General features: G+C 44.6%; 1 protein-coding gene across 6 annotated transcripts; it reads left to right on the top strand.

Moving 5' to 3' along the window:
- Nucleotides 1-39,496: 39,496 nt before the first annotated feature.
- Nucleotides 39,497-127,847, top strand: ZFP64 (ZFP64 zinc finger protein). Of its 6 annotated transcripts, none has more exons than XM_021077225.2 (9): nucleotides 39,497-39,685; nucleotides 42,815-43,048; nucleotides 59,751-59,912; nucleotides 61,267-61,329; nucleotides 65,042-65,293; nucleotides 110,646-110,795; nucleotides 111,006-111,068; nucleotides 121,339-121,590; nucleotides 125,034-127,847. In XM_021077225.2, exons 1-9 carry the CDS (start codon nucleotides 39,640-39,642, stop codon nucleotides 125,741-125,743), a joined length of 1,932 nt encoding a protein of 643 aa, XP_020932884.1. In that variant the 5' UTR covers nucleotides 39,497-39,639; the 3' UTR covers nucleotides 125,744-127,847.
- The last annotated feature ends 16,332 nt before the right edge of the window (nucleotides 127,848-144,179 follow it).

The raw sequence follows: 144,179 nt of genomic DNA, 5'->3' as shown, positions 1-144,179 counted from the left end.
CCCAGTCGTTACTCTCATTGTGGAACCTGTGTCAATTGATGGTCAATGTTGAGCTAACTCTAAAAGCCTCTTGCTTTTACAGAAAGTAAAAATTTACATAAAGTAAGGTTTACGTACAGTGTGAACAGAAACATGTATTAGAAATATATTTTCTGGAGTTCCCGTAGTGGTGCAGTGGTTAACGAATTCGACTAGGAACCATGACGTTGTGGGTTCGATCCCTGGCCTTGCTCAGTGGGTTAAGGATCTGGCATTGCTATGAGCTATGGTGTAGGTTGCAGACGTGGCTGGGATCCTGAGTTGCTGTGGCTCTGGCGTAGGCCGGTGACTACAGCTCTGATTGGACCCCTAGCCTGGGAACCTCCATGTGCCGCAGGAGTGGCCCAAGAAATGGCAAAAAGACCAAAAAAAAAAAAAAAGAAAGAAAGAAATACATTTTCTAATTGCAACTTGCTCCCTTTCTTCGCTGTCCCAGAACTGTGCAATCTTTGAGGCAGTGATCTTTGACAAGTGTAACTTTCCCCTGGGGGGCCTGTACCTATACCCAGGAGGTTGCACTTCTAAAAACATCCCCCGCAAAAAAAAAAAAAAACCTTCATCAGAAATAAAGCTGACATTTTCATCTTCATCTCTTTGAATGTCCTCTGTACCTATCTAATGATTTCACTGGGCAAATTCCTGGAAGTGAAACTGCTGGTTCAAGGCACATAGACATATAAAGTGCGTTACAGGAGTTCCCTACGTGGCACAGCAGAAACGAATCTGACTAGGAACCATGAAGTTGCGGGTTCGATCCCTGCCCTCACTCAGTGGGTTAAGGAGCAGGCATTGCCGTGAGCTGTGATGTAGGTCACAGACTTGGCTTGGACCTGGCGTTGCTGTAGCTGTGGTGTAGGCCAGCGGCTACAGCTCCGATTAGACCCCTAGCCTGGGAACCTCCATATGCCGTGGGTATGGCCCTAAAAGGCCATAAAAGCCAAAATAAAAAATAAAGTTAGTTATATTAGTTAGCTAGTTATTGCCAGATTTCCTTCCAGAAGGTTTATATTGGTGGAACCATGAGTGTCTACTTTTCCACATCTTTATCAGCACTGAGCATTTTCTTTTTAATTGTTTTCATCTCTCTGAAATAAAAATTTGTCCAGTTTTATTCACAGTTTTGTTATTACTGAGGCTACATAAATTTTCGTGTGCTTAATGTATTCCTTTTTCAGTTGTCTGAGAAATTAAACTGTTATGTAGCCAGCCTAATGTACATTTGTTTAGTGTCAAATTACATCACAAATACCTCACTCAGCCCCTTCTCCCACCCCTCCTCAAATGCACTCATTCTAAAGTCAGGATTCAGAGTTACAGTAGAAACCATCTCGGACTATTTTGAGTGGAAAAGGACATTTTGTGGTCAGAGAATCTTTACGAGGGACTGAGAGCCAGGCTTGAGGCAGCTCAACCAGGAAGAATACCGACAATGGCACTGCAGAACAGCTCCAGGGGGACACTGACGTCCCCTTGCAGACTCAGACTCTGCAGCTTGCAACGCCGGCATCACCGTGTGGGCTGGACCTTGCTCCCTAGGCCCTGCAGCTGCTGCCTCCAGAACATAAATAGGGCTCCCACTCCAGTCACCAGATTGCATTCCACGTGGTGCCTGCATGGTCTCACTGGCAGGAATCTTAGGGTCTGTGCTGGGTGTCTGGATCAGAGCTGCCAAGGAAGCTGGGAAGGTGAGCCTTCTGTAATGGACAACGGGTGCTAACAGCATGGAGAATCTCCTATGCTTAGGAAGGATGCAAAAAAGGTTTGAGCTGCCAAGGAAATGGCAAATGTCCACTACAATTTTTGAGGACCAGATCCACATATTTCAGTACCTTTGGCTCTTCAGACGCTTCCATCTGTTCCATCCAAATGAGGCAAGTCGGAGTCCGCTCCTCTTAACACCTAGCATTCCATCTTCATACGGGGTGCTGTGTCTTTCTTCTGCCTGTCAAAACTGCTGGTCCAGGCGACACGCCGTTAAAAATTATGCTTAAAATATATTGCAGGATCTGAAGTTTCAAACTGTCTCTGAAAACAAAACAACTTGTCTTCTACTTCTTTCTTGCTACATTTGGAAGACATTTGGCTCATTCTTCTGGGGAGAATGACTGTCTAGGATGGAAGACCAGCACCTAAAACAGATACGGTCCCTGTCCTCCGGTGCTTATGTAGTTTTCCCAAGTTTGCTTCATGTCTTCCTTAACTTGGGATCCTTCCGACTGTGCCTTAGCACCATTCGGGCATGGAAATGATGGCACTCTGGAGAAGAATCACCTGACGGTGTTGTCTGGCGTCTCAGCAGGCACAGAAGGATGGGAACATGTCTCGGTAGGTGCAGTAGGTATTCTCTCTTCGCTACACTGGATGATGCCACCCAAAAATGGTAATCAGCCACTTGTATACCCTAAGGACTGAGCTTGAGGCAGGAGGATGTAGTTTCATAGTGTTAGCAATTGGAGCTCCTTTTAACAGGCAGGCAGGCCCTTCCCAGTGGCTCTCAGGGCAGTGGGGAGGGGTCTCTGCACCTGCTCTTGTCGGCTGAGCCAGTCTCACTAAGGACTCTCAAAGCCGAGACCAGTGGGCCCCTGTTACAAAACACACATTGGAAAAAAATACCCAAAATAAATATGTCAAAATTACATCAGTAGTTTCTTTGGAAGGTCAAATTAATAGGCCTTAGTAAGGGGTTTTGTGTTTTCTAAATTTTCTACTACATACATGCATTTCATTTTCAAACAATAGTTCATCAACCCCAACTCCTGCCCTCCCTCCTTTTGTCATCACAGACAGAAGGTCTGCCCATCTTTCAGGACCCATCAGAGATGCCTCTTTCCTCCGCAAGAGCATTCACAGCTGGGTGATCTCGCGGATCAGCTCTCTCCCCTCTTCTCCGATCTGCTCCACTGCCTCCTGCTGTTCTGGCTGGGATTCGATTTGGCTGTGTTCCCAATTTACCCCCACTCACTACTGCTATACCCTCTGTGAGCACAGATTCTATTAACTTCCTTTTTTAATTACAAGCCATGACTGGCACAGTAGCTTACGCAGATCAGGTACTGAACAAGTATTCAGAGTTGAATTCTCATCTTTTTTCTTCAACCAGTGAAAGTTTACCTTACCAGATTATTGGTCTCAAATGCCGCTTCTCTGAGAAATTGAATCAGCTTGGGAGCAGCTTGAAGAACCAGAGGCTGAACTTTTTCACAAAATCCACATGTAGAGACTTTCCCACCTTCTCACAAGCTTCAGGTTATCCGCACAGAAATTTCTGTGACCATCTCCCAGGTTAGACCTTTATAAGGTGATTCCTGGGGGTAAGAAGTAGGAGAAGAGAAGATGATGCTGAAGGAGAATCACTGATAATAACAAAAGTAAACTGACCCTGTGACCTGCAGACCCTCCCTCTAGAGAGCCATTCAACAGACCCACCAGCATGGGCACCAAAGATATACAAACAAAGGTGTCCTGCAGGGTTGGGGGAAATATTTTCAAAACTGGACTCAACCTTAACCTCTGAATATAAATGGGAGAACATCCAGAGACTTTGGAATATTCTCCAGTGGTTGTAAAGAATAAGCTGTGTCTATACATCATGAAATGGAAAGATCACCAGGACACGTTGGTAACTAGAAAAGGCAACACATCAATGCACAGGCTATAACTGCGTAAGGTAAAAGTAATAAAAATCTCAGTTTATTTTCCTACAGGTACGTAGGAAATGCCCACAGTCTTCCCATGTACATGAGAACGGTGGTTCCCTCTGGGAAGGGAGGAGGATTTTCAGGAGGTGATAAAGAGGGCCTATAGTGGTACTCTGTGCTAAAAATTGTTATGAAATGCTTGTTATAAGAGTTAAAACAACTTTTATGAAAGCGTATGTTCTTATATGTGTGATTTCAGGACAAAGAATTCCCAACCATGTTTAGATGAAGTCTTTTGTAGAACACCATGGAAATAAATTTACAAGAGTTTAAATAACTAAACTTCGCATGTCTGCATTATGTCAATATCGTTTAAACTATAGCCTTAAACTGTAACAGTTTAAGAAAAATGTCATGCAGTGAAACAGCTTAAATTGAGAAATGGTTGTGGATTAATTTGTTTTTCTTTTCTGAAAATGAGAGGAGGAAGTCATAATTTATTTTTAAAGGCGACACACCTTGGTTTGGTTTCAGGAACATCAGCATCTTGTACATCGGAGTTTGAGAAGCCCTAATCTGAAGAGAAAGGGAGAGGATCTAGAAAAACGGAGTCAAAGAAAAGTAGGCCATGATTGTCAGGAAGCTAAGAGACTACAAGCTAAACAGACTGAAATTCTGAAAAACAAATTAAAAGAATGTCCCGGGAAATCAGCTTAGGTAACAAAAAGCACTGCTGAAAAAACCGGCAGAAACACCCACCTAGACCTCACTCTCTTTGTCTTCTCACAAAGGATCTAAGCAGATGGTACTAATATTTACAATAAATTTTCTTTGTGCAGTAACATATATAGAGAAACAATAGTCAAAAGACCTTTGGGATTACAATAATTTAAATTTATGTCTTGCTTCTATTGTACCGTAATACCATGGGGATTTTATACATATTGAAAGATTCAGGATCATGTTATACTTCTTAAAGTGGAATTTCACACATATAAGCTGAAAATAAAACAATGTCTGGGAGAAGATTTCATAACATGCTCAACGAGAATTGTATCAGAATTCATAGCCCTGTAGTCTCTTTTTTTACTGTTTTTGCAAAAAGAAAATGTTAAATATACAACTAAAGAGCGCCCTCTAGTGGGATACAGTGCTTATAGGAAATACTCAGAATTCGACCTGTTTCCAGAAAATGTTGCATCTCAGAATTGCTATGGATAAAACAGACTGTGCTTAGAATATATTGCTTTAGATCACAGCATTCTTTGTTAAAAACCATTGCATTTTTCAGTGCTTCAACTATTAAATAATATTAAATGTAATTGGTTAGTCTTTATCTTTTTTTTTTCTGAAAGTACATCAAGACTTGAAACAGTCACTTTTTCTTTTCTTTTTTTTTTTTCTTTTTCTTTTTTTGGCTGCACCCATGGCATTCACAAGTTGCCAGGCGAGGAATCGAACCTGCACCAGAGCTGTGACCCGAGCCACTGAAATGGCAAGGCCAGATCCTTCACCCATTGAGACATAGGAGAACTCCAATCGCTTTTTGTTATTGAAATACCTTCTTTGTTTAGAAATCCTTGAACCTAGCAAACACGACTCCAAGTGAATATAAGATAAGGACACATTTGTCCCTCTTAAAAACCTCTCTTCTTTGGCCTTCAGCTCAAATCTGCTGATGCCGTCTTGTGGCTTGATGCAGACGGTGATAACGACCAAATTAAAATCTCTCTTTAAGCAGAATTGAAAGGTGCTTAGGAAGCCTGCTGCAGCATATTTCAGAAAAGTACCCAAGACTAGCCATCTTTATACGATCATTAATCATAGTTTGTCCCTATTTGGTACACCAAAGAACGCATCATGCAAGTGAAGGGGAAAAGACTTTAAACCCTTGAACACTGAGGTTTAACATACGACCCAAAAGATCAACAACTGGAGTTTCGCCAAAACCGCAAAGTTCTCCAAGAAACACAGCAACACTGAACTTTTGAATCAGGAGGGCATTTAGAGTTATTTTACTCCGTATCTCACCTTCCTGATTTTTACCATATTAACATCCCATGTGTACAGTGATTACATTCATGTTTGTCTTTAATCCGTTGGACTTTTATTTAAAGACCAGGATCACATGCCATAAATAGATCCTAATCATAAAAAGAAATTGAAAGAAAACAGTAGTGTCATGTTCTAGAAACGAGGATTTGCATTGGGGTTTGCTGTCTCTTATGAAAAAGAGGAAGTTGCAAGAGAAGTGTTGAAGACAAAGAAGCAGCCAAGGTAGACTTTCTCATCCACATTTCTGGAAGGACTGAATGAATCAGGATTCAGCGTTATTTGAAGCTAATGTTCCCATAGCACCAAAACCATCTAATTCTCTGGTCTATGTCTACAGTTTTAGGAGGCATCCCTCAAACCCCAGCTTCTCACATGATACAGAGCAAATAAACCTCAGGAAGGGAAAGTGCCTTGCCCAAGGCTACTGGAGGGGACCTGGTTGATGCCCTCCCACCGCCCATGCGCTGCTTCTGTTGCCATGCTCTTTAGAGTCAATTCCCACTGCCAGCATCCTTTCTCTGCCTGGGGGCTTGTTCTGGTGGAGGAAGCCACTCTGCTCAAACACTCAGGGCAGGCCAGAAGTCCTAGAAAACGAACGTCGCCAGGAGCAGTTCTCAACCAATGACTAACAGGCATTGGTATTTAAATCCCCCAGCTCCATCTCCCTCCTTTCGGGGAGGCATGCAGTCTTCTCCAGTTCTTGGGGTTCCCACAAGGGGTGAGGCCGCAGTTACTTGCAGAGCCAGCATTCCTTTATGGATGTTTCCTAGGATCTCCCAAATACCCCAGCTCCCAAATACCCCAGCTCCCTCTCCCTCCTGTTGGAGAACAATCTATATCTCAGGGTCTGCTACTGGAGAAACCCAAACTAAGACAATTACGTAGTGAACAAGTTTCTTAAGGCCCAGTTCCTTCCTCCATTACTAGGACTTCCTGTTTGTCTCCTCCTTGCCCTTGTTTCCTCGTCCCAACGTCTTTGGACTAACTGAGCCAAATCTAAGAAGAAGGTGGCTTTCAGTTATGAGTATACCAGCTAAAGGGTGAACAGTGCTGAGAGGGTTCCCAGGAGATGGAACCTTCACTGAAAAGTCCTGGGCAAACCAGGACCCATTAGTCACCCTAGACAGCTACCACCTTTCTTTGCAGAGGGGACTACAGTTCTGAATTTAGAGAACCTCCCCCCCCAAGTCTCCCATGTGTAACAAATAGGTACAATCCATAAAACATGACTTCAATAGGAAGGCTCCAGGGATTCCTCAAAATATGCTCCATATTCAAGTAGCATAAAAGGTGATTCTGTACTTGGTATACGTTTATTTTTCTGTGTATCAGGAAAGTCAGATAAACTTGGCACAGCAAATGTGTGATTATATAGACAGTCATATCGGAGAGAGGGGATGCTCAGATAGTCATTTCAGTTTACTTTCTTTTTTTTTTCCCTTGGCCACACCAGCTGCATGTGGAAGTTCCTGGGGCCAGGGATTGAACCTACGCCACAGCAGTGAAAACGCTGGATCCTTAACCAGCTGTGCCCCAAGAGAACTCCAGGTTTACTTTCTTAAATTAGTTCGTTTGATAAAAATAAGTAAATGATAGTATACATTGTACATGTCCATGGCAAAAAGTTATAGAAGTTTGGGGAAACTGAGCTATACAGATACTCCTAGAAATCATATACTTATAATTTTTAGGTTAAGTAAATTGTCTTTCAGTGTGTCAAGTAAATATCTTACCAATTGTCCTTAAATAATCATTCCTCTTAACATATTAAAAATAAGGATTCCTGGAGTTCCCATAGTGGTGCAGTGGTTAACGAATCCGAATAGGAACCATGAGGTTGTGGGTTCGATCCCTGGCCTTGCTCGGTGGGTTAAGGATCCGGCGTTGCCATGAGCTGTGGTGTAGGTCGCAGACGTGGCTTGGATCCCGCGTTGCTGTGGCTCTGGCGTAGGCTGGTGGCTACAGCTCCAATGAGACCCCTAGCCTGGGAACCTCCATATGCCGTGGGAGCAGCCCTAGAAAAGGCAAAAATACAAAAAAATAAAAATAAGGATTCCTATTTGTCAGGATCACAAACAAATGAATCCAAGACTCTCTACCGGGTGGCATATATCCAAAAGCACATTTCAACTACCCTGGTTGGAGGACCCCTACTGTATCTAGACAGAAAAATTAAGTTACTGAGCACCTGCTGTGTGCCAGTCATTGGACAATCAGAAAATACATACCGAACGCATACCCTTGTGTCACCTGGTTCTTTATCCGACAGGGAGAGAAGCAAACACAACCCCTGCCTTTAAGGAGTTTACAGTCCAGAAGGCAAGACAAATATTAATTGAATAATGACACCAAATGAACATGCAATTGTTGTAACTGAAATTTAAAAAATTAAGCATACTGCATTGGATTCACACGGGGGGTGGGGAATGTATCTTTATTTTCTATAACTCATCAAGTCCTGCTCTCAGACCCCAGGGTCAATGGATGGGCAGATGAGGGAGACGAGGTGAATTAAAAATTAAAACTTTCTCATTGAGGTGCTCCATCTCCTCTGGCTTACATGTATTTGGCCTCTTTGAGTTCAAGATAATATCTTTCAAGTAACCTTTTCTCTCTTTTGGCTAACTGTACATTTTTCTGGGGGTTTGTGCCAGTTTTCCCAAGATGCCCATAGTCAGGATGGTGAGATGCAGATACCAGGCCTCCTGAAGAGGTCAAGACACAGACAGCTGATGTAGGAATAGCCCAGCAACCTTGTCACACATCCTGGTTAAACCCAGCTAGGGCTGCTGTTCTGAGGGTGCTTCTCCATCTCACTGACTCTCCTACTGCTAAGGAACTTCAGTTGTATTAGGCTTGCCCATACTACATCCAGAGAGTCTGAGTTTTATGTTGTTAACTCCTCATTTGGGGATTATATTTATTTGAGCACACATTGCATGCCAAGCACTGTGCTAAGTGCTTGCTAAGATCATTATCTTCCATGGTCCTCACAGTGATCTCTGCAGTGGGTATTATCATTCTCAGTTACAGTTGAGGGAATTAAGCTTCGAGTTTCAGCCACTGATGGCCAAGCTGTAAACACAAAAGCTCTTTGGTGTTTAAGCCATGCTTGGCCACAGAAGGAACTCAAAATTACCTTTGAAGATGTACCTCTCAAGTAGAGGGAACAGATTATGGCTCTGCCATGTATTAACTGTGGGATCTGGGGCAAGTCATTTAGCCTCCCTGTACCTATAGTTCCCAATCTATCAAATGGTGATGGTCTTGCCTGCCCACTGCTCCACTGTGGTTAATGAGAAATGTATGTGCTCTCTCTGCTTGTGTTCTGTGATGGCACACAACAGAAAATGCTTAGGCACTGTCGTTTGGCCAGCAAAAGCAATAAGTGGAATTCACTGGAAGGAAACTTGGGAGCCTCCAGAATTTATGGGAGGCTGCAAAATCAGGCATGAGCAAAGGTCGGGAGCCAGAGCAGGAGCTAGGGAAGAGCATCAGTCAGGGGTCATTGTCCTGGACCATCTTTCCATCTCTGAGTCACTGCACTCACCATGCAAAGTCCTGGGTTAAGAGAATCTGATTGACTGACCTTAGATCACTTGTTCACCCTTGTCTGCCCTGGAGTAATAAGTTCCTGGAAGGGACCTCTTTGGCCTTTATAGTGGGAAATGAGAACAGTTTAACAAATGCTCATGAGGGAGAAATAATTTTTGAAAAGGAGAACAGGATACTCTTGGAAGAAGGGAAAATCCTAGGGGGTTGACTACAAGATAAAAGGTCACAAAAATGTAAAGTAGTGGTATTACAACTATTTTCCTCATCCTTAGCAAGAAACCCTGCTCTGCACACTTGTGGGGGAAGGGGATTAGGGAGGGGCAGCATGTGCTTCCCTAAAGGGTGTTTTCACGATCTTTTTGTTTCCAGCATTATGGCAAGTGCATACACACACACACACACACACATACACACAATCGCAAATCTAGGCTTTAAGTTTCAATTTATACTAAATCCAAATTCTTCTCCCCTAAGTGTCAACCAGAAATAGCAAAAAGATAAATAATGCTACTCAGCCATAAAAAAAATCAAAATAACACAATTTGCAGCAACATGGATGGAACTAGAGACTCTCACACTAAGTGAAGTAAGTCAGAAAGAAAGACAAATACCATATGATATCACTTATATCTGAAATCTAATATACGGCACAAAGGAACCTTTCCACAGAAAAGAAAATCATGGACTTGGAGAGTAGACTTGTGGTTGCCAAGAGGGAGAGTGGGATGGACTGGGAATTTGGGGTTAATATATTCAGACTGTTGCCTTTGGAGTGGATAAGCAATAGGATCCTGCTTTGTAGCACTGGGAACAATGTCTGGTCACTTGTGATGGAGCATGATAATGTGAGAAAAAAGAATGTGTGCATGTATGTGTGACTAGGTCACCATGCTATGCAGCAGAAAATTGACAGAACACTGTAAATCAGCTATAATGGGAAAAATAAAAATCATTATTAAAAAAATACCAGCTTTCTAAATCTTAGCATGAAAAAATATAAGCCACCATATTAATTTTAATATTTATTATACACTAAATCATGACATTTTGGGTATATTGGGTTAAGGAAAATATACCATTAAATTTCAAAAAAATAAATGAGTATATTAAGCATGAGGAAATCCATGGGCTTCCTGACTCATGTATGAAATTACTGATGATAAAAACATGATCAGATGATCATGATTTTTCTTTCTTTTTTCTTCCCCCCCCCCCTTTTCTCTTTTTCTTTCTTTCTTTTTTTTTTTTTTCTGTCTTTTCAGGGTCGCACCTGCGGCATATGGAGGTTCCCAGGCAAGGGGTCCAATCGGAGCCACAGCTGCCATCCAACACTACAGCTGCAGCAACCCAGATCCAAGCTGAGTCTGCAACCTACACCACAGCTCCCGGCAACCCAGGCTCCTTAACCCACTGAGCGAAGCCAGGGATCAAACCTGAGTCCTCTTGGTTCCTAGTCAGATTCGTTTCTGCTGAGGCACGGCGGGAACTCCGATCATGCATTTTTAAGGCAAAAACAGTAGATCGTGTGGCTAGGATAAATGTGAGCATGCCCCTTCATTTGGGAAAGAAATGTTCTTGTTTAGGTTCAAAACAGAATGAATCATGGCCTGTAGGTCCAAGAACATAAATTTTACCATCATTATTTACAAAATATTACTCTTGAAACTCAGACCATTATGCAAAAACCACAGGTAGTTCCTCAAGAGGAAGTACTTCAAACATTAATGTAAATAACATTTTAAAGCTTAAAAAAATGTAACCAAGAATGCAAGAGTTACATACATAATACTTTACTGTCCCTTTTTTTTAAATACCATTTCAGGAAAAAAATGTGTTCTCTTGGGCACACATATAGAGGTTAAGAAATATTAGCAGGTCAGCAGAAACGAATCTGACTAGGAACCGTGAGGTTGCAGGTTGGATCCCTGGCCTCCCTCAGTGGGTTAAGGATCCAATGTTGCCGTGAGCTGTGCTGTAGGTCACAGACGCAGCTCAGATCCGGCATTGCTGTGGCTGTGGTGTAGGCTGACAGCTACAGCTCCGATTCGACCCCCACCCTGGGAACCTCCATATGCTACAGGTGCGACCCCAGAAAAGACAAAAATACCAAAAAATAAATAAATCAATAAAAATAAATTCCCAGTCTTCTTCTAACGTGACCTATCAGCAACACTTGGCACTTGATGACTCTTTCCCTCTTTTTATTTTATTTTTTTGTTGAGGTATAATTTACACACCCCCAAATGCACACATTTTAAGTGCACAGTTCAATGAGTTTTGATAGTTGCACACCCCCACATAACGACCATCGAAAACAAAACATAGAGCATTTCCATCATCCAGAAAGTTCCTCTGTGTCCCTTTCTGGTCGATCCCCACACTCCTCAGAGGCAGCCACCTTCCGACTTCAGTTACCATAGTTTACTTTGCCACAGATTATTTCTCGTACTTTGTAAAAATGATATGATTGCAATGAGATCCTGCTGTGTAGCACTGGGAACTATGTCTGGTCACTTATGATGGAGCATGATAATATGAGAAAAAAGAATGTATACATGTATGTGTAACTGAGTCACCATGCTGTACAGTGGAAAATTGACAGTAAACCCGCTATAATGAAAAAAATAAAAATGATTATATACATAAAAAAAGAAAAGAAATATTAGCATGTCATTTCTATGTACGAGTTTTGTTTTTCTATCATAAAACAAGAAAAAATAAAGGATAAATTAAAATTTTTTCATGTTTCATCCAAATAATATATTGAAATATGACAGAAAAAAAATTTTTGGCCACACCCAAGGCATATGGAAATTCCCAGGCCAGGGACAGAATCCAAGCCACAGCTGTGTCAACACTGGACCTTTAACCCACTGTGCCATGGTAGGAACTCCAGAAAATTTTTTAAATACACAAGTTAATACAGAAGGCCTCCTACTACTGTGAATTTGTTGAAGAAGGAAGAAGAAGAAAAGGGGTAGGGGGGAAGAAAGAAAGAAAAAGAATAAAAAGAACCCAGATTTGTAATGCTAAAAGAACAACTTTACACCTCAAAAATTCGTATTTGGTTATGCTGTAAATATTACAACTAAACTGCAGCAAGTTACCTCTGAGACATTTTTTTTTAATGTTTTGCTGACAGTATTTGAATAATCCATTTAAACAAACACCAGTTGAATTTCAAAATGTTTCAGCATTGCATAAGGTAAAGTTGTAAGATGGACTTACTATTTTGAATCATATATGTCATAATCAATATAAGTATATCCAGTGTAAGTGTATCCATAAGTGTCTAATTTTTGCCAACACAGCTAGAAAATACTAGATTACAAAAGCCGTTAAAGACATGTTTCTAGAAATTCCATTTTCTATTATCTATTGATACCATATTTCATGTTCTGATATGGTGGTTGTATTGTTCTTTTGACGACACAAATTACACAGACACTTACTGTTTTCCCCCGATTTTACCCATCATTCAAATTCCAAGGTAAAGAAAAAGTTCCTCTAAATGAATTTTAGGACCTCCTCCTTTTGTTCATTTAAAAAAAGACCTATTAGTCACCTAATAAGAGAAAAATACGTTCTGTATACTCTACAGTTGTTTGCAAATATGATGTTAGTGGAAAAATCCATTCAATATTGTTTTTTAAGTCTATATCAATAAACATCACCCAGTGTAAAAGCCACAGTGCTTTCTCTGTAATGCTTGGACTGGAGAAACCAGCCTAAGATTTGTAGAGTAAAATCTTCACAAAGACTATTACTCTGGGTAGGATTTGGTGTGTATGAGTTAATAAATTTTTTGTCAGGCTGGCCCTTAGGATTACTCTTCTGTCTGAATTTTGGTTTTGTTTTCTCTCTGTCCCTCCCTCTGTGGAGTTGAACCTGGAAATAGCATCACTCTTGAGCTCGTTAGTTTGATAAACTGGCCTAAGTGTGCAGCAACAATGGGTACCTCCAGCACAGAAGCATTTATGGGTCTCCAGGGAATTCTGAAAAACACCAGGAAGTGTTTAGGTACTGAATCACAGCCAAGCATTCTGAATCTTTAATTTTTTTTTCCTATGAGGATGTCAGCATTAAAATATAGAACGTGCTTTTCCCACTTGGTTTCTATTACTTGTAAAGCATTCAAGAGCTTATAGGCTAGAATTACCTCCTTCCCAGGCAAGAGAATGGGCAAAAAATCTAAGATGCATTAAAGTTCCTCTGCTGGTCTTCTTTTACATTTTTGACCCAATGATATAATAAAAATGACTAAATACTAAACCCGAGCATTGTGCTTCTAAATCCATCATATTTTTATCATATTTATCCATGCAGTACTCTCATCTTTGGTGGTTTAGATAATGCATGTTGAAATAAATTTCACACAATAACTAGTTTGTTTTCAGATATGACACATCCATCATCCAAATAACCAGGCAATTACGACATAGCAAACCTTTGGAATAAATGATTTGTTTTAAAGGTGGCTTAGGTTACAGTTAAAAATTAAACTTCACAGCAAAGACATGATCACACAAGGCACAATTAACATTTGTAAATAAGAATTTAAAACTTAAATTTGGATGAGAATGGCTTTTTTTTAATTAAGCACATGTATTATTTATGTTGGAATATCTCAGACAACCACTGAGGGGGAAAGAGAGATTACAACTGTGTTTTCTCAAATCTTAGCTTATCTGTCTTTGCTTACCGACTGCATTAGCATTTTTTAAAAATCACCCCAACAACTGAACATTGAGATGTTTATCCATAAACAAATAGGCAAAAATATAGGTCCCAAGATGTTGAGTGCTCCAAAATATAATATTAGCAAATTGGAGACAATTGTCCATCGATAGGGATTGACTAATAAATTTTTATTAGAGTCACCGTCGGGATATAGAGTGCTTTGCAGACATTTTAAAAAATTGAACAGGATCTGCATATACCAATGTAGAAGTTTATCTGTGACATGGTATTGAAGGCAAAAAGCCGCGTCTGCACCCTACACCACAGCTCACCGCAACGCCGGATCCTTAACCCACTGAGCAAGGCCAGGGATAGAACCTGCAAACTCATGGTTCCTAGTTGGATTCGTTAACCATGGAGCCACGATGGGAACTCCAAGATATTTTAAAATAAGCATTCATAGATATATTTGAACATTGTTTGCATTTTCATAACAAGAAAATACTATGTACTCACTATTATTTTTCAAATGACTATTTAAAGGGTCCAGAGGATACAAATGAACAAACAAAAAAAAACCTATTAATAGTTATTGTAGTGAGCAGGATATGAGAGAAAGAACATTTACTCTTTACTTGTGTCCATATCACTCTTTTCAAAGAAAAGACCCCATATTATTTTAGGCAATTTTTTTTTTTTTTTTTGTCTTTTCTAGGGCCGCACTCGTGGCATATGGAGGTTCCCAGGCTAGGGGTCTAATCAGAGCTGTAGCCACTGGCCTACGCCAGAGCCATAGCAATGCGGGGTCCGAGCCACATCTGCGACCTACACCACAGCTCACGGCAACACCATATCCTTAACCCCCTGAGCAAGGCCAGGGATCGAACCCGCAACCTCATGGTTCCTAGTCGGATTAATTAACCACTGTGCCACAATGGGAACTCCCTCATGCAGTCTATACACTAGTTCAGCAAAAAATGAAAAAGAATGTCATTTATGTGAGGAATAAAGGAATCATATTAAAATCAGTGTGAGTATCAGGGACTAGGAAAGGAAAAAGACATGAACATCTAATGAAAGAAATGTAAAATAATAATAGTAGTAGCTAACTTGGCAAAAAGGTACTTAAACTATTTCAGCTTATGGTGGGAACAGAAATTGGCACAACCTTTGTGGAAAGCACTTCTGCTTTATAGCATGAGCTTCACAAACATTTGTGTTCTTGAATCCAGTATTTCGACTTCCAAGAATTTAGCCTAAGAAAAGGGTTGATACTCATGGCACTACTTTAAAAAGCAAAGAGTAGGAAACAGCCTGAATATCTGGTCAGAGAGGATTAAATAATAATAATAATTATTATTATTATTATTATCATCAGCATTATTATTATTATTATCTTACCTTTATTGACTATAATATGCTAGGCATTGTTCCAAGGGCTTAATGGATATTCTGTCATGTACTCTTTGCAACAACCCTATGAGATAATACACTGTCATTTTCTACTTTTACAGGTAAGAAAACAGAGACGTGAGTCCTTCCGGTCACTTGTCCAAGATCTGCGATTAGTAAGGAGTAGAGGAGGGATCAGAACAGGTGGTCAAGATGCCAAAATCTGTGTACTTGACCAAGACAATAATTTATACTCATCTGATGGAACACAAGGTAGCCATTAAAAATTACTGAATATTACTGACATGAAAAAATATTCATGATTTGTTGTTCTATAAAAATATATAATTCAACCTAGAATGCATAGTGTGGTGATACTTTGGTAGTATACATTCACATACAAACACAGAATTTTCTACAATTAACATATATTGGAGTTCTGTTGTTGCTCAGCAGGTTAAGAACCCCGACTAATATCCATGAGCATGCTGGTTCAATCCCTGGCCTCCCTCACTTCGTGGGTTAAGGATCCAGCACTGCCACAAGCTGCAGGTGGCAGACGTGGCTTGGATTTGTCGTTCAAGTTGCTGTGGCTGTGGCATAGGTTGACAGCTGCAGCTCCAATTCAACCCCTAGCCTGGGAACTTCCATATGCCACATATGTGGCCTTAAAAGAAAAAAAATTAAGTAAAATACAAAATAAAATTAGCATAAATTCCTTTTATAATCATAATTAGACATAAGAGGTTATTTTTTTAAATTGTATTGGAATATAGTTAACTTAAAAAGTTGTGTTAATTTCAGGCATAGACCAGAGTAAATCAGTTACACATATACATATATCCATTCCCTTTCAGATTATTTCCCCGTATAGGTTATTAAAAGGGGTTATTTTTAATTATTTGTGAATGTTTAATGACATAGCAAAATAGAAGGTGCCAATTGCATACATCATGATATATGATCCCAAATGTCGAAGTCCCAAATCCCGGATGCCAATGGGCCTTTCTAACTGATGTAGTCATCTGTCATGGTTGATGTCATCTTACACACACCAACACACACACACACACACACACACACACACACACACTGGCAGAAGGTGGGGCAGCAATACATAAAAACATCAATGTTCCTCTGAGAGGTGGGATTTAATACTTTTCATTATACTTGAAAAGGAATTTTTAAATATTTATAATATAAATGTAGACCCTTTAAGAAAAAATGTTGTACTTAATACTTATATATTACATATGTAAATATATGTGTACTGCAGTATGACAAAGCTTTATTACATATATATTTGTATGTTATTATATCTGTAAAGGTGTAGTTTTTATTTGAAGAATTCAGACATACATAATAGTACAGGGAGTTCCCATTGTGGCTCAGTGGAAACAAACCCTGATGTGGGTTCTATCCCTGGCCTCGCTTAGTGGGTTAAGGATCCAACATTGTCATGAACTGTGGTGTAGGTTGAAGATATGGCTAGGATCCCGAGTTGCTGTGGCTGTGGCTGTGGCATAGACCAGCAGCTGCAGCTCCAATTCAACCCCTAGCCCGGGAATTTCCATATGCCACAGGTATAGTCCTAAAAAAAAAAAAAAAAAAAAAAAAAAAAAGCATAATGGTACAAAGCCCCCTGTACTCATTATCCAGATTCAAGAATTATCAGGAAGGAGTTCCCATCTTGGCTCAGAGGAAATGAATCTGACTAGTACCCATGAGGACACAGGTTCGGTCCCTGGCCTCTCTCAGTGCGTTAAGGATCTGGCATAGCCTGAGCTGTGGCATAGATCGCAGATGCAGCTCGGATCTGGCGTGGCTGTGGCATAGGCTGGCAGCTGTAGCTCCGATTGAACCTCTAGCCTGGGAACCTCCATATGCCTCGGGTGTGGCCCTGAAAAACAAAACAAAACAAAACAAAATTATCAGGAATTGTCAAGACTGGGCTGCACTTACTTCAGTTTATCAGCAAAGAGCTCAGAAGGAGGGCCAAGTTCAGAACAAGGCACTCCCATTAGGTAAAAAAATTTAAGGAGGCACCAAAAAGCTCAGTCATCAAGATAAATAGTATTTTAATGCAATACTTGTAAAAATTAACACAAAAAATCCATGATGAGCAAATATTAAAAAATTAAACAAGGGTAGGGTCTACCATTCACTTGCAAGCCTCACTCACCCTGGTCCCAGCCCTGCCTTTGAGAAAGGGGAGTGTTAGTGGAGGAGGAGGAAGAAGAAAGTGAAGCTAAGAGCAAAGGCTCCCCACTCAGAGGCAGGTGCTAGCCTGAGAGAGTGAAGAGGTTGCCCAGAAGATCTCCAGAGAATTGGAAGAGAGCTAGCTCCTGCAAAGGGAGGCGGGCTTTGAATTATCCACCTATTAGTGAGGGGCCCTGAGAACAGACGGGGGGGGGGCGGGGGGGGTGGTCTCTGGGCTCTGCCAGAAGCCACATTTCACAGCTCCAGTAGTCAGGGCTTCAGGAAAATCATGCAGAATGTTGCACCCTGTAATTTCTAGTAAGAAATTTTGTAGCACCACCATATTACATTAGGGAAGAGCTCGGGGCTAAACACCAATCTGCCAGAGCCCCCATTTCTATCCACAAACCCCATTTCTATCCACAATGCTTTTCACCAAATCCATCTCCCATTAAGGAGTACTATGAAAATACATACATGAAAAAGTATTTGTGTAAAAGCTATAAATTAAGAGAGGGAGATTTCAAAAAGAGAGGGAGATTCAGTTGTTCTCTTTATATCATCTTCGATGATGGCAAAGAATAGTGCCAAAAATATTAAGCCTAACCTGGGAAAGATTCTCTGAGGATAGATATTTAAGGTGATATTTAAAGATTGAAAAGAAGCGCATGTGCTTTCTATTTTTAGCTACATAGATATCCTGGCAAACAAACAAAACTAGAAAGCGGTATAGTCGTTATCGTGACAGAAAAAAAAACCTGCCCCCTCTTCCACTCAAAAAATACCACAAAGTTTTCATGAACAGAAAGTTCTGGTAATATTGCCATCAACACTTCCTAGTCACTGGTTTGAAATCTAAGACATAGTCTGGAATTTCCCTAAAACTTACTGACCACCAAGTAGCAGATACAGACGAAAAGGAAACTCCCAAATGATACATTTCAGAAGAAAAAAGTAAACATCACTTCAGAAGTTGACTCTCAGCTCTGACAATATACTTAATATTTGCTACACACTTCCCCCAAATTAATAATTACACATATTATAAAAGAAGTAGACAGATTACTGTTTTAACATAATTAATTTGACATTTATTCATCATTGTAAAATTATTATTGTCGCATAGTCATATTTTAATGTGCACATGTCAATAAGGCAGGCCAGGGATGGAGATTTTAAATAGTTTCAAGAAGGAAGACAATTAATTTTTATAATTGTTGCATAAACATTGCATTAAGTGTCAAAGTAACACATTGAAAGAATTCAAATGGCTTCATAAAATCGAAGAGAAGGAAAGTCATAATTACACGTATCAGAGAATGATTGACTATTCTTTCACAGAATTCCTTTGGTGAAGATTAACAATCTTGGTTTTTGCCAGAATGTTCAAAAATGTGCACTACTTGTGGGACAGGAGATAAATATGATTCTATTTTAATTGTTCTGCGTTTATTTTAATGAGTCTTAGAAATAAATACCACTAGCTTGCCAAGCCTGAGATGCCACAATAGTACTGCTTTTGATGAACTCGTCTTTTAAAAGAAGCTCTTATGGGCATTCCTATCGTGGCTCAGTGGTTAACAAACCCGACTAAGGCCCATGAGAATGTGGGTTCAACCCCTGGCCTCGCTCAGTGGGTTAAGGATCTGACCTTGCCGTGAGCTGTGGTGTAGGTCGCAGACAAGGCTCCGATCCCACATTGCTGTGGCTGTGGTATAGGCTGGCAGCTGCAGCTCTGATTCAACCCCTAGCCTAGGAACTTCCATATGCAGTGGGTGCGGCCCTAAAATATAAAAATAAAAAAATTTAGGAGTTTCCATCGTGGTGCAGTGATTAACAAATCCGACTAGGAACCATGAGGTTGCGGGTTCGGTCCCTGCCCTTGCTCAGTGGGTTAACGATCCTGCGTGGCCATGAGCTGTGGTGTAGGTTGCAGACTGCAGACGCGGCTTGGATCCAGTGGTGCTGTGGCTCTGGTGTAGGCCGGCAGCTACAGCTCCAATTTGACCCCTAGCTTGGGAACCTCCATGTGCTGTGGGAGCGGCCCAATAAATAGCAAAAAGACAAAAAAATAAATAAATAAATAAAAATCTGGTGAGTATTTCACACTTACAGTAGGTTTCAATTTGGACTAGCCACACTTCAAGGGCTTGATGGCCACATGTGGTTGGGGGTTGCCATTTGAACAGAGCAGATCTAGACAGCTGCTCTGAACTCAATATTTGTGTCCCCCCATCTGTCTCTCTCTCTCTCACTCTCTGTCTTTCTATGTCTCTGTCTCTCTCACTGTCTTCTTTCTGTGTGGCTCTCTCTCTGTCTGTCACTCTGTCTCTGCCTCTCTCTCTTTCTTTCTGTCTCTGTTTCTCACTCTGTCTCTCTATCTCTGTCTCTGTCTCTGTGTCTCTCTCTGTTTCTCTCTGTGTGTCTGCCTCTGTGTCTGTCTCTGTTTCTCTCTGTGTGTCTGTCTCTGTGTCTCTCTCTGTTTCTCTCTGTCTCTCTCTCTGTCTCTGTCTTTCTGTCTCTCTCTGTCTCTCTATCTCTCTGTCTCTGTCTGTCTCTGTGTCTCTCTGTGTGTCTGTCTTTCTGTCTCTGTGTCTCTCTGTGTCTCTGTCTCTGTGTCTCTCTGTGTGTCTCTGTGTGTGTCTCTCTCTGTCTCTGTCTCTGTGTCTCTCTCTGTTTCTCTCTTTCTGTGTGTCTGTCTCTGTGTCTCTGTTTCTCTCTGTCTCTCTGTCTTTGTCTTTCTGTCTCTCTGTCTCTGTCTCTCTCTGTCTTTCTGTGTCTGTGTCTCTCTGTGTCTCTCTCTGTTTCTGTCTTTCTGTCTCTGTGTCTCTGTCTGTCTCTGTGTCTCTGTCTCTCTGTGTGTCTCTCTCTCTGTCTCTGTGTCTTTCTCTGTCTCTCTCTCTCTCTGCCATGTGAGAGGACAGGAAGAAGGCTGCTCTGTCTGTAAATCAGGAAGAGGACTCTCACCAGGAACTGACCTGGCTGGCACCTTGGTCTTGGACTTTGCAGCCTCAAATTGTGAGGGACGCATGTATGTTGCTGAAGCCCCTTGGTCCATGGTATTTTTGTTACTGCAACCCACGTTGACTAAGACAGTGGCTGGGTATGAGCTACAGTGTCCCCAGAGCTCCCTGGGGGATTCAACTAACATAACTTTAGGGGGTGGGGTACATAGTTCAACCCACAGCAGAAGACAGGTCCTAAACTAAGTTATATCTGTGTCGCTTTAAGTGTATCCTAGGTAGCAAGCCTTTGAGAAAAAAAAAAAAAAAAAGTATGTGAAACTTGTACTAGAAAAGAGCAGTTATGAGACCTTATTGAATCTTCTGTTCAATTCTGTTCACTTTCTCCCTTTCACTCTAGACCTGGTCTGCGTACACACCAAAGTCATCCTTTTTTTTTTTTAACTTGAGCCAAATATGCTAGGACACAGGACTAAAGAGTAATGACACCTTGAAGTGCTGAATAAGTTTTTTGGAGAAAAATATGTCACATATCTGCCAACAACAAAAAAAAAAAAAAAAAAGAAGAAGAAGAAGAAGAAGCGAACGGTGAAATTTCTGGTAAAAATCAAAAAGGAAGTCAGCTGTGATGTTTCTGCCACCAAGACATCGTATGGTCAACGAGATTAAAGTCAGTGACCATCACCGTGTAACTTTCTTCTGCCTCTGACGCGTCCTGGACATGGCCTCATTAACACCAACTTTATTCCCTGTGACTGGCGGAGGCCTTGGGAACCTTTTATGTACTGTGGTCAGACGGAAATGCTGATCCAACAGGATCTCTGTGTCTCATACTTTGGGTTGAATTTCTGTTACGTTAATAAGAGTTTGGGGACTTGAATGCATTGCAAAAACCACCTAAGTGATCCTGATACAATCAAAGCTTACTTTACTTCAGGCTGCAGGCTTCGTTTTGAGTTATTAGGTTGGTGAGTTTTTCAAGCACTTCTCCACACCAGCCTTTTCATCTCAGGCACTGGCACTGAAATTCCCTTTGTATCCCAAAGCAGAGGGAAGTGTCCCTGTGCTGCTGTGCCAAATCACCACAAACTTAGTGACTTGAAACAACGAAATGTACTATCTTACAGCATGGAGGTCAGAAGTCCACACTCAGTCTCACGGGGCTCCATCCAAGGCGTCAGCAGGTCTGATTCTCTGCAGAGGTATTAGAACCAGTTCATTGAATGAACATGTGAAGAGTGGTGCATTGGTTCCCTCTTGCTGTTATAACAAATTGCCACAATTTAGTGGCTTTAAAACACTTACATGGCTTAATAGCTGTCAGCTCTGGAGGTCAGAAGTCCTAGAACCACAGTGTTGGCAGGGCTGCATTCCTTCTGGAGGTTCAATGGGAGAATCCATTTCCTGGTCTTTTCCAGCTTCCAGAGGCTGTCTGCAGTCCATGGTCCATGGTTCCTTCCTCCATCTTCAAATCCAGCAGCGTAGCATCTTCAAATCTCTCTCTCTCTGACCTCCTCTTCTGTCACCCCATCTCTTCCTCCCTCCCTTTAATAAGGACCCTTGTGGTTACACTGGGCCCACCCAGCCTAGGATCATCTCCCCCATTCAAGAGCCTTCATTTGATGACATCTGCAAAGTCCTTTCTGTCATGCAAGGTAACAGGTTCACAGCTGCCAGGAATAAGGACTTGGACATCTCAGGGGCAAAGAGACATTTCTCTGATCACACAGGGGGGAGAAAGAGGAAACTTGAAACCAACTCGCCCCCAGTACAGCGTCAGTGTACACAAACTCCACTGACACACATACTCCCTCCTGGAGCCTCAAATCTTTCTTCCCTGGAGCCCAATTCTAGGGGTCCACATTGCACAGCTTTCCAGGGGTAAAGCTTTTCCTTCAGTTTTTATTTATTTTATGTTCTATTTTCATTTAAAATACAGATAACCTGATCTTTTTTAAATGTACAGTTGTATAAATTTTAGCCCACGTGTAGATTTGTGTAATCACCTCTACAATCAGGATACAGAACAGTTCCATCAACCTCCCAAAAAGGTCCTCAGGCAGCTCCTTGATTGTCACCTTCTGCTCTAAATTTTAAAATTGCAAGATCTTTAACATGTGTTCCCTTTTCTGAGAGTTATGATTTCACCTTTTTGAAGAATTATATTGCAACACTGGAAAGCAGGTGAAGCTGATGCTCAGGCTGCCTCTTTCTAGAAGATGACTGGACAGCCAAGGAGTTTGAGACCGTTGAGGGAACCTGAAAGTCATGGGCTTAGAGAACCAAACAGCAAAAGACAGGCCAGGCGGAGGAAACCAAAACTATGCAGGAGGAAGAAGATCTCTCCCCCTAAAATGATAACATCATCAATAAGAGAAAATACTACAGCCACAAGATAAGAATCAGCTGTCAACTTTTTAAATTCAAATAACAAGCGTTCTGGGAAATCAAAAATAGGAGCTTGGACTGAAAAACTACATAGAAGGCTTGGCTGATGCAATTGAAGAACTATCCCAGAAAGTAGAACACAAAAACCAAGATGTGGAACTGGGAAAGAAATGATAAATAGGAAAAGGAGAGGACCAGTCCAGGAGTTCCAATGCTAAATACTGGGGGTTCCAGAAAGAGAGCAGATTAAACAGAGGGGATGAAAAAAAACAAAATCCAGTAAAATGTCCCAGAACCAGAGGACATGAGTTACTAAGTGGCGGGGATCTGTGCGATGGGTGGAAATACACCCAACCAATGAATATCATCGTTAGTTCAGACTACAAAAAGACAAGGGAAAGTAGCTAAAAGCTGGCAGGAAGAAATACAACGTTTTCAGCTAAAAGTACAGCTAACAGAATGGCATCAGACTTAGCGTCGACATGGGAAACTCCAGGACAGTGGAGCAAGGCTTTCAAATTTCTAACACAATGAGAGTTGATCCTCATTTTTAGTGGATTCAGTGTTTGGAATTTATTTACTCACTACAATTTATTTTTAACACCAAAATCAATACTCAAGGCTTTGGGGGGTCATTAAAAGATACGCAGAGCCACAAAACATTTGAGTCCCATGAAGCACACCTCTCCAGCTGAGGTCAGCCAAGGCGAAGCTCTGCCTTCTCGCTTCACGTCTCATATCCAAGCAAGTGTCCTCTTCATAGTCTGAGGTCCCATTTTTTGGTGTGCTTTTTGTCAGCCATTTCAGACTGTTTAAAACAGCCCCCAGGCCTAGTGCTGAATTGCCCTCCTGTGCCTTAAGTGCAAGAAGGCTGCCATGCACCTTATGGAAAACAATAGTGTGTTAGATAAGCTTTGCTCAGGCATAAATAATAGCTCCCTTGGCAGGGTTCAGTGCTCTAATCCATAGTATCTGTGAAGAAGGCTGTGTTTTGACAGGAATACACGTAAGGTGATGCACTGTTGGGTTGATAAAAAGATCAAGACTGGGGCAGCGGCTCACAGTATTCGACAATTTGGTCATTATATGGTGACCGTAGGACTATAGGACCCAACTTCCTCAAATAACAGGAAATCAATTAGAAATACATTTTTAAAAATTAAAAAAAAAGGAGTTCCTTTTGTGGCTCAGTGGTTAACGAACCTGGCTAGGATCCATGAGGGTGCAGGTTGGATCCCTGGCCTCACTCAGTGGGTTAAGGATCCGGCGTTGCCATGAGCCGTGGGGTAGGTCGCAGATGCAGTTGTAGATGCAGATGTAGGCCAGCAGCTGTAGCTCCGATTGGACCCCTAGCCTGGGAACCTCCATATGCCATGAGTGCAGCCCTAAAAAGCAAAAAAAAAAAAAACAAAGAAGAAAGAAATATAACCTAGAATGTTACTTTTGTTTCTGTTTTATAATAACAGGTAATAACTCTTTTCTTTTAACTATGAATTTTAACACTTCTGTAGATTTGGGTCACCACCACCACCGCAATCAGGACACCAAAACACTTCCATCACCACCCAGAATTTCCCTGGTGTTGCCCACTTGTACTCAGACCTTGTCCTCACCCTTAAACCCTGGCAATCACCAACTTGTTCTCCATTGCTATCATTTTGTCTTTCAGAGAATGTCATATAAATGGAATCCTACGGTACGTAACCTTTTGAGGCTGGCTGCCATCACTCAACATAATGTCTTTGGGAGTCATCCAAGTTTTTACAGGTATCTGTTGTTTGTTCCTTTTCACTTCTCAGAAGTATTCTCCTTAAGCCTAAAATTTTAAACTCAAATCAATAAAATACGAGGATACACATGTTCCGTCTTAAAACCTCCCTTCTACTTTGTCACAGGAATCTACTACAACAAAGTAAAAGCGGAGGGTGGCGAATAAAACAAGAAGTCAGGAGAGTTCCGTGGTGGCTCAGTGAGTTAAGGACCTGGCATTGTCACTGCCATGGCAAGGCTTCTATCCCTAGCCCAGGAACTTCCACATACCAGTGGGTGTGGCCAAAAGAAAAAAAAAAAGAAGTGGAGACGTGAGATCTATAAAACCGGGGAATGTGCCTGGTTTTAAGGAAGAAACATGAAATCCCCAGGATGATGGTAAAGACACCATCCCAAGACAGTAGCTGTTCACCTGCTCCAAACCACATTGAAGAACCTTCTTCACAAGATGAAATCAACAGAAATTGTAAAGAGTCTGAATACACCAAGAGATTTACGCACCTGGTGTTGACCAATTCAGATAAATTAAAAGCAGATAAACAGGAAAGGAAAAATTTTAACTATAGTGAAAACAAAAAGGTGTGTAGAACAGGAAAAGTCATCAGAATATCCTATGGCACAACTACGACTAGTATTTATATGTTGCCAACATTGAATATTTGTCTAAACATAATTATACTTTGAGCCTGGGGGGTGAGAGTGGGGCGATCACTCTTGTTCCTAACAAGCCTTGTAGAATTATTTATCTATTCGAACTGTGGGCCTTTATAACAGACAAAAAATTAAAATTAACTTAAGAATTTAACAATGAAATATATTTTTTTCCTACATCAGGCCTAAGAGAGAAAGAGAACCATTCCTGATAATACCACCTTTGACGTGGGAGCCATTAATTCCCTTCTTTGTTTAAAGCCAGTTCAAATTTGGTTTTCTCTCATTAACAACCAAAAGAAAATTGACAAAGACCAAGGCTATGGACCCTCCACACCAGGAAGAACCATGTCTTCCTTTAGGTCCTCCATTGAACAGCCTCAGTGGTGCAGGATGTGCTGAATGTGGCCAGGGAGGTGCTCCACTAACTGGACATCCACATCGGCCGCAGAGCTTGATACCCTGCCTCCCGTGGTCCAGGTGCCTTGGAGCTGCTGGAGGAGCTTGGGTTCCAGACGCCCAAGGAACAAGGTGGCCGAGCCCACCTGACAGGGGGTTGGTTGGGGGTCTGGCCAGAACTCCTGCTCAGTCCATTTCCAGGCAGCGATCCTGATCTCTGCCTTTACATAGCTTGGTTACTTCGCTACATCCTAAGCTGTGCCCATTGAGTGGATTCGGGCTAGCTGCGAGGGCTGCTTGAACCACACCTCTGTGTTCTGCAGGTGGTAGTTCATTATTGTAAAATATATGCTGTTTCACCTGTAAGTCTGATTGGACTTGAAAGCCATTTGCACTATCACAAGAAATTGCAGCATTTACTAATGACAGGGAAAGAGATGCTTGCTGTTACAGCCTTTTTTTTTTTTTTTTTTTTTTTTGCCACAACCCCAGCCTGCACAAGTTCTCAGGCCAGGGACCAAACCAGAGCCATAGCAGTGACCTGAGCCACAGCAGTGCCAACACCAGATCCTTAACCACTGGGCCACCAGGAAACTCCATAGAGCCTGGAGATGAAATGTTAACATTGGAAATTTCTGAAAGATTGCTATAAAAATAGTTGTATATTTTTATATGGCCACCTTGTACTAACAAAGCTGTTATCATTGATGCTAACTATCAAATATATATCAAGGTCATCATTCAAAAGACCCAAATAGAAATTGCGTGGAGGCACATTAAGCATAAAATCTGACAAAGTATGAATGCAGATTCAAGTTTCTCATGTAAAAATCTGATATTTTGTAACAAGAAGTTTTGTAAAATTGTAATATTTAATTACTTTCTAAAACTTTATTTTATTTTTCATATTTTAGGGAAATAACATGAGGAAACATGATGTATTTCTTTTACCATCCTCCATACCAGTGCCTCAAAATTTCTGCCATTTTACTCCAGTGTGATAATTAAGTTATTATCATTTTCATCATGTACCTTGATGTGAAAAAAAGTTGGAGAGAACTGGCTGAAATCATAAGGACGTCCATTATTACAATAATGAAAAGTCAGGAGGTAGGCAGTTCCAGAGCAGGTTCAGTGGCTCAGTAGTATCAGCAAGAGCACATGTTCTTTTTATTTTTGGTCTTCACCTGCCTCTGCACCCCAGCTTCCACCCCCAAGCTTGCCACCTGGTGTCCGAAAGATAGCTGCCACAGCTCTGGAACCCAGGTCCACTAGTGACAATGCCCAGAGCAAAGAAGATGGAGCTGGGAAAGAGGTAGGAATGGCCTTTCTTCTCACATGCCTTTCCTTTCGGAATGGAAAATCTTTTTCAGAAGATTCTAGGAAATTTTCTCTACATCTTACTGAGCAGAACTTGGTCACCTGTTTCAGTGCGTGGGAGATTTTTTTTTTTTTCCAACACCAAGTAATTCTCCAATACCAGCTGAGGGTCTTGCTTCATTCTGACACTAGCTACCTGTAGGTGGTGAAGGGCTCAGTCCTGCAAGACTGCCTCCCTCTCCACTTCAGAAGCCAATCACAAGCCCATGTTGTCACCTGTGCTTCTGACAATAGCTATAGATCGTAGGTTCCCACGAATCCTCCTCGGATTCAGTTAATTTGCTGCAGTAGCTCACAGAACTCAGAGAAACGTTTTACTTACTAGTGACTGGTTTATTATAAAAGGACACAACTCCAGAACAGCTGGATGGAAGAGATGCATATGACAAGCATGTGGGAAGGGCCCAGAACTTCCATGCTCTGTCCTGGAATCGCCCTTATTTTCACCAACACGGAAGCTCTCTGAAGCCAGTCCTTTTGGGTTTTCAAGGAGGCTCCATTACACAGGCAGGGTGGATTAATCATTGGGCATTGGTGATTAAACTCAATCTCCAGGCCCTGTCTCCTCCCTGGAAGTGCCAGGAGACGGGTAAGGTAAGGCAAAGTTCCAGCCTTCTAATCTCAAGGTTAGTTGCCCTAGCTACCAGCTCCCATCTTTAGGTTACTTAGGGGCTTTCCAAAAGTCACCTCATTAACATAACAAAAGACACTTTAAAGCACTTTCCTTATTAAGGAAATTCCAAGGGGGTTTAGGAGCTCCATGACTAGCAAAGTGGGAAACCAAAAACGTATTTCTTATTATAAATCACAATATTGCACATGTCCACTGGTAGACGAACCCCTAGCAAAAAGATACATTTCTATGCACAGCTCAAACTGAGGCTGGGCACAGCCCTAGACAAAAGCTAGCCCTGACCAGTGTAACCAGTCCAGGAGCTCCAGTAAACCCCAGGCGAGGACTGAGGGCATCTACGCCTTGAGGCATAACTGAGAAGAATTCTCTGTAAGATACTGGCAGCTAAAGGCATCCTAACTGAAACAGACCGACAGGTCAAACAGTACAAAACACTGTGTAAGTGCTAGAATAGCCAGGATTTAGGGAGAGGCCCCTAAATCCGCCGGGGAGATCCTGGAGGAGGTTCCATAGAAGGGGAGCTTGAGCACAGATTTAATGAGGAGACACAGTCCCAATAGATAAAGTGAGGAACAGAATTTCAGTTGGGAAAGAGAACAGAATGTATAAGGGACAGAAGCTTGGAGGAGCTTCGGGTGATTCAGTATGGTAGGAGATGCTGGCTAGGTCTGGGTCACATGACCACCTCTGTGACCAAGGGGATCGGGGCCTGTATTAACATGATAGGGAGTAAGGGGGAACCATTCTCAAAAGGAAGTCATAGAAAGAAGTAGTCCCGTCATCAGAAGTAAGATAGGGCTATAGGAAGACCAACAAATCCACTAGAGTGAGCTAAAGAACAATAGACTGGACTAAAACTTAGGTCCACCAATCTGCCGGATGATACATCATCTGAGAAAAAGGACAGGGAGTTCCTATTGTGGCACAGCAGGTTACAAACCCACCTAGCATCCATGATGATGCAGGCTGGATCCCTGGCCTTGCTCAGTGGGTTAAGGATCTGGCTCATATCGGATGTTGTGGCTGTGGTGTAGACTGGCACCTGCAGCTCCCATTTGATGCCCTTAGCATGGGAACTTCCAAGTGCTGCAGGTGTGGCCCTAAAGAGAAAAAAAAAAAGAACACTTTCGGTGGCAGACAGCTATCTGTCCATTAAAAACTGCCCGGCCCCCAGCCTCCAGGTCTAGATCTCCTTCAAAGAGACCCCCTTCCACTGCCAGGAACACCCATCTTACACTATGGAGAATGAGAAATTCTGTTTAGGTTTCTACGACTTTGAGCCTTTGTATTTTGGAAACTGCTGATTTCAGTTAACAAGTGTGGCCCTAACTAAAATACTTCCTGGGACTTTTTAATGAGAATCTAGATTATCAATACAATTGTGTTATGACTACCTTCTGAATTGGCTGTGAACTTGGATGGGGGAAAAGCATTTAAAAGTAATGAACAGGAGTTCCCGTCGTGGTGCAGTGGTTAACAAATCCGACTAGGAACCATGAGGTTGCGGGTTCGGTCCCTGCCCTTGCTCAGTGGGTTAACGATCCGGCGTTGCCGTGAGCTGTGGTGTAGGTTGCAGACGCGGCTCGGATCCCGCGTTGCTGTGGCTCTGGTGTAGGCCGGTGGCTACAGCTCCGATTCAACCCCCAGCCTGGGAACCTCCATATGCCGCGGGAGCGGCCCAAGAAATAGCAACAACAACAACGACAAAAAAAGACAAAAGAAAAAAAAAAAAAAGTAATGAACAGAGTGTTCCCATCGTGGCTCAGCAGTTGACGAACTCTACTAGAATCCATGAGGACTCGGATTCGATCCCTGGCCTCACTTAGTGCGTTAAGGATCCAGCGTTGCTGTGAGCTGTGATGTAGGCCAACAGCTGTAGCTCTCATTCGACCTCTAGCCTGGGAACCTCCATATGCCTCAGGTGCAGCCCTAGAAAAACTAACTAACTAAATAAATAAAAGTAATGAACATTTCAAGATTTTTTTCTAACAACTCAAAAAGAGTATAATGTTATCACTGAAAGGAAAGGAAATATAAGAAATCTGTACTGTTTTTGCAACTTCTTGTGAGTCTTAAACTATTCCAAACCAGAAAGGTATTTATAAAGTATTCAAAAGTTATTAAAAAAAGTTAAATGTTTTCAAATTTACATCAGTAGCTTTGGATACCCACAAGAAGGGAAGGGCTTCATTTTCCCATTCTGTAAAATGAGAATTAGATCAGTGGTTTTCAGTCCATACTGTCACTGAGAGTGTTTCAGTAGCTCAGCAAATATCTGATTTGAATTTTATCTTTAACTTATTAAAACCATTTGAAAATCCATAAGCCAAAGTATTACATGCTAACTTTTAACACACCGGGGATCCCAACAAGTTCACAAGTACTGTCACATTTTCTCTTGGACATTCTATCTTTGGAAGAAAGTATCTCCTTTGCCAACTAAGGATTATGTTTGAACCTCTTCTGAGTTAATAAGTGCACCGATTGTAACCACATTGTTCTGTTTTGTTGGAGATAGGTGTTAAGAGTTTGCTTTTATTTGCTTATATTCATAACTGTATCATAATTAGAGAAATGCAAATTAAATCTACAACATAGCGGTTTTGTGTGTGTGTGTGTGTGTGTGTGTGTGTTTTCTAGGGTCACACCCACGGCATATGGAGGTTCCCAGACTAGGGTCTAATCAGAGCTGTAGCCGCCGGCCTACACCACAGCCACAGCCACAGCAATGTGGGATCCAAGCCTCGTCTTCGACCTACACCACAGCTCAGGGCAAAGCCAGATCCACTGAGCAAGGCCAGGGATCGAACCCGCAACCTCCTAGTTCCTAGTCAGATTTGTTAACCACTGAGCCACAGATTTATTAACCGCTGAGCCACAACGGGAACTCCTACAACACAGCATTTTTATACCCATCAGATTGACGAAGATCAGAAACTTGATAACAATGTGTGAGTTAGGATGTAGCAAAGAGGTGCCCTAACAAGCTACTGATGGGAGTTCAAGTGCTAAACCCCATTGGACAGCTTCAAACCTTTAAATGCATGTACTCGTTGCCCCAGCAATTCTATTTTAGGAAATTATCCTACAGATATACTTTCCCATTACAGTCATAGGTACATATATAGATATAGATATTCACTGCGACTTTGTAGTCAGAATAAAGTGGAAACAAATTAAATATTCATTTACAGAGATTCTTTAAGTAAATTATATATATATATATATGCTAAAATATATACACACACACACAATGGAAAACTGAACTCTTTCTGAAGCACTGAGGCAAATCTAGACTTACTTATAAGCAGTATTTTCCAAAACACATTGTTATGCAAAAATAAAGCAGAGTGTAGAGTGTTGTTTCCATTATAATGTCATTTGGAAGAAAAAGAAGGGGATGGATGTACATGTACCTTTTTGTGTAGGCGTCAGAAAGTTCTGAAAGACACCCCAGAAACTGGTAATAGTGGTTACTCCGGGAAAGGAAACTAGGGGGCTGTGAGTGGTGGAAGGGGCACCCACTTTCCACTGTATACCTTTCTATTTTTTGAGTATTTTCGCATTCAGACTTTATAAAAATGAAAAAAATCAAGCATGTGTATGCTTGCTCATATGAAATTATCTAAGTGAATATACCATTAAAACACAGGTGTGCCACCCTCAGATTCCAGGCAAGACTCAAAGCCAGCTCGCCTCAGTATAATTGGTTGTATAATCACCACTTAATCCCCAACAGGTTGAGTCTTGATTATATCCTATTACAGATTTTGGCACTTATTTTAACTTTCAAGTGTTTCTTCATTGACTTTTACGTTTATGTAAGGATTGTAGGCAGTTGTTAAATATTGTTAGTGAATCAGTTTTGGAATAAAAAAAAAATTTCCCCTTGATCCGCTTCCAAGATTTCAGATCAGGTCTCAGAGACGAGTCAGGAGGGACTTGCTAGTGTCACCCACTTATGTGCCTGGACTCCACGCTCCCGAGATCCTGTTCCAGTGCATCTGGGTGCTGCCTAGCCTGTGTGTTGTCAGCATGTTCCCTTGGGGACTATAAGGCACTCTCCAGCTGAGTATCACCTGCCATGTCCAGAAAAGCAAGAATAAAATTATAAGCTCCTCAAACCTTAATCCAGCTAGGTCAGTCAGGGCCCAATCCAGAAGAGAAAGCAACTCTGAGGCTTTAAATGAACTTGACATAGGGAATTGATACACAGATGATAAATGGCTTGCTACACAGCTGAGAGGCCAAATGGGAATGGTTAGACAACCAGAGATTAGTGACAGCTAGTTGCCACCCATGCTCGCCAGGAAGGAGGCTGGGAACAAAAGGGAGGAGGTGCCATCTTCAGAGATGGGAAGCCAGAGTCACCTTCGAGAAACTGCAGAGCTGAGGCCACAGTGGGCCCATCCGGTGTCTGGAGCCATAGCAGAGACAGCCATGGCCACTCAGATTGGGGGTAGGGGTGGAGAGAAATACGCTATCTTCTCCTTTCACCTGTTAGCCAAACCCAACAGGAAGCTAGAAGCCCCAAAAGCCTGGAAAATAGAGCCAGGGCTCAGGACCCCTGCCATGCAGAGCTGACCAGCAGAGGCAAGGAAGGAATCAGAGGGCGGTGGGCTCCAGGCCAGCCTCGGTTCCATTTATAGATGAAACTCTAGGCCAGAGTTTCCTGTAGAACTTTTTTTTTTTTTTTTTTTTTTTTTTTTGCCATTTCTAGGGCCACTCCCGCAGCATATGGAGGTTCCCAGGCTAGGGGTCAAATTGGAGCTCTAGCCACCAGCCTACGCCAGAGCCACAGCAATGCGGGATCCAAGCCGCATCTGCAACCTACACCACAGTTCATGGCAACGCTGGGTCCTTAACCCACTGAGCAAGGCCAGGGATCGAACCCACAACCTCATGGTTCCCAGTCGGATTCGCTAACCACTGAGCCATGACGGGAACACCTTCCTGTAGTACTTTTGAGAAACTGAGTGAGGAGGTTGCTGACACACGTGCTTTTGAAAAATGCAAAGCCCTGGGTTAGCCACTTGTCAGCCTTTGTCTAGAAAAATAAGGGAGGCTAAGAAGTATTTGTATACCAGAGTTCCCCTTGTGTCTCAGTGACATACCCGGCTAGCATCCATGAAGACTCAGGTTCGATCCCTGGCCTCACTTAGTGGGTTAAGGCATTGCCATGACCTGTGGTGTAGGTTGCAGATGCAGCTCCGATCCTGCATTGTGTGGCTGTGATGTAGGCTGGCAGCTACAGCCCTGGTTCGACCCCTAGCCTGGGAACTTTCATGTGCGGTAGGTGCAGTCCTTAAAAAAAAAAAAAAAAAAAAAATTTGCATACCAATTACCATACACCTTAAATGGAATCTATAATTTTTCTAGATTCTGTCATCGTATCACACTTCTGTCTGTATGTTTACTGAAAAAGGGAAAATGCTTTTCTGAAATAAAGGTTTGCTTTAATATCTATCTTCCAAGTAACCTTGATACTAATATCTATCCATCCATCCATCCCTTTCGAGGCTCCCAGTCAGATTCATTTCCACTGTGCCACAACGGAATCTGGATACTAACATCTATCCGTCCATCCATCCATCCCTTTTTAGATACCAGGCACTATCATAGATGCTGGTGTTCCACTAGGAAGAAAATAAACAAAAGTTTCTGCCATGAGAACTTAAATTTTAGTGAGTTGTGCGTGATTTCTATAGGAAACTAAATTTGTTAAAGTGTTTACTGTGGAAAATTTTGAACATGAAATTATAAAGTATTTTGTTAAGAAAAGGGTATCTTTGCTGAACAAAACATATGACAGACTAGTAACTATGACCTCATCATGCTTGTTGAGATTAATATTACTAGAAAAAAACATTGTATATTCTCTTAATAATGTAAGAAATATCTATAAATTTCCTGCCACAAGTTGTTTAAAGGATATAATTTATCATAGATTGAAATGCTCAGAGTTCTCACTGCAGCTCAGTGGGTTATGAACACAACACAGTGTCAATGAGGATGCGTGTTTGATCCCTGGCTTCAGCAGGTTAAGGACCTGGCATTGCTACAAGGTACGGTGTGGGTTGCAGATGCAGCTTGGATCTGGTGTTGCTGTGGCTGTGGTCTGGGCCTGCAGCTGCAGCTCCAATTCAACCCCTAGCTGGAGAATTTCCATATGATACAGGTGCGGCCATAAAAAGGAAAGGAAGGAAGGAAGGAAAGAAAAGAACTCTACAAATTTCTGTTCTTTTATAGTTTCTGTTATTTGCCCTCAAGGATTGACTGAGCTAGTTCTTGATTGGCCTTTTGACTGGAGGCAGTTTATTTAACCTTTATGAGACTCATTTTTACATCTGTAAAATAGTATGATAGCATCTACCACTGTGATGTTCGAAGGATTAAATGACGTAGCACAGGTAATGTGGGTAATTCCTTGGTAGAGGTTTTTAGTCAGAAGGAATATTTAAATCCCTTTTTCTATCAGAAACATGTTGGAAATTTTGGATAAATTCAAATACATTCAGCGCTAGGGCAGTGATCTAAGAAAACCGATGCTCAGTCTTGATATCAGGAAGTAATAGGGAGGAGTGGAGACAGGGTAAACTGGAGAAGGCAGACTTCCTCCAAAGGAACGGGGCTTCTCAGACCTAGCCAAGCACTACCATGTGATAATCCAAGCCCAGCTTTGCTGGGATCTTTTTTTTTTTTAATTAAAAAAAAGCTTTAAATTTTTTTAATTTAAAAAAAAAGTTGTAAATCTTATTTTTTAAAGGTGAAGTCTTCATCTTTTAAGGTTTGGCAACAGATTCCAATTTATTTTAGAGTCTAGATGTAGACTATGGAGTAGGATTACCAATGTATCTGTACCCACACTAAGGCTGCTATTTCTTAATTATATGTTACCTGTTAAATGAGAAGTGGTCAAAAACCTAGGAACAGAAGAAAGCATGAGCATTCTAGTCAACAAAAGGCTGTTAACATTTCAAGAAATGTGATCCTAACTTAGAACTTCCTCTGGGGAAGAAACCTATATAGTTGACCCTTTAACAAGCTGTAAGTTAGAGGTGCCAGGCCTCTGTACGGTGGAAAAGCCACTTATAACTTTAGAGTTGGCCCTTCATATATGCGGTTCCTTGTATCCACAGTTCTGTATCTGCAAATTCAACCAACTAGACATCTTGTACTACCATAGTATTTACAATCGAAGAAAAAAAAAATCCATGTGTAAGTGGACCTGTGTAGTTAAAATCCATGTTATTCAAGAGTCAGCTGTTTTGAGATGATCTGAAAAAAGAAAAGAAAAGCCTGTCAAAATGGTAGTTAAATAAATTGTCCTAGGCCCTTTACTCAGGATGGCTGGTGTAGAGAAAGAATGTGTTCACCTGAACCTGTAAAAAAGCCACTGCAGTATATTGCTTATGCTAACTTAAAAAATCATTAACAACATCCAGTTGCATATCAAATAAATGAGGATGCAGCCCTCTGGGTAAATATTATGCAACCATTAAAACTGACAGTGAGACACATACATTTTTCAGAGAGTACGTCAGGGAGCTTCTCAGACAGATGCCCAGGCTTCACATGAGCCCTGATACAGAGTCTGTAAAATGGAAGTTAACAACTTCCCAGATGATTCTAATGCACCTACCACATTGTGAAAACTCTTCAAAATCAAAGCCAATTATGAAACAATATGCCTAGTAGTATGTTAGCTTTAGATTTGATTCAGCTGCATGTGAAACTCCCCCATACATCCACCCATACACCCACACAAACACACCACACCACACAAATAACAGTAGCTGTAACAAGATAAAAGTGCATTTTTCATGTAAATGAAGCCCAGAAGTAGGCGATACAGTTGATAGCTCCAAAAAAAGTTAGGGACCTGAGCTACTTCCAGCTCACCATTCCACAATTCCTAGAGCATAGCCTTATTCTCATAGCCCAAAATGGCAGCCAGAACCCAGTCATCACATCCCGATTCCAAGCAAGGAATGGAGGGAGTGAAAAAGTAGAAGGGGCAAATAGCATATGTAAACTGTTATTTTTAGGAGATTTCCCAGAAGTTACATCACATTTCATTTACATTACCAAAATCTAGTCATATAGCCATACCTCGCCATATAGAAGGCCAGGGAAAGTCCATTTCAAGGAGGCCATGTGCTCAGCTGCAAATCAGGAGTTCTGTTACTAAGAAAATTTGAGAGAACACAAACAAAATCTCTACCAGAAGTGTAATATTAATATGGTGAACACATCGTGATTCGAACCATATGAAATTAAAAAAATCTGCAATTCATATGGTTCATTCCACTGTAGTTCTATAGGGAAAAAAGTCTAGAAAGATATACCATACATAAAGATGTAAATACTGTATCTCTGGTGGGTAGGATCTCAGGTAGCCATGTGCTGTGTAATTTTTATAAATAATGATTATAATATGTACCCAAGAAGGATTTTTAAAACATATGTTGTAATCACATTTTTGGAAAGTATATAAATACAGCTTGTGTGTTTACCTTTGCTTGTACATACGTAAACAAGAAGCAGAAATGACTTTAGGTATAGTCATCAACCAAGATGTTATCTCTGGGTAGTGAATTATTAATGAGTTTTATTTTCTTATGTTACTCTGAATTTTTTCTAAATTTCTAACTTGTAACATTCTTACAATAAAAAAAAAAGATAGGAAAAAACAAGAAATGAAAAAAGGACATTTTAAAACCAGAAAAAAAAAAAAAAACCCACATTGCAGTGACCTATGTGTACAGTGGAGAAAGTCTGGCTGGCGTAGCAGCAGATGGTTAAAATGGAGCGGATTGGAACATACATGAATTCATTCAATAGCATAAAATGTATTAAGGCCCCATGTGCTAGGCCCTGCTCCAGGCATACAGGGTAGATAAATGAGGAAAGGGCTATGCTTCCCTGGAGCTTACAGTCTGAAGGGGAGACAGATAATAACCAAGTATAAATAAAAATGATAATAATAGCTAGGATTTGTTGCCCAGATACAGTCATGTTGCCCAGGCACTATTCTAAGCAGTGTTGACTGGTTTCCTCTGAAGAACAACTCAGTGAAACAGACACCATTGTTATCTCCAAATTATAGAAAACTGAGATACCAAGCAGTTGAATCTCCTTTCCAAGGTCACCCAACTAGTTACAGTGCAGCGGCTCCAGGATTTACATGGCCTTGAAATAGCCTCACTCCAGGACCTACAGACTTAACCACCAATTGGTAAGGTCCTGATTTATATCTTGGTAGCAATTACCTGAGGCACTTGTGACATACATGCAAATTACCAGATCTTGCTCTGGGAAGTTTAGATGCAGATGGTCTGGACTGGACTTTAGAATTTGTTCTTTAACAGCCCTCGGGTGTTTCTTCTCTTCCAGCAAAGATAAAAAATACTGCTCAAAACAAAAGGAAACTAGTGGCAACAAAATTCTGTACAGTGTTTCCTCTCTGGACTTGAGGAGCTGGAGTAGTGTTGACTGGGAAGGGACATGAGACTGGAATTGTTCTGTATTTTAATCCAGGTAGGGTTACCCAGGTGTGCACATATGTAAACATTTATCAAGCATTAAAAAATAAATATTGGAGTTCCCCTTGTGGCTCAACAGGTTAAGAACTCAACTAGTATCCATGAGGATTCAGGTTTGATCCCTGGCCTCCATTAATGGGTTAAGGATCAAGAGTTGCCATGAGCTGGGGTGCTGGTCACAAACGTGGCTCAGATCCCGAGTTGCTGGGGCTGTGGCATAGGCCAGCGGCTGCAGCTCTGATTCAACCCCTAGCCTGGGAACTTCCATATGCTACAGCTGTGGTCCTAAAAAAAATGAAATGAATAAATCAATCAAATAAATATTGCTATAACCTGTAGTATGTTTCTGGGTCCTGTTGGCTAGGGGTAGGCATATGAAAGTGATGTAGTAGAGAGTAGCAAGGAGGTTAAGTGCTTTAGGTAAGAGACAGGAAAGCTCTGCCTAAGAACGTGCATTCCATTTGGCCCTGGATGACAGGAGCCAGTCCTCAAAGCCCAGGAAAAAGCAATGCAGGCAGAGGAGCAGATGCAGAGGTCCTGGGGCAGGGAGTGCTGGGCGTGCCTGAACAATAGCAAGGAGGCAGGTATGGCAGACCTGAGCAGCGCTGGGGGAGAGTGAGACTGGTGGGCAATGGTCAGTTCCCATCTAGCTCATTCCTGTCTCCCGGCTCTGGCTCTGGCTCTTGCTCTTGCCAATTCCCCAGGATGGAACTGCCCATGTGCCGCTGCCTCATTCAAGTATTACCTGCTCAAAGAGGCCTTCCTTGAGAATTCCTCAAGCCACTCTCACATCCTTGTTTTATGTCAGCTGAGATCCTACCACCACCAAGAAGTTACACTGCTGATTTGATGGTTTAGTGTTGACTGCATCGCTAGCGCCTAGCCAAGTTCTATTAGAGCAGGCACCAAATAGTTTGGCTCACCCCTTGCACCTCCAGGGCTAGCACAGTGCCTGGCACATAGCAAACACTTATAGGTAAATAGTGGCTGGAGAAATGAACAGACAGTTAATGCAAACTGCAGGGTAATTCCATTACTTATATAAGCCCTATTTACTGAGAGCCTACTATGTGTGAGGCACTAGGCCAAGTCCCTGGGGATACATAGATCAGTGAAGCGAGAGTTTTTGTTTTTTTTAAATCCCACTTTTTTGGGGATTTATTGAATGGGGGGGAGGGAAAACAGGTAATAAACAAGTAAATTATCACCCGTATGTATAGATAGGTATGTAGCTAGATGGATGGATAGAGATACTCCAGATACACCTTGTGAGATTCTATAAGTTCTAAGAAGCAGACCGGAAGGAAACAGGGAGACACTGGGGGTGGAAGAGGGGCTGGAGTATTAGAATGGGCTAGCCAGGCCACCTCTCTAAGAACGGGGAATTGAAATTAAGACAAGGTGGCAGGTAGACACAGAGGGAAGAGTAAGCACAAACCCCTTGAGGCTGATGCCAGAGGGAAAGAGAGAGTAGTAGGAGACAAAGTCGGGCGAGCAGGGACAGGTCTGGGAGGACAGTGTAGATCAGTATCAGGAACTTCACCTTGTAACTTAGAAATGCTCATCCTCTGGCCTCACCTCAGACCCGCTGAATCAGACACTCTGGGTTGGGCCCGGCAGTCTACAGCCTATCAAACTCTCCAGGTGACTGTGAGGCACAACAAAGTTGGCAGACTCCTGGAGCAGGGGACCTACAGCGACTGATCCACGCGCGTGATCACAGTCCTCTTTATTTCACTAGCTGGGCAGGGGACCCGCCCAGAGCTCCGCTGATTTGCCGGGCGCTGACGCCCAGCCGGGGTGACCCCCAAGCCCGTGGCGCCCCGCGCACCCACCCAATTGCAGTCCGACTCGGTCCTCTCTGCAAACCACCTGAGCGACCCAGGAACAACGCGGCTGCCGGGCCACCGTGGGGACCAGACGCCCAGGGCGGCAGGTGCAAAGGCGCCAGAGCCAGGGAGGCCAAACGCGCCCGCCCAGACTTTAGGAGTGCGGACCAGGCGCCGGCTGCCGCAGCCAGGTGGACGCTCCACCCGCCGGGACGCGTGTGGGCCATCCGGATCCCGGGGGATTCCGCGGGTGCGGGGCCTCGCGGCCTGGGCATCGGGATTGGCCCGCTGCTTCCCCCGGGAGCTGCTGATGCAAAGCCAGGTTGGGGCGGCCGGGCCCGGCCAGCGCCCTCTAGGCAGCGGAAGTGGCGCTTGCTTTACATCCGTCCTCCCCGCCTCGCAGAGTTGGGAGAAGGAAGGCTGGGGGGTGTGGAAAAATAAAAGGAAAAGTCCTTGCACCATGTAGACCCGCGCCCCCCACCCTGGCACCCGCGCCAGCCGGGGATCTCCCAGTCTGCGGCCATGAACGCGAGCAGCGAAGGCGAGAGCTTCCCGGGCTCGGTGCAAAGTAAGTGCTTTTCCGGGCGCAGTGCGCGCTCCGGGGCCCAGTGCGCGCTCCGGGGCCCGGGCCCAAGCACGTCTGCGACGCAGCGAGCAGGCCCGGGGCCCCGAAATCGGGGTGACGGCCCGGAACCGGCGTCTCCGGGACCGCGGCGCGCGCGCGGTGCAGGAGGCGCCCGTGTGGGTTTGGGGTCGGGGCACCCAACCCAGTCGGGGCACCCAACCCGGTGGGGGGCGCTCTCCGGCATTGAAGGCTCCCCTGGAAGGGAACCGTGGGGGAGGGCATGCATTTCAGACAATCGCCAACCCCTCGGGGCATTCCCCGCCCCCCCGGCGGAGTTTGGAGGTGGATTTGGGGTAACCGCGGCAACGCTGATGGGAAACTTCTGTCTCGGTGGCCCCAAATCCTTGAAGTCTGGGGGCTCGGAGGATTTCACGAGATCTGGCCGGTTGGACTTGCAGGCTTACTGCAAAGCATTTTCCACATAAAAGGTGGAGATCTGAATGGGTAACGGGGCTGTGGTCGTTTTCTCTGAGTTTAGGGTTCATTTTAATTTTCTTAATGAGGACAGCCTTTTTCAAGTCCCTGGTTTCGTCCGGCGCATTGTTTCCCTAAGAGTGGTCCAGAGAACGCAAACCAGCCACCTGGGAGCATGAGCGCTTATTTAAAAAAAAAAAAAAAAAGAAGAAGAAGAAGAAGGAGAAGAAGGCTCTCCAGACCCCACCCATCAGGTGGCGGGGTTGGAGTTTGAGGAGAACAGAGCGATCTGCCGGCCTTACCCTGGGGGATTCGAATGCACATTAAGTTTGAGAACCCCTGGCACAGAGGTTGGCAGACACCTAGCACGTCGTCAGCGCGTAGCTTGTTGGGTAGTTACTGTGAAACAATTTTGGAGACATTGGCTCCCAAACTTAGGTGTATATTCCTTGCGTAAGTTGTGAAAAGCTCAGATTTCCCTAAACACCAGTCCCCATTCACCCCATCTCCCTGTGACTCCGTATCTCCGAAGTGGGGCTCGGATGTGTCCGTTTAAACAGTCGCCCCGCTGCCCCCTCCCCCCGTTATTCTGATCCCAAGACGAGTTTGAAGAACTTGGCAAAGGTAAAGGCATTCTTTTTGTTGGTGGTGAGCATTCACTGCCCAGTGCTTTTTGTTCGTTTTTAATATGGTCTTAGTTACACATTTTCAGAGGGGATACTTTGAAATTCAGGTAGGGTACCTCAGTAATAACCCCACCAGGTGACATGCTGGGGCATGGGGATCCCTGTGGTGGCCTTTTACAAGCACCACCTCATTTAATCCTCAGTACCATCCTATGAAGCAGAAACTTCTCCCCATTTCTTCCTGAGTATCCATCCTATTTGATTATTAAGGAGCCCTCAGCTATGCAAGTCACTCTCTTGGTTCCTCATCCTCCTCTTAGCAGGGGCTCCTCAGTAGCTACAGGAGGGCGGTGTTTTAGTGAAGAAAAGGGACCATTCCTTCCATCCACTGATTTCAAAGTAAAGTGCACAGGGCGCTCTACAAACTGGTTTATAAAACATTACCATGATCAGCCCACAGTAGCTCTTCTTAGCCAATTAACCAAATTGTATTTCTACCTAAAGATGGAAGAGGGAAATGGGACATAAAACAAATGTTTTATAAATTTTCAAAAAATAATGAATCGTGGGAGTTCCCATTGTGGCTCAGTGGGTTAAGAACCCGACATGGTGTCCTGAGGATGTGGGTTTGATCCCTGGCCTCGCTCAGTGGGTTTAGGATCCAGTGTTGCTGTGGCTGTAACCTAGGCCTGCAGCTGCAACTCCATTGTTGCCCGGGAACTTCCATATGCTGCAGGTGTAGCCCTAAAAAGAAAAAAGAAAGAAAAATGCCAGAAACAAATGATTCATGGATGCCAACCATATATGCACAAAGGTAGTTCTCATACTACTTAGATTTGGGGAAAATTGGAAATAATACAAAAACCTTACAATTATTGAGAAGTTCTGAGGCATGGAAAACATGGAATGGTGTGTTATATTTATAAAGAGATTTTAGTGATAAAACACAATGCTTATGTGATATTATGTGGGAAAAAAATTAATTTACAATGCATTACGGTCTTAAATTTTTTTTTAATTGAAAGAAAATATTTTGAATGAAAGAAAATATTTTGTAATGTTCATGGTACCCATAAGTGGAAAGAATGATTTCCTTCCTTCTCTTCCGTATTTTCTGTTATAAACATGAGTTTCCTTGTAATAAGGCAAAGAAAACTTTTTAAATAAAAATTCAAGTAGTCATATCAATTAGAGACTTATTGTGTTTATTTAACATACATTTATATAGCACTTTCTAATATAGTGTCAGGACTGTGTTAAGTGCTTTGGAAATGTTAATACAGCATTAACTCTTGGTATTATGACTATTGAGAAATAATGTCTCTGTCAGGAATGAATTTTGGCTACAAGTAACAAAACTGAACTATATTGGCCAAATGAGATATCTAGAATTGGTTAATTACAGGGTTGATTCAGGGGATCAGTGAAGTAGGCTTTGATTGAGATCTTAGCATTTACCTCATGGTTACATCATGGCTGCAGAAGTCCCTCACAACTCATTTGCATTCAAGGCCAGAAGAAGAGATGGACAGTGCCAACCATGTCAGCTCCCTGTTTATCATGAAAGCCACACTTTTCCCAGAAGCTCTTCCATCATTGTGCTGGAGGGGTTCCCAAATAGGTAGGGAACCAAGATTATTTAAACTACTGGTTCTCATGTTGAGGGAAGGGCTTAGAACAGTGAGGGCATGGGTTTTCATAATGACCAGGAAGTACAACTCTTTTGTAGTTGGGATAGGAGATGGCTGCTGGTCTTTTGAAGTGCAGGGTAGCCCTGCACACTGAAGAACTTCCTTACATAAAATACCGCTAGTGCCCCTGTGAGGAGCATCATTTGGGTCTGGGCACATCGCTGCTAGGACAGAGCTGGGATTCTGTTTGCCAGGAAGAAGAGGGGAGTGAAATAGATATTTAGCTAGCAAGTAGCCGCATCTGCCATCATTCCCTTTCCTCCCATGAATCTGGTTGGTATTGTAATTTCAGGCTATTTGGAATTAATCTGTGACTTTCCCTTTGCCCCGTGGAGTTCCAGGTGGCACAACCGTGCTGGTTGAGCTGACTCCTGACATTCATATCTGTGGCATCTGCAAGCAGCAGTTTAACAACCTGGATGCCTTTGTGGCTCACAAGCAAAGTGGCTGCCAGCTGACCAGCACGTCCGGGGCGACGCCCAGCACGGTCCAGTTTGTATCAGAGGAAACGGTGCCTGCCACCCAGACTCAGACCACCACGCGAACCATCACCTCAGAGACCCAGACGATCACAGGTAAGAATGGGGGATGCGGAAGTCACTTAGAGCTGGCCTGGCTATGCCCAAATGCCTCCGCAGAACTCGTTAAAAGTATAGACACCCAGGGTCCACCCCTAGGGTTGCTGATTCATTATTTTTAACAAGCTCCACTGGGAAGCCAGCTGCCCAGCCAGGTGTGGGAACTGCTAGGTTAAAGCATTACGTGGTAGCAGTTATAAATTGTTGTCACATGCAAAACAAAACAAACAGACCCAAACCAGGTTTCTAAAACAAAAACCTACCTACTAAGAAAAAAAAAATACTTGCAGGAAATGGTAAAAAAGAAAAAGTGGTTATTTTGGGTGGTGAGAATACATGTATGATTCCTGAATTTGCATTATTTGTGGAAAGGGGCAAAACATGATTTTTCAAAACCTATAAGCAGGCATTGATGCCTTCCCTCCCCTGTACTGCCAACCAGGAAAACAGAAAAGTTCATCCTAGTTCCTGGTTGTGTACAAAATACATTGCAGATGGATCCACATCTTAAATGTGCACAATGCAGCTGTGAAAGTTCTGGAGTGAAAACTACACACACACACACACTCCTGTACTTATACCTGTGTGATCTGCCTTAAGGGACCAGACAGGTAACTTTAAAAATAGGAAGTAACCCACCTGGGAGATAGCAGACACACTGTTGGATCCTGTGGGGAAATGAAAAATATATTCCTTAGATAAAGGCATTCAAATTTTTTAATTGAAATATATATTGATTAATATTGTGCCTACCAAGGAAGATTCCTTCCCTTGAAAGAAAAACAATTATGTCATGTGATTGCAAATAAAGTTACTATTTTTCCAACATAAAAACAATGTATAAAAAAGTCAAACAGGAGTTCCCATCATGGCACAGCTGAAACGAATCCAACTAGGAACCATGAGAGTACAGGTTTGATCCCTGGCCTCCCTCAGTGGGTTAAGGATCCGGCATTGCCATGAACCGTGGTATAGGTTACAGATGCGGCCTGGATCTGGCCTTGCAGTGGCTGTGGTGTAGGCTAGCAGCTACAGCTGATTGGACCCCTAGCCTGGGAACCTCTGTATGCTGCAGGTGCGGCCCTGGAAAAGACAAAAAAAAAAAAAAAAAAAAAGCTCAAAGGAGTTCCCATCATGGTGCAGTGGTTAATGAATCCAACTAGGAACCATGAGGTTGTGGGTTCGATTCCTGGCCTCGTTCAGTGGGTCAAGGATCTGGTGTTGCCCTGAGCTGTGGTGTAGTTCGCAGATGTGGCTCGGATTCCGCATTGCTGTGGCTGTGGTGTAGGCCAGCGGCTACAGCTCCTATAAGACCCATCGCCTGGGAACCTCCACATGCTGAGGGTGTGGCCCTAGAAAAGATAAAAAAAAAAAAAAAAAAAAAAAAGGTCAAACAACTGGAGGAAAAAGATTGCAGCACATATATGACTAAGGTCTAATGCCTCTCATATATAAAGAACTCCTAAAAGTCAATAAAAGAACCAAATGGAAAAGTCAGTGGCGTTCCTGCTATGGCTTAGCAGTAATGAGTCTGACTAGCATCCATGAGGATGCAGGTTTGATCCCTGGTCTTGCTCAGTGGGTTAAAGATCCAGTGTTGTCATGAGCCATGGTGTAGGTCACAGACATGACTCAGATCCCACATTGCTGTGGCTGTGACTTAGGCTGGTGGCTGTGGTGTAGGCTGGCAGCTGTGGCTCTGATTCAACTCCTAGCCTGGGAATCTCCATATGCTACAGGTGCCACCCTAAAAAAGACAAAAAAGGAAAAGTCAGTAAAGGGCAGCAGATGATATCCAAGGGCCACTAAACACAAAAAGATGCTCCGTTGCCTTAGTAATTAAAGAACTGCAAAGCAAATACTGCTTTCCCTTACTTTTTGGAAATGTAACTTCATATTACCTAGGCAATTTTGTGATCTCTTACACTTAAAATCTTTCAAATTTTAAAATGTATAGAAACACATCTACCCATTAAGTGCACTTCTGGGTATTTATCCCATAAGGTTTGATAAACAAATGTACAAGCATATTTGCTTAGAGTATTTTCTATAAAGAAAATAGAACTGGGAGTTCCCATCGCAGCGCAGTGGTTAACGAATCCAACTAGGAACCATGAGGTTGCGGGTTCGATCTCCGCCCTTGCTCAGTGGGTTAACGATCCAGCACTGCCGTGAGCTATGGTGTGGGTCGCAGACGCGGCTTGGATCCTGCGTTACTGTGGCTCTGGTGTAGCCCGGTGGCTACAGCTCCAATTTGACCCCTAGCCTGGGAACCTCCATATGCCACGGGAGCGGCCCAAGAAATGGCAAAAAGACAAAAAAAAAAAAAAAAAAAAGAAAAGAAAATAGAACTGTCATATGTATCTGTCAAGAGAAGATTAGATGCATAAATACCAGAGATGAATAATGAATAATAATCTAATGATAGATAAATTCAGATAGTAGAAGAATATTATTTCACTTTGAAAAGGAGACGTAAACCTGTGTGCAGACATAGATTTTCCAGGTATGTGTAAAAGGCATACACATATAGTATGATGTTCAAGGAAAGCTTCTAGAACTAGAAGGAGGCAGGTAAAGTTAATGAGAGACGTAAGCTGTGTGTGAGGTATTAGGGAGTAGTGGGGACTGTGGTAAAGTAGAGAAAACTGCTCTTTGGATCCTTTCAGATATTTGGGTTTCTCTGAGAAACTGAAAAATGTAAAATTTCTCAGATTTTAAAACTTTGTTGGCCAGAGTACATCCATGAGACTGATTGAGCCCTCCAGTGGTGTTTACTAAAGAGTAAGTCTGGGAGTTCCCATTGTGGCACAGTGGTTAACGAATCCGACTAGGAACCATGAGGTCGCGGGTTCGATCCCTGCCCTTGCTCAGTGGGTTAACGATCCGGCGTTGCCGTGAGCTGTGGTGTAGGTTGCAGACGCGGCTCAGATCCCGCGTTGCTGTGGCTCTGGTGTAGGCCGGTGGCTACAGCTCCGATTCAACCCCTAGCCTGGGAACCTCCATATGCTGCAGGAGCGGCCCAAGAAATAGCAACAACAACAACAACAACAAAAAAAAAGAAAGACAAAAGACAAAAAAAAAAAAAAAAAAAAAGAGTAAGTTTGGAGCAGAGGAATGGTCTGAAGTGAGGGTATCAACTTTTTACCTTATCAGTTGTATATTGGCATGGGGGTCTGAATTTTTTGGCTATAAGCAAAGTTTTGTGGTTGTTTCCCTAATGCATCCAAAATAATGTTTCTGCTGAATTTTTCAGCTTTGAAATATAATTGATCACCTTACAAACCTTAATAAGATTACCTTGAGGGCTTCCCACTTTTTCCTGAATTTATCCTAATTCTCATGTTAGAGGCATCACCCGGAAAGTGTTAAAACTGAAAACCACCTTACCGATGGGCCTGGTACAACCTTCTCATTTTACAGCTGGACAGAGTGGGGCTGTGCGTGGGGATGAGACATGGCCAGGGTCTCACTGCAAGTCAGGACAGTCCTGGGATGTCAGTGCTTTGGCCTTTACCCTAGTGGCCTTCTCCCTGAAGCCAAACAGTGTTTGGTTACCTGTCCTCAAAAATAAATTCCCAGTGAGTGGAGTTCCCTGGTGGCGCAGCAGGTTAAGGAGCCAGCATTGTCACTGCTGTGGCTTGAGTTGCTGCTGTGGCATGGGTTCAACCCCTGGCCTAGAAACTTCCACATACTGTGGGTGTAGCGCCACAAAAACCCATAACTCCCAGAAGCCCCACACACCAGGTGTGAAGCCTGTGACACAAGACCCAGCCCGAGGAGGCTTCCAGGCGATCCGTACATTACTCACGGCCATTGCATCTTTCTGGGTTCTGAGCCTTCGCTCAGAAATACCTCTCTTCTGGCTATAATGGAAAAAATAAAAATCATTTAAAATTAAAAAAAGAAAAAAAGAAATACCTTTCTTCCTGAAATACCTTTCCCACCTTTACCTGGCAGACCCCAACTCATCCTCAGATTGCACACAGAGGATCTGGCTTCGTCTCTGGACACTCCTCTCCCCTCTGAACTGCAGCAGCCGTGATGATGTCCTTTCTGTTACCAAATGAGCCGTTCTTATGTCTCAGAGCCTTTGTACATGTTGTTCCCTCCTCCTGGAACTGACTTCATGCTTGTGTGTGTGTCAGAGCTGGGTGTACACGCCTTGCCTTTCCTCAAAGGCATTTACACATGCGTGCACACTGTTCTCTCAGACCAGGTCAGGTCCCTGTTCTTAAACAATTATTTGTAGAACAAACTTAAATTCTATCCCATCACTGAACCATAAGTACCACGCAGGCAGGGCTGCACCCCTCATGTTCACCATGTAACAGCACCATATTCTAAGGTTTTTTTTTTTTTTTTTTTTTGCTTTTTACGGCTGCACCTGCAGCATATGGAGGTTCCCAGGCTAGGGGTCAAATCAGAGCTACAGCTGTTGGCCTACACCACAGCCACAGCAACGCCAGATCCAAGTCATGTCTGTGACCTATACCACAGGTCACGGCAATGCCAGATCCTTAACCCACTGAGTGAGGCCAGGGATCGAACCCGCAACCTCATGGTTAGCAGTCAGATTCGTTTCCACTGTACCACAACAGGAACATCTAAGCTATTATTCTTTGTGGAGTGAATGCACAGTGGCCCAAATCTCACGTCCATAAGTGAAGCTGAGCCACACCAGATAACAGCTCCTTCTTCTGTCCTGGATCTTGGCTCAGAGGCGTTCATCCTCCTCTTAGCATCTCTGTTGCCGTTGCTCACACTGACCACGCCTCAGTTTTGACTGCTGCTCTGTATGCTCAGGCCAGACCTGGAATCCTCTTTGGATCCTGCTGACAATGGCACCAGCTGCACAGTGTTGACAGGAGCTCCCAGTCCACTGCTGGACTTTTATCCCAGTCTTGCCACCCTGGCCCATGGGCCAGCCACTTCCTCTGCTGTAGAAAAGAGTTAGCTTGGTACCCAACACTATTGGGTAATGGCGTTAGGTGCTTAATACCTAATACCACTGGGTTATTACTCTGGACTCTGTGATAACCCACAGGGGACCTGGGACAGTCATTAGGCTCAATAAACGACCACTTTTATTAATGGAGAGATGAGTGAGCAGTGGTGAGCAGATGATGAATTTGCAGGCCGCCGTGTCTCCGCTCGACTTAGCTGGTCTTCCTGATCACACCTGCATCTCTGACATAAAACAAACAGAATCTTGCTTTTTGTCCCTTTCCTTTACACGATTTAAATAGTTTGATTTTTCTGGGCCTGACTCCCCTGAAGTTTGGGCTTCAGTGTTGCACAAGAGGCCATTTCCAGACCTGCCTGTGAACCCTTGATTCCCCCAGGGAGCTTATTAAAGATACCAGTTCCTCAGGCTGCACCTCTGAATCCGAGTTGATGAGGCTCGGGCATCTGCATTTTTAACAAGCTCCCAGGGGCTTCGGGAGCCTTGACCCAGCCTGAGAGTCGTTCACTGCCCCAGGCCACAGTCCGAGTTCCTCAGCCTGGCAGATTCCTCTAAATACTGGCATCCAGGAATTCTCTGGGCATCTTCGGAGCGCTGGGTCACAGGTTCGATCCCCAGCCTGGCACAGTGAGTTAAGGCTCTGGTGTTGCCACAGCTGTGGCATAGATCAGACCTTCAGCTGGGATCTGATCCCTGGCCCAGGAACTCCTTATGCTATGAGGAGGCCAGAAATGAATGAATGAATAAACAAATCAATCAATCAATAAATACTGGCATCCAGACATCGTTCAGGGCTGTTTGTCTGTCTTCAGTCCTTGATTAAACCAGATTCTTCCTCACTCAGCTCTTAGGTCTTCTCTCCACCCAGTAACATTTGGATGTGCAGTAAAATGCATTCTCTGCCCACTCGCTTTGAAAGGTGCCTGTTTGGCATTTTGGAACTTTCCCATAGGAGCCGTAAAATTAGATACTGATGCTGGTGTAAATGTTAGCATCTTACACACATTTTCTAAGTTCATGGCTTAAAGTTAGGGGGCTTTGGAGTCAAGCCGCTGAATCTGAGTCTTGGCTGCAGAAAGCCTTAGGAGCTGTGTGACCAGTGCTAATTCTAAGAGCGCTTGGTGTCTCATTTTTAGAGCGGGGACAGTGTAAATCACCCACCATTCAATAAAATGTTAAAAAATGAAAAGTTAGAAAATTAAAAATTAAAAAAAATAAAGGGGGGACAAGAATAAATAGAAAGGCCACAGACCTTCGTAGTGAGGAGTCTGGGGTCTAGAGCCAGACTGCCTGGTTCCAATCCCGGCTGCTAACCAGGTAACCTTGGGCAGATGATGCAGTGTCTCCATTTTCCCATCTGTAAAATGGGAGCAATGACTGTCCTCACCTCAGAGGGCCCCAGCTGGGCTTCTGAGCACTCCCACCTGGAAGACAGAGCTGTCAGGGTTAGCTCTCATTACTTAGCGAATTAGGGGGCTGTGCAAATTAAATGAAACTGCACATGGAGAATTTTGCCTAAGGCCTGGCTCATGGCAAGCCCCTAGCCAATATTTGTTGAATTATCACTGAACCTAGAGTGATCTTTCCTGCCTCTTCTGCTTAATTCGTACTTTTTTAGGTTCCAAGTTAAAAGTCACCTCCACCTGGAAGCTAGCCATGATTTCCAACCCCCTGCCCTGCCCCGCCCTGCCCCGCCACCCCTGAGGTTAGGGCTTCACTGCTTCCCCCGCCAACACTTAACACAGTTGCAATTTATTTGGTAACAAGCAGTCTGTAGTCAGAGAAGTGAATTCAGATGCACCCGGGGAACAGGCTGTGACCATGAATGCAGTGTCAGATCCGCTGTGATGGGGAGTGGGCGGGCCTGTGACACCCCCTGAGGAGGAGGAAAGCAGCCCCGAGATTGAGCCAGGAAGCATCCAGATAGAGCCAGGAAGCATCGGAAGCACCGCCAGCTGAGCTGGCATTCCCAGGTGGGCCATGCTGTTCTCCTGTTGAATACAAACAGTGTAGCAGGACCTCGCCATGAGACAGGGGCCACTCTGTGACTGGTGGAACAGGACGAAAACAAAACCGCTCCGTCATCACATCCAAGTCACAGAACACTAGATGTCCCTGCTCCCCGGCTAATCAGAGTGCCTGTTACAGCTTTAGCCTCCTCTGCTTGTTGGTGATAGTTATTAAGGTATCAAATCAGGGAGTTACCGTCGTGGCGCAGTGGTTAACGCATCTGACTAGGAACCATGAGGTTGCGGGTTCGATCCCTGGCCTTGCTCAGTGGGTTAAGGATCCGGGGTTGCCGTGAGCTGTGGTGTGGGTCGCAGATGTGGCTCAGATCCCGCGTTGCTGTGGCGTAGGCCGGCGGCTACAGCTCTGATTAGACCCTAGCCTGAGAACCTCCATATGCCTCAGGAGCAGCCCTAGAAAAAGGCAAAAAGACAAAAAAACAAAGCAAAAACAACAAAAAAAACAACGAAAAACAAAAAACAAAGTTATCAAATCATAGACTTATCTCCACTTCCCAACAGCCTCCAGTGCAGGCTTCCTTGCTCCTCCCCCCAAAGTTATCTTACCTGAACCCCAAACCTCTAATACTCTAAGTCTTTTCTAGCACCCTCTTACTGAGCCCCTCCGCGGCTCCCTGGGGTGAGGTTTCCCTCGTTGTAACGAGTCATCAACTTATTCAACTCCAGGTGTGTTCCTGGCCAGAAGTCATTGACCTGAGGAGACTCAGCCCACTTAATTGATTTTGGTTTTTTGGTCGCACCCATGACATGTAGAAGTTCCCGGGCCGGGTATTGAACCCCACTGCTATGCCACAGCAGTGACTCCAGCCACAGCAGGCACAACTGGTTCCTTAACCCACTAGGCCACCAGGGAACTCCCATCTAATTGATTTTGAAAGCCTTAAAAAAAAAAAAATAAAGAAAAATATGAAGGCTCAATGTGGCCTGTGGGCCTCAAAGTCGTGGTCTGATTTCTAGTTTACCAGACTATAAGTCTCAAGCAAGCAGAGACTAAGTCTGTCTCGTTTTCCTCCCACCCAGCACCGGGCCTGGCGCATGCTAGGTGCTCAATAAAACAGTTAGCAAGTGAGGGCAGGAAGGGGCAGCTGTAAGGATTAAATTTGTTAAGAGTGCAAGCCGTTCATGGCGTGGCGGCTGCCCCATCGTGAGGGCCCAGGGAGGGCAGCTGGGGGACTGGGGTGGGCCAGATGCTGGAACCGAGATAAAGGAGATGCTTGGCCCTGAAGAATTCCAAGCTCATCAGGGAGGGGAGGAGAATTTCGTTGTAAGACATACAAGCCCAGCCATCTGTGACAGGTACAGCCTCGTGCAGAGGCGTAGTAGATTGGTCCCAGTGGGGAACATGATGAGTGAGATTAAATGGAGAACAGGCTTTGAGAAGCTCACCGGCTTTTGGGAGGAAGATGGTGGGAAGGGGGCTTTTCTTCCTGGAGGTCTGGAGGTGGAGCAGCTCAGGGCGTGATCCGGTGACAGCAGCTGGAGATGCCACAGGGAGTACATGGTAGAAGCTCTGCTTTGACTCTGGCCTTTATTCTGAAGGAGCTGGGGAGCCATTGAAGGTTGTTGAGCGTGTGAGTCATTTCGTAAGACAAACTGTATAATGATTTGCCAGGAGGACCTGGCAAATAATTATCTGGCAATAATAATCATGACACCAGCAGCTATTTTCCTGTAGTGCTGATTGTATGCCAGGCACTTTTCTCAGTACTCGAAATAGTTTTTCATGCCTTAAACTGTTAGGAATTTAAATTTAACCTTTAATTTAAAAGATTAAATTTTCACAGCGTAAGTTAGGTGCTAAGAATTATTAGCTCCATTTTACCCATGATATACTAAAGCACAAAGGAATTAAATACTTGACCAAGGTGACAGAGCCAGAACATGGCAGAAAAGGGCCTCAAAGCCAGGCTGCCTGGCTGCAGACTCTTTGCACTTGACCATACCACATCACCCCTTGGGAAAGTCCTCACTGCCATATTTCTAAAAGAACCACCTACAGCTTCGGTGAAAAATGCAGGTGCCCAGCCCGCACCTTAAGGATATCATCTGGGACCATCTGAGCAGAGTCCTGGGAATGGGAACCAGCCAGTGAGGGCTTGGGTTAGTTTCCATGCTTTCAGTTGCTCTTAGTAACACTCAGCTACAAGAGGGCTGGACTGAAAGACATTGCTTTTCTCAGGACAAGAACCAGCATGGCAGACCTAGAGTTTTTTGCATCTTCTGGCTGTCCTCAGCCAGAGTCCTCCTCATGGCCACAAGGTGGCTGCTACAGCCCTCAGCCTCAAGTCTTCACTCAGCCCTGCCCACGAACGGGGAAAGGGGAAGCTTCTCTTTATCAGACGGGAAGCACTTCTCCAGAAACTCCCAGCCCATTGGCTAGGATAGGTAACATGCCCACTTCCCATGCCCCGTCCCACTGCCTCGGAGGTAGCCAGGCGAGGAAGCGACAAGGAGGAGGGGCTTAGTGGAATCCAATCCCAAGTCCCCCTGCAGAGCCACACACCTGCCACTACTGGATTAGAATAGACTAGAGCAGGAGTACTCACAGCCGGCATGCAGAAGAATTACCTGGAAAACCTGCTTAAAAATACAACTATAAATATACCAGACAATACCCAGATCACGGCATCAGAATCTCTGGTACATGATCCATTTTGAGAACCACTGGACCAGGAGAAAGGCCAGAAACGACCAAACCACACTATTTTAGCCCGGGTTTCTAATTCCAGGACAACGCGGGTCTGATTGGTCCAGCTTCTGTGCAGGTGCCTCCCCTAGGCCAATCAGCTGCGGCAGAGAGAGGGGGGTGGGACGAGGCTCACCCTGCATGGAACAGGGGGTGGTTGGGCTGATGTGCCCAGGCGGGATGTGCCAGGTGGGAGAAAACCCTTTAGAGTAGCATGAGACAACTCTTCCTGGCAGCGTGAGGTGGATTTTCTCTCAGAAGGTCAATTCTGCATTTGAATCAAGTCCCCTAAATGGGAATCCCAAGCAAGGACAGTATGGGGAGAAACAAGCAATAGCTTGGACTGTATGACATCGAAGGAATATCCTTAATGTGTGAAGGTCATTTATAAGTCAGTGAGTCAGAAACCAATAGGGAAAAAAAAAAAAAGAGCTGCAACCCTGAGTAGACAGTTCATGAAGAAGGTGTGTGAATGGATAAAATATGGTGCAAAGGGATTACTCTTCACCCATGATGAAAGAAATGCAAATTAAACTAAACCGATCTTGTTTTGTCCTGTCAGATACTCTGTGTGGCAGCCAAGGTGAGGGGGAGAATGTACATGGATTTAGATTTTCTGGAAGGGTCCTTTTTTTTTTTTTTTTGCTTTTTGCTTTTGGGGGCCTCACCCTCGGCATATGGAAGTTCCCAGGCAAGGGGTCGAATCAGAGCTACAGCTGCCGGCCACAGCCACAGCCGCAGCCACAGCCACTCAGGATCCAAGCCGCGTATGTGACCAACGCCCCAGCTCACGGCAACTCTTGATCCATAACCTGCTGAGCAAGGCCAGGGATCAAACCTGAGTCCTCCGGGATACTAGTCAGATTCATTTCCACTGTGCCACAACGGGAACTCCCTGGAAGGGGCTTATAATTATGAATCACTAAACAATAAAATGATCATTCTGTTTTGACCTAGTTCTTCAGCTTTGAGGAAGATATCCAGAAACTAGAGAGAAGTTAGAACTTGCGGGTAGGTGTTGCTTATAAAGGTAAACACCTAGAAACCAACTCAGTGTCCAAAAAAGGAGAATGGTTAATTTAACTGTGACAACCAAAATGGTGACATATCACGTAGCCATACGAACCTGTGTTTTGGATGAATGATAACATGGTAAAATGCTTGCACCTAGTAAAATTGTTTAATAAACTGTTAAGTTGTTTAATAAAAAAGAGTAAGAAACACTTTAAGCCACGAGCACGGATTTATACTTTTAAAATCTATGTAAAAAGAATGCATTAGCCATTTGGTCCATCGTGAATTCAGCCGGTGTTCTCTGAGCCATTGCACTGTGCCAGGTTCTGTGTGAGGTGCTGGGAGACGGTGGTGGAGACAAACAGTTGTCCTTCCCTGGCTCATCCAACCGACTGGAGGAGATGCGTGAAATACTTTCCCAAATGACTGCTTAACTGCAATAGAGACGAGAGCTCTGTCGGACAAGTGCCGTGTGTAGGGGCTCAGCACGGGGCCGTTTTTCTTCTCCACACATTTCTGTATTCCCCAGATTCTCTGCAATTCGCATTTACCCTTTTTGGAAAAAAAATAACACATTTTTCATTTTCAAAAAGAGAAAGGGATTTTTAAATTTGTGAGCTTTTAAGCTGGAGAAGGTAGAGGCCCAGTAGCTTGGGACCCAAGAACGTCTTCAGACATTTGAAAAGTGATTTTGTGAGCCAGGAGCTATAATTGGCCCTGGTGAACCCAGAGGGTCCAAGACACCCGTGGGTCCCAACCGCCGGGAGAGATTTGGATTGCCTTGAAGTTCATGTGACAGTCTTACTTTTTAAACAGCATCATGAGTGAACAACTGAACACCCAGGGTGCTCCTGCTGCAAACAGGGTCGGCGTATAAAAAAACACACGTCCTGCACTCCTGGGCACACGGGCCAGCCAGGGGGAGCCCGGCGGCAACCACAAACCCAGAAGCAGGTGTGAGGCCGTGAGCGGCTGGGGATGTTGGGGGAGGGGTGGGTGCTGCTCTGGCTAAACACTGAACTGGATTGTTAAGAGCCATGCCTGAGGGGGAGACAAGGCCTTGAGCTCTTGCAAAAAGTTAGAAATGAGACCTCCTTCTCTACGGGGGAGAATGGCCCTGGCTGTCTGCAGCTTCTGTGAAAAGAGGGGCTTAAGAACATTCTTCCCTGGGGGTGGGTCACAACCTCTGCTCTTCTCCACTCTGCAGACCTGGGTGCTTGGGGTGGTCCCTGCTGTCTGCATGTCTCCTGGGCACTCTGGAGGTTCCCCAGGGCCACTGCCACTATTTATGCCAAGTCTGAAGACAGACAAGGGACTAACTCTTATTGTGTAACATTATAGCGCTATCAGCTGATAGATAACTTTGCAGCACTCAGGGTGTGCCCAGCTGGCTGTGTCTTAACCTCCTTATGGCTTGACTGGAGCAATAAGGTCTAGGCTGTAAGGTCACCGAAGAGCAGAAAAGGGACTTGGTCGAGACCCCACGGCTAATGAGCAGTGGAGACACAAGTTGGTCCCAGGCTGGTGTGACTACACCCCCCCACCACCCCCCCCACAAAACCTTGAAATGAAGGGCCACTCTGACGTCAGACCACACACAGATGCCCAAAGGGACTGAGGCAGCCCCTTAGAGATCAAGGCCACCTGAAGGCTTTCCCTGGGCCTGCGGGTTCCTTCCAGACCCACTGTAAAGAAGCCAAGTGTATGTGTATGTAAGGGGGGAATGGGAGGAAGTGGCCTTGATAAAGCCAGCAGGGAGGCTCCACCCTGGGGTAACTGGGTGCCCCGGTGCCCCTTTGTTAACTGTGCCATTCCAGACACCTGCAGCCGAATGCTATTAATAGTTCCGGGCTTCCATGTTCTGTATGGAAATGTCACATCCTCCCTGAATCCTTCCCAGAGCACCTGCTTAAAACTGCATTCCCCCCACCATCCCCTGGACCCTTCCCTGCTTTCTTTTTCTCCATAGCGTGTAGCTACACAGTGCAGATTTAAATTATTTATTGCCTGCACCCCTCCCAGCTAGAGCGTCCGCTCCAGGCAGGCAGGGATTTTTGTCCCTTTGGCTCTCTGGTGTGTTTCTCGTACTTAGACTAGTGCCTGGCCCACAGCAGGTGCTGAGTAAATCAATGAACAATGACAACAGCAGTAACAGTTTCACATGGCCATCTCCAGCCCTCACCACAGCCCTAGGAGACGGGAAGAGAAATTGTTCTCATTCCCCAGGTGGGGAAACAGGCTGGGAGAAAACTTAAGAGTCCAGACTCTTGAGCAAAAACCCCCTCTGGTCCAGGAGCTGTCGACCGTGGGGTGACTCAAGGGGGATTAGCGCCTGCCCCACAAACGATCCTTGCAGTTGGGTGCCTGACTCCCTGTGCTTCCTGCTGCCTCCCCAGGACACCCAAGGCCAGGCAACAAAGGCAAAAACAGACAAATGAGAAGCCGTCCAACGTCTGTGCATCTAAGGAAGTGACCAGTAGAATGGAAAGGGGGCCCGTGGAATGGGAGGAAATATTTGCAAACCATGTATCTGAGAAGGCATCCATATCCAGGAATATTTGGCGTTCCTGTTGTGGCTCAGCAGGTTAAGAATCCAGCAGAGTCCGTGAGGATTCGGGTTCAATCCCTGGCCTCCTTCAGAGGTTAAGGATCCAGCCTTACAACAAGCTTTGATGTAGGTCACAGTTGTGGCTCAGATCCAGTGTTACTGTGGCTGTGGCGTGGGCCTCAGCTGCAGCTCCAATTCAACCCCTAGCCTAGGAACTTCCATATGCTGCAGGTGCAGCCCTGAAAACAAAACAAAACAAAACCCAGAATATTTGGAGTTCCCATCTTGGCTCAGCGGAAATGAATCTGACTGGTATCCATGAGGACCCAGGTTCGACCCCTGGCCTCAATCAGTGGGTTAAGGATCCGGCGTTGCCGTGAACTGTGGTGTAGGTAGCAGACATGGCTCGGCTCCCGAGTTGCTGAGGTTGTGGTGTAGGCCGGCAACTACAGCTCCAATTCGACCCTTAGCCTGGGAACCTCCATATGCCACAGGTGCACCCCTAAAAACAAAACAAAAACCCCAGAATGTTCATGTTTCTCCTTTACCGTGACTCACCGTGAAAGCGATGCTGAGGCTTGTGATGGAGGGGCAGGTGGACCGTTAAGAGACAGAGCCCTGCCACTCTCCCAGGAGGGTGGGACCACAGGTTCAGGAGCATCCAGGGCCCAGCCCTGACCTCCCAGGAGGCTGTGACAACTCACAGCTGAGCTGCAGGGAGGGCCTGGCCCCTCACAACCCCTTCCCACCCCAGCGCCGTCCAGCCTTCTTTTTGGTCAAAAAGTGGCAGAGCAACAAGCTGGGAGGTGGTGACAGCATGACCATCCTAGTTTCATCACCAGAGGTCCCATGTCCCGGGGAAGCCTCAGTCCCAGGCAGAGGGAGGCTGTTGGTCCCCCTTAGTTTTCATCATTCCTGCTGGGAGTCTGGTGCCCAGTTCTGTTCAGTTCTAGTGACTGGCATTTATTAGGACTCAGCTGTGGCCGTACCTGTGGCACAGGTGTGAAGCTTGGCAACAACCACCAAGTGGGCACGGAGATTATCTCCATTTACAGGCGATGAAACTGAGCCTCAAAGAAGCCCCGTAAGTGGGCTGAGGTGCCACGCGTAGTGACTGAATCTGGACTCTATCAGCTCAAAGAACAAACCCAGAGTGGGCGTGCACCCTGGGATCCATGAGATCGCCTTTGAACAAACCCGACCACCGTTGATCACCTTCTTGTCACTTTGGCAGAGTTGTGTGCATTTTTGGAGCTGTAAGTGCTGCGTTTAATTGCTGTCTGAAATATCTTCTGAGATACCGCAGGATGATTCAGGTTGAAGGCGAAAGTAGCTGTGCCCCAAAATACCTGGAAACGGAAGCAGGGGGTCAGTTTGATATCAATGAAGCAAATTTTGTTGTTGGAGGAACAGCTGCTGTTCTCGCAAAGAGATTACCGCGAAAGAAAGATGGATTAAGATTTACGGTTGACTGTACAACAGAAATTGAAATGTTGTAAACCAACTATACTTTAATAAAAATTTTTAAAAAACAAAACAACCCCCCCAAACAAAACAAAACAAATAAAAAAAAGATTTATGATTGAGTTGGGCAGAAAGGATTGTCTACACCATCGGTTGTCAGGCTTGAGTGAGTGTCAGAATCACGTGGACAGCTTGTTATTACAAGTTGCTGGGTCCACCCGAGAGTTTCTGTTTCAATAGGTGGGATGGGGCCTGAGAATCTGCCTCTGTAACAAGTTCCTAGGTACGTCCAGCACTGCTGGCTGCGGAGCAGACTCTGAGGACCGGCGGAGCAGAAGCAGCAGGAGCAGCCGCTAAACCACGCAGAGCAGATGCGGCATCTTCACAGCAGGCAGCGGTGGTAGATCAGTGCATCCGAGAGGCTGGGCCCGAAGACGCATATCAGTTTGTCAGAGTCTTTCAGCCAGCTTTAAGCAAAAGCCACTTACCTTCTTCCTGCATGTTTCAATCCAGAAAAATGGAGACCACGAGTCCGCTCAAATGCCAAATGCGGATCGAACCGGGCGTTCTTTGGCGCGCACTGGAATGAAGTCATCGGCGCTAAAGGTGCCCATGAGCTACAGGTCAAGGACTCGGGTTTCCTGTCAACTGTTCAATGATGGCTGCAAGAACTCATTCAACACTTGTAAAATTTATTTCTAAGGAATGTCAGTATATATACAAACTACCCAAGGAGTATGGAACCATGGTAGTGTGTTGAATTGGCAGCTTTTAAACATGTATATAAAATAATGCTGCATCTTATGATCTATAGCATCTTAGATTCAAAGAAATATGATATTTCAAGAGAAAACATAAGTAGCACCTCAGACTTGTGGGGTGAGTATTACTGCTTCAGGCAAAGCCCAACTAGGGAGGGCTGCCAGGCCCATGTCGATTTAAATAAATGTACTCTGTAAAGACAATGGCAGAAATGTCAAAGGTAGTGCCTCCGTGACTGAAAGTTGGGAAGCAGAACGTGACAGTGGCTCTCAAGTTCATCACTAGGGCCTCTCCTCCTGACGAGTTTGCCCAGTGAAAAAGCCCCCGGTCATATTTTCTCCTATTTGAATCCAGATCTCCATTCAAATTATTATAATTCCATGTAATAAAGGAAGAAAGAAAATACATATTCCCAAACCCCACACCATAAATTTAATTAACAAAGTACTCAGAAAAAATTTTAAGTGAAAAAAATTTAAAAAAGAAATTTGACCCTGCCTATTTTACCTGTGATGATGACAGAATTAAAGTCAAGGTGATAAAGATGTTTGGTCTCCTTTTTACTCTTTTTTTTCCCTCAAAACTTCAGTAAGAGTACAAGGATTTTTTTCTTTTGGAGTATTTGTGTTAAAGAGTATTTGTGTCTGGAGAGTGTTTTGTGGTTTTGCCCAGAATTCTTTCAATCACTTCCTTTCCAGTTGTGGGTTAGGATTTTGTGATTAAAGCTTATGAAGTACCCAAATGCATTTGCCTGAAGTTAATAGAAAACTGTTAACTACCTGGTGCAAATGATAGGGACTTTTTTTTTTATTTATTTATTTGATAAGTCTAGATTGGAATGGTTTTCAGGGCTCTGGCTCAGTATCTGATTTTCTTGCTCTCCCTTTATGGTTACAGAATGGCTGCCACAGATCCAGACATCACACCTTAACTCCAGCATGTCCAAAGACAGAAAGTGGGGCAACCAGGGTGGCAAGAATGAGCTTTCCTCAACTGCCTCTCTTTCTGCCCCTATCTTTTTTTAAAATCAAGGGGAAAAATCTTTCCCAGAAGCCCCCCAGCCGATGTTCTCTAGTGTCTCCTTGTCTGGAATGGGGTCACATGATCACTGCTAACAGGAAGGGCGACTGGGAAAGCAATCAGACATGTTCATTCTCTACAATAGAAGGTAGGCAACGGGAATAGCTATTGGTATTCATAGTATGAAAAGTCATAATCATCATATCTTTCAGTTTCAGCTCCCGAATTTGTCTTTGAACATGGCTATCAAACGTATCTGCCCACGGAAAGCAATGAGAACCAGACAGCCACCGTCATCTCTCTCCCTGCCAAGTCCCGTGCCAAAAAGCCCACGGCCCCACCTGCTCAGAAACGGCTGAACTGTTGCTATCCAGGTAAAGGCAGCATCCTGTGCTCCTTGTGTAGAGACTGTGACATGTAACAGGTCCAGGGATGGAACTTCTGAATTCCTGACAACTGTTCCTAAACATGCTCCCAACTGCCTGGCTTAAAACTCAACCCCACGGCATTCGCATCATCACATACGACCCATCTCTCACCGTCTTTGGTCACCAGGAGTGTGGGCTCTGAGACTTGTATAGCCATGGGCCTTTGCCTGGGTCTAGTGAACATTTCAGATTCTGCGAATTTTTCTTTCTGTGCTAGAGCTAGGAAGACATCCAGAAAACGTCTTCCTTCCTAACCCAAACAACAACAACAACAACAACAACAACAAAACTGTACTTGGAAATAATTTCAGACTTAGGGAAAAATTCCAAAAAGTACAAAAAATTTCTTTATGCTCTTCACCTGGATTTCCCCAAATGTTAACATATTGCATTTGCTTTGTTTTTCTTTCTATATAAACGTGTGTTTCCCCCAAAGCTGCAGACATGCGGTGCCTTTACCCCCAAGTACCTCAATGCATACTTCCTACCGACAGGGAAATTCTTTTATTTACCCACAGTACAATCATCACTATCAGGAAATTAACATCTATGCATGCTATTATCAAACTACTCTGATTTCACTATGGTTTTACCAGTTGTCTCAGTGGTGTCCTTTGTATCAAAAACGTTTTTCCCCCGTCCAGGATCCAGTTCATGAACACATATTGCATGTAGTCTTCATGAGTCTTCAATTTCCTTTAATCCTAAACTTTCGTCTTTCCTGACCAGGACATTTTTGTAAAGTACAGGCCAGTTATGTTATCAAACATTCATCACTTTGGATTTAAGTGAAGCAGGTTGAGCAGGAAGCATAGAAGTGAGGTTATGTCCTCTTTGGTCCGTGGTATCAGGAGGCACACTGATACCTGGTGGGCCCGTTACTGTGGGGTTATCTTTCATCACTTGGTTAAGGAAGTTTCTGCCAGGTTTCTCCACCTGAAGTGACCGTCTCCCTCTGTCCTTAATCTTAATCTTTCCTTGTCTATCATGGACTTGGAGAAGAGACTTGTGGTTGCCGAGGGGGAGGGGGAGAGGGCGGGATGGACTGGGAATTTAGGGTTAATTGATGCAAACTATTGCCATTGGAATGGATAAGCAATGAGGTCCTGCTGTGTAGCACTGGGAACCATATCTAGTCACTTATGATGGAGCAGGATCATGTGAGAAAAAGGAATGTGTGTGTGTATGTGTGACTGAGTCACCTTGCTGTACAGTGGAAAATGGGCAGAACACTGTAAACCAGCTAGAATGGAAAAAAATAAAAATCATTAAAAAAAGAATCTTTCCTTGTCTTTTTAAGGTTGTCAGTTCAAGACTGCCTATGGCATGAAGGACATGGAGCGTCATTTAAAAATCCACACGGGTAAGTTGCATCACATAGATCTGTTCTCTGCACCAGGAGCTGAGGATCCAGACAAGTCAGACATGTGATGTGACCCAGAACCTTTCTGGTTATCATGGGAACAGAAATACGTATTAAATAAAAGAGATGCTGTTTCTACACGTAATTTTGGCAGAAAATGTTTAGAGCAATAAAATCCAGTGCTAGAACAGATATGAGTGAATTTAGGAGTGGAAATGTGAACTGGCACATCTATTTTTGAACATTAATCTGCCAGAATTAATTAAAATTTAAATGCCAATATTCTACTCGTTTGGAGGAGATGATCCCAAAATGCGTGTGGGGGTGGAGTGTAATGACTGGTAAATCGGAAGAAGGCGGAGAAGCTTTACATTACATCGTTGGATACAGTGAGCGTATGTTATTTGGGGAATTTTTTTTTCCTTTTGGCTGCCCCCAGGCATGTGGAGTTCCTGGACCAGGGATGAGATCCGAGCCCAGCTCGGATCAGTTGCAGCCTATGCCCCAGCTGTGTGCAACACGGGATCCTTTAACCCATTGTGCCAGGCTGGGAATTGAACCTGCATCCTGACACTCCAGAGACACTGCTGATCCCGTTGCACCACAGTGGGAACTCCTATTTTTGGAATTTTGAAGAGGGAATTTAATAAGTACTTTTGTTAAAGGAGAGAAGAAGATGGATGCATGGAAGAAGAAAACCATGATTATTTCTGGTGATGTGGATTTTTTTTGGTATATTATTTTTATGTCTCCCAGACTTTCTGCATGGAGAAGGAATTTCTTTTAGACTATTTTAAACAAAGTATTAGATGTTCATAATTCAGATGATACAGACATGTATAGATTCATAGTATCAGTGTGCATAAGGGGGAAAATGTGCCCCGAAATTTGGCGTGGGCATCACTCATTGCCCATATTCTGCTAGGTAGCCTCCGCCTTTGGAAGATGAACTATCTGACAGTTATCTCTGGCCAATGATTTCCTTGTTGCACTGGGGTGACCATCATATCTAATCAACTTCACAGCCTCATGTCATTTGGATTTCTTGTAATGATCAGAACCTGGAGTTACTATGTTTCAGGTGTCGGTAAACTTTCTCAATGTAACAAGCAATGAACCGCTCCTGGTCTGTTTCCTGCGTTGAGGATCGCACATACCATATTCATCAGGGCAAGAGTAAAGGGATGTAATTAGTCATGATAATTGGGGAAGCATTATAAAAATATAAATGAGGACAGTTGAAGTCCATTGCTGCACATCTCCAGGAGCGTTTTCTACTGACAGTTACCCAAGCTTTGCTGTGTAGACTAGTTTCTGCCTGCCTGCAGCATCTTCAAGTTGGAGAGGTGACACAGTGTCCTCAACTTAGTTACTTTCAGAGAAGAGGGTGTTGCCAGCCGCAGCAAGAGCAGGCTCCTTTACCAGGAGAGCTGGCCAAAAACCATCTATCTCCCCCAGCATCCAGCATCTGCTCAGCATTGCAGATACACAGGATGGCAACCACAGAAGCTGCTGAGTAGCTGACAACAATGAGAAACAATTGTTGCTGATTTCTTAGCTTGACTATGAACATTTTTAATCATAAGTTGATGATCTTTAATACACTTTTAGATGTATTTCTGAATCCCAGATGTTTATTCTATGAGGATAGGGATCAGTTTTGGCTGACAATGGCGTTCCCATTGTGGCTCAGTGGAAATAAATCCAACTAGCATCCATAAAGGTGCAGGTTCGATTCCTGGCCTTGCTCAGTGGGTTAAAGATCCGGGTTAAGGATCCGGTGTTGTTGTGAGCTGTGGTATGAGTCGCAGAAGTGGCTTGGATCTGGCATTGCTGTGGCTGCAGTGTAGGCTAGCAGCTATAGCTCCAATTCACCCCCTAGCCTGGGAACCTCCATATGCCACAGGTGTGGCCCTAAAAAGACAAAAAAAAAAAAAAAAAACGAAATTTTGGCTGACAATGGATTTTAGTGCTTGGCTATTTAGGATTTGGCCAAAATACATGTTTGATGTATAAAGTAAAACGTGAAAATTGTGGCTTAGGGCCCACCTCCATCTGACACATGCCCCCAAATCACTAGTCTTAATAGTCCAGTGTGTCTCGTTCTTAACTTTTGGCATGCCTATACTAGGCCTAAACACATGTGCAATTTACTTTTTCCATCTCTTATAAAGTTACTATTATATACACTAGCACTGCAACTTGCTATTTTTCATTTAATACTGGATGTCTTTACACTTTCATATGTGTGTATCTCCTTCATTCTTTGCAGTGACCAAGTAGGAAACTGGTTCGGTAATTTACAGTACATGCATTCAGTGGAATACTTCAGCCTTAAAAATTATGCTGTTAAAATGTAATGATGTGAAAATGATTGAAATTATTTTAAGCTCAAGAAAGTAGTCAACAGGGAGGCAGTGCAGCGTTTGGCTAAGAAAGTAAGACAGTCCTGGGTTCTAATCCCAATTGTTACGAAGATTAAACACAATCATTCAGAGGCGGAGTACCTTTCAAAAAATAAGTGTTTTGATGTTTGTCAAGGAGGTTTTTGTACACATACACATACACATACAAAAATAATTGGATGATATACATCAAGGAGTTCCCGTTGTGGCTCAGTGGTTAACAAACCCGACTAGGATCCATGAGGATGCAGGTTCGATCTCTGGCCTTGCTCAGCGGTTTAGGGATCAGGCCTTGCCGTGAGCTGTGGTGTAGGTCACAGACACGGCTCGGATCCCACGTTGCTGTGGCTGTGGTATAGGCCAGTAGCTACAACTCTGATTCTGACCCCTAGCCTGGGAGCTTCCATGTACTGTGGGTGTGGCCCTAAAAAGACAAAAGACAAAAAAAAATATATATATATATATATATATATACATATATATCAAAAAATTAGCAGTTGTTCATGGGTGGCAAATTGACGTGTGTTGTTGAGTACAGATTAAGCTGCTGTAACAAGGAAGCCCAAATGGCAGCTCACACAAGGCTGGGGTTTATGTCTGTCTCACATAACTGTCAGAAGCAAGCAGGTGGTTTAGGCACATAGGCAGCTCTGACCTGGGAGATCATCCCGGGTCTTAAGTCCCTTCTGCGTCATTACAGTGCATTAGATTACATACCGACCACCTGCAGGTCTGCTGCGCTCACCTGCTTGTTCTCCCCCGTGTCTTGGTAACAGCTGGCAAGACAGGTGGAAAGAAGAAAAGTAAGAGGCAAGCAATTTCATTTTATGAAAGGGACACGTTTACGTTCTTTGCCATTTTGATTGACAGGGACTTCTTCACATAGTCCCATCTCGCTGCAAGTGAGGCTAAAAAATATAGTATTTGGCTTGTCACCTATGAGGTCTAAAACTTGGAGGTGCTTAGTTTTAGGGTGTGTCTCTTAGGACAAAGAAAAGAATGAATGGATTTAAGACAATATCTCTTATTTTACTGAGCTGTACTTTAAAATTTGGAGTTGACTTCTATTTTTAATTAACGAGGAATCCATACTCCATGTAGGAAAAATTAGAGAATACCCATCGGCAAAAGAGCAGGAGCAGTTCCCCCCTCTCAGGATGTTAGCTCTTTGCCAATCATGCATCTAGTTTTGGGGAGCTTTTCTCAATATTCTTAGGCGACTGTGTCTTACTCTTCCTAAAGCAGTAGGAAATTAGCCTTTTTCCTTTTTCATCTTGTTTCCTGATGCCACCTATGTGTCTTTGAAGGTGACAAGCCCCACAAGTGCGAGGTCTGCGGCAAGTGCTTCAGCCGGAAGGATAAGCTGAAGACACACACGCGATGCCACACGGGCGTGAAGCCCTACAAGTGTAAGACATGTGACTATGCTGCTGCCGACAGCAGCAGCCTCAACAAGCACCTGCGGATACATTCCGATGAGCGGCCCTTCAAATGCCAGATCTGCCCCTATGCCAGCCGCAACTCCAGCCAGCTCACCGTCCACCTCCGCTCCCACACAGGTAAGTCCTCCGTGTGGTCCTCGCTTGACGGCCCAGCTTCCTGTTGCTTAAATCACTGGCACCTTCAGGCCTTGAATCACAACCTCAGTAAAAGACCTGGGAATGTTTGGTTGTCCCATAATTTGCAATTTTGCTTTTCATCTGCTCAGAAGTGCCTTTGTCTGTAAAATAGGGGAAAACATCGTTATAATTCTACATATCTTCATGTAGCTTTATAACATATTCACTAGTCTTTATCAAGGAGGTGCACTACGTTAAGTAGAGATATGAACAATGCATCTTTAATAAATGTCTGCCTTGGAGGTCCCGCTGTGGTGCAATGGGAACAGCAGTGTCTCTGCAGCACCAGGATGCGGGTTTGATCCCCCGCCGGCATAGTGGGTTAAAGGATCTGGTATTGCTGCAGCTGTGTGAAGGTCGAAGGTCACATCTGCAGCTGGGATCTGATCTCTGGCCCAGGAACTCCATGTGCTGATGGCGGCCAAACGAAAAGAATGTCTGCATAATGTATGTTTAGGCATATCGGTCATTTTTTAAAGTGTACTCTCATCAGCTCAGCATAGGACAGCTTGATGGAAAAACTCAGCAAAGTAGGTAACTTAAACCATGTACGCTTTTCTTTTAGCAAGTGTATCTGTTAGCTTTTGATGCAATGATGCTGTGTAACAACCACCACAAAAATCGCAGCGGCATATTATAAAAGCATTTATTGCTCACATACTTCAGGTCCACAGAGGGCTGTTAGACTGGCGGGGCTAATACATGTGTGGGAAAGGTTGGGTGTGCACTGACCTTGGCTGGGGATCTGCTAACTGGGGGTTAGCTGGCTGTCCCCTTGCCTCGGTGGGGACAGTCTGGCTCTGCCCCACATATCTCATAGCCTCCCTCTGGGACCAGTGGGCTACTCCAGGCTTGTCCTTCTCATGACCGTGGCTGACCTCTGCATGGCAGACAAACAAGCACGTCCCAGTGTGTAAGCTCATTTCAAGCCTCTGCTTGCATCCCATTGGCTGAAGCAAGTTAGGTAGTTGGGCCTGGTGACAAGGGGAGGGGCCGAGCTCTCCACAGTGGAAGGTCATCACAAGGTTACACGGCAGAGGCCATGTCTGTACCAACCCCAGTTCACCGCACTCATGCGTTCATGCCCTCCCAGGACCCCCACAAGTCACATCCAGTCTTAGGATCAGACTTAAAGACCAGGCTCTCATCATCGTCTCTATCAGGCAGAGATACGGCTTTTCCGGACCTCGAGCCTTTTGAAATAAAAAGACAAATCGTCTGTCCCCACATTGCCAACAGCCAGGATACTGATAATAATCCCACTGTTGCAAAGGAGAACAGGAGGCACTTGGCCGTCCCCGGTCCACAGATCTCTGAAATCCCTCTGGGCAAATGTTTCCAGGTCCCCCACTCTGGGGACAGAGAATGCTTGTTGATCAGGCCTTGGCTCGGCTGCCTGGTTTTTCACTCGGTCCCTCGGCGCATCCTTTCACCACCTTCCTTAACCGCTTCTGAAAAGGAGTGGAAGGTGTACCTTTGAGAAACTTTCTCTGCCTGCTTCCTGCCTGCCTACGAGAAGTTGAGATCTTCCTAGATTTTATTTTGGTCTAGCCTGGGGACAGCTTTGCTGGTAGAGCTATCTTAACAACTCTGGGAGTTTCCTGTGTATCTTTGTGTTAAAAGCCACACCCACAATTCTCTTGGAGGCTTGCCTTTCCTCTGAACCCCATTAGAGGCACTTTGGGCTTCCATAGCATTTTGTAGGCCAAACCCTGTAAGACTTTCAGGAATCCTTGTCCAGCTGAGAGAACTGACTTGGCACCACCTGTATTCTTTTGGAGATTTTAACCAAGAACCTTATGCTGACACCCCTCATTTCTCACTCCTCCCCCGGAGATCAGTTCCCTGGATATGGTCTTTGCTCCAGCTTTTGTTTTTCCTTTGAAAATCGTTTGCTGGTTGGAGATGAGCAACTTCCTCTAGCCCAGCACTTCGGATTTTCTCTGCCTTTCTCCAAATTCCATTTTGAAAATGGAGTTTTTCTTTCTTGTGGTACATAATCATGTGCAGCTTGAATAGTGCACTTGCTCAAGTCCCAAATTCATGGGGTACACCTTCTATCTTCTAAGTTACTACTGGTGACAGTTTTGCCAAATGTTTGCCATTCAGTCGTGCACATTGACCAGCCTCTATGCCACCCAATCCCAAAGCCAGTGCTACATATTTTAGTTTTCTGTTATGGCAGCCGTCTGTTTCTAGATGCCAATATCTCTGTCAGTTATCTACTGTCAAAATAATGTAGTGTAACAACGCTCACCCCCCAACAAAACCTCGGTGGATCCAAAAACATGCCTTCTCTGTTCATGTTCGGGGGTCAGCTGGGTGTCGTCTGGGCAGCCCTGCCGATCTTCGCTGGGCTCACCTACACATCTGAGAGGCTGCTGGCTGTGGGCCGGTTGTCCGCTGGCCTTGGCTGAAGTATTCCAGCTCTGCTCCACACCTGTCATCCTCCTCCTGGGACCAATAGGCTAGGACAGGCTTGACCTTCTCGCGGTGATGGATGACAGACACACAAGCGAGCAAACCCCAATTCACAAGCCCATTTTTCAAGCCATTATTTGTATCAAATCCAGTTAACATACCATCAGCCAAGTCCAGTGACGATTGAGCCTATTTTCAGGGGTTGTGGCAGGTCATCCTGCCCCTGTCGGGAGAGCATGCATAATGACACGGAAGCCATGGCTACAGGGAGTGACCGGAAGTTGGGGGGTGGGCTCAGGGACATTAATCTACCGCAGCAAGTTAAGACATTGGCAGAACTGCTGCCCATCTGATTTCCTTTGGAAATCTCCCCAGCCCATGTTAGAGGTGCTGAAGGATTCGTTTAGGGAAGCGTTTTATTTACCTTTATAAGTAGCATCTTTAAGTGGGTCTAGAAGAGGGGTAGTTTCTAAAAATTTATATGTATGTCATTTATGAAATGTCTCCATGGACTCTTCACTTCCTTTTTATAAATATGCGGCACTTATTAAAATTTACAAATTGTAGAATTAATAGGATTTTGTTGTTACGCTTCCATCGCTTTGACTGACTGCATTGTCTTAGTAGCACGATAAACCCGAGAAAGATCAGGAAGTTCCCACGTGGCGCAACAGGTTGAGGATCTGGCGTTGCCGCAGCTGTGGCGCGGATTCAATCCCTGGCCTAGGAACGTCCACCTGCCTGTGGTTGCGGCCCCTGAAAAAAGAGTGAAAGAAAGGTCTGTCAGCTTAAATGTATCAGTTGCTTATTCACTGAGCAACAGACAGTAAGTCCCCACCAGGTAGCAGACACGGGAGGGTTCAGGTCGTGGGCAGGAACCAAGGTAATCGTTATTAACTTTAGAGAGTGTAGCCTGTACGGGGACTAGTCTGTGGTGAAAAGGAGAAAGACGATGGCAGTGAGAAAGAGATGTAACCCTTTGCTTTCTTGTTAAAGAGTGTTTTTTTGTTGTTGTTGTTTTTGTTTTTGTTTTTGGTCTTTTTGCCTTTTCTTGGGCCACTCCAGTGGCATGTGGAGTTTCCCAGGCTAAGGGTCTAATTGGAGCTGTAGCCACCGGCCTACGCCAGAGCCACAGCAACACGGGATCCGAGCCGCACCTGCAACCTACACCACAGCTCACGGCAATGCCGGATCCTTAACCCACTGAGCAAGGGCAGGGACCGAACCCGCAACCTCATGGTTCCTAGTCGGATTTGTTAACCACTGCGCCATGACGGGAACTCCTAAAGAGTGTTTTTAAGCTCTGCAACTCAGCTGTGAGCTTTTGTTATCTGGTTTTTCTGGGTTTCACCTCTGCTGATTGCTTAAAAAAAAAAAAAAAAAAAGGGCAAACAGATCTTCACTAGTTTGGGCAGCGATGTGACCGGAAGACTTAGTAGAACATTCTGGAGCAGGGATTCTTCCTCTGTGCCCACAAACACCTCCATTCAGGGGTCCATGAGTAAAATATAGGAGGTCTGTGAACCTGTGGGAAAAAAATGACATCTTCGTCAGTAACCTTACTGAAATGTGATGCGTCCTTCAATGATGAAAATACGCATCAATCTGATGAGAGTGTGTGTGAAACTTGTCACCCATAGAGAGCACAGCTCTTTCTATAACCAGCATTTTTTGAGGGATTAAAATATTGTTTACATTCTTCTCTGTTTAGAAATTACTGTAGTCCCTAGATCCGCCGTTAGCGCACATTACGTAATGTATTAATAAAGCATTCACATTGCCATATCACAGATTTTTTTTCTTTTGATTTTTTTACTAGCTTTCAATATAATTAGTTTCTTTTGGATTCCTGTTGATTTTTATTTTAGTCTACTTTGCGCTTTTAAACAGTATCCTCAGAAGGGGTCCATAAATTTCACTAAACCACCAGAAGGGGAATGTGGCATTTAAAAAAAAGGTTATGAGCAACCTGCTAAGGCAGAAATCAGCAAACATTTTCCATCAAGAACCAGAGAGTACATACTTTTGTAGGCTTTGCGGGCCATGCAGTGTCTGTCACAATTACTCACCTCCGCCATTGTCGCATGAAAGCAACCATAGACAAACGGGCGTGACTGTGCTACAGTAAAACTTCATTTACAGAAACAGGCTGAGGGCTGCATTTGGCCCTCAGTCTGTACAGTTTACGTTCCTTGTTCTAGAGGTTTGTGTGAATGATCTCATATGGGCATGCAGTCATGCAAAGCACTGTTTAGTTTGGGGCTTCTCCATTTTCTAGCATCTAGCTTGTTTAATTTGCTCCCTGCCATCTTGAATTGCATTTATTAAACAGCTCATTGTGATCTTATAGGTCTTAACACCAAAAAGCTGGAACACATCCCACTCTTTTGAACTTATGGTAAGAAAGTGAACATGGGTCATGTGTACGGAAATCACCTAGCATCTAAGAGTACCAGCTTTGGAATCAGCCTGGCTTGGAACCCAGGCTCTGCCGTGTACGACTGGCTGACCATGAACAAGTTATGTAGTCCCTCTAGGGCTCAGTCTCCTCACTGTCCAGTAGTGTTGATCACAGTACTAGTACCCACCTCATGGGACTGTCAGAATCAGCCGACGGGACCGTTCTTGTGGAGTGCTCAGCAGAGAGCCTGCCGTCCTGGAAGCGAATGAAGACTCTTAGCTGCTGTTGTTTGGCTTGCTTAAACAATATTGCAATGGGCGGGGGCACCAATTTGCTTGAATTATCAGTGCCTTAGATGATTTGGACTTGGCCTTCACTGAGGAAATAAATTCGGAATATCATGTCCTTTCAGATGTTTGCAATTTCGCTTTTCCTGTTCATCTTTCACCGAACATGAATTAAAAAAAAAAAAAAATCAAGCAGCTGGATTTTGTAACTTCACAAGTAAAGAACGCAGCTGGCAATGTGGGATAAATAGTGTGCAATAAACACGTCTTTATTAATAAAAATCTGCATGGAATATAAGCTGGGTGTTTCCATCACTTAAAAAAAAAAAGACTATTCTGATGAGTGAGCACTGGAGCTGACTGATTTGAAAATGTGCTCTTGAATCTGTTACAACATGTAACTCAATCAAAATCAACGGATTATGCAAAATTATACAACTGTGAACAGTTCACTAGCAGAGTGAGCACATAGGAACCATAGCTTGACTGTTTTAAACAATCTGCCAAGTGTATTCGCAATTCTTATTTATTGGGGACAATTAAGTAGCTTGTTTTCAATCTCCATTTGTCTTCTGGGTGTTGTCGTGGTGGTCGAGCACCTAAAGCCTGTGGTGGTGGTTTAAGTTTGGGAAAAGGAGAGGAGCCCCCAACCCCTCTTTTTTTTTTCTCCCAGGGGCTGCTAGGAGCTGCAGTTAGAAGCTCTCCACCCGCCTGCCTTGGTATAAGCGATTTTCTGGTGTGTGCTGCGGGGGGATCCGCTATGGTTGTTTCCTGCCTGTTCTTATCGAAACTCACCTTGTGTTGACAGGGGACGCCCCCTTCCAGTGCTGGCTCTGTAGCGCCAAGTTCAAAATCAGCTCGGACTTGAAAAGGCACATGCGCGTGCACTCGGGGGAGAAGCCTTTCAAGTGCGAGTTCTGCAATGTCCGCTGCACCATGAAGGGGAACCTCAAGTCGCACATCCGTATCAAGCACAGTGGGAACAACTTCAAGTGTCCGCATTGCGACTTCCTGGGGGACAGCAAGGCCACGCTGCGCAAGCACAGCCGGGTGCACCAGTCCGAGCACCCCGAGAAGTGCTCCGAGTGCAGCTACTCCTGCTCCAGCAAGGCCGCCCTGCGCATCCACGAGCGCATCCACTGCACCGACCGCCCCTTCAAGTGCAATTACTGCAGCTTCGACACCAAGCAGCCCAGCAACCTGAGCAAGCACATGAAGAAGTTCCACGGGGACATGGTCAAGACCGAGGCCTTGGAGAGGAAGGACGCGGGCCGGCAGAGTAGCCGCCAGGTGGCCAAGCTGGACGCCAAGAAGACTTTCCACTGCGATCGGTGCGATGCCTCGTTCATGCGCGAGGACTCGCTCCGCAGCCACAAGCGGCAGCACAGTGAGTACAGCGAGAATAAGAGCTCGGATGTGACCGTCCTGCAGTTTCAGATCGACCCCAGCAAACAGCCCGCCGCGCCCCTCGCGGTGGGGCATCTTCAGGTGCCCCTCCAGCCCAGCCAAGTGCCCCAGTTCAGCGAGGGCAGAGTCAAAATCATCGTGGGGCACCAAGTGCCCCAGGCAAACACCATCGTCCAGGCTGCGGCCGCCGCAGTGAACATTGTGCAGCCCACCCTGGTGGCCCAGAACCCAGAGGAACTGCCGGGGAACAGCCGGCTGCAGATCTTGCGCCAGGTCAACCTGATCGCCCCGCCACAGACCTCGGGGTGTCCCAGCGAGGCGGCCGCGATGCCCCAGCCGGCCGTCCTGCTGACCACCCACGACCAGCCGGATGGAGCCACTCTGCACCAGACTCTCATCCCCACGGCCCCGGGCGGCCCCCAGGAAGGCTCTGGCAACCAGGCTTTCATCACCAGTTCAGGCATCACTTGCACTGACTTCGAAGGCCTGAACGCTCTGATTCAGGAGGGGACCACTGAGGTGACCGTGGTCAGCGACGGAGGCCAGAACATTGCCGTGGCCACCACGGCCCCGCCCATATTCTCCACCTCCCAGCAGGAGTTACCCAAGCAGACCTACTCCATCATCCAGGGAGGCGCCCACCCAGCTTTGCTCTGTCCGGCGGATTCTATACCAGACTAGGGTGTACAAAACAAAAGAAAGGGAGGGCAAGGAGGGACAAAAAAAAAAAGTCAGAACTAGAATTCTGTAAGAGGTTTGCCTTTCGTGTTTTCAAGGATTGTTGTGAAAACACCCCGCCCCATAATAAATCGTAATTTTATACAGCTTACTCCAATTTTTTAACGCTCTGATAATTTTGAGCCCACGTGGGAATCGCCGCGTTGTACCTGTTGTAGTGTCTTAAAGGCTGTCAGGATGATCCCGAGTAGGGGTTGGAATTAAATGAATGGAGTAGTGAATACATTAATTTGCTTCCAACTTGATTTCCCAACTCTAATAAAGGTTTTTTTCCCCTCTCATTAAATTTGCATAGTAGATGGTTCTCCTCAGCCTCTCTTAAGTCCTCTTTCTGAAATACCCCCCAGTGTTTGGGTTAATACATGGACACAAATCTTTTGGTATCAAGGGACATTTTCTACATAATGCTACATGGGTATTTGATGCCCCCCCCAAAAAAAAAGTTAAGTGCAAGTGAGGGGAAAAAAAAGGAATGATTTTTTAATAAATTGATACATTATTAAAATATACCGAATGTTAATGATTCTTTAGAGTCACAATATGATTTGGGTATTGGGGTGTGAATTATATAATTAAAGAGAACTTGAAGAAGCAAAGGTTCTTAGTCCTCTCTCATGAATAGCAAATAAACGTCTTACCTTCTTCACAGTCAAGTCAAATATGCATGGTGCCTAAAGTGACCCAACTGCTATTTTTATTTTGAAACTTCAGTGACAAACCTGACATTTCTGTTTAGAAGCTAATATAATGCAAGTGTCTATTAACCCTTAGGACAGCTTATTAGGATACCATTGTTTTAAATATCAATATATGTACAGTTCTAGGGACCAGATGAGTGGGATTGGAAAAGCATCTAGGTTTTTTAAAAGCGCAGGCTATATTGAGAAGGCAATTGAGATTTTATTGTTTTGAATTGAAATGCTATTTGGTCAGTAGGTGGCGCCAGAGAGCGATCTCAAACTACCTGTGTTTTGACCCAAGATATCTGATTTCCAGCTTCTAGTGTGGGCTCTTAAGTACTGAATCAATCAAACATGCTCTCAGAGAGCATCAGCAAGGACTGGTGAGGAAGGGAGGGTACTCTGGTGAGATTAGCATGTTTAAAATGTTGTGAGAATACTTTAGATACATTTTTTACCAGAATCATCAATACTTTTATTTCCCTAACACACAAACGTATAAAAATTCTCATGCATATCAGCTCCATTTTACATAAAGATATTATTCCCCCTTCCCTTTTTTGGGTAAAAACAAACTAAGGAAATAAGAAAAATGGCAATGCTGAAAGCCTTGAGGGTTGCCTGTTGGACAGAAAGTCAGCATCCCTTTAAGATAACACATAGTGAGCTGGGTTTTGTCTGCTTTCTGTCTCTTATCCTTCATATTTGAACATGATTCTGATAACTTGCCATGTCTTCTTTTGCCAGAATTTATTTTCATAACAATAGTAAAAATGTGTCATTATTAACTATAGTTTGGAAAGAAATCAAAACAGCTTGCAGTGTATTTTCAGTATGTTAGTGATTTTATCACTTTAGAATTATTGCTTGTGACTCTTAGGGAAACTGCAGATATTGAATTTTAACTGAGAAACTTCTGTCTTTTTTTTTTTTTTTTTTTGTCTTTTTGCCATTTCTTGGGCCGCTCTCTCGGCATATGGAGGTTCCCAGGCTAGGGGTCAAATCGGAGCTGTAGCTGCCAGCCTACACCAGAGCCACAGCAACTCGGGATCTGAGCCGCATCTGCAACCTACACCACAGTTCACGGCAACGCCAGATCCTTAACCCACTGAGCAAGGCCAGGGATCAAACCCGCAACCTCATGGTTCCTAGTCGGATTCTTTAACCACTGTGCCACGATGGGAACTCCCTGAGAAACTTCTCTTGTCATGACCCTATGTTCTACATTTTTCTTTTTTCCCAGTGTGCCCCTTGTTGCAACTTTTAAATGATTTTTCTCCTGATCATAAATGTAATGTATATTCAGGATAGAAAATATAGGAAACACATTAAGTATCTTCCTCAGGGTACAAATGGGTTACATCCTGATAAATCCATTGTAAACTAAAAATATCATTAAATTGAAAATGCACTTAGGTGTTCTCTTGTGGCATAGCAGGTTAGGGATCCAGTATTGTCACTGCAGCAGCTTGGGTTGCTGCCATGGCATGGGTTCAGTTCCTGGCCCGGGAACTTCCACATGCCACAGATGCCGCCAAAATATAATAGTAATAATTAAAAAAAAAAGAACATGCATTTAATACATCTAACCTACCAAACATCATAGCTTAGCCTTGCCTATCTTAAGCATGGTCAGAATTTTTACATTAGCCTACGGTTGGGTGGAATCATCTAACACAAAGCCTGTTTTATTATAGAATAGAGAGTATCTCGTGTCATTTGTTGAATACGTACTGAAAGTGAAAGACATAGATTGTAGGGGTACAGAATGGTTGTAAGTGTATCAGTCGGGCACCACTGTGATCCTTGGCTGATGCGCTGCCACTGCCCAGCATCAGGGGAGAGGATCAGACCAGATGTGCTCGCCTAGGAGAAGACCTCTACCCCACTCGAGGTAAAGATTTCCTCTCTTTAGAATCATTATATTGCACTGTGTACATTTCTCTCTACCTTGCTCTTATTATTCTACTTATTAACAGTACTGTGTGTCTAGCCTACCTTTTTTTAAAGTGAAAGGTAGAATATGAGGAGTTCCCATTGTAGCTCAGCGGTTACAAACCTGACTAGCATCTATGAGGTTGCAGGTTCGATCCCTGGCCTCGCTCAGTGGGTTAAGGATCCGGCGTTGCCATGAGCTGTGGTGTAGGTCGCAGTCGCGGCTCAGATCCTGCTTTGCCATGGCTGTGGGTGTGGCGTAGGCCAGCAGCTACAGGTCCCATTCAGCCCCGAGCCTGGGAACTTCCATATGCCACAGGTGCGGCCCTACAAAGATAAAAGAAAAGAAAAGTAAACTATGACTTATCCCGGTATAAATACCATGCTTTAGTCAACCATCTCCCTATTCATGGAAATTTTGGTTTTCTTTGGTTTTGTTTGCCATTACAAACTGCCACAGTAAACATCCTACCTAATCCCTCATATTCAGCTGTGCTTTCTTTTTTTTCCTATAGGTTAGCTTCTCCAACGTGAGTTTCAGGAAGTTTCCATCGTTTGTACTTGCATAGATTCAGATGACTTTTTCAAAATGATAATCTGCTCTCTGGTGTGGGCTCCAAGTATCACCAACCCTGGGTGTTAGCAGTCTTTTGAAGTTGTGTAAGTCTGATGTGTGGAAATGGTGAGTGGGTCCTTTCGCGTCTCCCCAGCCAGTGTTCTGACCTGCATCTCCGTGACAGCTCTGCATAGACTTGTTGATTATTTGCATTTTTTTTTCTATGCACTTTAAACGCCTCCTCTTTCGTTTTCCTCCTTGGGTTGCTTGTGACAGAACCCCAGGTTGGTCACATGGTGCCGAGCTGTTGCCCCTCCTAGCCTTTGTGTTTTGGCTTTCCTTATGGTGCTGTTTCCTGGGAACAATAGCCATGTTTTTATGCAATCAGATTCTTCTCGTGCTTTATTTGTGGCTCGTGGAGTTTCTGAGAAAGTCCTCCCTTCTCTTGAGGTTGTTTCTTTAATAGTTTCATTGTTTGTTTTCTGTTTCTGCTTCCAGAATTCATATTTACATATTCATATTTGCTTATGGCATAGGAGTTTGGCTGCCCACGTAAACCAGGACCACTTGTTAAACAAAATATCATTTTCCTTGGAAGTGACATCGTACTGTCACCTTTAGATGAAGTTCCTAAATATACTTGGATCTATTTCTGGAATCTCTGTTTTGTCCCACTGATCTTTATGTCTTTTCTGATTTACCAACATCAGGTCTTTGACTATGTTAGAATTACGCGTTGTATCTTTCAGACTTGCAAAGCCTCTCTGTAGCTATATTTTCCAAAATTTTCATAGCAATTCTTAGATATTCGTATTTGTAAATGAACTTCATTTTGTCCATGACCCCTCCTCCACAAAAAAGAAAACCTTTGAGGACTTATATTAGAATTATATCAGTATGGTTACATGAAAATTCATGAAAAGAATGACTTTTTAAAAAATGTTAAATCTCTTAAGTCTTCTTGTAAACATAAATATAGCTTTCTTCCCACACAGTCTATTCTTATTAAATAGGGCCTGTATTTTTTGTTTTGAATTCTACTGTAATTGTAAACAGGATTTGTGTGTGTGTGTGTGTGTGTGTGTGTGTGTCTTTTTAAGGCCACACCTGCAGCATATGGAGGTTCCCAGGCTAGGGGTCAAATCAGAGCTACGGCTGCTGGCCTACACCACAGCCACAGCAACACCAGATCTGAGTCTCGTCTGCGACCTACACCACAGCTCACAGCAACGCCGGATCCTTAACCCACTGAGCGAGGCCAGGGATCGAACCTGTGTCCTCGTGGATACTAGTCAGATTTGTTTCCACTGAGCCATGATTAGAACTCCTGTAAACAGGATTTTTTTCATGTTAGAATGATTACTTGCTGTAAGCATAAAGAATAGCTGTATTTGTCTATCGTGTGCTACCTTAGGAAAAAATTCTTATTAATTGACAGTATTTATTAGAAACTCCTGCTCCCTAGTAAATATGACTTATGGTGGTTATGATACAGTCACCTCATTCCCAGATTGTTTTATCTCTTCCCTTGCAATGTTTATACTACTTATTTTGTTTTCCTGTCCTATTGCATTAGTCAGAACCTCTGAACCAGGTTGATGCCGCTGGCTTCCCTGTTGCAGCTCTGATTTTAACTTGAAGAGCTTTAGAACATCCAGTTTAATATACTATATGCTCTTCCTTGGGTGACAGTTTTTATACTGCTTAGGTCATTTTCTTCTTCAATTTTCAGCATTTTTATCAAGGTGGTTTGCTGACTGTTGTCAAATATGTCTTCAGTATCTTTCGGCATAAATATTTGAGTTCGGTACTTCCATATGTTGACTGTGCATTGGCGTGAGACTAGCCTGGTATTGATGCCCTGTGCAGTCCTGAAACAAACCCTCTTGGTCATGCTGGATTATTCTAATACATGCCTGGATTTCATTTACCAATATCTTCCTTGAAATTTTTATAACCATATGTGTAAGTTCAGTTGAATGCTGGTTTTTTTCTTTGTGCTCTGTCTTGGCCTGTTTGTTTTAGGTTCTGTTACTCCAAAAATTAATTGAGGCTCTTTCTTTTTAAGTGACTGGCAGTCATTTTTTGTTTCAGGACTGTTTATTTTCTGGGCTGATACCCTTTTTATTGTCAAGTCTTAACAAACATTCCAGTTTATAACTAACAATCTATTCATGTCTCAACCTGATAAGTTTTGGCAATTTATATTTTGCAAAAGAAAAAAAATCATTCCTTTTGCTCTAAATTTTCAAATATGTAACCCTGTATTTCCACTTAACATTCTCCTAAAATTATTTTAGAGTCATTGTCATTTTTTTGGTCTAATAGCTTTCTTAGTCCCCTGTGGGGGGGTGTTTCTTGTTTTGTTTTTGTATTTTCTGTCTTCTCCTTAATTAGCTTGCCAAGAGTTTATCTATTTTGTCATTTATATAAAAGTAAAGCTTTTGATTTTATTTATACTTTCTCTACTCATCCTCCATTTTATTCATTTCATCATTTACATTTAATCTCTATTAATTCTTTCCCCTGCTTTTCTCTCAGTTTGTTAGTCTAATTTCCTATGCGAAATTCATTTCTTTTCTGTTTTTAATAACGAAAGCCTTTAAAGCTGCATATTTTCCAGTGTGACTTTAAAAGATTATTTTTTTCAAAGTTAAAATCATTACTGTCGTACAAATATAAAATGAACATGTGTTAGCAATTTTATTTAGTTCATTAATTAACAAGGGAGTCAGTAAGATATTACGAGTTGGGGGGGAAGTCGATGAACGAACACTTACACAGGCAATCAGAAATGCGGACGTGAATTTACAGACAGATGCACAACCGGCCAGTGTCTGTAGGGCAACCATCAGTTGCACTCCACCCACAAAGTCTGTCTGTATTCTTGTATGTTTTTTGCATTATTATATTTCTGTAACACACAAAGTTCTAAAATACCTCCAAAACACTGAAAGATACTAACCCCTGTAGAATATGATAACCCAGAGCTGGGATCTGACAGGACATCCAGTAATCTTTTTCACCTATTTCAGAATCGTTCAGAAATGGTCATGACATCCATATCTTTATAGATTTTTTTATAGGAAGTGTTCTTTCATAAATTTCTAGCTACGTTGTTGTTTCCATTTTAGAGTTGGTTAATTGGTTTGGTGAGTCAGGAAGATAAAATCTGAGATAAAATATTTTGTATTTTTTCAGTTTGGTTTTGGTTTCTGATAATAATGCATTTCGATCTGAGACTATGACCTGTAAAATATCTCCTTTTTTGTAATTTATTAGTATTCCTTATGGCCACATAGGTGACCAAGTTTCGTAAGTGTTTGGTGTCGATCTGTGAATGAAGCATGTTGCCTTTGTCATTCAGAGTTTTTAAACCCCTCTGAGTTTATGTCTATTTGATAAACTTTGGAACAAGTATTTTTAAACCTCTCACTATTTTTTGTTTTTTTAATCAAGCTTTTCTTGTATTACTAGGATTTTTCATTTTATTATATTTTGCCGTGTGTTGTTGGATGCACATAAGTTTGTGGCTACTATATGTTCTTTTTCAGTTTTACCCTTTTATCCTTTAGCATATGCCCAAACTTCCTATTAAATAGCTTTTGGCCTTAAATTACATTTTCTTTCACGACAATATTCTAAGTCTTATCTTATATTCTATTGCATTTGCTTGGTTTATATTTGCCACTCTATTTTTTACTATCTTTTGGCGTTCCCATTGTGGCTCAGTGGGTTAGGAACCTGATACAGTGTTGGTGAGGATGCGGGTTCAATCCCTGGCCTCGCTCGGTGGGTTAAGGAGCCGGTATTGCCACAAGCTTTGACATAGGTCACAGATGTGACTCAGATCCCAGGTTGCTGTGGCTGTGAGGTAGGCTGGCAGCCGCAGCTCTGATCCCACCCCTAGCCTGGGAACTTCCGTATGCCACCGGTGCAGCCCTAAAAAGAGAAATATATGTATATATTATTGAATGTGTTTCTTTACCAGTTTGTCTTCGGTAGGAGAATTCAAACCATTTGCATTTATCAAGTAATGTATATTTAGCATTATTCATTTATGTCTTATCATGTATATTTAGCATTATTCATTTATGTCTTATCTACTATTTATTATTTATTAAACGTTGTGATTTTCGCCTTGTCCCTAACTTTTCCCTTTCTCTTGAAAACCTTTATATATGTCACCATTCTGCTAATAGTTACTTTCTAAACTTCAGCAATTATTTTTAAGTGAATTCCTCTGTTGCTATATCAAATGTAAATATCAACCAGGCCCCATCCTTCCAAGACAAGTCTCCTCATAAACTGGGGCCACATGTCTGGCTACGGCCCCTCCTCTCCAGATCCTGAGTTTTGCCGAGGTCGCTGATGCATTTATTTTTAGGCTTTTGTCAAGTTTTGCCCAGCCGTACGTCTCTTTTAATTCCCAAATTACCACCATCCATGTAGTTTTCACCAAAGATTACAACATTCCTCATGCACCATAATTTCTTATGCTCTTCCTCTATGTCATATCTTTAATTTTATCCTTATTCTAACAGAGTCATTTCTTGAGTATATGCCTCAGGAAGGGGACATAGATTGGTATGTCTTTTATCCTGGCGGATGAAGGATTCCTTTGGACAGAGGATTCTTTTCTCTTCAGTGATCTTTAAATTTTGTGCTCGTGGAGATGAAAAGTTGGATACTGATCTTACCCAGTCTCTAATGCCCTAGATCCTCGCAGTTCCTGTTGTGGCGCAGCGGAAAAGACCCCGACTAGGAACCATGAGGTTGCCCAGGTTCGACCCCTGGCCTCACTGAGCAGGTTAAAGATCCGGCGTTGCTGTAATCTGTAGTGGAAGTCACAGACATGGCTTAGATCTGGTGTTGCTGTGGCTGTGGTGTAGGTCGCAGATGTGACTCAGATTTGGTGTTGCAGTAGCTGTGATGTAGGCTGGCAGCTGTAGCTCTAATTCAACCCCTAGCCTGGTAACCTCCATATGCCACGTGTGCGGCCCGAAAAAGCAAGATACATACATACATGCATGCATGCCCTAGATCCAGTGATCCGCCAGGCTGAGAAGGGAAAAAAGTTGGGAGGTTTCCCACCTTAGCCAGTCAGGTTGAGAGAACCAATCTCTGAAGCTTCCACCATAGAGGGAGGGGCTTAAAAATGGGAAACTTTACTGGTCTTGAAAATTGTTTGCTATTCATTTCATCCTATTACTCAGCAACAAAATCATGGTTCTATAAATTGAAACTTTTTTTTTTTTTCCCCTTTTTAGGGCCACACCCGCAGCATATGGAAGTTCCCGGGCTAGGGGTCCAATCAGATTTGCAACTGCCGGCCTACACCACAGCCACAGCAATGTAGGATCCAAGGGGCAGGATCTGAGCCGCATCTGCGACCTACATACACCACAGCGCACAGCAATGCTGGATCCCCCACCCACTGAGCGAGGCCAGGGATCAAACCTGCATCCGCATGGATACTAGTCAGATTCATTTCTGCTCTGCCACAGTGGGAATGCCTTAACATTTTTTTTATTCCCTATGACTATAGGGCTTCAAGCTTTATACCTATCTTTTACATCAAATTATCATTAGAAACAATTTTTTTTTTGCTGCTGATTTTTTTTAAGATTTTTATTTTTTCTATTATAGTTGATTTACAATGTCCTGTCAATTTCTGCTGTACAGCAAAGTGACCCAGTTAGACACACACAAACACACACACATATACATTCTTTTTCTCACATTATCCTCCATCATGTTCCATTGCAAGTGACTAGATAGAAACAATTTTTGTTGTTGTTATGTTGTAATCAACATAAATAGATTATACATTTTGATAATTTTTTTTTTTTTTTGTCTTTTTGCCATTTCTTGGACCACTCCCACGGCATATGGAGGTTCCCAGGCTAGGGGTCAAATTGGAGCTGTAGCCACTGGCCTACGCCAGAGCCACAGCAACGCGGGATCCGAGCCGAGTCTGCGACCTACACCACAGCTCACGGCAACGCTGGATCCTTAACCCACTGAGCAAGGCCAAGGATCGAACCCGCAACCTCATGGTTCCTAGTTGGATTCGTTAACCACTGAGGCATGACGGGAACTCCTTGATAAATAATTTAAATGAGTGAAAATTTACTGGTAATGTATGTCCTAATGAACTAGACCTAGTTTTTAATCAGCGTATATATCTGTGAAGAATATTCTTTAAAAAAATGTTTTACCAGCTGCTAGAATGAGATACAGATCATTTCCAGTTATATTCCCAGTTTTCTTTCTTTATTTCTTTAAACCTGCACCACTGCAGTGACCTAAGCTACAGCAGTGACAGTGCTGGATCCTCAACCCTTTGAAGTGCCAGGGAACTCTTCAGTTTTCTTTGTTATTGATGTAAATGCTGAGAAGTCTTATTCGCATAAATGAGGATATGGGAGTAGAAACTGTGCTGTTACAGCAATGCTTCTCAATTTTTTTTTGGACCATAGTTTGCTAACCTTTGCTGTAGATCCTGGCACATGGTGGATGCATAACAAATATTTATTAAATAAATGGCAGTAGTGATTGTCTGTGATAAAAAGCTAACATTTATTGACTTGGGATATGCGAGCACAGTACTAAATGCCCTACCTAATAATTTCATGTAATCCTCCCAACACCCCATGAGGGCAGTACCATTATTACCCATATTGTGCAGAAAATGATGTGTCCCAACTTACCTTGTATAAGAATCACCTGTTAAGACTGGCCACAGCCACAGCCGAACATCAGAAATCCTGATACAGTGCATCTGAGTAGGGGCTTGAGAATCTGTATTTTAAACCTAGTGCCTCTGGATATTTTTCTAATCCAAGCAATGTGGCAAATACTACAGTCAAGAACCAGAGGCTCAGAGAAGGTAAGAGATCCAACCAAGGTCACAGAGCATTTAAACCTAGAGCCAACACTCAACCACCTTCCTTGCTCTAATCAACATGTTTTCTGTAGTTAAGAGCTTCATCTAACTTGCTAAATTCAGGCTTCTTTGCAGGAATTCACTTCCCCTCTGCTCCCACCCACCCCAAGATCTCTCTGGAATATTAAGTGGGAGTGGGCAGGCCTTGCCCAGCCCCAGACGTAAGTGACAGGTTTATTTTGTTGCAGGTTGGTTTACAATTCTAATTTGCTGAATTCAAAGTTACTGTCTTTGCTGTGAGCTTCTTATATGCACCAAAATATTTCAGTGTTGTGCTCCTCATTTTTCTGCTGTGCTTGATCCAAAGGATCAGAATATAAGCCTGTGGCATCTAGTTTTACGAGTTCTTGGGGAAACCAAGAATTCAAGGGTTATGTTTTGGAACAGGGTCACTATGTAGATGCTAGCTACTTCTGCTTCTTTTTTTTTGGGGGGGGTTGTTGTTTGGTTTTTTGGTTTTGTTGTGTTTTTAGGGCTACACCTGCAGCATATGGAAGTTCCCAGGCTTGGGGTCAAATTGTAGCTGTAACTGCCGGCCTACACCACAACCTCAGCAACATCAGATCCAAGCCGCGTCTGTGAACTACACCACAGCTCACAGCAACACCAGATCCCCGACGCACTCAGCGAGGCCAGGGATCAAACCCACATCCTAATGGATACTAGTTGGGTTTGTTACTGCTGAGCCACAACAGGAAGTCCCTGTTTATTTTTGATTTGACCTTTATTTTGGCTTCAGAATAATTCTCTGAGCAAGAACACCTGAATACTTAGCACTGAAATTTACCTTTGGTTCATTAGCCACAATTGGATCTTCTAAAAAAATTTCAGGGGGAGTTCTGGAATAAAATCTCTGATGGCACGTCTCCCCTGGCCTTCTACTTTCCTCGCTGCTGTGATACTGTCCTATCTTAATGCCGTTGTCTGATGAACTGGATCCAACTGCAGGGGACCTTCCACGGCAAGACTTCTAACCTCAGGCTTGAACTGCCAGTTCAGGGGACACAGCCTGCAGAGACGGGGAACCCTTGCTTAAATCAACCCTTCATTCTTGAAAATGCTCTTTCAACGACTTATTTCTGCACTTTCAGTGAGATGGGGAGACTGAGCGAGAACCAGAGGTCACATGACTTGTCTGCGGTCACTCGGCTGGTCAGTGGCCTAACTGCTCTTGAGCCCAGGTCCCCACCTCCTTCCCCCGATGCCGAGTCTGCCCAGTGGGTAAGGAACAGAAGCAAGATTACCCTTTCTGTTTTCTCTGCTGGAGTTTTCTAATTTAGCCTGGTGCTTCCGAGTTCATCCTGGCATCATGAGAGCAAAAGAAGCCACACCACCAACCACCACGGGACCCCACACCAGAGAACACAACTCCAAGGGAGGTTGTGGTTTAGTATTGAATTATTGGGAGCCAGCAAGGTCACACTGCCACTGCCCTAGGCTGGTAGAACTTCTGCCCCTTCTTCTACATACGCAGAAATTAATATATATATTAACAATTACACTTAGACAACTATGTGGATACAAAGAGTAATATAATCCAAACTGGATTATATATATTTTTGTGTGTGTGTCTTTTTAGGGCTGCACCCATGGCATATGGAAGTTCCCAGGCTAGGGTCAGATCAGAGCTGTAGCCTCTGGCCTACCCCACAGCCACAGCAATGCCAGATCTGAGCCACGTCTGTGACCTATACCACAGCTCACAGCAATGCTGGATCCTCACCCACTGAGACAGGCCAGGGATCAAACCTGCATTCTCATGGATGCTAGTCAGATTCATTTCCGCTGAGCCATGATGGGAACTCCCAAGCTGGATTATATTTAAAATTTTTTTGGAGTTCCCATCGTGGAGCAGTAGAAACAAATTTGACTAGGAACCATGAGGATGCAGGTTCTGGCATAGGCCAACCGCTACAGCTCTGATTAGACCCCTAGCCTGGGAACCTCCATATGCCGCGGGTGTGGCCCTAAAAAAGACAAAAGACAAAAAAAAAAATTTTTTTTTTCTTCTAATTTTAAGAGAAATTAAAGCCCTTTCATGGGCTGCTGATGGAGACATCAGTCTCTGGGGGCTAGGAGATTATAAGCAAGCGTGAAAAATGTAAGAGAAGTTTTCATTCTACAGAGAGAAGAAACAGGTTGAGCAGAAAGTTAACTATTTATCTTTGTTTTACCCTAGTTTATTCGTTATATCAGCTTTATTGAAATATAATTGGAATGAGGAGTTCCCATTGTGGCAAAGCATTGCTGTGAGCTGTGGTATAGGTTGCAGATATGGCTCAGATGTGGTGTTGTGGTGGCTGTGGTGTAGGCCAGCAGCTGTAGCTGCAATTTGACTTCTAGCCTGGGAACTTCCATATGCTGAGGGTGTAGCCCTAAAAAGCAAATAATAATAATAATAATAATTCAAATGACACAATAGTCACCTTTCAAAGAACACAATTCAACAATTTTTAGTGTATTTACCAAGCCGTGCAACTATTACCCGCACCTAGTTGCAGATCATTTTATCACCCCAGAAAGAACCCACACCCAATAGCCATCACTCTCCATTCCCCACCTCTTCCCAACCTCTGGCAGCCATTAATCCACTTTCCATCTCTGCGCATTTGCCTATTCTGGGCATTTTACGTAATTGGACCCAAAACCATATGGCATCTTTTGCATCTCGCTTCTTTTGCATGGCACAATGTTTTCAAAGTTTGTCCAGGTTGTTGCATGCATCAGAGCTTTATTCCTTCCTTATGGCCAAATAAATAATCCATTGTATGGACAGACCACATTTCATTCATCTATTCAGTGGTTGCTGAACATTTGGGATATTTCCAGTGTTTGTCCTGGTTTTAAAGATACTCGTATATTCAGGTTTGGGGAATTACTTGTGAATTTTTATGGTAATACCCACTACCTATTGAGCAGAATGGGGTAAGCAGCTGGCGCTGGGTTGCACAGCTAGTTTAGTTGATTTGCTTTGAATCAGACCGTGATATAAGATCCTGTTCTGGGTCCTGCTGTATAACACAGGGAACTTTATCCAATCACTTGTGATAGAGCGTGATGGAAGATAATATGAGAAAAAGAATGTATATATGTATGACTGGGTCACTTTGCTGTACAGCAGAAATCAACAGAACATTGTAAATCAACTGTACTTTAATTAAAAAAAAAAAAGTGGAAAGAAAAAAAAAAATAGATCCTGTTCTGGAGCCAGAATCCTGTGCTGGGATCTAGTAAAGAGCAGGACACATTCGCCCATCTGTGCATGAACACGTATAATGCAGTTGATTCTAGTCCAGTGGTGAACATGAAAATGGTCAGGCCCAGCAAGGAAATGACACATTCCTCTCTCACTAAGCAGCTAAGGTGGAGCCTGGCCGAGGAGCCATTCTGTTCTCTGAGCAAGCTAACATTTATTGAGCACTTACTGTATCCCGGGTATTTGGCAACCATTTAACTGCTGCCTCCCACAACCAACCTCAAGGAACCAAGAGTGGGCCAGAGGAAAATTCTGAGAGTTCTTCAGACCCAATATTGGCATCCCTTTGTCCTCAGGGAACACATCCATGCATACACGTATCACATTTGTCTTTTTTTTTTTCTAACACACAAAGCTATTTATTGGTATTTTTAAAACATGGTTTCTTAGGATAGTCGAGATTTTTTGCAAACTCTAAGCAAAATAGCACTTCTGAATATTCATCCTTAAACCAATCTCTGTTTTTCTTCAAAACGCAAGCTATAAAATTTTAAAAGAATTGTTAGTTGTCCCATATTTAATACCAATTTTGTGGTTCTTAAGCAATGAGGCATTTATCTTGGGTTATATTTTTTGGTGTTATCTTTCCCTAAGTATAACGTCACTGCATTTTGAGGGTGGAACTGGCTGATATTGAGTTGGTAGGAAAACGGAGATTATAGGGCAAATGTTCTGAATGCTATCAGCTGTTGCAGTTTTGCGGGTTGATTGATAGATTCATTCCAGGTACATGTACAACACTCATAAGAGGGCCCGAGGAGCTCCGAGGACACCAGATTCTATGATTGAACCATTGGCTTGAAGCACCTTATTCTTTAAATGCCGCAGCCACAGCAATGCTAGATCTGAGCTGTACTGTGACCTACATGGCAGCTTGTGGCAATTCCAAATCTTTAACCCACTGAGCCAGGTCAGGGATTGAACCCACATCTTCATGGATACTAGTCAGGTTCTTAATCTGCTGAGCTCCCACCCCCTTTTTTTTAACGGCCACACCCACGGCATATGGACGTTCCCTGGCCAGGGATTGAACCCAAGCCACAGCTGCGGCAACGCTGGATTTTTTTAACCCATGTTGCTAGGCCTGGGATTGAACTCTCACTGCTGCAGTGACCCCAGCTGCTGCAGTTGGATTCTTAACCCACTGTGCCATGGTGGGAAGTCCTAAATGCCATTGCTTCTTGTCTTGTCATTTCTTCTACTAAAATTGTGGATCTTGAGGCTAGGACTACCTCTAACCCCTCTAACCCCTGGACGGAAGTGCTCAGCAAACTGTCATTAAACTCTTTCATTCATTCATTCATTCATTCAGTGTTTCTTGAGCACCTACGAAGGGCCAGGTCTGGTTCTGGAAGCTTGAGAGCTCTCAAGAGCAAAGAGAGTGCTCGTTGTCCTTGTGGAGGTTCCCTCCTTGTGGGGGGAAACTGACAACAGAACACCTCGGGACATTATATAGTCTTAGAAGGGTAAGTGCTGTGGGTGAGAGGCGGGGTTTGCTATGGGGAGAGGGATTGCAGTTGCATTGGTGGGGTCAGGGAAGGCCCCCCTAAAAAATGAAGATCGGAACAAAGACTGGAATGAGGGAGGCAGGGGGAGCCACGCGGGTATCAGGAGGGGGAGAGTCCAGACGGAGGGAACAGCCAATGAAGACGCCCTAAGACAGGCCTTCCCGTTGCGGCTCCGCGGTAACCAACCAGACTAGTGTCCATGAGGATGTGGGTTCGATCCCTGGTCTTGCTTGGTGGGTTAAGGATCCAGTTTTGCTGTGAGCTGTGGTGTAGGTTGCAGACACAGCTTGGATCCCATGCTGCTGTGGCTGTGGCGTAGGCTAGCAGCAGCAGCTCTGATCCAACCCCTAGCCTGGGAACTTCCATATGCTGCCGGAGCAGTCCTAAAAAGACAGGAAAAAAAAAAAGCCCTAAGACAGAAACATGCCTGGTATGTTTGAGGTTAATGTGGCCAGAGAAAAATGAGCCAAGAAGAGAGAGGAGCAGTAGAAAGTGGGGGAGGGGCAGTTTTATGCTGCGTGGTTTTTGTACTCTGCCGTATTTCTTAATATCTAAAATAGCAGTTGCATTCGTTCAGCAAATACTAATTGCCAAGGGGGCATATCATGGTGGCAACACGAGGCAGGCAGGATCCTTGCTTTCTGGCCACTCACAGACCAGTGAGGCTGATGGACAAATAAACATTTGTCACAGCACATAAATGCTCTAACAGGGGACAGAAGGACAGTGAGGAACCCATATAACCCATTTGGAGGGCCTGGGCTGGGGGCTGCACATGGAAGGTCAAAAAGATCCCTGGAATCGGGAACAAGGAAATGGGGGGTGAGCTCCCTAAAGGGGACAGGAACACATGAAGGTCTGGAAGAGAGAGGTCCTTTGTAATCGGAGCATTTTTCTGGAAAGGAAAAGGAAAAAAAAAGAATCGTGCTTCTTAGGGAATGTTAGCTCCTGGGAAGGTTGTCTGTTTCTAGAGAAGCAGTACCACATTTCTACCATGTATGAAAGATGATCATAAAATCCATCAGACGGGCATACCTCTGAGGGTGAGCTGGCACTGTTGATAACTCTGCTGGGACAGCAGGTATAAACAGCTTCCAGGATGCCCTCACCACCCTTACGGATGGAAAGCTGAGCCCAGAGCTATAAAATAATGCCGAATGCCTCGCCCAAATGGTGGAGGACAGCAACACAACACAACAAGGCCAAGGTCAGAGTTGCGTATCGCCCGGGAGTCAGTGTTTCAAGAAGAATAACAAGTCACGTGCCACAGAGCTAATCAGAGTGTGGGTTTTGATCCAACGCTTTGGAGATAAGTTTATCAGTACCATCAATGTACGAAGTCCTTCTCCATCTGTTTATTCACTGCGGCATGACCGTATTCCTATTTTTAGTGTTAGGTGGTGGTAGATTAGATTTTTGTTACCTCTTCAGCACTCCCTCCCTGGTACAAAATCCTGCTTATGCACCCTTGCCCATGAGTATCATGGTGGGTAGAGGGGCTTCCTGGCCCCACTGACTTTGGGCAAAGCCAGGTGATTTGCTTTGGCCAATAGAATATAGGAGACCCGATGGGAAGAGGGATGTTTAATGTGCCTGTACAGTATGGCTCAGACTCTTGTTCTCACCTGACCTGTCATGAGAAGAACATGTCCTGTGTAGCTAAAGACCCAAGGAGAAATGAGCAAACACATGGCGTGGACCTCACTTCAACCTAGCAGAGCCGCAGTGACCCGTAGCCTCGTAAAAAAAGAACATAAATGTTTGTTGAAAGACACTGAGATTTTGAAATTGTTTGTTACTCAGCAAAACTAATACAAGAAATTATTGGTGAAATTGTCAATTTACAATTGCCTACTGAACTGCTGTATCCGGTGTTTACCACTGAGTTGAATGCATGAAATAATGTTTCGTCACCATGCCACTTTAAAATCACTTTCTACACAAGTAGGATGAAAAAAGTTATTTGTTGTTATCAAATGTGGGTGTGAATCCAGCAGGTCTCTTCTTCCCGTCTTATCCTGCCTCATTTTTTTTTTTTTTTTTTTAATTTCTGGTCTGTTCCCTTTCATGGGCATCTTTGATTAGAGGCAACATTTTCCCCTCTGGCTCTGAGACTCAGCACCTCCCAGGAAAAAATATATAAAAGGAATAAAGTGCTTGAGATGCTCCCGCTTTTAAAATGTGACACCTTTTCTTAAACAGGATTCCATTCATTTTGAGCTAACTCTGTTACCATGTGTCTTCAGAAAGATCAGAAGAGTTCAGATTAATTTGAAAGACTGATATGTTGAAGGTTTAGTGAGAATGTAAAATTTCTTCAGTATTAAAATTCTTGCAAGCTAGCCAGTCCAGTCATCTTTACAGAGCATCTTTCATCCTGATCCAGGGTAGACAGTAGAGATACACCCAGGTTACCTACAAGCAGGAAAGGACCGCCATTCAAAGACTTTGCAAGCTTGGGTTGAACATCAGGCCCATGGAGAAGTGGAACAGGGAGTTCCCAGTGTGACTTGGTGGGTTAAGGACCTGCCATAGTGTCTGTGGAGGATGTGAGTTTGATCCCTGGCCTCCCTCAGTGGGTTAAGTATCTGGCATTGCCACAAGCTGCAGTGTAGGTCACAGATGCAGCTTGGATCTGGCATTGCTGTGGCTGTGGCATAGGCTGGCAGCTGCAGCTCCAATTTGACCCCTGGACTGGGAACTTCCATATGCTGTAGGTGCAGTCCTAAAAAAAAAAGAAAAAAAAAGGGGTGGTGGGGTGGTGGAGGAGTTCCCAGCATGGTTCAGCGGAAATAAATCTGACTAGCATCCATGAGGATGCAGGTTCAATCCCTGGGCTTGCTCAGTGGGTTAAGGATCTGGCACTGCCATGAGCTGTGGTATAGGTCACAGACGAGGCTCGGATCTGGTACTGCTGTGGCTGTGGTGTAAGCCAGCAGCTGCAGCTCCGATTTGACCGCTAGCCTGGGAACCTCCATGTGCTTCAGGGTGCATCCCTAAAAAGACAAAAAAAAAAAAAGGAAAAAAAGAAGTAGAACAGTAGACAGTAGGGGTTAAGAACAAGGGCTCTGGGGTCAGAAGAAGGTGGGTACAAACCCCAGAGATATGACCCAGACAAGTGACCTAAACTCTCTGAACCTCAGTTTCTTCTTCTGTATAATGGGGATAATAACAGTGCCTACCTTATTGTGTTATAAAGAAGGAGTAAGTAAAATAATACATGTTAAGACTCAGACATAGAAAACAAACTTGTGTTTACCAAAGGGGAGAAGAAACAGAGGAGGGACAAATTAAGGGTATGGGATTAACAGATAGAAACTACTATATAAAAGTAGATAAGCAACAAGGATATACTCTGTAGCACTGGGAACTATACCCTTTACTTTGTCGTAATGGAGTATAATCTGCAAAAATACTGAGTCGCCATACTGTACACCTGAAACTAACACAATATTGTAAATCAACTATACTTCAGTTTAAAAAGAAAAACAATAATAGTAATACCTGTTAAGTACCTGGCACATAGTAGGCAATCAATTAGTGGAGCCATATACGTGGCAGCTCTAAGGATCTGCTTTCTCAGTGCACATGTATCCTCGGGTAAGGCGCCAATAGCTCACCTTTGGCATTATTAGGGCTGCTTGGGATCCAGCCCCTTCCTGTGCAGAGGGCATCTGTCATTGTGTTCACCCAGGTGGAAGGCAGTGTCCTACCCACTGTTGCACAAGCCAGGGAACATCAGCTCCTTCCACCACTTCCTTGCAGCTGGAGGACAGCACGAGCCCTGGGCTTGGCCCGTCAGGTGTGCTCACCTAAGGCCAAGCAAGCAGCACGAACCATAGGGAGGTATTACTGCTCCTTCACAGTAGCAGCATTTAGCAGAGAGTTATTGCATAAGGGCAGCAGCAGCAGTGTCTGGGAGCCAGGGTGCCCAGCTTAGGGGTATCCAGCATCAGTACCAGAGACATCCCCCTGCAGCATCCCAAACAGACGTGCTTGTTCATAATATCTGGCCTGCCTCACTTTCTGCCCATTGCCTGGGCCGGGTTCTGGCCTCTCTCACTCACATCCTGCTAGTCAATTCCTGTTCTGGTTCAATTGGCCAGCAGATTCTGTTGCTTGTAATCATTGAACTCTAATGGATACATTCCCAAAGAGAGAAGCTCTGATGGGACCTGGTGTCACCGACCAATACTGAAGGCTCCAGTTGGGCATAATTTGGGGCCGTATCAATGCGGACAGCATTGCTTTAGACTCAGCCCTTGCACTTAGCTAAAAAGCCCGCTCGAGTGTTTTCAGTTGAACAGAGCACTGGCACCTTTAAGCAGAAAGATGCCCCCACCACTGCCATGGAACCCTCCTTCCTTCTGAGAGCTGGATGGGTACCAGTGCTTCAGGGCTGGCCTTTGATTTCATTGTAGAAGGGGAATTTTTTGGGTGGTTTTTTTGTTTGTTTGTTTGTTTGTTTTTTGTCTTTTTAGGGCCGCACCTGAAGCACATGGAGGTTCCCAGGCTAGGGGTCCAATGGGAGCTGTAGCAGCTGGCCTGCACCACAGTCGCAGCAATGTGGGATCCAAGCTACGTCTGCGACCTACGCCACAGCTCATGGCAAAGCCAGATCCTTAACCCACTGAACGAAGCCAGGGATCAAACCCTCGTCCTCATGGATACTAGTTGGGTTCCTTACTACTGAGCCACAGTGGGAACTCTGAAGGGGAACTTTTTAAAGTAAAAATGTTCCAACAATTTTTTCGCCATAAAACATTTCAAACGTACAGCAAAGTTGAAAAAAGAAAAGTTTGGTGATCACCCACATTCTTTCCATAAAGATTCTAATATGTCATTAACATGTTACTCCTTTCACTTTATCCGGTATTTTACTTCAGCATTTTTAATTGAAGAACTGATACATGCACAGAGTGGAAAAATTCAAACATTCCAACGTGGTAGATGATGAAAAGTTATTCCCTTTTCCAACTGGATTCCCAGCTCCCCTCCCCTAAAGCCCTTGCTTACATGTGCTTACATGTCTGGGTTTTGTTTCTTCTTTCTCCTTATTTCTTTTTAATTGGTGCCTATTGATAAGTTGTCTGGTAGTTTGCCTTTCTTTTTACTTTCACATAACAATATCACTTGATTCAGGATTCATTCATAAAAGTTTATTAAGCCCCTGTATGTATCAGGCACTTTTTCCCTGAATGAGTGCATTAGTTTTGCTTTCCCCTCTCAGGGCTGAAAATTCAGAAATCATCTCATACATGTTCAGGTGAAACTCTCTCATTCTCTTTGGTTTTGGCTGCACCTGCAGCACGTGGACATTCCAGGCCAGGGATCAAACCACCCCACAGCATGGACCCGAGCCACAGCAGTGACAATGCCAGATCTTTAACCCACTGAGCTACTAGGGAAGTCTGAAATTATTTCATTCTTAAAGGGAATTTTAAACCAGGGCTTAAATGTCAGGTGATAACAGAAATGGGTGACAGTGTCTGCCATTTAAAAAAAGAAGAAGTAGAACAACGTTTGGGAGTTCCCATTGTGGTACATTGCGTTAAGAATCCAACTGCAGTGGCTCAGGTCATTGCAGAGGTACAACTTCAATCCCTGGCCCAGCACAGTGGATTAAAGGATTCAGCATTGCTGCAGTTGTGGCTTGAATTCATTCCCTGGCCTGGGAACTTCCCTGTGCCGCAGGTGTAGCCATAAAATTTTTTTTCAAAAGAACGTTTGACCACCTGATAGGCAAGAGATCAGAAGTTGGAAGTAAAGTGTATTAGTTCTGGGAACTCTTGGGTAGGGTATTTTCTCTGCCATAAATGAAAGTCCTTTCTCTCTCTCTTTTTTAGGGCCACACCCACGGCATATGGAAGTTCCCTGGCTGGGGTGAAATCGGAGCTACAGCTGCCGGCCTACGCCACAGCCACAGCAACACCAGGTCCAAGCTGCGTCTGCCACCTACACCACAGCTCACAGCAGTGCCCCATCCCCAGCCCCTGGGTGAGGCCAGGGATGGAACCCGTATCCCTTAGTCAGAGTAGATTCTAGTCGGAATGATACTAGTCAGATTCGTTTCCACTGAGCCACGAGGGGAACTCCTTCTGCCATAGATGAGACTCAGCTATTCTGGCATTTGTTTGGTTTGGTTTCTTTGTTTCATTCTGCACGTCACCCTCTCTTCTGGGTCTCCCACACACCTCATGGTTTCTGCTTCCTTAGGGTTTTGGCTTCCTCATTACTTTCAGCAAGGGGAGTTCCTTTCTGGCCTCCTCCACGGCTTGACCACATGCTTTCAGCTCTCTCTTGGTTACAAGTAACAGAAAACACACTGCATCTAGCAGAAGTAGAAAGAGTTCCTGGATAGATATGAGGTAGTTTCCAGAATCAAAGAAAGAAGCACAGGGGCCAGGTCTGCTCCAGGGACCCTGACACCTAAACCAGGGAGATAGTCCTGTGTAGCCTCTTTTTTTTTCATGACCATGGTCTTGGCTGCTGGCCTTTGCTTGGCATTCTTCTCCCCCCCCCCACCCCCCGCAGGGTTTTCTGAACATGGTAGAAAGAGATGGTCACAGGCCACCCCAGCTTTACTTCCTCCCAATTCAGCACATCCAGAAGGCAGTCCTTCTTTTTTTTTTTTTTTTTATTATTACTCAAATGAATTTATCACATCTGTAGTTATATAATGATCACAACAATCTAATTTCACAGGATTTTCATCCCATAACCCAAGCACATCCCCCCACCCCCCAAACTGTCTCCTCCAGAGACCATAAGTTTTTCAATGTCTGTGAGTCAGCATCTGTTCTGCAAAGAAGTTCAGTCTGTCCTTTTTTCAAATTCCACGTGTCAGTGAAAGCATTGGATGTTGGTGTCTCATTGTATGGCTGACTTCATTTAGAATGATAATTTCTAGGTCCATCCATGTTGCTAAAAATGCTGGTATTTCATTAATTTTCATGGCTGAGTAATATTCCATTGTGTATATGTACCACATCTTCTTGATCCACTCCTCTGTCGATGGACATTTAGGTTGTTTCCATGTCTTGGCTATTGTAAATAGTGCTGCAATGAACATCGGAGTACATGTGCCTTTGCAAGTCGTGGTTTTCTCTGGATAGATGCCCAGGAGTGGGCAGAGGGCAGTCCTTCTCTTTCTGCTTTGGTGTATAAAGAGCCCAGGAATGGTTCTCCACCGAGATGCATGCCCAGTGCCAGAGCACCTCTGTGATCATGGAGGGACAGTGGTTTAGGCTGAGCCTGTCCTAGCCAGTGGTATGCTCCTCTGGCCATCAGTGGCTTTGCATCACTGGCACCACCCCCAGAACTAATTCCTCAAAGGATGGAGGGGAGTGTGGCTGGACAAAACCAGGAACGTTCATTGCGGAGGCCCCAAGGCTTAGATCCCACAGCTAACAGCCTCCTTCTCTGAGCATTTTCTAGGTTTTTCTTTGGGGATCCACTCCACCCCCTCTTTCAGCCTATATGCTCCAAATGGGGCTGACATACCCCCTTGATGAGAGGAGGGCGTGTGTCTCATGTGTGGCCAATCATAGGACCCTGTGACCTTGGTCAAAGTTATTAGTTCAAAACAAGGGTTAGCAAGCTTATTCTGTAAAGCAGCAGAAATAGTTGCTAGTTTCAACAGAAATCATTGATTGTAAATATTTATCATCTCTGTTGTAGCCACACAGTTCTGCAGTTCTAGCACAAAAGCAGCATAGACAATGTGTAAATGAATGAGGTCATGTTCCAATAAAACCTTATTTGCAGAAGCAGGCAGTGGACCAGATTTGGTCTACAGGCCATAGTTTGCCAACTCCTGGTCTAAAGGATGGGCATCTGACTCAAGGCAAGCCAGTCAGGCACAAGGTAGGTATTCAATAAAATAAAATAGAGAATAATGGTTATTATATTGTAAAATAGTGTTAAAAGTTAGAGTATAAGGATAATAGGTAGATGACAGCCCGCAACAATAATAAAACTAAAATGCTTGATTCTTTACTGTTTGTCAGTCCCTTTATGTATATTTCTCTTTTAATGCTCAGAAAACCATTCAAGGTAGATAGAATTATGGTCCTTATTTTGCAGACGAGGACACAGAGGAGGCTCAAGGAGGTTGAGAGACGTGTTCAAAATCACTTACTTGTGAAGAGCTGGTCTCTGGTGAGACAATACCCGTAAATTGTTTTCTAAAATGCTATCTGGGAGTTCCCATTGTGGCTCGGCAGGTTAAGAACCTGACTAGTATCCATGAGAATATGGGTTCAGTTCTTGGCCTTGCTCAGGGGGTTAAGGATGCAGCATTGCCACAAGCTGCAGCACAGGTTGCAGATGCAGCCTGGATCCTGTATTGCTGTGGCTGTGGCATAGGCTGGCAGGTGTAGCTCCAATTTGACCCCTAGCCCAAGAACTTCCATATGCTGCAGGTGTGGCCCTAAAAAAGAAAAAAGAAAAAAAAGGTACCTAGCACATGGTGAGTCTCCGTGAATACTCATTTTTGTCACTGTCATAGTCATCATCACCACCAGTGTTGCTTCGAAGATGAGGAGAAGCTAAGTAACCTAGGATATGCCTTTGGGTGTGTTCAAGGTTTAATAGGGAGAGGGGCTAAAGGAAAAATAGGGCATGGTTTAGGTATACCCTGCTTGCCATACAAAGCCATTGCATCTCCTCCCTACCCATCTCCTGTCTCCAGTGTTCTGCCCACCTCTAGCCAGACTGAGGTTCCTCAAGACTGCTGTAGCTCCTCTTTGCACAAGCTATTCCCTCTGCCTGGAACCCTCTCTGTCTCACGTCTCTGTCTGCCCAAGGCCTGCTCTTCCTACACATCTAGGTTATGAATTTGCCTCTTGCAGGAAGTTTGGCCTGACCACTGTATGAATCTTTATCACACTGTATTGTAACTGCCTGTTCATTATTTTTTCTCTTGATTATTCCGTGACTTCCTTCAAGGCTTACTGTTGCATTCCTAGAGGTTGGCATAGCAATGCACCCAGCTGGAACCCAATTAATGTTTGGTAAACTAATGACTGGTTCTAGAATAAGCCCTAGTGGAAAATGTCGGAGTTAAGAAGACTCTCATAAGATATGGAAACCCAAAAAGAACCTGAAAAGGACAGTTGGTCTGAGTGATTTCATTGTCACCTGAAAAGGATTGGAAACTTACTTTTCTCAAGAGTAGGTAAAATGACTGACCAGCCCTGGCCAGCCACATACCCTGCCCTGGGACTAGAAGCTTAGAATTCCTATTCTTGGATTACATTCCTTTATAGTTTAGGAACTTCCAAACCTGTAGGGACCAGCAGGTGAACTGGAGTCTGTTTTCACTTTGAAGGTCCTGATCCATATTGTTGCTTATACAGGATCGTCCAGTAGTCCATCATTTCAAATTCTAATCCATGAAGGAGAGGGTCTGGAACGGGTAAGCAGAAAGGGAAAAAGACAAAGAACTGAGGATTTGAATCATGGTTATTTCTGTTTTCAACTAAGACTGTACCCTAGTAACTTTTAAACTAATTTCTTTTTTCAATTTAATTTAAAAAGTCAGCGAGTTCCTGTCGTGGCTCAAAGGAAATGAATCCAACTAGGAACCATGAAGTTACAGGTTCGATTCCTGGCCTCGCTCAGTGGGCTAAGGATCCAGTGTTGCTGTGAGCTGTGGTGTAGGTCACAGATGAGGCTCAGATCTGGCATTGCTGTGGCTGTGGTGTTGGCTGGCAGCAACAGCTCTGATTGGACCCCAGCCTGGGAACCTCCATATGCTGTGGGTGCAGCCCTAAAAAGACAAAGTAATAATAATAAATAAATAAAAAGTCATATATGCTGACGGGAATATGTTGGAATACAGCCTGGCATTTCCTAGGAAATCTGCACATAAGCATATGATCTGATACAGCATTTGCTCCTACACTGCATTTCTCGAACTTGCTGTGATGAGAATCACCAGGAGATCTTGTTAAAATGCAGATTCTGGGCATAGAAAAACAACGTGTGAATCAGGAAAACTGTGCGAGAATGTTCAGAGCTGCATTGCTCATAATTACAGGTTGGAGACCACCCATTGGCAGTGAAGGTGTAGGTGAGGTGTGATAGATTCACAAGGTGACAATAAATGAACTACAGCTGCCTGCAGCAACGTGATGAATCCCACGGGCTTAGAGGAGCAAGTGTCATACAAATGGCAACGCTAAGCAACATATTTAGGTGATAAAACTCTCTTAAAACAATTATTACACAAAATTAGAGATCCTGGAAGAAGGTGGAAGGAGGAAGGAGACGTTGATGGTTGGGAAGGTGTGAAGGGCCTCTTTTTTTTTTTTTTGTCTTTTTGCCTTTTCCAGGGCTGCTCCTTCGGCATATGGAGGTTCCCAGGCTAGGGGGCTAATCGGAGCTATAGCCGCTGACCTACACCAGAGCCACAGCAACACGGGATCCAAGCTGCATCTGCGACCTACATCACAGCTCAGGCAACGCCGGATCCTTAACCCGCTGAGCCCGCAAACTCATGGTTCCTAGTCAGATTCGTTAACCACTGTGCCACGACGGGAGCTCCCTAATTGCTACTTTTTAACTGTAAAGTAGAAACTGAATACACTCCCTATTTTTAAAAAATATTACTAAGGATTGGGGTTCGATGGTGGCCTAGCAGATGGGGGTTTGGTGATGTCATTGCTGTGACGTGGGGGTGATCCTTGGCCCAGGAACCTCCATATGCCACAGGTGCAACCCCCCAAAATTCACTAAAATGTAGGTTCTCCAATCCCTCCTCTCCCAATCTACTGCCCCACCCCCACCTGGCTTACATCATAGCCAGTGTGCATCCAGCCAGGACTTTTTTCCTCTGGATTCTCATTTTTCACTTTGGAATTGACTGTGTGCCTATATGATTGTAGAACTTGCTTTTCCTCTTCCATGTGGTGTATCTGGAGCTCAAGCCACGCCTATAACCATAAATCTGACCGATTACTTTTATTTGCTGCCTGGTATTCATGGTGTGGCTAAACCGCCCTTCAATCTAACCATTCCCTATTGTTGGGCATTTAGGTTTTTTGGCAAGTTTTTTGCTATGATGACAGTATTGCAACAAGTATTCTTGGACCTGCCCCCGTGTGCATGCATATGTACAAGCATTTCTCTGGAGAGGAGGAGATGAACAGCAGGAGTGATAGATGATTGGCAAGGCCCAGCTAAAGACTGATTGCCAAATTACCCTCCAAAGCGGCTGTAAACGTTCACACGCCCATCAGCGATGCTTTAGAAGACTAATCTCCCTGCACTCTCACCAACAGTAGATGTTTTCAGCGTTCTCTATTTTTATTGGTCTGATAGATGAAAACAAAGGGGATTTATGGTTAATATCCATTCCTTTATAATTAGGGAGGCTGAAGGCTTATACGTTTGTTGCCCAGAATCTGCATTGAACACAGTCCCTAGGTCACTCTTCTGCACATTAAACTTGAGAAGCACTGGAGTCAGAATCTGCACATTAACAGGGTCCCCAGTGACACCCAGGTGCTCTGAGAAGTGCAGTGGGGAGGAGGAGCTGGGTCACAGCTTATGCTCTCCTTTCCTAAGGTGTGTGGGCATGTATTTAACTTTTCTCTTCAGGCAGGATGTAAAACTGTATTTCTGTGTATTTTTAACTTGCATTTCTTTCATCATAAGTGAGCTGGGACTTTTTTTTTTTTTTTTTCAAGTTCTTACAAGCCATATTTTTCTTCTCTGGGAACCAGCCAGCCAGTCACTGAATCTCCTTACTTTGCCTCAAACACACCAAAGTTGATCGGATAGCCTTTGCTCTTACAGTTTCCTTTCCCTGGAATCCTTCGCCTTCCTCCTGCCCCGGGCTGCCTATTACATTCAGGTTTTAGCTCAAGGGGCACTTCTAGCCAAACTCAGGTCCACCTCCACGCCCACTCTTCACCACACCACTCCATCTTTTTTTTTTTTTTTTTTTGCCTTTTAGGGCCAAACCTGCGGCCTATGGAGGTTCCCAGACTAGGGGTCCAATCGGAGCTACAGCTGATGGTCTACACCACAGCTCCGGCAACGCTGGATCCTTAACCCATTGAGTGAGGTGAGGGATCGAACCCGCAACCTCGTGGTTCCTAGTCAGATTCGTTTCTGCTGCGCCACGACGGGAACTCCGACCACACCATTCCATTTCATCCTGATCGCCGCACCCGTCCCACGCTGAAATGACCTGCACACACGTTCCCTGGTTACTTCCTGATTGCCTTGCTGGATCTTTGTTTGTCTTGCCTGTCCCTCTATACCTAGCATCTGGACCAGAGCCAGGCAAGAGTCTAGGCTCAAATTATCACCAGATGAACAAATAAATGAATTCTTGGCAGATGAAGACATGAGATTTGCTCTTGTCTAGCTCTACACACCATCTGGGCATCATTTTTACCTGGATAAACATTTCTTCATTCACTCCTATATCCACAATGGAAAATACTAGCGGCCGTGCCAGAAGTCAAGTGAGGTGGCTTAGGAGAACATGACCCCAGCAAAATGCTCACACCCAGAGGCGGCCCAGGACAATCAGATGATTATATTTTTAACTATTTCTCTTAAAAAAGAAAGTAATTACTTACCCATATTAATATATAATGAATATTATTACTCATTTAATATATATAGAGAGGAGTTCCCTGGTGGCTCAGTGGGTTATGGATCCAGCATTGTCAAGGCTGTGGCTCGGGTCACTGCTGTGGCACCAGTTCGTTTCATGGTCCCAGAACTTACACGTGCTGTTGGTGCACCAAAAAAAAAAAAAAAAAAGTTAATTAAAAATTAAATATATATATATATATAGAAAGAGAGAGAGAGAACCTGATATGGAGGTGATATCAGTTTGATTCCTGGCCCAGAAAATTCCGCGTGCTGGTGGTGCAGCAAGAAAAAGTTAATTAAAAATTAAATATATATATATATATAGAGAGAGAGAGAGAGAGAGAGAAACTGGTATGGAGGCATGAGAAATCTGCAACTCCGAAGCGCTGGCAGCAGAAGCTTGTTTGCTTCCAGTTTATTTCCACATAAAACAATATCTGTGCCAAGTTCATTGGAACCAGCAATTCTTGATGAGTGTTAGCTGTTATTACAGATGACTACAACTCTTACCCTATTATTATAAATAACTTCACATTTAGAGAGCGCTGCCTCTCTAGTTGACCTTGTTCCAATGACCTTTACATATCTGGATTCGTTTATCCTCATGACCACCTGCCTGTATCAGCATCCCGATCTTATTGATGAGAAAACTGGGGCACAGGGTAGCTTTCCCAAGGTCACATGGTGACAGAGCCAGGACTCTCACCCAGGTTGGCCCCAGTCCACGTGCTTAGTAATTACATTTTACTGGCTCTGGAATCTCTGTAATGCTTTGTAAGGAGATGCAGAGTGACCAGGAGAATCTTCTGTATAATTCAGAGATAAACTTTATCTCTTGGCAAAAATATTTGTTATCAAAATTACAAATATACTCTGTTCTTCTTTTACAAAGTGACAGGGTTGAAAATTTATTGACATTCTCTGTGAAGATAGAGAACTCCCTAACAACCATTAAAAAAAAAATCAGGATAAATGTGATATATATAAAAAATGAGAAAATAACTCCCAGAGAAACATCTAGTGGAGTATTTTGAAATGCGTTTGGCCACGATTCCCTTGTTAAGTGATGTTGTTGCTGAAAATAATGAAAAGTTGTCACCTGCAAAAACCTCTATTTTCACGTTTAAACTTAGAAACAGAATTTCCTAATTTGTGTAAACATCTTCCAAATAAAGAGATTCATTGGGTTTGAAATCCGCTTGTTACGGATTTCAAACGATGCCTCCCCTTCAGTTTAAGTTGTAGAAGCCCTAGATTGATTATCAGGGAAGATGAAAATTTATGAGCTGGATTTCAAAAAAAAAAAAAAGGAACAATTTGTATAACTGGTGAATGGGATAAAAAAGGGAAAACCATGACTTATGAAGCATAGCCAGTGATACTTTTTCCTTTAGATCTATGTATCCTCTGAAGGTTTTTCTCTCTTCAGTTTTTCAATGATGACCCTTGAAATCAAGCCATTCAAACCAAACATGGCAATAAACATAATTTAGGGCGGTAACTTTGAATGGATGTTATTATAAGATAGTAAAACAATGCTTTCAAAAAAGGAAACAAATTCTAATCAGTTGCTGTTGTTATAGTTGTAGAAACCAGGCTAGTTCCCATGTCGTTTTTTGTTGAAATAATACATGCAGGGAAAATGCAAATCAAAACTATGGTGAAATATTATGTATCAATTTGATTGGCAAACATTAAGACATCTGATAATACTGTGTGGGAAAGGATATAGCTCCCTGGTACCTCTCTTCCTTTGCTGGAGGAAGGGTAGTTGATGGTGTCCACTGTGGCATTATTTCTTAGTCACTTACAATCCAACAAATGTATACATTCATTTTCAAAACTGACACTTTTTGGAAAGAACATAGCTGCACTATTCATGTGGCAAAGCCTGGGCAAGAACCCAAGTGCCCATCAACAGGAGGACAGATGAACAAACTGTGGTATTCTCACACCATGGAAAATTACAGTCAAAACGGTTGAACAACAGTGACAATTCGGTTGATCTTAGCCATATAATAAATGGGGGTAGGAGCCATTCCTACAAGATTACATATCCTTTTATGAAGTTCTTTAAAAATTAAAAAATATTTAAGGACTACATGTAGGTGCAAAAAAAAAAATATCTTGCTAGGGAGTTCCCGTCGTGGCGCAGTGGTTAACGAATCCGACTAGGAACCATGAGGTTGTGGGTTCGGTCCCTGCCCTTGCTCAGTGCGTTAACGATCCGGCGTTGCCGTGAGCTGTGGTGTAGGTTGCAGACGTGGCTCGGATCCCTCGTTGCTGTGGCTCTGGCGTAGGCCGGTGGCTACAGCTCCGATTCAACCCCTAGCCTGGGAACCTCCATATGCCGCGAGAGTGGCCCAAAGAAATAGCAAAAAAAGACAAAAAAATAAAAAAGTAAAAAAATAAACTGGGCATGAGGAATAAATGAACTTTCACAAGTCAGAAAAAATAGGGTTTTTTTAAAAAAAAAATCTTGCTAAAAAGAAAAAGCAAAGGAATGAAGAATGAAGAGTTTGGGTCGATGGCTGTGAAACTGGAGGAAGGGCATGAAGGGGGACGTATGAGTAATGCAGGGTATGGTTAAGGTCCTAGCTTGGGGCACTGAGTTCCCTGGTATTAATTATATCGTAATAAGCCAAGGAACCGAACCAATACAGGTCAATGATGGATCAGTGATGACAATGGGTCATCTGTCAAAGACTGATTAATCCAATTGTGTGCACCTGCGCTGAAGAAATCCACTCTATCCCCAGGAAGTGCAAACATTGTAGTGAAAAGGGGTCTCAGATGTCTCCCAGCTTCCTTGGTAGGTGCGTTTTCCTCTTTCAACTTCCCCAGAGACACCCACTGTCCCGGAATGATCCAGTATCCTTCTGAGACATTCCAAAATGACACCCAGTAAACACAAGCACACATGTATGTTTTAAAACAGCTTTATGTATATGTGTAACTATACACACATTCTAAAAAATTTGTCCCAGGAGTTCCCGTTGTGGCTCAGCAGTTACGACCCCAACTAGAATCCCTGAGGGTGCAGGTTCGATACCTGGCCTCTCTGGTTGGGTTAAGAATCTGGCTTTGCCATCAGCTATGGCGGTGTAGATCATAGGCGCCATCGTCCGTTGCTGTGGCGCTGGTGTAGCCTGGCAGCTGCAGCTCCCATTCGACCCCTAGTTTGGGGACTTCCACATGGCCTGGGTGCGGCCCTTTAAAAACAAAAAAAAAACTGTCTCGAAAATCTAACTTTGACCAACTTCACCTGGTATTACACAAACATCCGTGCAATCAATTCACAACTTGGAAATCAACGGGAAGTTTAAGGAAAACAGCTCAGTTTTTGAGAACTATAAAAATACTCTTCTCGCAGGCAGTCCCCTAGGGTTTGTCAGCGGTAACCTCTCAGAAGGCGAAATTCAGACCGCTGCGGAAACCCCACAAGGCCGGAGCAAGCCACAGCAGAAAAACTCACTCTCGGCGCGGTTGCAAATACGGATTCCCAGGCCCCGCCCCCATGGATTGAGCGCGGAGCCTGGGTCTTTTTGAAGCAAGGCCCCCACGTGATTCTCAGGTTCAGGCAAGCTCGGGGCACTGCCCCGCCTTAAGTAACTCCCCAATTTGAAGAAAGTAAACACCTGGAGCATGTTGGTGGCTTTCATGCTCCCAGTTGGATGTCGTTTACCTGGTGCAGGGAGGGGTCCCCCTCGGGTCTCATCAAGGGCCCAGCCAGTCTGAGCACGAACGCCAATTAGCTCAACCCCCAGAGGACCACGCCTCAGTCACCTGCTGGGCAGGGCCCGCGCCCCTCTTGGCCCCAGGCTTCCTCTGTGTGGTCTCAGGCCCCGGGCGCCAACAGTCTCCAGGCGTGGGGGAGGGGAGGGATGCATGGAAATACTGATTCATGGGCCCCGCCGCCTGAAGCCAAAACTTTCGGAACCTGCATTTTTAACCAGCTCTTCCAAGACCAGTGGTTCACCCTGCAGTTGGAGACACTCTAGCCTCATTTAAATTCTCAATTCAAATATGCAGCCGCGAGGGGAGGTCGCGCTTCTCAACCTTGGCTGCACATCAGAATAACCTGGGGAGCTTTTTAAAAAATATATACCAATGCCCAGGTTTCAGTGCAGACCAATTAAATCAGAATCTAAAAGCGCGGCCTGTGCAGCAGCACCGCCTCGGCATCACCTGGGAGCTCGTTAGAAATACAGAAGCTCAGGCCCCGCTCCAGACCCACTGAGTCAGAATCTGCATTTTAACGAGATCCCCAGTGATTCGTGCGCACATTAAAGTTGGAGGAGAGCTGTGCTTCTAAAATTTTAATGGGCAAGCGAATCACCTGGGGATCTCGTTAAAATGCAGACACGGTTTCTCAAACTTTAATGTGCATGCGAATCACCTGGGGAGCTTGTTAAAATGCAGATTCTGATTCAGCGGGTCTGGGGTGGAGCCCGAGAGTCTGCATTTCTAACGAGCCTCCAGGTGGTGCGGGCTGCCCGGGTGCGGACGGCGCTTCCCCCGGAGTCCCGAGGTCTTGGCTCCGGGCCAATCAGCCGTCAGGGCTCTTGATAAATCGCCCCGCTCGGCTGATGAGCAGAATTGCCGAGACATGCGCGCTCCGGCCGAGGGGGGGTAATTTCCGAACTCCGGGAACTGGCTGTGTGAGGCTGGCCACTCGTCGGGACTCGTCCGAGCCCCGATCCTCACGCCATGTCGCGGCGCAAGCAGGCCAAGCCTCAGCATCTCAGCTCCGAGGAGCCTCAGCCTGGGAGCCAGGAGTTCGCCGAGGCGGCCCGGGAGGTGGTGGGGGAGCTGGGTGAGTAGCGCCGCGGACGCCCGGCCCGGGGTCGGGAGGAAGTTTCTCGGACGTTCCTCCGACCCGCGCGGGTGCGAGACCCCGGCCAACGGCCGTGGAAGGATGGGTGAAGCTTCCAGCTCGGGTTTCGGGGCTTGGACCTCGCTGCCCCCGCGCCCCCCTTGTAAATTCACCCTCTTCGGGTAAATTACGTGGCTCTCCGCATGGATTCCTGTAACCGCTCCCCCCCAACGCTTTTAAATGACGGTTCATCTCCCGAACACGTTGGAAGGATGCTCTCAGACCCCGTCGGAGGCTGTCTTCCGGGTGCGCTGGCGCCCAGGTCCCCAACCTCCTTGGCCCTGGGCTGGGGCTGTGCGCCTGGAAGGTGGGCTTCCTGAGACCCGCGCCGTAGGCATCTTTTTGGGGGATTGGAGGGAGGCTGTAGAAAACATGTCTGAGCTTCTGCCGAGACCCGGGGCTAGGTGCTGGAGAGGGACACAGCAACGAACAAGGAGAACAAAATTCCGCCTCTCCTGGAGCTTCTGGCCCAGTGGGGACGAGAACGATGGCACAGGAGATAAAGCAGTGGAGCGTAAAGTGTGTTAGGGGTGAGCGCTGGGGAAAACTAATGGCCGGAAAAGGGGGTGGGGGAAAGAGGGGAGGGAGTTGTCCAGGGGCGGTGGAAGGAAAAGCATTCTAGGTAGAGGGAACAGCCCGTGTTGGGGCCTAGGGCGTCGGCGAGGCTGGAGCCTGGGGCGGGGTGGCGGTCCGGGCTCCTACGAGGAGCCACAGTGGGGGGCAGGGAGTGAGCAGAGCATTGCCTCCGTCCCAGGCTGCGTGTGGCTCGAGGGGGTCTGAGCTGCAGGAGAGAGACTACCCTAAGCCCCTAGGGCACTATTTCTCACCTGGTAGGAGCTTTGGGAACTCGATAAATTTCTCAGTCTTACCCTCGGGCTCCCACTCCCCCCACCACCACCCCCTCCCCAGTTGGAATCTCCTAGGTAGGGTGGAGTCTGGGAATCTGCATTTCCAAGGCGCTTCCCCTTCTGATTATCTTGCCCTCTGATAAGACCAAGTAGGTTCCTACTGGACGGTCTGTCTCCTCCACCTTCCCTCCCGCCTTGGCTTCTGCTGCCTTTTGCTTAGCTAGTGGGGGGCGGGGGGAGGGGGAGGGTGGGGTGGGGGAGAAGTTCAGCAGAACTTTTTCTTCTCCTGCCTGAATTTTCCTGGGTCAGGAAGAGAGCAAGGATCTCTTTTTGGGGAAGGATCCAATCTCCAGCAGCACAGGTCTGTCTAGGGGACTTTGATGACCACAGGCTCCCAAGGTGGTGGTGGAGAGGAGAGAAGAAGCTTAACCACATCACTCACAAACTAATGGTCTGTATTTAAAGTTTGGCTGGGTGGAACTCCTATAACCGAAATATTATAAGTGCCTTTCTGCTCAACACCTAGAATGGGGACAGGCAGGTTTAATCAGAGGGTCTTTATGGGGTGGGGGCTGGGCTCCTGCCAGATCCTCTCTAAAAAAAGTGGGGAGCTAGCAGGATGTTGAATTTGGGGGGGGGGAAGTGATTTAAAAAGACAACTTCCTGAATAAGCACAGACTGTTTAGTAGAGCAAGTGCCATGGCCTACTTTTTATTCCTGCAAACAGCCCTTGGAGGGCACCTCCGGGAACCTTGGGGTGGGGGGGCGGGTTTGGGGAGGTGTTGGTGTTGTGCAGCCCCGGGGGTGCCAGGGCACCTCAACATCAGCCACCAAGGAGAAAAGCAGCCTAGCAACTGATACTCCCCCTCCACACGTTTTAGGTCGGCTGTGATGAGTTAGAGCCCTGCCCTCTTGAGTTTGAGACTGGGCCACTCTTCATTTGCAGATGTCTTTGCAACTTGCATAGCTTTTGGAGGAAATACAGTGGAGCGGGTCAGTTGGTAGACTTTGATCACCAGTGAAAAAACTAAGAGGCGCAGGAAAACAACCTTATCAAAGAAACACCAGCAGTTTCTCAAAGGGTCAAAATGGCCACTGTGTTAAACTGTGTTTTATCAAATGTGGCCACTCCCCCCATCCCCTTTCCAACTGGAAGGGTCTCTCCGCTCCAGCTGTACCTTTCTCTGGAAACTGGGCTTCTGATCTTTGCTTTCCTGCATGCTTTAAGGGGGAGGGAGTCACCTTTGAGGCCCCACGTGCCTCTGCCATATTCTGCCTGGGTGACCCTGTGTAGCCTGGGGCAATTTTCTGATAGTTGACCCATCAGTCTGCCTTCTGCCTGTCTTCAAATTTGCATTGCCCAGTGTTGCCGTCTCCCTGAGAATCTGGTGGCTTACGTGTGTATACATGAGTGAATAAAACCAGTAACACTTGTACTGTGCCGACTTCTGTATAAGGTTCTTACACATATATAAAAGAATTTAATCTTCGCCGAAACCTGTGAGATAGGGGCCATAATCTCTATTTTACAGATGAGGAAATTGAGGAACAGAGAAGTCAAGTAACTTACCCAGGGTCACACAGCTAATGAAGGATAGGGTTGGAATTTGAAACTTTGCAGCTGGCATCCCAGTTAGTTTTCTTAAACACTGTGCTTTATGGCCTCTCGCCAAGGAATGCCGAAAAGCTGAAGTCTAAGTCTGTGTGGGATTAAACACCCTCAGGAGTTCAAGGGCTTTCTTTTTTGAACAGGTGAATTGCTAAGCAATGCAAGGTTTTGTGTGTGTCTTCCTCAGAGGGGCCTAGTGATGGACCTCAGATCTGGCAAGTGGGGCTTCTAATCAGCTGGAAACGTCTAGCCTTCAGCTGCAGCTCCTCTGAGCTGGTTTCTCTTCTCACAGAACAGACATTTTCAAAGTGTGGTCCCCAGACCAGCAGCCTCAGCTGGGAACTTGTCAGAAATGAAAAATTGCCCGCTCTGCTCCAGACCTACTGAATCGGGAACTCCAGAGGTGGAGCCCAAGCCACTTGTACCTTAACAAGCCCTCCAGGCGACTGTGATGCACAGGTGTTGGAGCAGCCAGGGCTGGAAGTTGTACTTCTCCCATTTGAATGCCCACAGGAATCACCTGGGGATCTCGTTAAAGTACAGATGGATTCTGTAGGTCTGGGACCTGAGGGCCTGCGCTTCTCACCAGCTTTCAGGCTATGCCGATGTTAGGATTCTGGGGACTACCCTGTGAGTAGGGGCTTAGAGTGGCATAAGGGTATCACTTGTTGTGCTTTAAAAATGCAAGTTCCGGAGTTCCCGTCACGGCTCAGCAGTTAACGAATCCGACTAGGAACCATGAGGTTGCAGGTTCGATCCCTGGCCTTGCTCAGTGGGTTAAGGATCCACCGTGGCCATGAGTTGTGGTGTAGGTTGCAGGTGCAGCTCGGATCCTGCGTTGCTATGGCTTTGTTGTAGGCCAGCAGCTACAGCTCTGATTAGACCCCTAGCCTGGGAACCTCCATATGCCGCAGGAGCAGCCCTAGAAATGGCAAAAAGACAAAAAAAAGGGCAAGTTCCTGGGGGCTACCCTTAACCATGCCTACCCCCACTTCAGTCTGGGATGAGGCTTTGGAAACTACCCTTAACCTGCAATTCGGGGGCTTCTGGTGGAGGAGGAGGGCTGGCCCGTGCGCTGTAGGATGTTCAGTGACATCCCCGGCCTCTACCCACTGGAGGCCACGATCACAAACGTGTGCATGTGATCAAGACGATCAGAATTAGCCTCTAGGAGCCCCTGTTGCGGCGCAGCAGAAACGAATCTGACTAGTATCCATGAGGATGTGGGTTCAGTCTCTGGCCTCACGCAGTGGGTTAGGGATCCGGCGTGGCTGTGAGCTGTGGTGTAGGTTGCAGACACAGCTCAGATCCCACGTGGCCGTGGCAAAGACCACAGCTGCAGCTCTGATTCAACCCCTAGCCTGGGAACTTCCATAGGCTGCAGGCGTCCATATGCCACAGGTTTGGACCTAAAAAAAAGAAAAAAAAAAAATCCTCAGGCTGGTGTTCTGTTGTGGCACAGCGGGTTAAGGGTCCTGCCTTGTCACTGCAGCAGCTCGGGTCACTGCTGTGGCGCAGGTTGGATCCCTGACCCAGGAACTTCCATGTGCCGTGGGCACAGCCCCCCAAGAGAAAATACCTTCAGGCATTGCAAAATGACCCCCAGTTGAGAGCCATAGGACGAGGTCACTTGTCCAGACCCTGTGAAAGGGATTTAAGCACCCCAGCCACACGGCCTTTAACTGGAACCCCATAATAGCTGTGACTGGGCACGGTGTCCAGAATTTACAATTGCTCGTGCCTTTTAACTGAGGCAGGACAGTGAGTTCTTTTTACAGATAAGTGTTTGATAGCTTCTCGTGGTAAGAAGGTTGACCTTGACAAACCTCTCAGGGAAAACACACCTTCTAAGCCTGAGGCCAAAAGTCCCTGACCTTGGGCTGTAATTCATAAACTAGTTAATATATTTTTCTTTTAGGACCCAAGATATTGACAGTACTTCTTTTTACCCTGGTCTGAAATCCACTTGGAAGGAAATCTGTGCAGTCTTTTAGGAGAGTCTAGTCTTGGTGACAGAAAATTATCTGACCATGTTGACCCACAAAAACAGCACTTTCATGGGCTTCGGCCTTGCTAACAGGAGACAGTGAACTTCCCATTCCAGATGCTCAGTTTCAACAACGAGTTCCATGTGGCCAGTCTTATTTCTTGACAGCCATTCCCCTGCTCTGGGTTATTTTGAAGCACTTCAGGCATTGGCAGCTCATAAGTAGCCACTCCTAAACTACTAGAATGCTATTAAAAACGTTAATTTCATCATGCCTTGAAAAAAAAAAAATTCCATGTCAAACTTTGTGCTTCCCAAGGTCTTAGACAACTTTGACAATATACTGGAATCAGGATCCAAAAAGGCCCTGATGGTGCAGACCGTCATGTCAAGTCTTGAGTCTCTGGCTTTTCCATCCATCGGTCAATGTGAAACAATGGCATTTTTGTCCTGGGGACCGGTGGCACTTGAAATGTGGCCTGGGACCTGTTGCTGGATGGAGACAGTTAAGTTCACAAACAGTGAGCCCTTGAAAAGAGCTCGATCCAGCTTTCTGTCATCTCTCGTAGCAACGTTGGGACTGGACTGTCTTCCTTTATTCTTCCCAGTTGTTTTGTACAAATACTGGTCTGTGGGGTTCCCGTTTGGGCGCAGCACTAATGAACCCGACTAGTACCCATGAGGATGTGGGTTCGATCCTGGCCCTGCTCAGTGGGTTAAGTAATCTGGCACGGCCGTGAGCTGTGGTGTAGGTCGCAGACGCAGCTGGGATCTACTGTTGCCGTGGCTGTGACGTAGGCTGGCAGATAACAGCTCTGATTCAACCCCTGGCCTGGGAACTTGCATGTGAGGTAGGCGCAGCCCTAGAAATAAAATGAAATAGAAAATACTGCGATGGATTGGAAGGGACTTCATGAGCCAGGTCTTGCCCGCACCGTTTGAGACGTGCCATGGCCCAGTTTTGCAGTCTGGATCTTGCCCATGGTGTTCCTATCATGTTACCATGCCCCTTTGTCCCCTGTACTTGCTGTAAACTGGCACAGAGGAAGGACTTGGTTATGACCAAAATGTACATGGCTTTGAATTTCTTACTGGGGGTGGGGGTGGGGTGGGGGCGGGGTATGAGTGAAATAAGCCCAGACCTGCCGTGTATGACCAGACTCACCATGGTGCTCCTGTTTGACAAAGGAAGTCATGCTTCTTTTTGTGTCAATTTCAGGCTCAGACCTAGGTAATGATAGTCCAAAACCAACCTGTCCCTCCACTGACAGCAGCGATGCCCAGAGAGCCCATGTCGTGGCTCTTCCCTCAGAGTCAAAGGAACAAACAGTGACCCTTGGGGAGAAGACATTCAACTGCTGCTATCCAGGTAAAGAAGCCCCCTCTCTGTACCGGCCGTGGTCACGTGAGCTCTGTTGACTCGCTTGCTGACTCCTGGCGTTGCTGTGGTCGTGGTCACAGCGCAGGAGCACGGGGGAGGGGGGTTGGGGGAGGGAGCCGAAGTGTCCTGTCGCATCAGTGCTCAGCATGTGTCTTGCCAGAATTTCAGATTCAGTAGGTTCCCATTTCTCGTTTCTAGGTTGCCACTTCAAAACTGTCCATGGCATGAAGGATTTGGACCGCCACCTAAGAATCCACACGGGTAGGTACCCATTCATTTGTTCAAAACTTCAGTGCTAAAAAAAAAAAGACCCAAGGAAGTGGATATGAATGAAGTGCTGGGCATAGAGTGATGAGCAGGACAGAGATGGTCTCCTGAGAGGAGCTGTGACCTAACGGGGGGGGGGGGGTAGGTAACTGGCAGGCTAGGGGGAAAGTGCTGGAGCAGGGACCCTTGATCTGGGCTGGTTGTGACAGGCTTTTGGGAAGAGGAGCCTCTTCTGGTATGAAAGATGGTGACATAACCAGACAAGGAGAAGGGCAGGTTCCAGGTGGAGGGAACAGCAGGGCTGCAGAGGCTTGGAAGGAGCAATACAGATGGGGGTGGGATAGAACTGAGAGGTTGGCAGCTGGAGGGCTGTACAGAAGCCTTGTGGCCCTAGTCATCTTGGATAAGAGCAAAAAGGCTGCTTCCTAAAGGTGCCTTCAGAGCAACCAGCTGCTGAGACTACAGAGAAGCAGATGTGCTGGAGCAAAGGGATGCATGATCTAGAACCAGGGGCTGTACCCCGTGGCCCACGGGCCAAATCCAGCCTGTTGCCATGCCCACTGGCCTAACCATTATCTGTGGCTACTTGGTTAGAAATATATGACAGGAAGCTCACAATATATATTAACAGTTTTTTAAAAAGTAGCTACTTTGGTCTCTAATGTAGACCCTACACTAGCGTTTGTGAGTTAGGAAATTGATCTCTTTGCTCTCACAGAGACCAAACTAAATGGCTTAAAACATAAGCGGGTTTATCGTTTTCAAGCACAATTTAAAAAGAAAATTGTCCACAGCTGGTAGAAGAGCCACCATCCTTGGGGTTCCCACTGTGGCACATTGGGTTAAGAATCCAGCTGCTGTAGCAGCTTGGGTTGCCACTGGTTCGATCCCCAGCCCGGTGCAGTAGTAAGTCGACGCTGCAGCTCAGATTCAGTGCCTGGGCTAGGAATTTCCATATGCCGTGGGTGGGGCTGAAAAAGGAAAAAAAAAAGAACAGCCATCATCCTTAACATACAGCTTCACCTTCTGGTCCAAGGTAACCGCTCTAGCCCTCCAAAGCTCTCAGCCAGTGGGAAACAGAAGCAGGAGGAAGGGCTCACAGCATCCCTGCCTCGGGTCATGCTCTAGAAGCAGCATCACTGACCAGTGGGATATAAACAGAAGGTACCTGTGGCTGCATCAGGCACGAAGTGGGGCTAGAAAATGGTGTCAGGAAGGGCAGCCACATGCCCATCTGAAATGCTATCAAGAGGACAGCTTTCTGGATTAGTCTCTGCTGGAGATGGGCATTATGCTATGGAAATGAGAGAACCAAGGGCCAGCTCTGCTGGCTGGGAAGTGTGGATCATGAAAGGCCTCAGTGAAGCCTTGAAAGACAAGGTTGCCAGGATGACATCAGTAATAGCATGCAGACTTCAGAGCCATTTGAGCAAAGACAGTTGGCCCCAAACTAAGATCCCCCTGCAAGGTGGCACTGATAGGCAGCTTTGCAGGGGGTGAATCTGTCCTGAGAAGAAAGGAGTTCTTCTCAGTTGGGGCAGGGCTACTGCCATCTAGTGGATGGAGGCCAACAGTGCTGCCAAAACCCTGCAAAGAATTGTCAGGCCTCTCAGGTCAGCAGTGCCAGGACCTAGAGAGCTGCTCTGGGGCTGGAATAATGTTTTATTGGAGTGATACAGAGCAGGAGGGGGCTATAGAAAGTAAAGCGAGGCCCTGTGCTTGGTGGGATTTTTGGAGTCAGGGAGGCAAATGTGGGGCAGACCTGTAACTGCTCTGGTAGATGTACACCCAGGCTACTTCTCTGGACCCTGAGGCAGCTGCCTGGGTTCTTCAAATCTAGAACCTCAAGGAGTTTTTGTTTTTATCTTCGGTTACAGCATTAGAAGTTAAAACCAAAATGTAATATGTAACTGGCTTACTGTTTGTTTTTTTGTTTTTTTTTTTAAATAAAGTATTTTTCAAAACAAAATGCAGCAAGTAGCACTGTGTACACATTTGCAACCCTGTCTTGTTGAATAGTCAGGTGGCTTCTCCTGCCTCTCTGCTGTCTAGGTCCATTGCCATGTTTTGGCCGAAGTAGACGAAGAAAATCTGGCCTTATATATGTAAATGGAAATGGAGTCATTTGACAGTTTTTTCCAGATAACTGTATTCCTTTCATGCCATACTGAAACACAACAAATGATAAAGATGAGTTGCTCTAAAGAATCTGCAGTCATGTCCATAAACTTTTCACATTGTCAAATTTAAGTGCATTGGTCTCTTTTCCACTTTGCATGGCTTACTCAGGCTTGAGTTTTTGAGAGTCATGCATTGGTCATTTGGAAAACGCCATTCCTAGCTAATGTACACAGTTCCAAATGTTGAGCCATTTCATTGTCCCACAGGAAAATAATCACTTTGTTAATGTTACCAATCGCATCAGAAAAATCAAACTAGGGAGATACAAGCCTGTGGTTAGTGAATAAGTTCCAAGATCCTAAGGTTCATTTTAGCACCAAATCTTATCATTGCAGTGGTGTGGGTAATTTTCCTTGAAATGACGAATTCCCTTAGTTCATATATAAGAAAATGTCTGCCAGATACCAAACCTGAAAGTAACCGTAGTTGGTCAGTTCGTTCATATCGAATGGTGCTGCACAGAAAAAGCTCCTAGTGTGCAGTGCAGCGGTCCCACAGGTACTTGTTCTCAAGACAACCAGTGTATTTTGGTTTTACAGTGGAAGCACCTAATGCACGCCTCCCATTTCATTGCACAGAATATTAAACAGGCGTAATAAAGGCTTACTCAGGGGGAGAGACTTAAGTACAGCTGAGCCCTGAATAATATGTGGGGGACTAGGGGTGCTGACCTTCCTTGCAGTCGTAGACTCCCATTTAACTTATAGTTGCCTGCCCAACCGTGTCCCTTCACTGAGGGGAAGGAGGGAGAGAGAGAACGTTGCACAAATGCATCCACGAAGTTCGAACCCATCTTGTTCAAGGGTCAACGGTGATGGTCTTGACTGCTCGCGGGGATAATCCTCAAGGAAACTGGTCCTGTCTTCTCTTGGGCGGGCGTGGCGGTGAGGAATCTCAGGGCTTCTGGTAGGGCTGGCCGTGACGTGGAGGCACCAGCAGCCCTGCCCTCACCATTGCTTCTGCATCACTGTAACTCAACAGAGAGACTGCAGACTCAACCAGAAGAGTAAGAGGGACCCCCAGGTACTTGCAGGCTACGCTTTGAGCCTCGTGGAGGTAGTTTGACAGGTGGATACAGGAGTGGTTAAGAATAGGGCGTCGGTGCACCTAGAAGGCAGTTTTGCTAAGGGCATGTTGGGGGAGAGTAAATGAGAAAGCTCGGTTATGATCACATGGGAGAAGTCTTGGAAAATCAACTTTTGAACTTGGATCTTCGTATTAACTTTATTCTAGAGTTACGTTGGTTTGTTTTCTTTATATACCTTACATGCCACTTTGTCCTGAATGGAAACAAAAACTAAATTTTTAAATGCACTATGGAAATAGTAAGGAATGGGGAGGAAGGGCAGGATAGAAAACGCTTTATTCCTATTTTCCCATGTAAAATCTTTTTTTTTAATTAATCAAATGAATTTATCATATCTGTAGTTACATAATGATCATAACAATCCAATTTCACAGGATTTCCATCCCATAACCCAAGCGCATCCCCCCACCCCCCAAACTGTCTCCTCCGGAGACCATAAGTTTTTCAATGTCCGTGAGTCAGCATCTGTTCTGCAAAAAAGTTCAGTCTGTCCTTTTTTCAGATTCCACATGTCAGTGAAAGCATTTGATGTTGGTGTCTCATTGTATGGCTGACTTCACTTAGCATGATAATTTCTAGGTCCATCCATGTTGCTAAAAATGCTGATATTTCTTTTAATGGCTGAGTAATCTTCCATTGTGTATATGTACCACATCTTCTTGATCCACTCCTCTGTCGGCCCATGTAAAATCTTAAGAAAAAAATACTATTGGTAATTCTGGTTAGAAGATTTAACAACAGCATCTATTTTCTCCTTAATATGTTGAGTATATATTGCTCTTACTTTCAAGTTTTTAGTCATCCAGGTAAAAGGTGACAAAATCACATTGTTTGAAAATTCCCAAGGACGGGATGGGTTCTTTTCACCACCTCTGCTTCCATAACCCCTTCCCACCGGCTTTCTGCCTGGGGTAAATCACAAAAGTAGGAGGAGGAAGCACAAAAGTAGCCCAAAAATCTTAGACGTTTCACTTTATCAGAAATTGAATTAAGGAGTTCCCGTGGTGGCTCAGCAGAAATGAATCTGACTGGCATCCATGAGGTCTCAGGTTCAATCCCTGGCCTCGCTTTAGTGGACTAAGGATCCAGCATTGCTGTGAGCTGTGGTGTAGGTCACAGATGCAGCTCAGATCCAGAGTTGCTGTGGCTGTGGTATAGGCCAGTGGCTACAGCTCCGATTCAACCCCTAGCCTGGGAACCTCCATGTGCTGCAGGTGTGGCCCTAAAAAGACAAAAAATTAAAATCGCACCCCTATGTTACATTGCAGCATTATTTGCAATACCCAAGATAAGGAAGCAGCCTAAGTGTCCGTGGATAGATGGATGGATAAAGATGTGGTATATGTGTACAATGGAATGTTAGCCATAAAATTACAATTATATAACATTACTCAGCCATTTGTGACAACATAGATGGAGAATGTTATACTAAGTGAAAGAAGTCACAAAGACAAATGCCATATGACTTATTTAGAATCTACACAAACATAACAGTGGACTCAGATACAGAGAACAAGTGGTTGCCAGCCAGGAAGGGAGTGAGGTGAGTGAAAGGGGTGAGGGAGATTAAGAGGTACAAACTCCTTTGTTACAAAACAAATGAATCACGAGGATGAAATGTACAGCGTGGGGAATAGAGTCAATAATATTGTAATAACTTGGACAAGGTGATCGCTAGATGAGAGCCGTTTTCGTCTTTAATGTATAGAAATATCCAGTCACTATATTGTGCACCTGGAACTAACAGTAATACAGGTCAATTATACTTCAATAAAAATGTAAATTAGAATACCAAAGAGCTGTGGTTCAAATGGATAGAGCTAGAATAAATATGGAGTAGAAGGGAATTCAGAAACTGACCTGTGATCTGCAAATTCAGCACCTGATAAAGGTGGCATTCCAGGTGGAAGGCGGAGCAGTTAAAGTGACCCATGTACCAGGACAGTCAGTGGCTCATTTGTGCAGGTTACCTAATGCCTCACCTTACAGTTCAAATTCTGAATACGTTAACAAGTTAATATTTTAATTGCCTAGGAAACAGGGGAGTCACAACATTAATTAGTTTATTTTTGTCTTTTTTAGGGCTGCACCCACAGGGTATGGAAGTTCCCAGGCTAGGGGTCAAATTGGAGCTGTAGCTGACAGCCTTCGCCACAGCCATGCCCGATCTGAGCTGCATCTGCGACCACCACCACAGCTCATGGCAATGCCAGATTTTTTTTTTTTTTTTAATAATGTCTTTTTGTCATTTCTTGGGCCGCTCCCGTGGCATATGGAGGTTCCCAGGCTAGGGGTCTAATCGGAGCTGCAGCCACCGGCCTACACCAGAGCCACAGCAACACAGGATCCGAGCCGCGTCTGCAAACCTACACCATAGCTCATGGCAACGCCGGATCCTTTACCCACTGAGCAAGGCCAGGGATTGAACCCAAACCTCATGGTTCCTAGTCAGATTCGTTAACCACTGTGCCACGGTGGGAACTCCAATGCCAGATCCTTAACCCACTGAGTAAGACCAGGGATCGAACCTGTGTCCTCATGGATACTCATCAGGTTCTTAACCTTCTAAATCACAGTGGGAACTCTGGAACAGGTAGTGCTGACAGGAGCAATACTATTTTCAAATGAATTTTGTGTTCTCGTCAGGCCCCTTGCTGTCTTATTTATTCTGATAGTTCAAGCCAACTCTTTTGGGTTGTCTGGGTGACTACTGCATGCAAATGATGAGATTTCCTTTTTTTTTTTTTTTTTTTTTTTTTTTTAACTTGATTGGAGTGCCTTGGTCTTGATGCTCCAGATCAGAGGTAAAGGATAGCAGTGAAGTAAACCATCCAGACTGTCATCTGTACTCTAATGGAATACTTGGATTTTTTTTTTTTTAAACCACCATTTGTTGTTCAAGTCCTTAGGATTCTTGTAGAGATTGTTTATCCTGTTAACACAATTTTTCTTATTCCATGCCTTCTGAGGTTGGTTTGGGGGTGTATGTTTTGCTTTGTTGGAGCTTTTTTTTCACCAAGAATGATGGTTGAGTTCCCTTGTGGCACAGTGGGTTAAGGATCTGATGGTGTCACTGCTGTGGTATGGGTTCAGTCCCTGGCCCAGGAACTTCGACATGGCATAGGCATGACTGGGGAAAAAAAAAAAAAAATCATTGAATTTCAAATGTTTGGGCGTCCAGTGTTTGTGTTTTGTATTTCTTCACTTGGCATCGATAACAGGGTTAAACTACTCCGAAGCGAGTTGAGGCTTGTTTTTTCATTCCTTATTCTAGTAAACAATGAATTGAATGTGGAAACACTTTGCCTGGAAAACCGGGTAGAATGTGCCCATGATATTCCTTCTGATTTTTTGTTTCCAGAGGCTGGAGAGGGGGGCGTAGATTAGGCTGTGATGCATGTCCATCTCTTTGGCCACTGGGGACTGCCCTGCACAGCCCCCATGTCCCCACAGAGCTGCCGCTCCACTCCTGGGGCCTTCTCTCTGCGAGCCAGCTGGTGGAGCAGCCTGTCTAGACCATAGCAGATTGAGGGCATTCTTGACCTTTTTTCCTGCTGTGGACGCCTGGCAATTTTGTGAAGCCAACACACCTTTCCCAGCACAATGGTTTTAAATATAAAATTATATTTAACTGTATTAAAGGATACTTGCTGTCATCAAAGTGTTGAATGTGTAGTATTTTAATAGACTCTAAAGAGCAGAAATGTCAGCAGCGCCTGGGAGCTTGTTAGAAGTGCAGAATCTCAGTCCCCATCCCGACCCCAGAATCGGCCACTGCCTTTTACTCGTTGTTTCTGTGACCTGGGCTTGAGAGATGCCGAGATGCTGGTCTAGCGGTACCAACTTGCAGTTGTTTGAGGAGGAGGTTCTAAGAATCGAATGTACAGTGTGGCTGCTGGAGCTAACAGACCGTATGATATACTCAGAAGTTGCTAAGACCAGATCTTAAGCATTCTTACCACAAAATGGTCACTGTCTGAGATGATGGAAATGATTATAAGCTTTAAACTTAAAATTAACAAATCTTACTGCGGTCATCATTTCTCCAGATACACAGGTATTAAACCATCACATTATAAGCTTTAAACTTACATGTCAATGACTTCTCAAAGCTGGGTGGGGGGCGGTGATCTGCACTTTAGTGAGTTCTCCTGACCCCCAGACGGTCAGTTTGCGCAGTGGCGCGGAAGCCCTGCGTTTAAGGTTAGAATCCAGTGGCTGGTCTACTCACGGCCTTCATTGGGAAGTAGTGATGCGCAGCAGTGATGCTCTGAGAACTGCACCACGTACAAGGTCGTCTGAACATGGCTCGTGTCTGTTGATGAGGGTCTCAGGTACCATTCTTTGTGTGGTTTATTGATTGCATCCATGATCGGAGGACACGTTAAATTCCAGTTAGAGGTAATACAAAAAAATGTCATCCTTTCCCATAAAAGGTCTTGGATCCCCTAAATTGTACCCATGAGGCCCAAATTGAGAACTCCTGGTCTTCACATAAAGCCAATATTTTATAAGCGAAATAACCTTTAAAAATTCTGAACCGCTGTTTTGTACACCTGAAACTTAGATAATATTATACATCAACTATAACTCAAAAAAATTTTCTTTAGGCTCAGATTGTCACAGGTCATCCTGGCAAGAGAAGTGTGGCCAACCAGGCACCGGCCCCTTAAAAGAATTTGCCTAATAGTGACTCATCAGTTTTGCTCGGATCAGTTGGTCTGAGCTGGTCACATGTCCAAGCCTACAGGCGATAGGGCCCATAGGGCCATCAAGTACGATTCTCCTGGGAAGAATGGCAAATATTTGAACAACCAACCATTGGCCTCAGGGCTCATCTCTGACATGGCAGTTTTTCTAAATGGTTATTGTTCCTTTTTCTTGATTCTGACTATAATGTTTTCTCTTCCTGGACCCCTCCTGTTTTATTGAGTCTTCTAAATTGATTGGGTAAAGTTCTACTGAATAGTCACAATTGCCTTTGTCTCTTGTCCCCTTTCTCTTTTCCAGTGTCTATTAAAATGGTTCTCAACCCAGTGCAGCTTTGTCCCTTGCCCCCTTCCCAGGACACTTGGTAATTACTAAGGACATTTTTGGTTCTCAGAGCTGGGGAGGAAGGTGCTACTGGCATCTAGTGGGAAGAGGTCAAGGATGTGGCTAAACATCTGAAAGTGCACAGGCCTGCACAGCCAAGAATTACCTGGGCCCAAGTAGTTGGAGTGCCAAGACTGAAAACCCTGGCCTATTGGTATCTTCTCTTTGAGCAGACCTCCCTTTTTAATGGCCATGTTTTTTTGTTTTTTTTACTTTCAGCCTTTTTGTATGTTTGTTTTGCTTTCAGCCATTTGTTTAAAATGAACTTCGTTCACAAACATTCTGAAAAGCGATTTGATTAGGCTGTGGGTTTTGCGACATGGAGCTCTCACTCTTTTTCTCTTGGGAGTGTCTAATCTGATTTTGATTCTTTTTTTTTTTTTTTTTTGGTCTTTTTTTGCCTTTTCTAGGGCCGCACCCTCAGTGATTGTGATTCTTGAACAAAATTTATTTTAAAATATGGTCTATAATTTTCAAGCTTTTCTTTGAAAAACCTTTTGTACAACCCTGTTAGATCCATACGTTCGATTCACATCTACTTGGCGAGTTCTCAGTTCAATAAGAAATTTTTGGTGGCTTTCACTATGATGTGTTTTGCCTAATATTGATATTTGATTTCTTTTAGCATTTTCCTAGAATATTTTTCTATCGTTTTCCCACTTTTTTATTTTTAGATGTTTTAAGAGGATTTAGATACCTAAGAGAGATTCTCTTTTGAAAAACATAGTTGACATTTTTAATAAGGAAATGTATTCTATTTATATTCATTGTACTTAATGACATTTAGTTTGATTTTTACCTTATGTTCTGTTTTACTCCTTTTTTTGATGATTGGTTCTCTCTTGTGGTTTGGAAGCAGTACTTTCCATTTCATTACTTATCTCCCACATCTTATTCACTTCCCTGGGGTTTTTTTGGTTGTTGTTGTTCTTATGTACACAGTTGAGGTTTGATACCGAGTCATGTGTCCCCTGGCTTTATTTTCTGTCCCCACTGAGTGCTACTTCAACTACAGGATTCTATTTCAATAAGTTCTGTAGAACTTTGTAGATACTGTTCCCATCTTGCTACCATCCAGTGTTGTCTGAGGAGTTATGTGCTGATCAGGACATTTTTTTTTCTGAAAGCTTTATGCTCTCGTCATTCTTGGGCTTCTGAAATTGTACCACCCTGCCTCTTAAGCCATCTTAAGACCCATGTCTGTCTTTGATGCTGAGAAATAATTATTTTTCTCTAACGTCAGGTCCTTAGGTTGGGCATGGCTTCCTGGTTCTGGCTTTCCTCAACTTTTTGGATATTGGGTAGTTTTTATTGGGGTGTGGTCAGTCTGGAGTGGTTGTAGAGGAAGGGTGAAGCATAGCTGGAGATGCTCTGGGCGTGGGGTTCTCTGTTCTCCAGGGTATCTCGGCTACCTGGGGCCTTTGTGTTGTTTCTCTGGCATAAGTGTCCTCACGTTCCTAACAGCCTGGGAAGTAGAGACCGTTGCCGGTTGTGGTTTAGTACAATAGGGCAAGGATCTACCGGACTCCTCTCGATACGGTTCATCAGCAAGTGAGCCAGAAAGCTGTTCCAAGACCCCTCCACCTGCCCGCTCTGATCTTGACTGCTGTAACCACTCTGGTTTTCCCAAACAAGCTTGGGTCTGTAATTTTCTCCTTCAGTCTGATTTTATGTCTCTTCCTTGGGATTCTTCAAGAGTTCTGAGCCATCAATGAATAGCACACCTTTTTGTTTCCCAGCATGTGACTCTTGACCTCAGTGTCTTCCTGTCTCGGAGTACCGGGTCAGCAGGGAGAAGCAGAGCCCTGAGCTCCGGTGACCATCCTGGTCAAATCTCTTTGTTTGCAGCCCTCTTGTAGAGAAAATCCCATAAAACCTTGCACCTTCCTTATGTGTTTAAAGGAGACAAACCACACAAGTGTGAGTTCTGTGACAAGTGCTTCAGCCGCAAGGACAACCTGACCATGCATATGCGGTGCCACACCAGCGTGAAGCCCCACAAGTGTCACCTGTGTGACTATGCCGCCGTGGACAGCAGCAGCCTCAAGAAGCACCTGCGGATACATTCCGACGAGCGGCCATACAAATGCCAGCTCTGCCCGTACGCCAGCCGCAACTCCAGCCAGCTCACCGTCCACCTCCGCTCCCATACAGGTAAGTCTCGGGCCTCGAGGCCTCTGGGCCCCCCTGGTTGCCCAGCTCCTTAGGATCATTTAGTTAAAGCGCAAGCAACTTAAATGACATCAGGGTGTAAATAAGGAAATTTGGATCTCCGGTGGGGATTGTGAAGCTCGTAGTTTCTTTCGCCAGGAAAACGTGAAAGTCTGATAGCTGGGTTTCTAACCTGGGACACAGACTCACCAGGGGGTGATTACCCAATTCAGCAGCCAGGGAGCCAAGGATGTATTGAAGTAAAAGTCTGGGTAGATTAGGGGTTTCCATCATTTCACTTAAACTTTGATTGTGTGGCTTAATTCAGAAACCTGTAGCGAAATCACTTTGGATACAGTTGCAAATCACAGGCTTCTAGTTCTAGAAATTCAACTTTGTAGAAAGCTTCTTCTTCCCCCTCTGTGCGACCCTGTTGAAATAACAAGCTAGAACCAACACATCATGGCACAGAAAATAAGGGTTGGGGGGGCTCATAAGGAGGTTCATAAAATAAGAATTTCCAATGAATTTATGGAAAATGTCAAGCAGACAGTAAGATACTAATGTCTGAAATTGAGTAAAGAGGGAATTCCCTAGTGTCTAGTGGTTAGGACTTGGTGCTCTCCCTGCTGTGGCCCAGGTTCAGTCTCTGGTCTGGGAACTGAGATCCCACAGTGAGCTGCTGTACGCCACAGCCAAAAAAAAAAAAAAAAATTTTTTTAATTGAGTAAAGAAACTATGTCCCAGCAGACAAATGGGAGGTAGCCACAGAGTTGAGCCAGTGACTTTTCAGCCAGTGTCTGACTGCCTTTAGATTTCTAGACTTGAAACTGGTATTAGGTTGGCTGCAGTGGTCAGAGAGGTCAGAGAAGCAGCTGAATGGAGCCTATTGGCAAAATGGCCCAAACTTTCCACTAACAGGTAACACCCATGGCACCTAATCCTTAAACCAGTCTATTCTTCCTTAACTTAAAGTGTCGACTCTGGATTATAAGTCATCTGTAGGAAATGGGTAATCTAAAATGTGCCAAGTCTAACATCCTGGAGAGAACAGAGTGCTTGGGTAACTTACAAGGATTTTTCAGTTTTAATCGGTATCCGCCCCCTGGCAGAAGTGTTGCATCCAAGAAGAGTTCTTTGAAAAAAGGTAGTGAGAGCCAAGAGCTATGAACTGAAATAGGATGAAAAGTTTAAAAAAAAAAAAAAAAAAAAAACTTGCCAGAGAAGAGAAAAAAAGGTGGAGAACTGACAATAAAAAGATAGAAGTCTGGTTTCTGACTAGGTCTAGGAGGAAAAGAAAAGTGAGAAAATGAAAGAAGAAAAATGTTGCAATTCTCAGGGCCATGAGCAATGAAAGGAGTTACAAGATGCCACACAGGACAAAGGGCATGCCGGAGAGTTCCATACCTAGAAAGACTTCTCAGTAATAGTGGCTTGTAGGAGATGGTGGAACAGTGCCCTCAAAAGTTGAGAAATGATTTGGGATGTAGACTTCTATACCCAGCCAAACTATCTCAAGTGTGCCATTAGACTAGACAACAGTGTGCAAGGATTTGGGATTTTACTTGCAGCCAACAAGCTAGTGGGGGTTAATGGAAGATAAACTCGAGCAAAATGAGGAAACAAAATCTGCCATGAGATATTTGATAAATGAATATCTGAACATAGCTGACTGGGGCGGCAGTAAAGGGAAATAAAACGATGATACTTATATGAACTATTAAGAGCAAATTCAATAACTCAAACTCAGTCTATAAGAAATTCCATGTAAAGTGTTATGTAATTAAAAGTCTGGGATGACTTCCGAGATTATGGTGAGATGCCTTTTCCTCAACGCACAAGTCAAGAAGCAGCATAAAATGTAGCCCCAAGTGAACATATAACAGAATCAAGGGAGGGGCAAGATAGGGCTATGGGATTAAGAGATACAAATGACTAAAAAACAAGCAACAAGGATATACAGTTCAGCCTAAGGAAATATAGCCATTATTTTGTAATACCTTTAAATGGAGTATACTCTGTTAAAAAAAAAAAAAAAAAAAAAAGGACCACTTACGTTGTATACCTGAAACTAAAACCGTAAATCAGCTATACTTCAATTAAAAATAAAAATCAATGTGACCTTGCTACTAGCAAAACAATCAACTGGCCCAGGTGTGACAGTGGCCCTTATAAGGAGGTGGATGTAATCCCAGAGCAGAATTTGGCTGTGGTGAATATCACACACTCAATCATAATATAAATTACCTATAGTTTGATTCCACAGTTGAAAAGAACCAGTTCAAGCCTGGGGATTCACAAGTCAATGCAGTAAAGCAATTTCGGAAAAGCATGGAGAAGTAGTATGACAAAGAGGAAGGAATCTTCAGACTTTTCAAGCTGATGGACTGTTGAGGCTGTTCCTCAATTTAGAAAGTGATGCTAGGAGTTGCCGTCGTGGCGCAGCGGAAACGAACCTGACTAGTATCCATGAGGACGCGGGTTCAATCCCTGGCCTCACTCAGTGGGTTAAGGATCTGGCATTGCTGTGAGCTGTGGTGTAGGTCAAAGATGCAGCTCGGATCCTTTGTTGCTATGGCTGTGATGTAGGCTGGCAGCTATAGCTCTGATTCGACCCCTAACCTGGGAACCTCCATATGCTGCAGGTGCGGACCTAAAAAAAAAGCAAAAGGAAAAAAAAAAGAAAGTGATGCTAGAAGAATAGAAATCACAACCCACAGGATACAGGAGAAGGTGGGGGACAAGGATGGAGGTGTAGGATGAGAAAGAATCTCATCTTTCCTCATAGTCAACTGACAGTGATGTTTAAAGTAATTTCAAAAGAACTAAACCCTTAGCAGTGCCTCCAGGGAGTACAGAGGAGGCTACGGCATTTCATTGTCTGTCTTCTGCTCCTACTGCCACATTCATGGGTTAATTTTATAAATAAAATTCAGTCTGTCATTGCAAAACTACAAAATCTTAATTAAGACAAGCCAATTAACCGATTTAATAATACAGCTTTAATAATACAGTTTAAACACTAAAGGGAGCACGTTTATAAATCCAGCTAGATTTGGAACAGTTTTATACACCATAAACCACATCTCTTCCTTCCATGTCCCGTTTTGGGATGTCAAGTTGAGTGATTTAGATTCAAAACTCATGAAGAGTGTGCACTTGGATGCCATGATGCCTGAATTCAAATCCTTGCTGTTTGGCCATGGTCAGATAACTTGACCTCTCTGAGCCTCTATCCATAAAATTGGGGTGATAGTACCCCCTCATTGGATTGCTATGAGGATGAAGTGAGCTAATATACATGGTAAGTGGTGGCTGTAGGAAGTGACAGGTGATTGGTGTTCAAAGACCCAGCCATTTCTTTGTGGCCAGGTGTTCTGCCTCGTGTTTGGGGGGACTGCTGTGTTGCCTGCCTGCTCTAATGGAAACACACCTTCCGTTGCTAGGGGACACCCCCTTCCAGTGCTGGCTCTGTAGCGCCAAGTTCAAAATCAGCTCGGACTTGAAAAGGCACATGATCGTGCACTCCGGGGAGAAGCCTTTCAAGTGCGAGTACTGTGACGTGCGCTGCACCATGAAGGCCAACCTCAAGTCGCACATCCGCATCAAGCACACCTTCAAGTGCCTGCACTGCGCCTTCCAGGGCCGGGACCGGGCCGACCTCCTGGAGCACAGCCGGCTGCACCAGGCCGACCACTCCGAGAAGTGTCCCGAGTGTAGCTACTCCTGCTCCAGTGCGGCCGCCCTGCGCGTGCACAGCCGGGTCCACTGCAAAGACCGTCCCTTCAAGTGCGACTTCTGCAGCTTCGACACCAAGCGGCCCAGCAGCCTGGCCAAGCACATCGACAAGGTGCACAGGGACGAGGCCAAAACAGAGAACCGGGCCCCGCAGGGCAGGGAAGGGCCCCATGCGGGCAGCGCCCACCACGTGGCCAAGATCGTGACCCAGAGGGCCTTCCGCTGTGAGACCTGCGGGGCCTCCTTCGTCAGGGACGACTCTCTGCGGTGCCATAAGAAGCAGCACAGTGACCACAGTGAGAACAAGAACTCAGGCCTGGTCACCTTCCCGCCCGAAAGCAGTGTCTCGGGGCAGCTGGGCGCCCTGGTCTCCGTGGGGCAGCTTGAGACGTCCCTGGAACCCAGCCAGTGCCTCTAGTTCCACCAGAGAGGGTGGTCAACTGTCCAGATTTCCAGACACATGCCCCAGCCGGGCCCTCTGCCGTCAGGCCATCGAGCCAGGCTTGAGTCACCAAGCCTGGGGACCCCTCCAAGTTCATAGGCCTGCAGAGGTAATGGCTGCAGTCACTGACGCCCCACGATGGAGGCCCCACGATGGAGAACCCACTCTATGCCACTCTCTTCTTCCGAACTGTCCAAGCAAGTTGCCTTGGTTCCAAGGTGGGGGGTCCATCAAGCACTGCTCTATCCAGTAAGGATAGTTTCTTCTTGGTGGATGCCAGGTCTAAATCTGATCCGTCTTCCATGAAATTATGAAACTAGATGACATGGAAAAAACTAACACTACTCTGATGTGTAGAGCCAGAAAGGTCTGGGTGATGGTGGGGTCTGGGGTGGCCAGAAAAGTTCGGTTTCCTGACCTACGTGGTGGTTTATGCCTTACGCATTTTTGTGTGGTTCCTTTTATCTGTTGTCTTAAAATAAAAAGGCAGACTCGTTTGTAGAAGGATGAAAGAGGGACAGCCCACTTTTATGTTCTCCCATAGACAGGTTAAGGTGGCAGTGGGGGTCGCCAGTGCCGCCCCGCCCCTTAGTAATTTCCTTAGAAATGCACGGAAGATTTCTTCGTGTCTTGGTGCCGCAGAGAAGCGAAATGCCGTTTGATCTGTAGGTGGCGCCAAAGATCAAGCTAACACTAGCGCAGCCTGTAATTGTGTGTTGTGAAAATTCCACATTTGTGTACTTGTGTTCGTAAAGAAGAGACCAAGGGCCCAGTGGGTCCTGGGCTTGGTTCTGGGACATGTGATGTGTAGGAAAGCCCGGAACTGGTGTCTTTGGTCACAGTAAGCATTCGGTGTTTGCTGAACCAACAAACAAATGAAACCCCAGACCTCTTGTAAAATGGACACTTTACTTGATGAGAACTTAGAGGTGGCTGTGGAATGCCAGCCAGTGGGTATATAATTTATCCAAAGTTGCTTTGTTCTTTTCTTCAAATACAGTCTTTGTTTAATACAAGTTCTTATGTGTCCTCAGCAAGCTAAATGTCTGTGCTTTTAAAACACTGAATAGATCCCGTTGTTTTTGATACATGAGGAAAAGATGTAAAAACAAAATTTTTTTTATAAATTGTATACGGGGGACTATTTTACTTAGGGAATAGTAAGAGGTCCAGAGCTTATTTTAGAAACTGTTTGAACAAATCTGATTCCATTTATGTTTGACCTTGGCCGCGTGATAACACACTGTTGAATCTTCATGTAAGAAGAAAAGGCAGAGATGACGGCAGAGACCCTCGGTCGAAGTTACCGCTTCTTGGTTTTGGAACTATTTTCGGTTGTTCGCAAGTGTCTGGTTACTGAATTCTGGTGCGTCGTACGCATTCTGTTGTCCCCTTTCTGCCGTTTGTCATGAGTCTTATCTGTGTTTCTGTTCTAGTAACAGAGGGCTGTTGACCTTTCAAGTGGGAACCCATAGATCGAAATCATAAAAACGTTCCTTGTACTTCGGGTGTTATGGCTCTTCAGATAAACAGGAACAATAGCAGCCCTTTTAGAAGGCACTTTTTTCACCGCTGTATAGACTTCAAGGGTCTTGGGTCCACACTGGTGTCACCTAGAGGTTTGACCTAGCAGACGTGAACGCCCAGAGAGGTCTGCACAATGTTTAGGACCGATTGCTAAATACGTGGGGCATTATGGAGCCCTAAGTTCTCTTTTCTGACGAAACTCTGTGCGCCAAGGCAAGCAGACAGAAAAAGAATGTGCTCCAACACAGCAAAAAAATCATTCAGGAAATGGGAGCGTGAACGGGCTAACAGTGCTCGGAGGAGACTGAAAAGACACAGCTAGGAGTTCCCATTGTGGCGCAGTGGAAAGGAATCCGAATGGTATCCAGGAGGTTTCGGGTTCGATCCCTGGCCTTGCTCCGTGGGTTCCGGCGTTGCCGTGCGCTGTGGTGGAGGTCGCAGACGCGGCTCGGATCCCGCGTCGCTGTGGCGTAGACCGGCAGCTGTAGTTCCCCTCACCTGGGAACTTCCGTATGCCGTGAGTGTGGCCCTAAAGAGCAAAAATAAATAAAAATAAGTAAATAAATACACAGCTAATCACCAAATAAAACTGGGAAAAAGCCGTAATAGCTAAGAGGCCGCTGACATGGCACAGGACCAGAAAGGCAGCGTTTCTCTGCCCTCTTCCATTCTGCCAAGGTCGCTGTGGATCTGAAAGGGGAAATTGATGAATGAGTATGTTTGCAGTTTGACGTCACCTGGACTAGAGGCCAGGGAACTTTTTTTTAGTTAAGTGCCAGATAGTAAATATTTGGGGCTTTGCTGGGCTCGGTCTCAGTCGAAACTCTTCCACTCTGTTCGGCTCTGTAGCACCATCCCTCAGCTCTGCCACTGTCACTGAAGCGGCCGAAGAGAGTAGGTAAGTGAGTGGGTGTGGCCGTGTGCCAGTAAAACTGTATTTACAAAAAAACAGGCTGTGAGTTGGAAGACCATCTTTTGCTGACCCCCTGAGCTGGGCTATTGAAGGCAAGCAACAAGGTAGGATGGGAGAAATACTGAGAATTCCAGGTTTCCTGGGGTCCCTTCTAGGAAGGGGCAGCCTCATGCAAGAGGCAGATGGGTTCCAGGCGAGGCATTGAGAAACGCTGTCTCCTTTCCATTCTTTTTCGGTGCAGCTGTAGAATCTCCAGCAGAGAGTCCAGAAATCAAGTGACACTCTCTTGCTGTCCTCTACTGAAGGTTCTGAGCTGCCTTCTAAACGCTGTAGAACGTGCCTACCTTTGTCCCTGAATTTAATTTCCAAAAGAAAAAGATGCGCCTCCGATCCCGTTGCTCTGTTGATGTGGGTCCTGACTCTGAGCCGGGCCCTGGGCCAAGAACTTGACCTGCGTTAACTCCTCACTCCTCCTGGTGCCGTCCACGACTGGAACCTGAGTGAGACAAGGGCACTGAAAACTCAGTCATCGACTATTTTAAAGCAGTGCTTTTTCACTCAGCAAACTGTGGCCTGCAGGTCAGTTACTTTGTTTTTGTAAACAAAGTTTTATTAGAAGTTGGCCTGGGCAGGAGTTCCCGTCGTGGCACAGTGGTTAGCGAATCCGACTAGGAACATGAGGTTGCAGGTTTGATCCCTGCCCTTGCTCAGTGGGCTAAGGATCCGGTGTTGCCATGAGCTGTGGTATAGATCACAGACGAGGCTTGGATCCCGAGTTGCTGTGGCTCTGGCGTAGGCCAGCAGCTGTAGCTCCAATTGGACCCCTAGCCTGAGAGCCTCCATATGCCACGGGAAGTGGCCCTAGAAAAGGGGAAAAAAAAAAGTTGGCCTGGGCAGCCTTGGTCCAATCTGTCAGATTCTGATTGTGTTCATTGTGGATTTTTCTGCATTATGTTTGATTTTTAGAAAAATCGTGTTAAAATACTTAGGGACATCTGTGATTTAGGCACCACTTTGTATGGGCAGCAGAGAGGATTGCTTCAACCTCCTTACCCTCGTCTCTGGCTCTTGTTCAAATACAGAAACTGAAGCAGGAAGGTGAAGAAACTTCTAACCCAGAGTTAAGTTTCAGGCCAGAAGTGTAGCTCCAGAGTCCACATTTTTAACCAAAGTACTAGGCTGGGTCTCCAGTCAAGAGAAACAAAACAAAACAAAAACAACCCACTTTGTTAGAGTTGATCTGAGTAGGGTGAAGACAGAACAATCCCAAAAGAGCCTTGTTTTGTTAAAAAGTAACAGGGTTGAGGAGGAAGCGGGTAAGAATAGCCCTGCCTCTGGCACTACTATCTGATTGACATCCGGCTAGAGATCGTACCTCAGATTCTATTTGCTCATCTGTAAAATGGGCCATTTTAGGCATTGGGCTGAATGATAAAATCAACTGGTTTAAGATGACAAAAATTGACTCGCTTATGTGTCCTTTCCTCATTTTGCTGGGCTGCAGGTGGCAGTGGGGAAGAACCAAGAACTACGACTGTGATTTTTATGACATGGGGCATTTTGGTTTCGCTCTTCTCACCCCCACCCCCACATTTCAACACGCAGTCCAAGGTGCTAGCAGTTTAAACTCCAGCCAGGGTAGGAGGAGGCCACCCTCTGTCCCTTCACCATGGCTGGAAATTTGCACATAAAACTTCTGTTCAGCTCCCTCAAGCTACCTGGCTGATCGTCCACCACTGCTGTTGCAAAGGGTGCCAGGAAATCATGGCTCCAGAGTAGCTTGTGCTGAGTTAACACCTGGAAGGAGATGCTGGGTTGTGAGTGTTTTTTGCCCATAAGCAGTAACATAGGCTCTCGAAGGCTGGAGATGACTTGACTGTGAAACACTGGCACGGGTCCTGAACACCCAGCACACTATACACGAGCATTTCTATTGTATCAGGGCTTTGTTTGAGGCTCCCTCTGCTCTGTCTGGATATTGGTCCATGGCATTCTTCCAGGGTTTTCTGTCGCTCTGGTCCAGTGGGTCTCAGCTGTGGCTGTCTGCTGTAGTCACCTGGGAAGCCCTTACATATTTGGAGGCTTGTCTCTCAGGGGAGGGGCCTGGGCATGCCTACTTTCTAAAGTTGTGGGCATGATTCCAATGTGCAACCAGGTGGAAACAGTTGCTCCAGCGAGGGAACAAGGCTGTCTTCCTGAGCAGGCCACCTGTGCTGTCACGAAGGGCCCTGCGCTCAGCTGCACACTCTGAAATTCAGTTGCCATCTTGAAATTCATTATTTCTTGAACAAGGGGTCCTGCGTTTGCATTTTGCATCAAGCCCTACAAATTACGTAGCCAGTCCTGGGAGGGAAAGAAAGCGTACCTAAGACAGAAGGTTGTGTGCACCCCTGGCACAGAAAAGGTCTCAATCCGTGAAACTAGGACCAGCCAGGGCCCCAGATGGGACGCACAGGCACCATGAACCATGACATTCAAGCATTTCCCCGTAGGATTCCATTCAAACCTTACAATGAATGGCATTTGTATTTGCCCCTAAAAAGTAACACTGACCTTCAGAAAAGTGAACTTGCTCAGTGCAGCAGGTATACAGGATTGTTAAACCCACGGGCACCGGACTCTGGTGCCTTTGTCTTACTTGCAGTCGGCTCTCACTGCGTCTAGGGTGTCTTCCACTGGCAGGAGTCAGGGAATCAGGTATCAGGTGAAACCATTTGAGTTCTAAGGGTTGAGACAGACGAGATCTTTAGCAAGAATGACAAGGTCGATAGTTGGATTGGAAAGAAAATTTCTTATGTGGGTGTCACCGGATCATCAGAAAATGTCCCTAGGCTCTCTGCCCGCATGAGGGTAAGTATTGCAAGAATGACCGAGGTTACGTTCCCCCAACATAGGCAAGTTACAAAACTGCACAGTAAGTTTTGCTTCAGTACTGATGGTTGGTGATAACCACTCTTGAACTCCCACCAGCATGAGCAGATACTTAAGCCAGGGTTCAGCCACGAGATCTTGTTTACATCCCACCTCGAGATGCTTCTGTTTTAGAAGAAAATGAAGGTAAAGAAGCCAAGCCCAGCACTGGTCAGGGTGAGAACTCAGGTCTGCCTTCTCATACCTGACACCACCTGCTTGGGAGGGAAACCTGCCTTAAGGCCAGAGCACTTGTTGTCAAGTCATGGACCCCTTTCCAGTGGAGTCTGAGTCCTCTAAGTGATGTATAAAAGACTACAACACAATGCATAGGTTTGCCCAGGAAAACAATTACATTGCAAGTTATCAAATGTTTTTGAACTAAAGTACATTTTTATAAGCATATTAAGGAAAGGCAGTAGCAGTAGAGGTAGTAACCATAGTTGACCCTAGAACAACACAAGGGTTAAATCTAAGTATAATTTATATTCGGGCTTTGGCTCTCCACGCCTGTGGTTCCCTTGGGTCTGCAGATTCAACCAGCCACAACAGTGTAGCACTCTGGGATGTACTGTTGAAAGAACACCCTCATGTACGTGGACCGGTGCCGTTCAAACCTGTTTTCCAGGGTCCGCCATGCTCTTCGAAGTAGAGATGCACATACGTGGAATATCAAGCTCGCGGTAGCACACACGTCATGTGGAAACACCTCATTTCTTTGGTTAACCAAGTCCCTGGTCCTGTTAATGCTTCAGTGGTTGGGTCCCTACATCCAAAATGGAGGGAAATGCTCAATTTCAGTTAGAGGCTAGTAAGATAAGATTCATCTTCTTTCCCATCCAAATCCCCAGATCCTCTCAATTCTGTCTATGGTCCCTTTACCCCTACGTTAATAAGACCTCTGATGCGAATTGAATTTCTGGGGTCTGGGTGTTTTTTTTTTTTTTTTTTAGGGCCATACCTGTGGCATATGGAGGTTCCCAGGCTAGGGGTCGAATCAGAGCTGCAACTACCAGCCTACACCACAGCCACAGCAACGCCAGATCTGAGCCACATCTGCAACCTGCACTGCAGCTCAAGGCAATACCAGATCCTGAACCCACTGATCGAGGCCAGGGCTTGAACCTGCATCCTCATGGATGCTATTCACATTCATTAACCACTGAGCCATGACAGGAACTCCTGGGGTCTGGTTTTCTTAATAAAATTGGAACTTTCAGTTACTTCCATCATAAGTAGATCTAGTAGCATCAGAGCTTAAATATTTATACCCCCAATGCCAACCCCTCCCCCAAAAAACCCACCTTTGATCAGGAGGTATTGACTAAACAGGGCTCTTTGTAATACCTATGTCCAGCCCTTTTCTGACAAGCTGTGCTTCGAATGGCTCAATCCTCACGTGTTAATTAAGGAACGTTGGCCTAATAGAAAACATGTAGGTGGGTGATGCCCGCCCCACTTTACAGACAGAACTCTCGAAGGGCAGCGTCAACAGGTACAAGTAGGTGGTGTTGTCCAAGTGGTTTTGTGGTTGGATGGAGTGAAATCCTCCTAGTGCTGGTCTGAAGGTTGGGTGAGACATCTCCAAGGTGAGCTACTTTCTGGTATCGAAAGTGTTCTGGAGTTCCCGTCGTGGCGCAGTGGTTAACGAATCCGACTAGGAACCATGAGGTTGCGGGTTCGCTCCCTGCCCTTGCTCAGTGGGTTAACGATCTGGCGTTGCCGTGAGCTGTGGTGTAGGTTGCAGACGCGGCTCAGATCCCGCATTGCTGTGGCTCTGGCATAGGCCGGTGGCTACAGCTCCGATTCAACCCCTAGCCTGGGAACCTCCATATGCCGTGGGAGCGGCCCAAGAAATAGCAACAACAACAACAACAAAAGACAAAAAAAAAAAAAAAAAAAGAAAGTGTTCTGTTCTTAAGAACTGTCCCTATTGCAAAGTGGCTTTGTTTTCTTATTACAAAAGCTCTATGTGGTCCCTGGAGGAAATAGAGAAAAGCAAAATAAAAATTAACCTCTGTGTCAGCCATGGCAACACCTTGCTGGTAGGGGCACCTCCAGCCCAAAAGCAGGTAAGGCAGTTTCCCATTGTCAATGCCGTAATGAAAAACTGTGTGGAGAACTGTGGCGAGCATCCTTCTTTCCTGAAGATGAACTTGGCATATAGCAAGGGCCCAGGGGCCCAGTTAGCAGGATGCAACCCAACGTCCATGAGCACAGGGCTGGTCAAAGGATGATAAACCCTACACACATGACCACACATCACTTAAAAGGGGTGGGGGGGTTGCCCCATGTGTATTGACATGCAGATGATTGAAGGTCAACTATTAAGTGGAAAAATAAAAATTGCAGAGTGTGCTGCACAGTTTAATCCCCGTTGGTGTTTTTAAAAAAGAGATAATGGAGTACCTATCATGGCTCAGCGGAAACAAATCTGACTAGCATCCATGAGGATGTGAGTTCGATCCCTGGCCTCGCCCAGTGGGTTGAGGATCCAGTGTTGCTGTGAGCTGTGGTGTAGGTTGTAGGTCGCAGACGCAGCTCGGATCTGGCATTGCTGAGGCCGTGGCACAGGCCAGCGGCTATAGCTCCAATGTGACCCCTCGCCTGGAAACTTCCATATGCCACCAGTTCAGCCCTAAAAAGACAAAAATAAGAAGGGTTAGAGGATATTGTCTTGAAGGATAGGAAGCAACTTTAATGGTGGTTGTTTCTGGTAAGTGAAGGAGAGGTGGGAAAGAGATTTTATGACCTTAACACCTTGCTGTTTGGCTTTTTACAGGCAAGTCTTAGATTAATGGGGAAGAAAGCCTCTACATTTATCTGCCAGGTCCTCATTCGCTTGGCCAGTTTGTTCCCTTTGATGTCCATGTTCTAAATATAAATGGTACATTGAATGTGTAAAACCCTTTGGAAGGTTTAGATTCTATGAGCATCTCAACTCTTTGACTTCTGCTCTCTGCCTCCGCGCCTGTCTCCCTCATCCTTCTACACCTTTGGAAACTAACCTCATTTTCTGGAAAATACTGCAAAGAGTTCTTGATAATACGATTTGTGAGTTGCCCAGAACCTCTTCTCTCCACGTGGAAGAGTGGATCCCCCCTCGTGGGTTTCTTTGTTATTCTCTGGCATTCTAACTTCGGATAAAATACGAATTTATCCAATTAGAGCAGTAGTCGTTTCAGCACCTGACCTTGTTTCTGTCAAAAAAAAAAAGAAAAAGAAAAAAATCAATCAGAGTAGATCTAGACCCTGATTCCATCTGTAAGCTGCCTTCTACTTTTGTGCTTTAATAAAATAGTGCCACAGAATGTGACCGCACCTCTTAAGAACAGGTACTATTGTGCTGGGGACAATACAACGTGTTACTGATGTTTCACACCAAAGGGAAATACTGATCTTAATTTTTTTTTTTTTTTTTTTTTTTTTTTTTGTCTTTTAGGGCTGCACCCATGGCATATGGAGGTTTCCAGGTGAGGGATCAAATCAGAGCTGCAGCTGCTGGCCTTTGCCAGAGCCACAGCAATGCAAAATCCAAGCCGAGTCTGCAACCTACACCACAGCTCATGGCAACGCCAGATCCTCAACCCACTGATCGAGGCCAGGGATGGAACCCGCATCCTCATGGATGCTAGTCAGGTTCACTAACTGCTGAACCACGACAGGAACTCCCTTGATCTTAATTTTTTTGATTTAAAACTATTGCAGTAGTCAATCATTTATGTTATATAAATTAAATTTATGCTGGTAGAAAACTTGGAAAATACAAAATAATACAGAAAAGTAAAATTACCCATTCTCTAGTTCCAAACCCATAGGCAACAATTGCTAACGTTTTGCTCTATTTGCTTAGTGTTTTACTTGCTTAGTATGTTTTTACATCATTGTGCAATGTATGCTAATGTACGTACAGTTTGAAATTTTTATTTTCTCCTCTGTGACCTAACATGGCATTTCTCCATGTTGTCAAAACTACGTATAAATGCTACCTACCAGTACTCCTTTAGGGGACATTTGGGTTTCTTTTCATTTTTTTATAATTAAAAATAATGCTCCATTTAACGTAATGCATAAATCTCTTTCCATATGCAAGATTATTGTCCTCTGATAGATTCCCAGAAATTGAATTAATAGGTCAAGGGTTATGAACATTTTTCAGTCCTCTTGGGAACGTTGGCAAATTGCTTTCCACAAAGGAAGGTTTTCCCTCGTCAGCAATGCCAGGCCAAGTCCAACCTTCTCCAAAACTGGGTATTATTTTGTTAAGTACTGTGCTAATTTAGATAAGCTGATTATCAGCATTGCAGCAGTAACTTTCAATGGCATTAGTGAAGGACTTTTAAAAAATCCGTGATTATTTTGAAATAGAGAAAAAAATCCATGATTATATTTTTGCTTAGCTAAATGATGTGTATGCAGTTTTTTAAATGGCCAAAAAAAAAAAAAAAAAGTGTCCAGATAACCAGGTATTAGTTTGCAAATGGAAAATTCACCAACACCTTAATCCAACAGCAGAGTAGGCGCCGTGTAGACCTAAAAGCACTTGAACTATCAGCACTATATTTAGCACGTAATTGCTGTAGTAACCAGCAAAAGGGGAAAGTTTGGACTCTTTGCCCAGGAACGCTGGGAATTTATAGGAGGTGCCTTGATTTGTTTAATCACTATTAGACGCCACTTGTATAGAAATCACAGGACTCAGCAAATGCTGTAACTTCCAGTTGAATGGTGACGCTCATGAGGGCCAATATCCGCCGGCATCGCTGGTTTTTGGCGATGACGGCTGGAAACCTGCCGGGCAGGAGACCGTTTCCAATTGATTATCTTTCACAGCTAAGAGCCTCACAGACTGTCTCTACTCCTACATTTAAATATAGCTCTTGAAGGCTGAACACAGCCGTGGTCAAGGAAAGGGATTTGGGGTGGACACCACGCACACAAAAAAGGAACAGCTTTGCTGGATTTTCAGTAAGCAAGAGCAATGCAGGATCCAGCCACATCTGTGACCTATATCACAGCTCACAGCAACGCCGGATCCTTAACCCACTGAGCGAGGTCAGGAATCGAACCCGCATCCTCATGGATACTTGTCTTCATGAGGATGTGGGTTCAATCTCTGGCTTCAGTGGGTTAAGGATCCAGTGTTGCTGCAAGCTGCGGCATAGGTCACAGATGCAGCTGGGATCTGGTGTTGTCATGGCCGTGGCATAGGCTCCAGCTGCAGCTCTGATTCAACCCCTGACCCAGGAACTTCCATATGCTCCAGGTGCAGCCATAAAAAAGCAATGGCTGGACCAGTATCATTTCCTCGCCTAGAACTACTGCTGGGTGTCAAGTTTAGGTCACAATCACTGAAATCATCTGTCTTCAAGCATGGGGAACTGAAGTCTTGTCACGTCTCATTGCAGGGTTGGCAATCTTCTTTTGTAAAGGACCCCAAGGAAAATGGTTTGGGTTTTGCAGGCCACTCACCTCTGCTGCCCTAGCGCAAAAGCAGGCAGAGACCGTGTACATAGACGTGGGCGTGGCTGTGCGCCAATAAAACTTTATTTGCAAAAACATGCAGTGGTTGTGACCTGAGAGCCATAGATTGTCAACCTCTGCCCTACTGGGGAGTTTTCAAAAGCTGGCCAGACGCGGCTGGGAACCTTTAGGAAGCTCTCAGTGGGCAGCAGCACAATTAATCCATACAAAATTCTCCAGAAGGCGGCCTCCAGCTAGTCTCTCTTCTTTTGCCTGCCACGTTTCTTAAAGGTGCCTCCTGCTGGCAGAACATGGAACCCACAGGGAAGGGGATTCTGGGAAATGTCAAAATGACAACAGACAAATTAGCCCCGTGGGTGTCCCGTTCCCAGAAACAGAAATCCCCTCCTTGCCGCAGCTGTTTTCTCCCCTTGCTCACTGCACACCCTCTCCCATGGTCTTCTCTCCCAGTTCGTCACACCTGCCAGTCTCAGGACCTTTGCACATGCAGCCCCATGGGCTCGGAATGCTCTTTCCGCCCTCTTGCCAAGGCCGCTCTTTTTTATCCTTTAGATTCTAAATTAAAGGATGCTTTCTTGCAGAGGCCGCTCTGACCCCTCTATTTATAGTCACCTCACCTTTTATTAGCATCTATCTTATCTCAACACTAAAGGACTATTTTGTTCCTTGTCACATGTCCAGGTTTTAGGACAGTGCCTGGCACACACTGATGTTCAAATACTAAATGAGGGAGTTTCCTGGTGGTGCATCAGGTTAAAGATCCAGCATTATCACTGCTGTGGCTCAGGTCACCGCTGTAGTGCAGGTGCGATCCTTGGGCTGGGAACTTCCACAAGCCAGAGGCATAGCCAAAAAAAAAACCACCTAACTGAATGTAACACCACAACTGGCTAACATTTCACTTGTTTTATATGCTGTATTGATTGATGGATTGATTGTTGATCTGCTTTATCCATACAAGCACTTTCAGGGCAGAGGTTAGGACTCTGGCAGGTATTGCTTACACCTAGCTCTTAAAATAGTACCAACATAGTTGGTATTCAGTAAACATTTGTTGAAGAAATCAATGAATGAACCTCATGTGTTTAAAAAATTTTTACTGTGGAAAGCAAGCACTAGCTAATCACGGGGGTCAGGTAAAATTACACAGAGAACTTTTCCTTCTATTAAGTATGTTGCAATGTCTATTCAGCGGCTAGATTTCTCATGGTCCCACCCAAGAGGGAAGGGAACTCTGGATCTGGAAGGTCCCCTCCGGGTGTGGGACCAGCCCGCCCTGTCAGTTCTTTGCCTCACCTTAAGATGTCACTAAGTGACTTGGCCACGGCTTCCGCGGGCCGCTGCTCAAAGAGCTGGGAGGTCAGGCCACGAAGGGAGGAAATGACCTGGTGTCAGGAGCAAATCTCCCACTTCCTGCAGCGCCTGGCAGACAAGGTGACGAGGTGCTGATGGGTCCCCTGGCTTTATGGGACGTTCATTAGCACACCTGATGCTCCGGAGCCCTGGAAACTTCTGTTTGCTTCTACAGCCAGAACCTTAATAAATCAGGCCAAGCCCGATAAATCCTGTCCCGTCATGACTGAGTCCGTGGTTGTGGGTCCTGCCCGGTCCCTAGGGCAGGAAGATGGAGAACTCAAATGTTCAGTGAGACTTCTGCTCTCGGCAAAGGGCAGGGGAGCTGAGGAGCACAGGAAAGAAAGATCTAAAAGTAGTAAGAAAATCCTGTAGGCAATATGGTATTCTGGATTGGATCCCCCAAGACAGAAGAAAAAGACGTGAGTGGGAAAAATCAGTGAGATACAAATAAAATGTCTCGTGAATAGCGTTATGTTAGTATGTTAATTTCTTAGTTAATTAGGAGAGGCTAGGTGAAGCCTATTGGGAACTTTCTGTACTATCTTTGCAATATTTCCATAAATCTAAAAGTTTTTAAAGTATACAAGGTGGTGCTGGCTTGGATAGCGTGGACATTTACCTTATGTTCCTGAACAGTGAATGAATTCCCGAAATCAGACCTGGACACTCTATCCTTACTGCTTACCAGCTGTGTGACCTTAAGCAAGTGACTTAACCTCTCAGAGCCTTAGTTTTATTATTTTTAAACAATGTCCATGTCGTTGGGTTGTTGTGAGGGCTCCATGAGAGAACATCTCCCAGGATGGTACCTGCACATCCTAAATTCTCAACAAATGTTAGCGCTCCCCTCTGTGCCATTTCAGAAAAGGGCGCAATCAGCTGAGCTTAAATATTTGGAAAATAAGTAACAAGAGGTGAGATTTGTGTTAGGTCATCAAGGTTGGCTAGTTTATCTTAGAAAAGCAAGAAAGGGAGTTCCCGTCGTGGCGCAGTGGTTAACGAATCCGACTAGGAACCATGAGGTTGCGGGTTCGCTCCCTGCCCTTGCTCAGTGGGTTAATGATCCGGCGTTGCCCTGAGCTGTGGTGTAGGTTGCAGACGCGGCTCGGATCCCGCGTTGCTGTGGCTCTGGCGTAGGCTGGTGGCTACAGCTCCGATTCCACCCCTAGCCTGGGAACCTCCATATGCTGCGGGAGCGGCCCAAGAAATAGCAACAACAACAACAACAACAAAAAAAAAAAGACCAAAGGGGAAAAAAAAAAAAAAGAAAGAAAAAAAAAGAAAAGCAAGAAGGGGGAATTCTCACTGTAGCTTAGCGAGTTAAGACCCTGACATGGAGTGTGTGAGGATGTGGGTTCGATCCCTGGCATCACTTCAGTGGGTTAGGGATCCGATGTTGCTGCAAGTTGCGATGTAGGTCACAGATGCGGCTTGGATCTGGTGTTACCATGGCTGTGGCTGCTATGGTGTAGGCTGGCAGCTGCAGCTCCATTTCAGCCCCTAGCCCAGCAATGCCCATATGCCACAGGCAGATGTTGCCATAAAAAAGAAAAAAGAACAAAAGAAAAGCAGAAAGGCAACAAGAGCCCCACCTGAAAATGAGCCAAGAGAATCTCTTTTGGTCAGTTTTAAAATTTATGAAAGGCATTTCTTAAGCTATTAAAAGGAGGCATGTTTTTAAAAATAAAACTCCTCTTAACTCATGGGGGTTTTCTAAGATAAAATCAGAAATGAGTAAAACAATATTTGTGAATGTTATTCACTGCAAAGCTGATTATAAAGGCCCAGGAGATTGGAAACCATTTATCTTTTCTGTTTGTTTGTTTTTTAGGGCTTCACCCTCAGCATGCGGAGGTTCCCAGGCTAGAGGTTGAATCGGAGCTGTAGCTGCCAGCCTACACCACAGCCACAGCAATGCCAGATCCATGCTGTGTCTGTGACTTACACCACAGCTCACAGTAGTGCAGGATCCTTAACCCACGGAGCAGGGCCAGGGATCGAACCTGCATCCTTGTGGATGCTAGTCAGATTTGCGTCCATTGAGCCATGATGGGAACTCCTGGAAATGATTTAAATGACCCCAAGGAGGGAAGAGTTTGGCTAGATAACTTACCATTCATTAATTTCATGGAATACTCTGAAGACATTTTATTTTTTTCATGATTTTTTTTCCCATTATAGTTGGTTTACAGTGTTCTGTCAATTTTCTACTGTACGGCAAGGTGACCCAGTCACACGTACACATACACATTCCTTTTTCTCACATGATCCTGCTCCGTCATAAGTGACTAGATATAGTTCCCAGTGCTACACAGCAGGATCTCATTGCTAATCCATTCCAAAGGCAATAGTTTGCATCTATTAACCCCAAATTCCCAGTCCATTCCCTTCCCTCCCCTTCCCCCTTGGCAACCACAAGTCTGTTCTCCAAGTCCATGATTTTCTTTTCTGTGGTTCCTTTGTGCCTTATATTAGATTCTAGATAAAAGTGCTATCATATGGTAATTGTCTTTCTGACTTACTTCACTTAGCATGAGAGTCTCCAGTTCCATCCATGTTGCTGCAAGTGGCATTATTTTGTTCTTTTTTATGGCTGAGTAATATTCCATTGTGTATATTAATCCATTCATCTGTCAAACCCTCCTTCACTGCTGGTGGGAATGTAAATTGGTGCAACCACTATGGAAGACGGTATGGCAGTACCTCAGAAAACTAAATTCTGAGGTACTAAAATCTCACTCTTGGGCATATATCCAGACAAAACTTTCCTTGAAAAAGACACATGTACCCGTATGTTCATTGCAGAGCTACTCACAGTAGCCGAGACATGGAAACAACCTAAATGTCCATCAACAGATGAGTAGATTATGGACATTTTAAAAAATAAAAAGCATGTGTCTCTCTGCATGTGTATATACCTATGTATTTATATTGACGTAGTCACACTCGAAGATACACAGGCATGAAAATAGGGTGCAGAGGAGTTCCCTGGTACCTCTCTGGGATTATCACTGCTCTAGGGAGGGTTCCATTCCTGGCCTGGGAACTCCAAAGCCAGTGATTGTTACTTGATCTATACCAAAGAAAGGGACCATCCATCTTATTAAAATGCTACTGCCAACAACATTTTATATTTTTTAACTTTTTATTGTGGAAAATTTCAAATATACAGAGGAGTGAGAATCATAGTGATAATCTCTGCACCTGTGACCCAGCTTCAACAACATTCTGACTTTGTAGGACATTCACCCAGTTTTCATCAATTATACAAAAATTAATCATTGTAACAGTTCCGACTAAAGGAAGTTAACTTTGTTAACATATATGTAAATTTCCTTGCTGAGCCGTTTGATAAGATGATCAATATTACACTAATATAAAATTCCATGGGGATATGGAATTGAAGTGCAAACCTAAGGAGAAAAACTCCTTAAATAAGGATGTAAAATTTCAACTACTAAAGAACAGCTTACTCAGGTGTGATTTTGCTTTTTAGGGCTGCGCTAGTGGCATATGGAAGGTCCCAGGCTAGGGATCGAATTGGAGCTGTGGCTGCTGGCCTACGCCATAGCCCCAGCCATGCCAGATTCGAGCCACATCTGTGACCCTACACCACAGCTCCCAGCAACTCTGGATCCTTAACCCACTGAACGAGGCCAGGGAGCGAACCCATGTCCTCATAGATAGTAGTTGGATTCATCACCACTGAGCCATGATGGGAACACCCTCGTGTGATTTAATTAGATGACAGTGGAAATCAAGGATACATGATATTTAGGTTACTTTCAATATATTTAAAGAAATGTAACAAATAATTATAATGTACCAGAATCCTTTTAAGCTACGTAAACATATGAAAATCTTCTTGATGTCAACTTTAAAACCTGTAAGGGAGTACATACTTTAAAAAAAATTATGGAGTATGAGAGAAAAATAGTTTGAAGATCACTGATCTAGAAGGCCTGGTGTTTACTTCCAAATCTCAGAGTGCTGTTGTGTTGTTTGGATGTTGTCTGCCTGAACCCCGAGACTGAGGTCTGATCGATATGTCTGTGGCCAAGTTGGATGATTTCAGGAATGCAAGGTTGGTTTAATACTTGAGGATCAACCAGTTTCATTCACCCATCCAAATCTAGGATTACAGATATTTAAGTTCTCTTGGCCATTATAAGTGTATGGAAATAAACACCACCAGCCACCAGCTCTTCCTTTACTCACCACACAACCTATTGAAAGCAACCTGCTTTCTCTTGAGAATACGTTACTTTCTTCAATGCAGGGGATAGTCGAGGGTGAAACACATGCACTCTAACCGACCACCTTGAAAGGATGGGGGCCACTGTCTGAGTCACCTCTCCCTGGCTGCATGTTCAGTCTTAGCACAGAGTTCTTCCAAGTGTGGCTTGTTGCCCACCTGCAGTTGAAATCCCTGTGGATTCCTGAGCCACAGCCAAGAACTACTGAGTCAAGCTTTCTAAGACTCTGCACTTTAAACATCTCCCCTCTTCCCAGTACCCTAAGGTTTATAAAATGCCATTCTAGCTCACTCTCACTCTTCACACTGTTCTGAAAATACAATCTCTATGTTATTGTCTCACCCGGGGGGCGGGTGTCTTTCTGTAACTCTCTCTTGGCCTTTCTCCTACTTGACTGTTCCTCTTCTGATCCCTTTAAAGTTTTCACTTCCTTCCTCTAATCCCCCAAATCCATATGCTCCCCAATACATATGCCCCCCTCCTCAGCTATTGCCTTCCTGCTGATGATTCCCAAGTTCCCATCACTAATCCCAATGATTCTTGTAACAATAGCCAGCTTTATTGAGTACTTACCGAGGAATGTGCACTAGTCCTTGACTTTGATTAGCTCACTTATTGCCCAAAGCGGCCCTTTGAGATAGGTCATCATTATCACGCTCTTGCAAATGATGCAACAGAAGCTCAGAGGGAGAAGCAGCTTTTTCCAGCTTGTAAGAACTGAAGTTGGGTTTCAAACTTGGGACAGTCTAACCCTTAACCTCTCTATAGGTATCTCACCTGTGCTCCAAAATGCCTGAAACAGAACTCCATGCCTTCCCCTTTTCTTTCTCCTTCCCCATCTCTCAGGTCAGATATCTTGTGTGTTTGTTCTTCCAGAACCACTGGAGGTAACCCCACGTCCTGAGTCTTCACATCTCCTGGACATGCTCCCTTCAGATCTATAACTTGAGCGTTTTACTCTCTCATCTAATTTTTTTTTGCCACGTACTCTCCTTTCACCAAAAATGAGCTGAAGTACAATGACGATGTCTAAAAAGTTATCTGAACTCAGTGGCAGAGCCAGAAACAGACCAACACGTCCAGGTTTGGAGGCTTCTCCACTTGTAAATGGGACGTTGCTGAGTCCATGTTCTGCTAAGTTTATGTGAAAGAACACAGGTAACCCCTTTGTATACATCAGTGTAAGCATGGCCTTCACTTTCTTTTCCAACCTAATCACACATCTCTCCTTCCGTGCTTTTGACTCTCACTGTTTGAGTATTTATCCAGAATGAAGAATGATCATAAATGCTTCAAAAATAAACATCAACAGGAAAATGTGGTAGACCAGAAGGCTGATCGTGGTGGCTTTGGGAATCAGTCTAGCCTAAAGATGTGAGCCCTCCAAGTATGCTTTTTAGTTTTTAATTAGGATTATGTGTAATCTCAAATTTTTCCACATCAAGACACAGAAGTTAGCATTTCTTTTAAGAAATCAGACAGAAGCCACACCAGGTCCACTTTCCTACATGTCAGTAATTGGTAAGGGCAGAATTTATTAAAAATCATGGGCAAGTCGGCCCCTCAACATCGGGTATTCAGCTGTGGCATTGTGCAACTCATGGCATTAAACACACTGTGACTGACACCATTCAGGCCCCACTTCACATCTCTGGTCCTGTCTGCAAAGCAGAAGGCACTTGCTTCTAAATGCCTCCAAGGTTTGCTGTCGCCCTGCTGCCAACATCAAGCAATACTGTTCCATAGCTCAGGGAGAATGTGGGCAGAGGGAGCACTTAGGAAAGAGAAGACGTAAGTGAATTAAGTGACGAAGCTCCCCCCCACTCCATAACTGCATCAGATACTTGCGCAGTGTGTCTCAACAGCAATCCCTAGAGTGTCCCCTTTCTAGTTTCTCATTGTCCCAATTATTTATTCTAGAGGGGCTTCCAAAGAGCACACTGTTGTACAGGTGCACCTGGTGGCA

This window comes from Sus scrofa, chromosome 17 (assembly GCF_054392235.1).
Source record: "Sus scrofa isolate SSC_HxYL_T2T_F1_AM1 chromosome 17, Sscrofa_HxYL_maternal_Yorkshire_Landrace_v2.0, whole genome shotgun sequence".
NCBI lineage: Eukaryota > Metazoa > Chordata > Mammalia > Artiodactyla > Suidae > Sus > Sus scrofa.
The sequence above is the reverse complement of the archived record's forward strand: the minus strand, read 5'-3'. Positions and strand labels throughout refer to the sequence as shown.

Excerpts from the sequence above, each read along its gene's own strand:
- ZFP64 (XM_085002671.1), top strand. The coding sequence starts at position 39,640 with ATGAACGCGAGCAGCGAAGGCGAGAGCTTCCCGGGCTCGGTGCAAA. Across the intron at positions 39,686-42,814 it reads CTTCCCGGGCTCGGTGCAAA|GTGGCACAACCGTGCTGGTT; the intron begins GTAAGTGCTTTT and ends GTGGAGTTCCAG. Across the intron at positions 65,294-71,270 it reads CCACCTCCGCTCCCACACAG|GGGACGCCCCCTTCCAGTGC; the intron begins GTAAGTCCTCCG and ends TTGTGTTGACAG.